Source organism: Nomascus leucogenys, chromosome 11 (assembly GCF_006542625.1).
Source record: "Nomascus leucogenys isolate Asia chromosome 11, Asia_NLE_v1, whole genome shotgun sequence".
NCBI classification, from domain to species: domain Eukaryota; kingdom Metazoa; phylum Chordata; class Mammalia; order Primates; family Hylobatidae; genus Nomascus; species Nomascus leucogenys.
Genome location: NC_044391.1, coordinates 38,146,371 through 38,268,944, shown reverse-complemented (window position 1 = coordinate 38,268,944; position 122,574 = coordinate 38,146,371). Strand labels below are relative to the sequence as shown.

Sequence of the window (122,574 nt, the reverse complement as noted above, 5' to 3'; positions counted from 1 at the left end):
ACTTTAAAACTTTTACTAATTTTTAGAAAAGTGTAACTACTTCAGGAAAATTGAAGAATTTCTCCAATTAACTAGTAGGAAAGGATTATATTTATTCTGAAATGATCAAATATCCAATTGTCAACTCAGTTCTTTACAGGAAGCCTCCAGAGAGTTAATACCATGTCTTCTATTTATTTAAATAACAGCAACACGAAGAAAAAATCCTGCGATAGAAATCCTAAAATCAGCTGGGAGTAATCATCAGAAGGTAGAAAATATTTTAGAGGCTGGGTGCAGTGGCTCATACCTGTAATCCCAGCACTTTGGGAGGCTGAGATGGGAGGACCACTTGAGGTCAGGAGTTCAAGACTAGCCTGGTCAACATAGTGAAACCCCATCACTACTAAAAATACAAAAATTAGCCAGGCATGCTGGTGAGCACATGTAATCCCAGCTACTCGGGAGGCTGAGGCAGGAGAATTGCTTGAACCAGGGAGGTGGAGGTTTCAGTGAGCCAAGATCGTTCCATTGCACTCCAGCCTGGGCAACAAGAGTGAAACTCCGTCTCAAAAAAAAAAAAGAAAATGTTTTAGATGGGCAAAAATTTTCCTAACTCACAGGATTTTATTGCATTTAGCAAAATTTGAATTGCTTTATGATATAAAACTACACTTTTATATGAGATAGATATGCAATGTCTATGATATAGACACCTGTAATTTCAACATTTGATGAGTCAGAGAAAAAAAAGATTTCCTTTGGGTCTTATTTGATCACTATTCTGTTAATTTTAAGCAGGCTTGTAGTAAATTGATCTATTTGGATATAAATAGGTTACATGATTATCAGTACTAGAGACCCATGTATCCTATTTATTTACAAAAGAATATTAAATATCCTATTTTAATTTTTATATTACAGCATATTTTGATTTTTTAGATAAAAGCCTAGAGTTTTTATTTTAATGAATGCTAAGAGATCAGAATGCACTGGCATTCTCTGATTTAATAGTTTAACATATGAAGACTAAGAAATATAGCTGATTCCATGGTTGCATAAATAGTTCAGGGGAACAAAATATTAGCAGTTATTTGCAGTGGACTATAAAAGAGATCAGTTGACAATTTAGTTTTTTTTAAGAATTAATAAATAACATTGAACATTCACTTATCTTTCCTCAATTAGCATAAAAATGTTACTAAATGATAAATTGTTCTTTGTAATAAAAATGTATATACCTTTATATTTTAATATGTGTGTTTCTATTTTGTTATACATATAATTTTATTATGCATATAATTATATGTATGCCAACATTTAATATGCACATATTTTACATATAAATATTTGATTATCAGTTTCAGTGATTGTAATCTTGTAACCAACTTAGTTTTCCTTCTCTACCCACTTTAACAAACTCTATAATCCTCACTGGGTGCAGTGGCATGTGCTACTGGGCAAGCTGGGGCAGGAGGATTACTTTAGCCCAAGGGTTTGAGGCTGCAATGAGCTATGATCAAGTCTATGAATAGCCACTGTACTCTGGCTTACGCAACATAGTGAGACCCCCAACGTGTTAAAAAAAAAAAAAACCCTTTCTATTGTAGTTGATATTTCTACCCCACATCTTCTCATAAAATTAATTGTTTTGATTCCATTCCTTCTTAGGTTACCCCTACTTTGGAAATGTAGGACTACGCTTAGTGAATGTGTGTGTGGGTGTGTATGTGTATATACATATAGGTGTGTGTGTGTATGTGTATAAATTTACTTCCATTTGTTTTTACCCTTATAACCTCCAAGAAATTATTCCTTCCCTAACACAGCCAACAGTTAAAAAAAATTACCAACATCATCTAACTGAAATAGTATGCACAATTCTATGTGCAAAGCATTTTAATGCAGGCTTTCAGAGTTTTCATTTGCATTTCAAAGAGATAACAGTCAAAAAAGTTATACATTCAAAAGGGATTAATTAGATAAAGTCCAGCGTTGCCATATAAAGTACAGGCCATCCAGTTAAATTTAAATAAGGGATAAACAACATTTTCAAAATATAGGCATGTCCTGTTTAATATTTGAGACATTCTAAAATGTATTTGTTGTTTATGTGATATTTTAAACTGGGTGACCTGTTATTTTTATTTGCTAATATTGCCAATACTAGTTTAGAATTACTGCACTAGATCCTTCACCTCTTCCTCGTCCTTCCCATTTGTTTTCCTAAAATAGCAACATTTCTATTCAGATCAAGCTCTCAATTTCTGAGATCAAAATAAAACCTAAATTATTTCCTAGCATTTAATCTTTCCCAATTATTCAATGATTAATTTTCACTCTGCCAGATACTAACTTTGATATTGTGGATCCAAAGATAGACTGAATAAAAGAAATTCACAGTCTAGTGGTAAGATATATCACTGGTGGGAAATAACTCCTTACTAAATAAGCTAATAAAATAATGTGAAATCAGCAGAGAAACAGCTCAACCTTCTAGTAGAACCGTCAGGCTTTATACAAGATGCAGTACCCATGAATCCTGAATGAAAGGAGAATGTATTTCACCATCATGGAAAACAACATGACAAAATAGAAGATCAGGTATATCATAGGGGATGAAGAAATTATTGTTCATTGGTATAATCTTAAAATATATAAGTATACAAAATTTTCTAGGTGGGATCTTTCAGACTTTTAGATTAGAGTTAGTAAGAGTAGGCCAAGCCTCAGGGAAGCGTACTTTTTAAACCCATTGATTTCATACACACATAAAGATTACTTGAGTTTACAAGTAGTACTTCTTACAATGCAATTATATACAATATGTATATTCATGAACCTCCTTACTGAGTAAAGAAAGCATTCTTTTCTTCTTATAAAATTTGTTTTTTGTGCAACATCTGTCTTTTTCACTAAATGGAAAGTTGTTGGGAGCAGAAAGTCCCTGTCCCCAGGCCCCTTCTCTTTCACACACCCATGCCCACACACAATCTCACAAAATAAGTTGTGTGAGTGTTAGGAGGGCAACAGAATTGTGGAGAGCACCCACAATAGGAGGCCATTAAACACTTGGCTCCCCTGGTGTTAGCAGTGATTCAGTTTCTGAACATCTTTTCTGGAATGAATTCATTGGAATGCAACTAGATTTTTGCTAAGTAGTGATTACTGCAACTTCTGGAAGTATATCATAGTTACTTTCCAGGATAGGATACTGTAACAGGTTGAATTGTGTCCCTTCCACACAAAAAAGTTATAGGTTGAAGTCCTATCCCCCAGTACCTCAGAATGGAGGTATTTCCTATTTGGAAATAAGGTCATTAAAAATGGGCATAAGTTTTAGTGTTCTATAGTACTGTAGGATGACTATAGTAAACAACAATATACAGTTTCAAATAGCTAGAAGATATTGAATGTTCCCAATACAAGGAATGATAAACACTTGAGATGATCGATATGTGAATTACCCTGATGTGATCATTATACATTATATGTGTCATAACATTATGTACTCCATAGACATGTATGATTATTATGTGTCAATTAAATTTTTTAAAGGAAAATGTTATTAGATGAGGTCATACTGGAGTAGAATGGGCCCCTAACCCAATATGACTGGGTTCCTTATATAAAGAAGAAATTTGGATATAGAGACATGCCTACCGAAGGAATGCCATGTGAGCAGGAAGCAGAGTGTGATCATGCAGCAGAAGCCGAGGAATGCTCAAGGTTGTCAGCAAACATACTGGATGATAGGCACGGAAAAGATTCTTCACAGCCCTACGAAGGAACCAACCCTGCCAACAACACCTTGATCTCAGATCTCTACCCTCCAGATCTGTGAGGCAATAAATTGATTGTTTAAGCCACTCAATGTGTGGTGCGTTTTATGACAGCTCTAGCAAACCAATACAGATGCTTTTTCCTCACCTCTCCAATTTACATGATTTCCATGATGGGTGGGAAAACACCAAAACTTCCTATTACACACTTCAAAACGAGCTATGCTAGAATGGAAGGATCATTTCTCACAATAAGTTTGTCAGGTTTTTGTTCTATCCTCCAAACAAAGTTCTGCCCTGTTAAGTATTATTTCAGTACCAAAGAGCTTTATGTCATTGTTTAAGTTAATCAAGTCTATGAAATACCCAAAGTCAATGCTGTAGTTTTAATTCAAAAGCAACAATCATTCTCAGAGAAGGAGCTCATTACCATCAGCCGCAGTGGCCCACGCCTGTAATCCCACCACTTTGGGAGGCTGAGGCGGGTGGATCACTTGAGGTCAGGAGTTTGAGACTAGCCTGGCCAAGATGGCAAAACCCCATCTCTACTAAAAATACAAAAAAAAAAATTAGCCAGGCATGGTGGCATGCACCTGTAGTCCCAGCTACTCGGGAGGCTGAGGCATGAGAATCATTTGAAAGAGAGAGGCGGAGCTTGCAGCGAGCTGAGATCACCATACTGCACTCCAGCCTGGGCAACAGAGCAAAACTCCATCTCAAAAAAAAAAAAAAAAAAAAAAAAAAAAGCTAATTACTATATTTGGTATTTTTGTTTTTATTAAAGCCAACATATATTGAACCTTTTCTATGTTCCAGTCACTGTGCTGAGGTCTTTGCATGGATTATCTGATTAATATCTTACTATCAATGTGAAATATTGTTATACTCATTTTACTAAGGAGTTAGCTGTGGACTGAAGATTTTCAATAACTTGGTAAAAAGGTTGCACAGCTAATGAGTAGAGCCAGGGCTCAAACCCAGCAAGTTTGGCTCCTGAGTTAATACTATTGTGCTTTATTTTACATACTGTGAAAAATAGAAGACAATCAAAATTGACACCATACAATTGTTACCGACGGGTCTATGTTCTTAGAGCTCCCAAGATAGGGTGGGGTGCTCCCAAGATGTCGGCAAGCCTTTTGTTCTTTGATCTGGGGTTCTTGGCCTCATGGATTCCAAGGAATAGAACCTTGGGCCATGCAGTGAGTGTTATAGTTCTATTAGAAGCCGTGGGTCACGGAAGAGAACCAGGGAACCCAGTGACCAGTGTTCAGCTCAATTAGGACGAACCCGGGCCCTTAGTTAGCCACGCAGGAACAATGGCGAACCTCTAGCCGGATCAGAAGTGGCAATGGGTACCTTGCTGGATCAGAAGCGCAGCGGACACCCTGCCGGATCTGGAGGGGTGAAAGTCAACGGTGGGTCTGCGACAGCAGCGTTCAACAGTGGTGGACTATGAGTGAAAGCTCAGCTCAAGCCGGAACAAACACTGACCAGAAGAGTGTGCAGTTGCAAGATTTAATAGAGTGAAAACAGAGCTCCCATACAACGGGAGGGGACCCAAAAGGGGTTGCCACTCCCTGCTCGAATGCCTAGGTTTATATCCGGATCACTGTCCCTCCCTCTGTGCTCTCAGGCGATAGATGATTTGATTATTTCTTTACCTCCTGCTTTTAGCCTAATTGGTATTTTAATGAGCTTTCTTTTTACTACCTGATTGGTCAGGTGTGAGCTGAGTTACAAGCCCCGTGATTAAAGGTGGGTGCGGTCACCTTCCCCAGCTAGGTTTAGGAATTCTTAGTCAGCCTAGGAAATCCAACTAGTCCTATCTCTCACAATGACTGAAAATCCTTAGAGTATATCCTTTGTTAAAGAAAGGCAGTTAACATCGATTTTAATTATGTTTTATAGCAAAATCACAGGCAATCCTTCTTTTCCCAGCCCCAAGTTTTCACTTTGCCCCCCAACAAACCAAAGGGCAAGGTTCTATCAGTTTTTGGTGGACCAGTGTAACTGTGATGTTCAAGCTGAGAGGCTTGGGGGCCAGGAGGGGAGGGACAAGGTAGTATTGTTTTAATATCATGTACACATGCACCCTCATTTAAAAATCCCTGGTCTAAATGCCCCAGTGTTCTTACTCTATAATATTATGCAATGTTACCCATAAAAAAATTTTTAAGAAGACAAGTGATCTTTGGCAGCATTCTTAACTTTCTTTCAAACCTCTTCCCTAGTCATTCATTGCCCTCTTAACATCACTCACTACTCAACTCCCTCCCCTCCACACTTTACTCTAGTTTACTCTAGGTGAACTCTTACTTTGGGATCTTTTGCTCTCCTCAGTCTCTTTTGCTTTTCCTCAAGCCTCCTGCCCACGCCACCCCTCCCCCTGCCCCACCCCAATATCTTTCAAAACCTTATCTGCCCTTTGTCTAGATTCCCCTTAGAAATCATTCATGATTAAAGTAGCAAATATCTTCTGTAAGGTATTTGCAATTAACAGTATTCCCACCTGTATTTCCATATTTAACAGTGGAAAGCTGAGGAAATCAAAGCTTTAAGAAGTTCCAGGCCCCAATAGTAAGTGATGAAAGAGAGTAAGTGAGGCTTTCAAGTACCTCTATGATCCAGTTTGGCTCTGTGTCCCACCCAAATCTCATGTGGAATTGTAATCCCCACTTGTTGAAGGAGGAGCCTGGTGGGAGGTTATTGGATTATGGGGGCTCAGATTTCCCCCATGCTGTTCTCCAGATAGTGAGCTCTCACCAGATCTGATGGTTTAAAAGTGTGTGCCACTTCCGCTTTCACTCACTCTGCCACCATGTGAAAAAAAGGTGCCTGCTTCCCCTTTGCCTTCTGGCATGATTGTCAGTTTCCTGAGGCCTCCCAGTCATGCTTCCTGAAAAGCCTGTGGAACTGTGAGTCAATTAAACTTCTTTTCTTCATAAATTACCCAGTCTCAGGTAGTTCTTTATAGCAATGTGAAAACGGACTAATACACTCTAAAATTACCTATTCTATCTACCAAAACCTGGATCTTGTACCATATTGAGGTCATACTCTTCTGATTTTATTACCTGTATGGAACACTTAAGAATCTTACTAATACTAATCACAGAACTCTGGTAGCAAAAAAAAAAAAAAAAAAAAAAATCGCAAGAATTTATTATAAAGACCCCAAAAGCAAATACAATAAAATTAAAAATGAGAATTAAAGATCTCTGCAAAACAAAAGAAATTATCAACAGAGTTGAAAACAACCTACAGAGTGGGAGAAAATATTTACGCACTATGTGTTCAACAAAGGACTGAGATACACGATCTACAAGGAACTTAAGCAAATCAACAAGAAGAAAACAAAGGGCGGTCGCCGCTGAAACCGCTTCCACCCCGCCATGCAGGGCACAGCGACACACAGGCCCCTGCAGGAGGCAGCTGCCCACATGGGGAGCTCTGCCCGCCTGAGCACGGCAGCCATGCCTCCTGCCACCACAGACCCTAGGTTCCTTCGGGGCTGGGATTTGCTTTAAGATGTGCCCCCAGCAGGAGGCTCTGCGGGGAGAGCCGCAGAAGCAGGTGAGGACGCTTGAGTGGAACCCGTGCCCTCCTCAGCCGCAGATCCCACTCTGGGCGCGAGGCTGAAGCCACTGGGATTTGACGTTGGAGGTGCGCGCCCGCAAGGGTCATCTGAGGACCTGTCCCGACCCTCACGGCCAGCACTGCTGCCACCTCCCCCGAACCCCCCACCCCCCGTTCCTCGTTCTCCATATCTAGGGCCTTATTCTCTCTCTGAGCAGACCCGGCAGCCTCCCTCCCATCTCCAGCTGCCTCCCGCCTCATCAGCACCCCGACTCCTCCCTCAGTGGGGGTGCCAGGCTGGAGTGGGGGGATCCCCGTTCCCCGACCCCTCAGCGTGCCCCTGGATCCCCCGCAGTGGCCTGGGTAAGTGCGGCCCTTCAGCAGGATCAGCTCCGAAGTCGTCAGGGCCAGCAATGCCTGCCTGTGCACTTAGCCCTGGAAGAAGAAAACACTAACAGAAAGGAGAAGTGCCACAGCTTTTAACCCGGATAAAGTCCTGCAAAAACGGCCTAGTACCAGGGAAAGTCCTTCCGCTAGCATCACACATGTGCAATTCTGTCATCATTTGTGTGCTCCAGTAGGACTCTGCGGATTGACAGCCAGACAGAACTCGGAAGAGGCCTGCACAGACAGGAGCAGCATCTTTTCCTATTCAATGATCTGTTAGTTGTGGCCAAACTCAAATACAACATAACTGTAAGATACAAAATAAAACTAGATTAACTGGTATGTGGACAGTAAGCTGTCTGGATCAAGTGGCAGAAGGCAACACCAATGCCATGAAATCCTTGGTTCTGGGCTGACCCACGGTGAACTTTGTGGTCACTTTCAGTTCTCCAGAAAAGAAGGACAAATAGCTCTCTCTCCTTCAGGGATACATCAACCTAAAGAAAGAGAAGGGATGGCCCAAAGGGCATTTCCCTCAAAATCTGCACCAAGGACATTGAGAATTATGCCTATTCTAAAACTATAACAGTAATGGATTCACATACAGCAAATGAAGTTATCAACATATCATTACCAATGCTAAGGATAGCTGGCCCTGAGAGAGGTTACAAGTTATGGGTCAATTCTGGTAAAGAAGAGGCTTCATGCCCACCCATTGGGCATGAGATCTGTATGGAATTAAAATGAGCCACCTTCAAAACACTGCACTGCTAACACCAGAACCAAAGGACTCTACCACCCTTTTCAACCAACAAGCACCCTTCCTCACGGACCAGCTCTTGGCCTGTGGAGGATATGGCCAGCCCAGACTCAGGGCCTACAGTGACCTGTAGTCCCAGCTACTCGGGAGGCTGAGGAACGAGAATCGCTTGAACCCGGGAGGCTGGGTTTGCTGTGAGCCGAGATTGCACCACTGCATTCCAGCCTGGGCTGCAGAGCAAGACTGTCTCAAATAAATAAATAAATGTGTATTTTTTTCTACATGCAGAAACTAGAAACTACTGCTAACTTTTAAAATTCTTTGGTTTTCAAGGCACTGATAATGTACGTGTATGAAGTCCATGCTGCCTGTTAAATAAAATGCCTTTTTGCAGAATTAACCATCACACCAGAAAGAAAAAAAACTACATTATGAAGTGGGCAAAGGACATGAACAGAACAAACACTTCTCAAAAGAAGACATACAAGCGGCCAGCAAAAATATGAAAAAATATTCAATATCATGAATCATTAGGGAGATGCAAGTCATAACCACAGTGAGATACCATCTCACACCAGTCAGAATGACTATTTTTAAAAAATCAAAAAATAACAGATGTGGCTGAAGCTTTGGAAAAAAGGGACTGTTTATACACTGTTGGTGGGAATGCAAATGAGTTCAGCCACTGTGGAAAGCAATTTGGAGATTTCTTAGAGAATTAAAAACAGAATTACCTTGTGACCCAGCAAATCCTATTACTGGGTATATACCCACAGGAAAATAAATCTACTACCAAAAAGATATCTGCACTCATATGTTCATCACAGCACTATTCACAATAGCAAAGACATGGAATCAATCCAGTTGCTCATTAACAGTGGACTGAGTAAAGAAAATGTGGTACATACACACCATAGAATACTACACAACCATAAAAAAGAACAAATCATGTCCTTTGTAGCAACATAGATGCAACTAGAGCGTCATCCTAAGCAAATTAATACAGAAACAGAAAACCAAATACTGCATGTTCTCACTTATAAGTGGGAGCTAAATATTGGGTACACATGGACTTAAAGATGGGAACAATAGATGCTGAGGACTCTGAAAGGTAAGAGAGGCAAGGATTGAAAAACCGTCTATGGAGTACTATGTTTGCTACTTGAATGATGGGATCATTAAAAGCCCAAACCTCTGCATCATGCAAGGTACCCATGTAGCAAACTTGCATATGTACCCCCTGAATCTAAAATAATAAAAAATTGCAGAGTAAAGCACTATACCTCAAACAAACAGGTTTTGCTTGATTTGCTTTCATACCTAGATTTGGCAAATAACATGTAGATATTTGTCTAAATAACCCAAGAGTCTTAGACAACCAACTTTCAAAATCTAAAATACAATAACTAGTGGATTTTTTGCCTTCATTTTGTATAAGGGTTTTCCCAAAGAATAATCTAAGAGGCAAGCCCTTCAGGGGAACACTTGATGTGTTACGGTGAATCTGAAACTTTTGTCCTCTAAAGAGCATTTTTTTTTTTTTTTTTTTTTTTAGAGACAAGGTCTCACTGTCACCCAGACTGTAGTGCAGTGACACAATCACAGTTTACTGCAGCCTCGACCTCTCAGGCTCAAGCCACCCTCCCACCTCAGCCTCCCTAGTAGCTGGGACCACAGGTGCATGGCACCGTGCCTAGACAATTTTTTATATTTTTGTAGAGACAGGGTCTCACTATGTTGCCCAGGCTGGTCTCAAACTCCTGGGCTCAAGTCATCCTCCCGCCTCTGCCTCCCAAAGTGCTAGGATTACAGGCATGAGCCACCACGCCCAGCCAGGAGGGCTTCTTTTAAAAGCGATAGTAGCTACTTCAGGGAACAAGCCTCCACTATAAATTCATTTTCCTGATTCTATAAGCTTCCTGTTGAGTGGCAAGAACAAATATTTCAGGGAGAATTCTAAGGTATAGTATCAGTCGAATGTCTGTCAGTTTAAAATGGGGACTTACGGTCATTTAAAAGATAAACTAGTGTGAGGATGGCTTGAGATCTGGGGAGCAGAAGTTGCAGTGAGCCGAGATCACACCACTGCACTCCAGCCTGGGTGACAGAGTGAGGGTCCATCTCAAAAAATAAATAAATCAATAAAAAATAAAAGATAAACTACTATGAGCAGAGTGTCTTTTTTTCTACCCTGCTCTCAGTACTTGCTAGGAATAAGGTAATGAAGATCCCTTTCTTGCTCAGTTAATGTGACAGCAGTCATGCCTATTGACATAATCGCAGAATGCCAAATGATCTATTCTTTCATTTAATTCCTTGCACTAGAACATCAGAGCGGAGAATCCACAAATGCATCCACATATCCAAAGCTGATGGTATTTTGGCCTCTTTCTGCCCCCATTACTGTGAAAAGATTTCTCCAAGGGAACCTGAAAGTAATCTTTGTGGGTTGCAGCAAACGTACACACCCTTTTGGAATTTTATCAGGCAATCTTAGCACAGGGCAGCTCAAACAAAGCAGGGCCCCACAGCGTCAGTGGCCTTCACTTAAGCACCAAAGGAACAGGATACCAGCCTGTAACCGTCTCCTTACAGGTGGGTGTTGGCTCATTTTAAGCAGATGGTGGATTTATGATTCTAATGTGCCGTATATTGCTCAATGGACAAATATTTGCACTGGACCAGAATAAATTAAAAAAATTCTTCAGCTTAGCTTCCAAAGAATATCAGAAGTTTTAGGACACCTCAGCATTTAAACATTATAGGAAGTGAGTGAATGAGCCACGACTCCTATCTTTCCTTTTTCTTCTGCTTCAAACCTGCCCTGAAAAATGAAAGAAAATGTTTGGAAGGCACAAGCATAGTGAGTTATATTCAGGAATTGCTATGTTTCTCCCATGAGATCACTCTTAAAAATTTACAGTTTAAGCATATTTTAGCTGTAACAAAAAGATTCAAGTTAAATTTCCAACTGGAACCAGAAAATGGAGCCTATCTACTTTTCTTTCTCTAGTAATTTCTGTTGTTTCTTTCCATAGGATGACGGTGGTCATTTTTTCCCCCAGGTGTGAATGTACTCATGAAGAAATCTGAGTAATGCTCAACAGGTTTAACAGAACATTAGTTTCACATTACACCTTTAGGGCAAGGGTATCTGCTCTGTCTCTTCTTTATGGGCTTTTCCTTTTTGTTTTTCATATACTTGTTGAAGAGCTGGATATTTTTATTTGATCTGGTTTCCCTGCAGAACTTGAAAGGGCTGCGCCACTGCCGAGCTATGGGACAGATGGATTTCAACAGGGTGATAACATTATGGGAAGCGCATTAACCTTCTCCAAAGCAGCAACAAAAGAAAAGCAAGATTCAACCACTGGAATGAAAAACTATTTCACAAATTCAGTGAATGTTTTAAGTCCTCTAAAATTTGGCATTTTGACTTTTGGAATTAATGAGTAGGAAAATTTATTTAAAATGAATATTCCCCCAAAAAGAGAAGTCATTTGAACCCTAAACTCTCTCATCCAACATGGGTAGAAAATTAGATTTAAGAAGAAAGATAATTTGATTCATCTGAGTTTCTCTACAAGGAAACATCAATCAGAGTGAAAGAAGAATACACACTTTCCAAGGAACTTCTTGCATTTCCCTCCAGGAGGAAGGTCCAGAGAAATAATTGGGTCTTTTAATCCTCCAAGAATGGTCTCCAATGGCTGGTACTAGGACCAAAAATCTCAGCAACCACGGGGAGATGGCAGTGTAGTAAGACATGGGGGAAGGTGGAATAAAAGAGAAACAAAAGAGATGGGTATCTGCAAGAGATGTGGGAAAAATATTAGAGACAAACAGACACACACGTGTATACACACACATTCATTCTTCCCCTCTCCCCTCTCTCTTCTACAAATTTGAGAGAATTAAAGGAGAAAAGGAAAGGCACTTAAGAGAAATGAGGCTATGAACTAATGTTCTTTGAGAACTGCAAGTAAATATGGGAATATTTTCAATTCTTTTTATTGGATAGAGCCGTATAGTGCCTGAGAGTTATTTGAATTAGAATTATTACTTTGGTAAAATATTCTGCTTACTTTATTTTTCTCTGAAATATATGGACATATAAGTGACATTCTGCTTAATTATGATTCATCATGAAATATTATCTCCAAAGCATAGATATTAGAACATATCTGTCTTAAATATAAAACATGATTAAATTATTCTTTGATTATAAACATATCTTTCACTCCCTACTCAAACTCTCATCAGGATTCCATAGTGTTAATACCTCTTTTGAAACAATTCCTCTTTTTGTTACTGTAACTCTCCATCCTCCATTTCCCATCTGCCTTTCTGGCCAATTTTCCCTAATCTCATCCCAAGCTCTTCTAGTCAACCTCCAAACTTTGAAGTGCATGAGCTCTATCCCAGGCTCTCCTTAACTCTTTATCTACAATCTCTTCAAAGATTACTTCATCTCATTTCACTTATTTAAAACCCAATTACATGTTGATGTCTTGCAAACCATATCTTCAGCCTTGATTTCTCCACTGAGTCACACACTCATATATAAAACTATATAATTGACATATCCTCATCAAAGAAAAACAGTTCTTTTACACTTTAACATATCACGAACTGAAATCCTTGTTTTCCACCCATGCCCAAACCAGCTACTCCCATTTCAGTAAATGGCATCATCTTAATTTTTTAAACCAAAACCTTCCTACAGTTTTGGGGAGGTCATCCATGATTATCTGTATTCCTCGTTTTCTAAAAACAACTCTTTAACAAGTCCTGTTGATGCTAGTGCCAACACATATTTTTTTCCATGTGTGTTTTTCTCTATTTGCAGTGTCACTAGCCTAGGTTTAATCACTTCTCCCTTGCATACATTACTACAATTTCATCTTACCCTTTCCTCCATGCTCTGGTTTTTCCCTTTGTGAGTCAATAGATACCTTTATATGTAAACTAGAATAAACCTTTTAAAAATGGCACAAGGGCAATGCCATTCCCTGGCATAAAACCATTACTTTTCAATGGACTGTGACTCTACAGGCCAAAACAAGGAAATCCAAATCAAATTGGCTTAAACAATGAAGGACATTTATTAACTTATATTTTAAAAATCCAGAGCTCAAAATTGTCATCAAAGTCCCGTTTTCTGCTTTCTTCTACCATTCACAATGTTGAATTTCTCCCAGTGACAGCTCATAAGATGTCTACAAAATGCAATCAGGACAACAGGTTGTTTTCATCTCCAAAAGGAAGGAGCAAGGGTCCTGTGGTTTTCCCTTATTGGCTCTCTTGAGTCACAGGTTCACCCTGGAAACAACATCTTGACCACAGAGTTGAAATATGCTGATAGGCCCAAGCCAACCAGGACCCCATCATGGAAATGGAGAGGAGTCAGCTTCCTCTTGAAGTACCTGATGAATGCATAAAGGAAGGTAAGACTCAAAAAGTAGGGAACATGACAGCCGGGTGCGGTGGCTCACACCTGTAATCCCAGCACTTTGGGAGGCCGAGGCGGGCGGATCACTTGAGGTCAGGAGTTCGAGACCAGCCTGGCCAAAATGGTGAAACCCCGTCTCAACTAAAAAACGACAAAAATGAGCCAGGTGCAGTGGCAGGAGCCTGTGGTCCCAGCTACACAGGAGGCTGAGGTACGAGAATCGCTTGAACACGGGCAGCAGAGGTTGCAGTGAGCCAAGACTGCGCCACTGCACTCCAGCCTGGGCGACAGAGAGAGACTGCCTCAAAAAAAAAAAAAAAAAAAAAAAAAAGTAGGGAACATCAAAAAGAGGAAAATGGAAGTTAAGGAGGCAACTAACAATATCAATGATTCCTAGCAGGTCAAGTGCTTATGATCCATTTCTGTTTCCCTGCTCTCCTCTCCATCAGTTGAGTATCAATCTCTGTCTTGCTCACTTGTGATGCCAGGGACACTGGCTGCTTACTTTGTTCTATCATGCTGAGAATCTCTTTCTTACCTCAGATTATTTGCACTTGCTGCTCCTGCCTGAAATACTTTTTCCCAGACAGCTCTTCAAACGACTGGTTCCTTTTGTTCTCTAATCTAAACTCAGAACACTGTCTCTTTGGCTTTAGTAAACCCTGGCAGTTGTAGACACCAACCATCTAACCATGTAGTCTTAGAAAGGACTACATCTCTTTGGGATTGCATCACATGCAATATAATTACTTAAAAAGTCATTCTACCTTTAATTACTACAATGTATACATTATGAACTGAAATAGATGCTTCATTTAATCTAAAAACAGTTACTTGCTATTGTTCCCTTTGAAACAAAAGGAAATTCTCAGAGGAGTATAGAAGGAACCAATCTCTTGAAACCTTTCTTCCTCAGCAGACCAGAAAGTCAGTTGTAAGGGCAACAGCCCGACTAAAAGAAAGAATGTAAACTAAAAGATGTGGAGCTATTGAGTCAGGGATTATGGCTACAATGGCCCCAGTAGATCAGCCATTTACCACCTAGTTGGTCACTACAATGCCTTCCTTTTATAAGCACTACCTAAAAGAATCCCAACTCTTATTATAATGTGATCATTCTTTTAATGAATATCAGGACCTTGGACTGGCCCACTCCAGCACATGAAAATCACTACACACATGAAAATCACTAAGTTAAACCTGTAGGAACATGACTGAACTCTGAAAATTGGACACGGTGGGTGAAAACAAGAATCAGCAATGTTTAGCACTTTCACCACTACCAATGATGAAAAAAACTGTAAGTTGATATGAAAGCTCGCAAGGTACTCTGATATTTTGGAAAATGCTAAATATAAGATAATCAATTTAGGAAAAAATATTACAATAAAAATGTCAGAATAAAATGAGGTACCAGAGAACTTTGATGCAGGAGCTGCCTTATTTACAAAAGAGTAGACTAATTGGCAACACCAGCAGTTTCCCAAGTAAATTGGGCTGGGTTTGGGCTGTATCCCTATGAAACCTAATTCTAGCAGTGACTTTTTTAAATATTGATCACCAAGTGTCTGTATGTGAAGACAATTACCCGAGGGAAATGGGCTTTCATACATATACTTTCAAGGTAACAACGGATGCTAACAGTGGCCTTATTTTAGAGCCTGCTAGATCTCTGACACTCTTTCACTATTCAGTTTAACATTGCAGCAACCACTTAGGAGCGTTCTTGAATTATTTGTCCTGTCCTTATCTATGTATGCCATCGTTGCAACAATAGTGTATGTCAGATTCCAGTACCTGATAGGTTAAAAATGTAAAATATATGCATTTTACCAAAATAAGACAGCATCTATTGTAAGAAGGATCATTATTTTATATATAACACTAAAAATGACTTAAAATATTGCCAATTTGATGACGAAACATGACCAATTGTAAAAGGCATTCTCATTTCAGAGTTGGCACAATGTTGAAAAAAAATGGCATCTGAGGATAGAAGAAATATAATTGTAAAAGACAGAATTTAAAGCTAATCTTGATTTCTAAGCTTAGATTTACTAATTCACAGTTTCCTGGATCCCAGAAACTGTGGATTAAGTTACTAAACTGTTAAGCTACTAAAAAAAAGAGATACAACTGTAACTCTAACACTTTGGGAGGCCACCAGGGATGGATCACTTGAACCAAGGTGTTGGAGACCAGGAAGGGCAACATGGCAAAACCCTGTGCCTACAAAACATTTTTTTAAAAAACGGCTGGGCATGGTGCCACATACCTGTAGTCCCCGCTACTTGGGATGCTGAGGTGGAAGGATCAGTTGAGCCCGGGGGGTGGAGGTTGCAATGAGCTGAGATCGCGCCACTGCACTCCAGCCTGGGTGACAGAGCGAGACTCCGTCTCAAAAAAAAAAAAAAAAAAAAAAAAAAAAAAAAAAAAGAAAGTGTTCCAGATGCTACAGCTAAGTAACCAACCATCTCTAAACACAGTTCTGTATCTTAAAAGAGTGATTTTTTAATGTTCACTGATTTTGTGGGTCAGTATTTCACACAGAGCACAGCTCCTGATGTCAGAGGCCTCAGCTGGGAAGATTCGAAGGCGAGGAGAGGAGGGTGTGACTCAACAGCTGAGGATTAGAATCATCTTAAGCAGTCTTCACTAACATGTCTGGCAGTTGATGCTGGCTGTCAGCAGGGACCTCAGCTGGTCTGTCAGCCAGAAAACATACCTGTGTATTCTCCATGTGGTCTCCCAATGTGGACTAGTTTTGGTTCTCACAGCATGGCAGCTGGGTTCCAAGAGCAGACATCCCAAGAGAGCCAGACAGAAGTCTTATTGCTTTTATGACCTCGTGTTGGAAGTCACATAGTGTCACATAGTACCACCAGATTTATGAGGAAACAAGAAACCCACATTTCAAATGGAAGGAGTGTCAAGGTCACATTGAAAGAGGAGCATGTGAAATGAAAGATATTGTTGCAAGCTATTGAGAAAACACAACCTGACGGAGAGTAAGAGAGATAGTGAGAGGCAAACTTTTAAGACAACCTGAAAGATGACTACCTCTAATGGCACAGCCATATGACAAAACAATTTGAGGATGCACTTAATTTTGAAGAGTCAAATAACCATTGCCTAAACACAACAATTCATTCAGAACTATTGAAAGCATACTAGGCTTCTATACTTTGAAAGAGAGTGGACTATCACAAATTTTTCAAAGCCACTTCTCAAATTAGGCAGTGCAAAGGTAACAAACAAAATAAAGGTTTTTTTCAGATATATAGATAATCAGGACTTATCATAAACTAGGTAAGTAGAAAAATTCAGTCGAGCTAGCACGTGCCTAGAAAATGAACAAAAACAACTTATTTGTAAGCATTCTGTTCATTTTCAGGACTAAATTGTAAAATTCTTATGATTTAAAAATAGTGGTCCTTTATTGTGCACTCGTGTGCAAAGAGCTTTAGTGGAATGTGCACTTTTTAAATATCTGATCTTTGTAACGTTATGAAATTCGTATATTTCCCTCCAATTTATAGATAAGAAAGCTAAAGCTCAGTCTAAATAATTTAACTAATTCTACCTGCATCCCAAATTCATGCACATTCTATTATCAAAGACTACTTTTGGTTTGTTTATAAAATTATCTTCCAGAGAACACTTAAGTTAAAAATAACCCGGACACTTCTGGCCAGGGTTTGAAATAGGGCCAGGTTAACTTTGAGTATTTTTGTGAAGATTATGAACCAGGAGAAAAATAAATAAATTAATTTGAAATGGGTGGATAGCAGATATCTTCAGATTTCTTAATGTGACAAAACACAAATTTTGAACAAAAAGAAATAAATATTGAGAGAGAGTTCCAGAAATCAATAAAGACAAAAAAGTAATAGATACACACATCTGAAGTAGTCTGCATCGATTGGCTGGAAAAATAAATATAGATGTTAAACCAATGTTTCTGAAGCTTAATATTGCCATTTGAAAAAAATAGACATTTACAGGAAAATGTTCCAGAATTTTTAACATAGCAGACTTTTTCGTTTTTCTTTATTCTTCTTTGACTTCTCCTTAGGTAGTGACCTGAGCCTCCCTCAGGGACATCTTTAGATTCGTATCTCTCTTTTCTTTTATTTTTGAGATGGGGTCTCACTCTATCTCCCAGGCTGGAATGCAGTGGCAGGATCACAGATCACTGCAACCGCCCCCTCCGGGCCTCAAAAGATCCTCCCACCTCTGCCTCTGGAGTAGCTGGGACTACAGGCCCGTGCCATCACATCCTGTTAATTTTTGTTTTTTGTTTTGTTGTTGTTTTTGTTTGGTAAAAACGAGGTTTCACCGTGTTGCCTCAGCTAGTCTCAAACTCTTATTATCAAGCAATCTGCCCACTTCAGCCTCATAAAGTGCTTGGGGTTACAGGCGTGAGCCACCAGGTCCAGCCTACATTTTTCATATTGTCTAGATTAACATGCCCTTTCTACTTTCTCTCAGATAATAGAGTATTTTATTGAGCTAGTAAGATTTTGTTATTTAGAAAGTTTTTTTCAGTACAGTCAAATAAAGGGATTTTTGTTGTAGTTTGATATGTAAGCCAGAAGGAATCCTGAGTATTTTAAACATGTGTCGCAGCACAAAACAAATTATAAAACTTTATAAAAGATAATCTGATACTGATACTTCCATCTAAGTAGTGCATAAAGCTCTCTTATGAAGTTGACTATTTACCTAACATCTTGCTGAAGTTAGGAAAACACTTTTCCTTCTTAAATTGAGAAGCATGACCAACTTTTAATGTACAGACACGCAAGCAGAAAATCCAAAAGCAAGTTAAGAATATTAAGCTACATTCTTTCCACAAATAAGCTAGTTTTGAATATTTAAAAGAAGAAAAAAGAAACACTCTTTTCTGAAGCCTTACCCCATAAGAGTTTACATAACACTGTCTTATAACAAAATGCCAAAATCACCCTGACTAGTTTTAGAAACAAATTATTAATTGAATACATTTGAGAGTAATTTTAAATGTGAGCAAGTGCACACATACAAAGTAGAGTGAGCCAAGAAATAAAACAGTGGTGGGTGGTGGGAGTTGTTCTTGTTTTTGGGTTTTTTTTTTTTTTTAACTGTGTCTTTCTATATTACCTAAAGTTAGTTACCTTTGGTTTAAATCCTTCCCTATTCCAAAAGCTTCTATATCTGAGACCCTGATTTTTTCTTAACCTTTAGATTCAAAATTTGGAATTAAGAGTGCTGACTTTACCATTTTACCATGGAGTAAATCATAATTTAAAGAAAACCAGCAGTTAAAATATTTCTGCAGCTAGCAACGATTACCAGATCTGTTTCTGCAGTTACCTCTAGGTCATCTGACCCAGGATGGATGGACTTAAACAGAATCACCAGAGGCCAAGCAAGTGCTCCTGGCTTATTTAAATACACTGGCTGCTTCAGACTAATCCCTGAAAAGGGAAGTAAAAATTTCAGACCCTAACACTGATAAACATTCACCCAGTAGTAAATGACGACTACTCAAAGGTCCATCCTTTATAATCAGTCTTCAACTTATCTTCAAAACTAGGGAAAACACTCTCTTTTGGAATAAACATCATTATTCATTTGCACCTAAGGTTCTAAATTCAAATCCATTGTTGAGTAGGAGGTCATCTGAACTAGTTTTCCAATCTCTGATCTGGAACTACAAGTAGGACCCCAGGGGAACGTAACTAGTTAGCAGAAGGCCACCCTCATCTGCTGCTGGGGACAGCTTTATAGAAGGCCAAGAATTTTTTAGATACTAAAGGATATAGAAAGTCCTTTGGGTTAGAAACACTCCCAGGTCTTCTAATTCATTCCCTACTTTTTCGTGTGTGTTGTTCTGTTTGATACTTTCAGAGCTCTCAAAATCTCACAGACACCAATCAACACCATCAGTCAACCACTGTGTAGACTGCTGAATTGGCTAACAGATCTGGAATTTTCCCCAGATTCTTAGTGAATAGCTCATTTGTACTTCAGGAAGTAAAATGAACTAGTTAAAAATAAGTATAGTTTACCTCCAAGTTTAGACAGTAACTGGATCTAGCTTATCCAATTTCTGCTAAAGTCTTCACTTTAGCGAATGGATAAAAATGGTCGGTTTTTAATATATAAGATAAACTGTATAGACAAAGTGATTGCAACCTAATGCTATTTGGTTTTATAACTACTCAAGTTTTTAATTAGTTGTCTTAAATAAGTAAATGTTCCTACTTGAAATCTTATTTACACCATTTTTTGGCATAGACTCACTTTTCCAAAGGCATTTGATTCTAAACATTAATCAAAGTTTAACGTCAACTAGCCGGATATATATTATCATAAAGTCCAAAATAATGATAATTGACAGTATGACATCAGAGCAACACAAAAGACACTGTTTCAAACTGGCACTTAACTATTTATGGAGTTGCAGCATTAAAAGTGTTCACCCCAAAGTTTACTTTTTTTTCCCTCTGCTGTACCTAAATACTCAGACTCATCAATGACAAAGGTTTAAATTAAAAGAACAAAAGGAACCAAAGAAAAATAATAATATAAATAATGGTATCCTCTCCTCAAGGGTCATGCAGTGACTGTGGCGCTTTCCGGACAGAACTAACACAGGAAGATAAATTAGGGGCAAATGTCACTGGATCTTAGTACAAAGTACCAACCATTCTAAAAGGGCGAATTTGAAGTATCTACCTAGGTGGCTGTAACCAATAGGTGTCAATTAACAACATACTCTGATTCCTGGCTTCAGTATAGCAGCATTTGCAGGAATGTTTCTGCTCTCTGTTGGGCCCATCTCGTCTCTGCAGTCAGTCTTCCTCTAATTTCTCTCAGCACTTGTTGGTAGGGTGTGTTGTGTCCAAGAACCCAGGTGTTAAAGAGGGGCTAGATTCAAATTCCAGTTCAGCCATTTTTAACCTATGTTAGATAAATCACCTAATTTGTTTCAAAACCTCCATTGCTTTATGTAAATAATTATATAATTGTATTATTAATAATAGCACCCACTTGACAGATTGTTTTAAGGAAGAGGGATAATGCAGCAAAACACCAAACTTAGCACCTAACAAGTGTTTGATAAATAGTAATTATTCATTCAATAAATATTTATCCGATATTACCATTACGAGCTGCAAAGAATCATGAGTTGAATAAATTGAGTTGAATTCCCTCCTAATCTTCATATATTTTGAACTCTTCACCGCAACAACCGAAGTATAAGAAGAGGAAATATTTTAACCACCACTAATAGGAATATTTTCTGACAGCCCATACATGTAGTCCAGCACACATTATCTGTATGTGAGGGCATCTTAGAATATTTGTATTGTCATATCATCATAATAGCTTGAAACTTGAGAATAACCACTCTCCTTTTCATCTGCAGGCCCAACCTCCATTCTCCCTGAAACTGCCTTTGCAAAAATTATAACTGAGAAAATTATGATACTAAAAGATATCTGACCTAACCAATTCCATCTTGCTTCTAATCTCCAAGCTGTCCTTATTCATTTCTGGGCATAGGCTGAACTAACTTTGAGAGGAACTTAGTTTATAGTTTGACTTTGAAACAAAGATGGTAACAGCCCTTTCCCGAAATAAACCCCCTTCCTGCCTGGGGACTAGACTGCCTTTGCAGGACTAACAAATTAGCTACAAGATAAGAAATTCTGGTTTAGGAGTCATGTGGCTGGAGGCTGAAAGATTCTAAAACTCCCAAATTTCTCCTCGGGATAACATCACTGTTGTAAAACCTAACATCAGTGCTTCAGATATTTTGCAGACCTTGCAGTGGGTGAATGAGCCGCAACACTCACACAGATAAACTGGCTCATCTGATCTGGTGATCCTCACCCAGGAACTGACTCAGTACAAGAGGACAGTTTCAACTCCCTGTGATTTCACCTCTGACCTGACCAATTAGCACTCCCCATTTTTATCCTTAAAAATTATCCTATCCACCAAATTATCCTTAAAAACCCCAAACCCTGAGTTTTGGGGGAGAATGGTTTGAGCAACAATAAAACTCTGGTCTCCCGTCCAGACAGCTCCGTGTGAATTAAACTCTCTATTGCAATTCCCCTGTCTTGATAAATTGGCTCTGTCTAGGCAGTGGGCTAGGTGAACCTGCTGGTGGTTACACCCACTCATCTTTATATTTTAATTTATGAATAAAAGCTCAGTCTTTAGAATCAGATACATGTTTGATTCCTGGTTTCAACATGTAGTCGTTAAGAAATCATGGACAAATTACGAATCTCTATGAACGTATTTACCTCATCTATACAATTGGAATTGTAATAACTGCTTTATAATATTATTGTAAGGATTAGAAATAACTGGTTGTACATTTCTGGCACATAGTTGGCATTCAATAGCTTGGAGTAATATTATTAAAGTTCTTTGTGTTATTTATCCCTAATTCTAAAACTTTAGTCTTAAACTGAGTTGTTTCAGTCTTTGCAAGGATAAAAATCTCAGAGAAAAACTTCTAGAGTTTTAGACAAGATGGAGTAGATATACTTATTTCTATTCTTCTCACCAAGGACAGCTAAAAACCATGGGTATTATAAATAAAACAAACCTAAGAAGACTCTTAGAGATAGAGAAGAAGGCAAACCAGAGACCTTGGGACTGGAGGAATAGCACAGTGGTGAGTTCCCTGGGTTTTTTTTTTCTCTTTTGCCTCAAATATTCTAAAATCGAGACACAAGAAGCTGGCAACCTGAAACTTCCAATGGGCACAGATAAAATAAGCTCCAATAAAGGCGTGCTCTTTCTAGCCAAAGAAACAAGAGAGGCACAGCCCAGAAAGACAAAAAACTTTTGGACAATAACCACTCTACTCCAACCAAACGTTGTTGGAAAAGTTATGGCTTTACTACCACTTTTGTCAGCAAAGGCCAAGTGGAAAGCCAGGACATCCACCACCACCTGGGGATAATGAGGCACCACCTCCCACGGGTGATGGTATCAAGAAGACCAACTGAGAAGCAAGGACTTTCACCACTCTCAGAGTTAATGTCCAGAATACATTCAAAAACAAAAAACATTCATCATACCAAGGAACCATGAAAATCTCAACTTGAATGAGAAAAGCCAATCAACAGATGTCAACACGGAGATGACACAGCTGTTGGAATTACCTGGCAAGGATGTTAAAGCAGCCATCATAAAGGTGCCTCAATGAGCAATTACAGACATGCTTAAAGCAAATTTAACAATTACAGAGTCTCAGCAAAGAAATAGAAGAGGAATGAATAAAAAGAAAAACCAAATGGAAATTTTGAAGTGGAAAACTACAACTGAAATTTAAAAAATAATAATAACTCAATAGCGAAATGAAGAAAACAGATGAAAGAATTGGCAAACTTGAAGTAGAAGAAAAAAATCACTAAATATAAACAATAGAGAATATGATGAAAAAATAAAATGAACACACCTCAGGGGTTTGTGGGATTATAACAAAAGTTTTAACATTCATGTCATTGGCATCTTTGAAGGAATGGAAAGAGATGTTGGGACTGAAAAAGTATTTGAAAAAAATAATTTGACTGACAGATACCCAGTTTGACAAAAGATAGAAATCCACAGAATCCAGATAGAGAAACATACGGAAATTTAAGATATGATGATAAAATTTCTGAAAACTAAAGACAAAGACTTAAAAAGCAGGGAGAAAAACAGTGTATGACATATAGGGAAAAATAATTGAAAAGACAGCAGATTTCTCATCAGAAACCCTGGAGGACAGGAGCAGGGACAACATTTTTCTAATGTTGAAAGAAAAAACTGTGAACCTAGTAGCATCCTGTATCTAGAGAATCAAGGAACCCTCCAGTTAATGAAACTTAAGAGAATTTGTTGTCAGCATCTACGCCCAAAAAGAATGGCTACAGAAAATTCTTGAAACAGAATGCAAATGCTAAAAAGGAATTTGGGAACATCAGGAAGAAAAAACAGCAGAGAGAGTAAGCATATAGGGAAGTACAATGTATTTGCCGCCTTCTTTTGAGTTTTCCAAATTATGTTTGATGGCTAAAGCAAAAATTATAGTATTGTATGATGTGGTGCTCAAGATATACACAGGAAATAGTTAAGACAACTCTATCTTAAAAAGGAGAAGGTAAAGAGACTTAAACGGAGGTAAATTTTCTGTTCTTCACTCAAACTGGTAAAATGTCAGTGCCAGTAAACTGTCAAGATTAAACAGATAGATAGATAGAATGTAGTATCTAGAGCAACCACTAGAAAATCTAAACAAAGAGATACACTCAAAAATGCTATAGATAAGTCAAAATGGAATTCTAAAAATTGTTCACATAACCTATAGGAAGCCAGGAAAAATGTCTCATTCTTTTAAGTTTGGGTGGAAATTGCTAACGGCTTAACCATGATTTTCCCAATGTAAGTTGTATCTCAGCTTCAACCTCTCTCTATTCTGAATATTGATTTTAACATGAGACAATACTCAATGCATCCCCCACTAATAGCCATTACAGTCTCACACTCAATATTAATCAGAAAGTACACTGAGGAAAATAATACTTATGGCTGATTGTCTGAAGAACAAGGGGCCTATTTTGCCAAAGAATTAATATAGCCCTGGGTCAAGCAAGATCACAAGAGATAAGGCACTTAGACTTCACTGAATTGTACCCCTCTCCTAGCTCCCCTGTACACACACAGGATAGCTTTTATTATATTAATATTTCATTTTGGTACATTGATGTAATTGCTTTTCAAAGAGATAGCCCTGCACCTAATGTTAATAATAATACTGATATCTTCCATTTATTGGGTACCTGTTACATACCAGACATCTTGTAAAAATTATTAATTCTTAAAACAAGTTCTGCAAGGCAGATACTATCTCATTTACAAGTGTCTGGGCCAGAAGGTGTGCTTACACCTGGCTCACCTGAATAAGTAGTCTGGCTCCACTTACTCAGACTGTGACTGTACAGAGAATTTTATAGAGAGAATTTATTACTTCAGTGTTCTCATTAGGAGGAAATGCCAGAAGAAATTGAGTTCAAGAGAGAGAAACATTGCTAGCAGGAATTAGATTCACAAGGCCAACAGACAACCCAAAGTCATTAAGCCATGAGAGTGGAATGAATCTATGAAACCTCAGTGAAGACAGAACAAGAGAAAAATCTTTTCAGCCACGATGAATTAGGAGGACAAGATGTCAAATTACACTGATGTTGAGTCAAGCTTCTCAAAGCAAGAGATAATCAGGTATGGGAATTCTACAAATTTCAGGATAGCAGGTAATTAAATGTTCCAAGATGTAAGAGGACAATTGAAAGTACAAGTCTTACAGTCAGATTCTGGTACAGAGGCTAGGTTTCTATTCATGTTCTGGAGACTTATTTGCATGTCAAAAGCAATCAGATCTGACCCTGGGAATTCTCCTACTGTCTTTCACTATAAAACACAGCATTTTATTATTTTTATGGGTACATAATAGGCACACATATTTATGGGGTATGTGCATAGTAGGTGCTTATATTTATGACGGAGTCTCGCTCTGTCGCCCAGGCTGGAGTGCAGTGGTGCAATCTCGGCTCACTGCAAGCTCCACCTCCCAGGTTCACGCCATTCTCCTGCCGCAGCCTCCCGAGTAGCTGGGACTACAGGTGCCTGCCACCACACCCAGCTAATTATTTTTTTGTATGTTTAGTAGAGACTGGGTTTCACTGTGTGAGCCAGGATGGTATCGATCTCCTGACCTCATGATCTGCCCGCCTCGGCCTCCAAAAGTGCTGGGATTACAGGCTTGAGCCACCGCGCCTGGCCAGGTTTTAATTTCTTAATGGTTCAATCTTGGTAGGTTATATGTGTCTAGGAATTTAACCGTTTCTTCTAGGTTTTCCAGTTTATGGGCATGTGGTTGCTCATAGTAGCCTCTAATGATCCTTTGAACTTCTGTGGTATCAATTGTAACGTCTCTATTTTCATCTCTGATTTATTTGGGCTTTCCCTGCTTTTCTTAGTTGGGCTAAAGGTTTGTTAATTTTATCTTTTCAAAAACCAACTTTTTGCTTCATTAATCTTTTGTATTTTTTTCATTTCGAATTCATTTATTTCTGCTCTGATCTTTATTATTTCTTCTAATTTTGAGTTTGGTTTGCTCTTGCTTTTCTAGTTCTTTAAGATGCATTGTTATGTTGCTTACTTGAAGTTTTTCTACCTATTTGAAATAGACACTTATTGCTATAAACTTTCCTGTTAGTACTGCTTTCACTGTATCCCATAGGTTCTGATGTGTTATGTTTCCATTTACATTTGTGTCAAGAAATTTTTTAATTTCCTTCTTAATATCTTCATTGACCCACTGGTCATTCAAGAGCATATTATTTAATTTCCATTTGTTTGTATAGTTTTCAAAATTCCTTCTGTTGTTGATTTACAGTTTTACTCCATTGTGGTCAGAGAAGATGCTTGATATGATATCAATAATTTGAATTTTTTAAGCCTTGTTTTGCTGTAGCCTAACATACAGTCTATCTTTGATAATAATACATGTGCTGAGAAGAAAATGTGTATTCTGTAGCCATTGGATGAAATGTTCTAGAAATATCAATTAGATACATGGTTCTATAGTAAAGATTAAGTCCGATATTTCTTTGTTGTTTTTGTCTGGATGATCTTTCCAGTGCTGAAAGTGGGGTGTTGAAGTCTGCAGCTATTATTATATTGAGGTTGATCTCTCTCTTTAACTCTAATAATATTTGCTTTATATATCTGGGTGCTCCAGTGTTGGGTGCATATATATTTACTATTGTTATATCCTCTTGCTAAATTCACTCCTTTATCATTACATAATGACCTTCTTTGTCTCTTTTTATAGTTTTTGTCTCAAAATCTATTTTGTCTAATATAAGTATAGCTACTCCTGCTCTTTTTGGTTTCCATTTGCATAGTTATCTTTTTCCATCCCTTTATTTTTGGTCTATATGTGTCTTTACAGGTGACGTTTGTTCTTTGTAGGCAACAGATTGTTGGGTCTTTTTTTTTCTTTATCCATTCAGCCACTCTATGTCTTTTGATTGGAGAGTTTAGTCCATTTACAATGTTATTATTGGTAAGTAAAGACTAACTCCTATTGTTTTGTTTTCTGGTTGTTTTGTTGTCTTCTTTTCCTTTTTCTCTTTTCTTGCATCTTGCTGTTAGTAAAGGTGATTTTCTCTGGTGGTATTTTTTAATTGCTTGTTTTTTATTTGTTTTGTATCTGTTGTAGTTTTTTTGATTTGAGGTTACCATAAGGCATGCAAATAATATCTTATAAATCATTATTTTAAACTGATGACAACTTAACACTAATTGCCTTTTAAAAAACTAACAAGCAAAAAGAAAACCAATAAAAACTCTACTATTTAACTTCATCCCTTTTCTTTTTTAACTTTTTGTTCTTTCTACTTATATCTTATTATACTATGTCTTCAAGAGTTATCATAGTTATTATTTTTGTAGGTTTATCTTGTAGTCTTTCTACTCAACATATGAATAGTTTACACTCATATGTTGTTTTTTGACAAAAATATTCTGTTTTCCTGTGTACTTACTAGCACCAGTGAGTTTTGTAACTTCAGATGATTTCTCATTGCTCATTAACATTCTTTTCTTTCAGACTGAAGAACTCCCTTTAGCATTTCTTGAAAGACAGACCTAGTGTTGATGAAATCCCTCAGCTTTTGTTTGTCTGAGGAAGCATCTCTCCTTTATATTTGAAAGACATTTTCAGTGGATACACTATTCTAGTATAATTTTTTTTTCCTTCAGCACTCTAAATATGTCATACCGTTCTCTCCTGGCCTATAAAGTTTGCACTGAGAAGTCTGCTGCCCGATTTATTGAAGCTCCTTTGTATGTTATTTGTTTCCTTGGTCTTGTTGGTTTTTCTGAGCATTGTAGAGTTAGGTATTTATCATAGTCTTCACAGTCTGGGCTTATTTGTATCCATCCTTCTTCGGAAGACTTTCTAGGTATTCAAAGGGACTTGGGTGTTGTGATCTAGTCTTTCTTCACTGCAGCCATATCTACTTTAGGGGAAACCCCAAGCCCAGTATCACTGTTGCTCTTGCAGACTCATAGAGGTACCACCTTGGTTGTCTTGAGTAAGATCCAGAAGAATTCCTTGGATTACCAGGCAGACTCTTGCTCTCATTCTTTACCTTCCCACGAGCAAACGGAGTCTCTCTCTGTGATGAGCTACCTGGAGCTGGAGGAGTATTGCAAGAGCACCCCTGTGTCCAACACCACTACAACTTTTCTGGGTCAGGCCTGAAGCCAGTACACCACTGGGCCCAGAGTGAACACTGCCTGGCTACCATCTATGTTCACCCAAGGCCCAAGGGATCTATTATCCGTAGGTTGCAAATCCAGCCAGGCTTGTGTCCTTCCTTTCAGGGCAGAAAGTTCATCTTGGCCCTGGGCAGGTCCAGAGATGCCATCCAGGTGCCAGGGCCTGCAGCAGAGAACCTTAGGGATCTATCTCATGCTCTATTCTACTGCAACTGAGCTGCCATCCAAGCCTCAAGGAAAAGTTCTTCTCACTCTTCCCTCCCCTTTCCTCAAGTGGAAGAATCTCTTCCTATGGTCCCCAGTGCCCCAGGCCCACTGTGATTACTGCCTGGCTACTGTCAACATTCACTCAAGGCCCAAGGGCTCTTCAGTCAGCTTATGGTGAATGCTGCCAGTCCTGAATCTGTCCCTTCAGGGCAGTGGGCTCTTCTCACCCAGGGCAGGTCCATAATTGCTGTCTAGGAGCTAAGGCCTGAAACTGGGGACTCCAGGAGCCCTCTTGTTGCTCTACCCCACTGTGGCTGGGCTGATACTCACGCTGTAAGACAAGGTTCCCTTTACACTTTCCTCTTCCCTCTTCTTTTCTCAAGCAGAAGGAGTTCGTCCCCATAGCCACCATAGCTGGGAATATACTGGGTCACACCTGAGGCCAGCATGGCTCTGAGTCTTACCCAAGGCCACAGCAAGTATTTCCCAGCTATCATTGCTGAATATTCAGGGCCCAAGGGCTCCTTAGTCAGCAGATGATGAATCCTCCCAGGACTGAGTCCTTCCTTTCAAAGCAGTGTGTTCCCTTCTGGCCCACGGTATATTTAGAAATGTCATCCAGGAGCTAGAGCCTGGAATGCGGGCCTCAGGACTATGGTGCCCCATCTACTGTGGCTGAACAGGTATCCAAGTTGCAAGACAAAGTCCCCTTTACTCTCCCCTCTCCTCTTCTAAAGCAGAGGGAAGGAGTCTGTCCTGGAGCTATGAGCTGCACTGCTGGGGTTGGGGGAGAGGTGGTGCAAGCACTCCCTTGGCCACCCTAGCTGGTATCTCACTAGGTCACGTGTACCCAAGTCCACTCTGCCACAAGAATTGTAGTCCTTATGGCCTAGGCTGCCTTTCAAGTTTATTCAAGACCCCAGAGCAATGTAGTCCACACTGGCAGGACTTGCTAGAACTCAGGTTCTAACTGCTGGGATGGATGATTTGCCTCTGGCTCAGGCTGATCTACATGCTCCTTCTGTGGGTGCCAAGTGAGTTCTGTCCTCTGTTGCTTTTCACTATGACAGAGTAGCACTGAGTTCCAATGCAAAGTCCCATAATCACTGCACTCTCCCCCTCCCCCCACAAGCACAGATTCTCTGTGCCACATGGCTGCTGTCAGGGAATGGGGAAGGGTGATGACAGTGATTCAAGGCTGTCTCCTATCCCTTTCAATGCTTCTTTCCTTGATATGATGTAAAAACCAAGCACTGTGATCACTAATCTTCTTTTTAGTTGTTATGAAGGTGCTTTTTTGTATGGATAGTTGTTCAGTTTGGCATTCCTGCGGGGAAGACAATCACTGGTGGCTTCTATTTAGCCATCTTGCTCCCAAACTTCCAGGCAGCCTTTTCTTGAAGAGTGAGATGATTTGGGATCTTGTCCAGTTTTGCACTAAAGCAGTAAGTGTTTGGTAGAGCCCTTAACTCCTCTTGGCCTATTTCCTTATTTGTAAAATAAGGGATCTGGATTAACTGATCTATAAAACCGTTCTCAAGTGTAAAAATCCTATAATTCTATTGAAAAAATTTTAGATACAAACCTCTACACCCACTTGCTTGAAGAACATTGTAATTATAATTCTTGTCAACTTGTGGGCTATTACTCAAGGTCCAGTAATTTTTGTGAAAGTTAACACAACTCCATAATAACCAATCTTTATAATTCTTTTCATACTGTATTTTTTAGTTATTTCAATTCTCTGAAATACAAATTCATACTAATCTTTTCTCATAGAATATTTATTTTTGTATTTTTCTATGACCATAAACTTTTCTTTCCACCGCAGCCAGATGTTACGTAAGATGTTTTCCAATGACCATTAATGGGAATCACCAAAGAGGATGTTGCTAGATCAACATGAACCAGCAACCATTATGAAAAATACAACTTTAAACACAAGTCCCCCCAGCCAAGCAAGATCACAAGAGATAAGGTGGTTTGATATATATGTGAAGCAGTGTCTTGTCATCAACCACCATATCTCTGAGTGTCTGAGTAGCTGGTGATGCTACACTTTTCAGCCTCATTTTTTCTTACACTAACTGGAATAATATCTGCCCTACTTTCTCAAGTAGTGGTTTTAAGAGTCAAATGATATAATGTACATAAAAGAAATTGTGCACACGGGAGCATTATTGACATTAAAGAGTGTAAGTACTGTATTTTTCTCTGAATAGACTGTACATTATCATGTCAACTAAGCTGTGGTCTGAGTCTGTAAAGTATCTATTTTAATGAGACTTTTTTTTACATTAATTCAAGATTTCTTGAAGTTTGTTCCATGAATGTTAATAGATGTTTCACAAATAATTACAACAGTGAAACTCCTTAAAAAATGTTTTATTAAATAGGCTGAATAAATGCTTGGTTAAGCAAAGTTAAATGACTTCTTTCCTGCAAAACTTCATAAAACCTTTAATATGCCAATGTGCAATTTTCCATGGGATCCTCACTGTATAATACAGTGATTTCCAGCTTATTTGACCAGAGAACCATTTTTCTAGAGAACATCTCTTAGAAATACTGCCAAGCAAGTATCACTTAGGAAACAGCACTAATAAATTGTTTTCTCTGGTATAACTTGCTGAATGAAGCAGAACCTATTCAGCACGTACCTCAGAGCTGGAATTTCAGACACACACCCAGAAGCAAGGTAAAGTAGCTAATACTGATTCCAGCTGGGTTAATCACTTTTCTAATAACATTAAAATAAATAGGGTTTCTGAGCAGCAGATATTTTACAGAAAATGCATCTGTTGATTCCCAGGTTTTAAAGTAAAACCATAGGTAAGTGAATGTAATTTGGTGAGCAGCAGATATCTTAGAGAAAATGCATCTGTTGATTCCCAGGTTTTGAAGTAAAACCATAGGTAACTGAATGTCATCTGATCTAAATTCACCTACCCACATCATTAGAGCTGTCCTCCCTTCTCATTTCCTGACTATATTGTAATAATCCCTTGTATTTACTATTTTTTTTTCTCCTCAAAACTTAAGGCCCTGAGCTTTCTGGTACATTTTTGAGGGACCTGATAAAGGACAGAATAGTCTAGTAAATAAGAACTTATTCCGGAGCTGGACTGCCTGGATCGAAGCTCTGTGTGTGGCCTTTGGCAAGTTACTTCACTTCCATTGGCCTCAGTTTCCTCTTATATAAAGCAAATATAATAATATAAGTATCCTCACTGTCTAAATTTAGGAACTAAATGGATTGGAATAAATATCTTGCTATTTAAACTCCTACTACTTGCTGTCTTAAAATGAGGAACCAAATTGATTTGGATAGTATGATATTGTCATTTTCCAATTTTGCTACTCAAACTCAATGATAAAATAGATTTGATAGCAATATTCGCTGTACTGACATCAAAGAATCGTTATGAGTACTAAATTAAGCACTTATGAGAGTATCTGGCAATAGTGTTTGCTATTTCTATTACTCTAGCTAATATAATATTCCATAAAAATAATAATACTAGACTTCTAGGCATTTTATTCTTATTTAACACAAGTTCTTGCTACTGTAATTTATAGTTTTATTAAAGGACTGATCCTCAAGTTTTATTTATGTATTCATTTGTTTTGTTTTGTTTCCTGTTTTAGGAAAGAAAAAAACATGGGGCTATGAACTAGGAGATCTCATTTCTAGCCCTGTTTCTACAAAGTACTAATTGTATTCATGTTAGGCGGGAAAACAATCTCTTGAAATTTCAGTTTACTCTTCAGAAAAATGGAACTAATACCTACCCTTCATGCTTGGTTAAGCAAAGTTAAATAGAGACTACCCTACTAGGGTACAGACTTCATTTTTTCTACCCTAGTAGGGTTGGCAGAGAAAATGAATATAAAAGTATGCTGCAAACAGTAACATGTAACATTCAGGAAAGAGACTGACTGTCACTCCACTTAGATCACTTCTTCTTACTACAATCCTAATCCTAAAACCCATACGAAACCCAGAGTCATGAACAAATCTATTGTTGCAGAGGAAAGCAGAATGTATTTCACACTGCTTAGCAGACTGGCGATTAGACAATGGGACATTTTAAAAATAACATTCACTGAAGCAATGAACATTTATTGAACACCTACTAGGTACCAGGAATTGTTCTTGGTGCAAGCCTGCTGGAATCATGGAGCATGTGACTCATTACCTACAGAACCAGATGTTAATGTAAATTTCCCCTCTCATCTGCCATCTTGCTGATCCTTATCAAGTCACATATTCTTTGATCAAGCTTCCTTTCTTTGTAAAAATGGGCCCCTGCTTCATGAGACTAAGACTATTTGTAAGATCATGTACTAAAGTGTTTGCATTTCCTCAACAGGAAAGTATAACTGAAAACCAGTCTTGCTTATCAGTAATATATCGGGGGACTGATTTCCAATAGCAATGCCTGCTTTGTTGTTCATTCATGTTCTTCCCTCGGAAATTTAATAAACTTTATCTAAAAGGTCATGAGTCCTTCCTGGATAGCAGCACCAAAGGTATTTGTATAGCATTTAATATTTAGCCAGCCCTTTACAATATCGTTGTTTATTTTCCTCCTAGCAACCCAATGTAGTTCATTACTATCATACACTTTTTTAAAATGGAGAGGCTGAGGCCCCAACGCATACACAATTTATCAAATTTAGCGGCCAATGTTATTCTCACTCTTTTAGTCAAGTGAGAAGTCATCAAGTTGAATAACACTTTTAGCTCCAAAAAAAATTTTATCCCCAAAGTATAACTAACTATGCAAAGAAAATTTAATTCTAGCAGAAAAAAAAAGGCTCAAATAGAATATCACCCCATGCCATGCAATAAAAAAAAATTACTGTATTATTTAACAGGAACTCTCCTTTCTCTCTCTAATGTCATTTTCCCCTTATCCCAAATATCTGCTAAATGACCCATAAAATATGCTGTCAACTTATCTCACACTAATATGAAACTGCAAAATAAAAAAAGAAAACAAGTGGAAAAGTCCGTAAGTGAATGGCAACTCCACAATCTCTACTGTTTAATTTCTCTAATTCAAAAGCAATTGATTTTTCTGAAGAAAGGTCATCAACCCTGGCTGTCTGAAGTCAGGGTCTCTGATCTCAGCTACCATTTCAAGTCTTTTCCTTCTGCAATACCCAACTTTGCTTAAGTAGACAAAACCACCTCCCAACTACATGGGTGATGAAAAACAACCATACTGAACCCCATCAGCTTCCCTCCTGCTGTCCTCCAAATTTTTAGCTGCTGCTAAAGAAAAGATATTCTACTTTCAGATTGTCAAGGAAAACCTTTCCTCCTAAGTTTTTCCACTGCTTCACCATGGATCATTGTGTCTCTTCAATTCTTGCAGTCCTTGGAAATCCCTTCCTTGTTATGTCTAACAAGCTCAGATGGCAACTACTCTAAAATAAACCTGTATCCACCCTGCTACTCCCTCAAAGTATCATCCTCTCTTGCCACCCATTTCTTGAGTTATTGGTATTAGTTTTCCACAAATTACTCTCCACCCAATCACATCTTAAAGCCCTAAAAACTGGCTTTTGCTCCCAATCACCTACTTTCACATCATATAAAAGGGCACACGTATTCCGTTAGCAAATACTTTTGGAACACATACTATGCTTAGCGCTGGAAGTGCAACAGTGACATAGAGCGTACAATATAGTGGGGGAAACAATGAAGACACAGGTGAACAGATTTAAAAACTATTTGCGGATATTGAAGTATCTGTGAAATATCTATGAAGGAAAGAAATGGGGAAAATGATAGATGATGGCAAGGGAAGCCTACTTTCTTGGATACAATGGCTATGGAAGCTTTTCTGAAATGGTGGCAAAAATAGCCAGTGGTAGCCTAGGCAACACGGCGAGATCCCATCTCTACTAAAAACACAAAAATATAGCCAGGCTTGGTGGCACGCACCTATATAGTCCCAGGTGTGTGCTTTCTATAGTCAGGAGGCTGAGGTAGGAGTATCACTTGAGCCCAGGGTGCGGAGGTTGCAGTGAGCCAAGGTCACACCACTGCACTCCATGCCACTGCCCTTGAGACTGGGTGACAGAACGAGACCCTGTACCAAAACAAAACAAAACAAAGCCAAAATGGCCAGTTGTTCTAAGAAGAAAGTAGAATGACCCTTTAGAACAGAGCAATGAGATCTACAAAGAGTTGAGGCAGGAAAGCACTTGGTGCCTTTGATCCAGTGAGGAATGATCCAGTCCAATTCAGCAGATGGGGCATAAAGTGAGGAACCAAGGACCCTGGAAAGAGACCTCCGAGAGCCAGGCAGCATTGAATGTTCAGACTCTGATGCTAATTTTCATAGAAAATTCAATCAGTCAAGCAGAAAACATTATCTAGAAGTGGCAGTTAATTTCAGACAAACAATTCCAGAGGAGAGATTCAACTTGGAGAGCCAGGGAGCCCTAACAAGAAAAACAGAGCATGGAAATACCCAAAAGCAAGCAACATTCAGCTATTTCAATGGACAGCATGAGGGAATTCTGAGAGCAGATAGCAGAGTTCCAGTTACTGAATGCTAGTTTTAGGAAGGTTCTGGAAGAATAAGGATGAGGTCCTATTTCAGAAGGACCACAGCAGGTGAAACTTGGGCAAAGGGATCTAAATGAAGACCTAAGCATAGGAAATAACACCGAAATTCATTTAACAAAATCCAGGTAACTTGTAGGGCCTCACTCCTGAGTCTGAGTTTTGAGTGGCAGACAGTAAATACTAGGGAAGTTCAGATTAAAAATAAACTGTTTGCTCAAAATATTAAATCAAAGGTCTCTTTCTTACCATTTCTCATGGCCTGTTTTTATTCTTCATCATCCACTGCCCTTTAGATATAATAAGTCCATCCCACATTTATTCTCTTTTACCCCATCACTAGAAATCTTTTAGGTTAAAAATATTGAAGTTTTTTTCCTCAACTGTAAAGATGAAGATGAAGAAGAAGAGGAGGAGGAGGAGGAGGAGGGAGTGGGGAGGAGGGAAAGAAAGAAGGAAAGAAGGGAAGGGAAGAGAAGGGAAGGGAGAAAGGAAAGGAAAGGAAAGGAAAGGAAAGGAAAGGAGAATGAAAGGAGAGAGAGGGAGGGAGAGAGGCAGGAATAGAAGGAGGTGGGGAGGGAAGGAGGGAAAGAAAGAAAGCAGAAAGAAAAAAATCTCGAAGTAAAATACATCTCTTCCATTTTTACACCAAACCAGTTGCCAATTCAGTCTCTTCTACCTCCTCTGTTCCTCATATTTATTCCCACTGGCACAACCCAATTTAGTCTAAAGTATCAACTAAAATTCCAAACAGTCTTCTATACCACTTTTTCTCCCTATTCAAAACAACATAAAATACTTCTAATTGAAAGCCCAGCCTGAATCATACGAGTCTCCTTGAGAAGCATTAGTATGTTGGCTAGCCATATGCAAAATATTGAAGCTGGACCCCTACCTTTCACCATATATAAAAATTATCTCAAAATGAAACAAAAATTTAAATGTAACACCTTAAAGTATAAAAATCTTAGAAGAGAACCTAGGAAATATTCTTTTTGACATTAACCTTGGCAAAGAATTTTTTTCTCTTAGCCAATGACTGACCAAAGAATTTTTGGCTACATACCAAAATGCAATGGCATCAAAAACAAAAATAGAAAAGTGGGACCTAATTACACTAAAGAGCTTCTGCACAGCAAAAGAATCTATCAACAGAGTAAAGAGACAACATACAGAATGAGAGAACTTTCACCAACTATGCATCCAACAAAGGTATAATATCCAGAATCTATAGGGAACTTAAGCAAATTGGAAAGCAAAAATATAATAATCTCATTAAAAAATAGGCAAAGGAAGTGAACAGACACTTCTCAAAAGAAGACACATAAGTGGCCAACAAACATGAAAAAATGCTCAGCATCACTAATCATCAGAGAAATGCAAATCAAAACCACAATGAGATACATCTCACACCAATCAGAATGGCTCTTACTAAAAAGTCAAAAAACAACATATGCTGGTGAGGCTGCAAAGAAATGGAAACACTTACATACTGCTAGTGGAAATGTAAATTAGTCCAACCACTGTGGAAAGCAATCTGGAGATTTCTCAAAAAACTTAAAACAGAGCTACCATTCCACACAGTAATCTCATTTCTGAGTATATACCCAAAGGAAAATAAATCCTTCTACCTAAAAGGAACATTCACTTGTATGTTCATTGCTGCACTATTCATAATAGCAAAGCCATGGAATTGACCCAAGTGCCCATCAATGGTAGAATGGATAAAGAAAATGTAGTACATATACACCATGGAATACTACACAGCCATAAAAAAAGAATAAAATCATGTCCTTTGCAGCAATATGGATGCAGTTGGAGGCCATCATCCTAAGCTAATTAACCCAGGAACAGAAAACTAAATACCACACATTCTCACTTAAATATCCTTTAAACATTGAGCACACACAGACATAAAGATGGGAATAATAGACACTGTGAACTACAAGAATGGGGAGGGAGGGAAGAGGGCATGGGCTGAAAACCTACCTATTGGTACTATGCATACTACCTGAGTGCCAGGAGCCATATCCCCAACCTCAGCATCACACAATATTCCCATATAAGAAACCTGCACATGTGCCCCCTGTTTATAAAATAAAAGTTGACATTTTTTAAAAATCGGCATCTAAATTTTTTAATTATGATTCTTATAAAAAGGAATGAAGTACTGAGTTATGCTACAACATGATGACACTATGCTAAGTAGAAGAACCTTAAAGATATTTTGCTAAGTCTACATGTGACTATTTATATGAAATGTCCAGTACAGGAAAATCTAGAGACAAAGTAGGCTACTTTGGCTTAAGTAGGCTTAAGTCTGGAGGAGGAGGGTAGGGAAATAGGAGAGAACAGCTAAAAGAAACATGGTTTCTTTTTGAGGTGATAAAAATATTCTAAAATAGACTGTGATGTTGCTTGCATGTACATGTGAGTATAATAAAAACACCTTATTCTTCACTTGGAATGGGTACATTATATGTGAATTATATCTCAACACATTTTTATCTAAAAATTTAAAAACTTTAAAAATTAAAAAAGGTATGTTAAAAACTTTAGGCAAATTAAATTTAATAGAGTTTGAGTGAAGAACAATTTAGGAACTGGGTAACACTCAGAACTAGAAGAGGTTCAGAGAGCTCTGCTCACCAATGGGAGCAGCAAGCTTCTATAGGCTGAATGTGAAAGGAAAGTTGAGAAATCACCTGATTGGCTACAGCTAGGTATCTGCCTTATTGGGGTACAGTGTGATGAGGCACTTACCTTATTTGGGCATGGTATGATGAGTTGGCCACCTGTGACTGGCTAAAACCTAGCTATTTGTTACAAAAAACATACTCCTAAATTAGGTTTCAGTTTGTTTACATACTAAGTTAGGTTGCAGTTTATTATGCAGAAACTCAAAGTATGAAGACAGCCTCAGGCTAATTTCTTCCTGCTAATTTTTTTTTTTTTTTTTGAAACGTAGTCTCACGCTGTTGCCCAGGCTGAAGTGCAGTGGCATGCTCACTGCAAGCTCCGCCTCCCGGGTTCACACCATTCTCCTGCCTCAGCCTCCCAAGTAGCTGGGACTACAGGTGCCCGCCACCACAGCCGGCTAATTTTTTGTATTTTTAGTAGAGACGGGGTTTCACCATGTTAGCCAGGATGGTCTCGATCTCCTGACCTCGTGATCCGCCCGCCTTGGCCTCCCAAGGTGCGGGATTACAGGCGTGAGCCACCGCTCCCAGCCCCTACTTACTTGATTTAAGAAGTAGTTCCCACTACTGACCAAATCAAGTGTAAAACCCCTAGTGCGGCAATCCACCTCTTTCCGTGCTTCAGCTGCAGCTGCCTTGTTTGAAATCTTGGTTCCTACTTCTCCCCTAAACATACTCTATGCAGCAACCAAATGGATGGGGTGCATTTTTCTCTCTCTTTATTCACTGAAGGCATGTTTGTTGAGTTCCTCTTGTGCGAAGCATCATGCAAGGTACTGGCCCTTTCGGGATGGGCAAAATAGGCAGGCTAGCAATGAAGAGTTTAGTCTGTAACAGGAGCTTTCAAATGTTTTGCTTCTATAAAACTTTGTTCAAAAGAAGTTTTCACTCAGAAGTCCACTGCGTAAAACAAAAAGTGAAGGTTGTTCTAAATGAGATTTGGGACTGCCTAGTTTTTCTCTTCCTCCACAGGATCCTTCAGAGAATCTGTAAAAAATACCTTAGGCACCCTTGATGTTCATATACTATGCTTTGAAACACACACACACACACACACACACATACACACACACAGACACTCTCTCTGTGTGTCTTACTTCTCATAGATCATATATTTCCCCAATTTTTTGCCAACTATTTTTCATATTTTGTCCTCCCTCAATCATATGTTCCTTTAGAAAAACTCTGAGTCAAGTTCTGTTTGGTAGCAGCTATGCCACTGCAAAAGACTTTTTTTTTTTTTTTTTTTTTTTTTACAAACTCAAGCATGAATTGGGTGTGCTGTGAGTCAGCTTATTCATAAGCAAATAGCTTAGTAAATTCTCGGATTACAGATGTGAAGTGTGAGTAGACAAACCTACAATAGCTTCTGAACAAATCAAACATGTTTAGCTTCCTTGTATGTCATGAATTACAGATTCTACGACCTTCAAAAGACCCTTTAAAAATTCTGTACAGATGCAAGTGAGATAAAAATTTCTAAGTTTTAATTTACAAATAACTGGAAAGCACAGAAGTTACTTGTAATTTGTATATACACATATTCATGCTTTTAATTATTTTTCTATTTACTAAAACACTTGCTATAAAGAAAAATATATAGAAAGACTGCTAAGTAACATTCATTAAAGTTTAATTTTAAAAGTTCACCTATCCAGAAACTCCTATAACACTGAACAATTTTAAAATTTAAGAACATTTTCCCCCAGGGTTTACAGGATCTCTCCATATATTTCTCTCTTGAAAGTCTCCAGATTGCTCTCAATGGAAGAAAAAGTTGTGTTATTTGTTTATGCGAGCATCAATTATTAATAAAGATAAAGCAACTAGCAAGAATTGCTGGCTAGAAAAGAAGAAGAAGTGGGTTTGCTGCTTGGGATACTATATAACATTTGCAGAGGCCTTATGGTGTTCCAAGCACTATTCTTAGTACATGACAGATGTTAACTTGCTTGTTCTTCTAAAACACCCTGTGCAGTAGCTACTATTTTCTTCCTCATTTGCCCATGAGAACACTGAGCTACAGAGAGATCAAGAAACTTACTAAGGTCCCTCAGACAGCAGGCAGGATCAAACCCCGGGCACAGCCCTACCGGCCCAGGCTCTTCCTGCTGCCTCACACCACCCAACAGTGCTGCAGGCTGGCCAGGTTAAAATAAGGTGCTGAGGATCACAGCGAAACACAAGACCAGCTTTTGCAGTTGCTGGCATCCTTATGTTTTAAAAATTACAAGTTCTCCCTCCCGAAAAATATCTTCTACGCTGGTCGTTAACCGTTTCTGAAGTGCTATCATCAGCAGAACTTTATGGTTGGTTGTGAAAGTCTCTTTCCTCCCCATCCCTGTCTTAACGCATCAAGTTTCCTGGGAGCAGGTATCGTGTCTCACTCCTCTTTGTATCTCCCTGAGGTACCTAGTACAATGCCACACACACAGTTAAGTACAAAAGTAACTTTCTGTGTGCAAGGAATCAAGTTAAACTATCTTTGAGTCTTAAAGGGTGTTCATCTTCAAGCATCTTAAAGAGGCAAAGTGAGTGACGACCTTAAATCAGTGTCAGCCAGGTCCTGGCTGTACAGGGACAAGTTTATCAGGTGACTTTGAAAGCATCACAGCTGAGCACAGGATGCTGAGGGAATGGTGCTGGGAGTCAGGACAAGCTGAGCCTGATGAAGTAGGCAAAACGGGCCTCAGAGAAACGCTTCATGGATTCTGCCTTTCCTGAGGCTGACCCTGGGAACTAAATGTGCCCTCTCTAACACCCACCTGTAATCCCTCATCACCCTTTAATCCAAAGAATCAGTTTACACAGACACTAGAGTTTCTTCCCAGTGTTCTCAGTTCCACAGAGATTGCACTTCAGGCTGTCAGCCGCACAATGAAATCAGTATCTCTCTGGCTGCATCTTCTACTCCGCCTGCCCCAGCTCATGTGATTCCAGCCAAATGGCCTCCTACACCTCCAGGGCAGGCTTTTGCCCTTGCTTTTTCCTCTGCCTGGCTGTCTCCCTTCCCTTAGCACTCCATTTAAAATTGTAGACACCTCTACCGATGCTCCATGTCCTCCTTATTTGCTTTATTTTTCTCCATCCTTGTTACTTCTATGTAACACACTATGTGTTTCACTAACTTATTTTGTTTATTGTCTGCCTCTCTGTGCAAGAATGTAAATTCCAGGAGGCCAAGAATGTTGCTGTTTTATTTGCTGCTGAATCTTCTGTGCCTAAAAAAGGGCCTGGAAATAGTGGCATGTCACAATTACCTTTTGGTTGAATGAAGTTTCCTTCACTGTTACTAATCAGTCATCACCACCAAAGATACTACCTGGTTATATGCACACAGACACATACATATACATACATATACATATACAACACATATATATACACACACACATATACATGCGCACAAATACGCAGACACAGACACACACACCCCTGGATAGTATATTAGATATATTAAAAACATGCTTAGTGTTAAACACTGAGTTTTCTTAGAATAAAGATGGCACATCCTGGGAAATCTGCCGACTTACCCTCTATCCCATGAGATTACTTTCTTAGATATTTACACTACAGCACACATATCCTGAATGTTATCATTTCTCATTCCAAGGACAAATACATAAAAGCAGGAAATAGAGGGCTTCTTCCACTTCTACAAGAAGAAGGAGGTGCTATTGCCATTTCACGCACCCTAAACCAGGCCTCTCTCTGGGCACCCATCTGCTGCTCACCACCTTTATAGTCACCACCTGACTTGGCCCGGGCTTGCCCCTGGCTGCCCACCTCACCTACTTCCCTTCTTCAATCTCCCTGTCACCAATCAATATGAGTAAAGCCTGGTGCTGGCTCCACCAAAACTTTAAATAAAGCCACTCCCGTGTTACCACAGCAATAATCGCTCCTTAGACAACACTCTCTAAGCTGTCCTCCTGGATCCTCTTGTCCAGGGAGCAGATACGCAGTAAAAAAAATAATAATAATAATTATGAGAGATCACATTAATACAAATCAATTCAGACCTGGATATTCCAGGAGACAGGGTTTCTTTTATCCCTACTCCCCTCCAACTGACAGTTCCAGGGAACATTCGGAAATGTCAAGTGGGTTCAGAAAAAGTGATTTGGGTTCAAGGAAGGGAGCTAAAGCTGTGAGCTCTGCTGAAACTAGGGACCCTGGGGAAAGAGGGCTAGAAAATACCACCTAATGACCAAGAAACTCAGAAGAGAAACTTATCTTTTTCAGAGACCTGGTAGAGAAAATCAAAATAAAACAAAACATGCTGTTGCGATAAAGCAAAATTCTAAGTCTGTCCTATGTGTGGGTTTGGAAATGAAGTTTATGCTATCCTCATTGTGCTGAAATCTTTTAAGGAAAGTAATTAACATAAAAATGGCTGTGGACCAGAGATACTATTCAGGCACCCACCAGATGCAAACTCAAAAAGGCTCTATAGAAACCTGTCTACAACCCAGCACACCAGATTCCAACAGAAAAATAATTCGCAAGGAAAAGGAGTTCACAAATAAAAAAAAATGGACCATTCCAAGAAAAGCATACCCTCAAGGGAGAGTCGACAAGCAAAATAGGTTTGTTTAGTACTTCCAATTTAAATATGTTTATACTTATTAAAGAAATGTTTAAAAGAAACAATAAAGGTAGAAGCCTATAAAAATAAACGGGTAGACTGAGAAAGAACCCAACAAAATGTCTATAAATGAAAAATAAAACCACCAAAACATGTAGAGAGTGTACCAGGTCAACACCTTGGGGTGGTGAAAGTGGAATATCATCCAGATACTGTCTGAGGGGACTTGAAGTGATTCCATTTGCATTTTATAAAGGGGAAACCTTCCCCAGATGTCAAAAAGACAGGATTCTGCCCCAGTTCTAGCAATGAGATGGCACAATACGTCTCTCTAGAGCCCCAGTGGCATTATGCTAACAAACTCAGTTCTCAGTTGTGTGTGTGTGTGTGTGTGTGTGTGTGTGTGTGTGTGTGTGTGATGGAGTCTCCCTCTGTCACCCAGGCTGGAGTGCAGTGGCATGATCTTGGCTTACTGCAACCTCTGCCTCCCAGGTTCAAGCCATTCTTCTGTCTCAGTCTCCCGAGTAGCTGGGACTACAGGCACCCACCACCACACCTGGCTAATTTTTGTATATTTAGTAGAGATGGGGGTTTCACCATATTGGCCAGGCTGGTCTCAAACTCCTGACCCTATGATCCGCCCTCCTCGGCCCCCCAACGATTTTTTTTTTTTTTTTTTTTGGTCATAACATAGCACTTTGCCTACTGAATACACAAGCATCCTTAAAAACGCTTTGAGGATAGCCAGTCTAGCTGCTGGGACAGATGCCGAGGGTGTGTAGAGGACCAAGGAGTCTTCCAGGTCTTGTGAGGTGGACGAAGCACTATCTTATTTATTCTCCTTTTGAAATAAGCACTGAGTCCAGATATGACTCGAACTACTTCTTTCTCCGACTTTAGGTAAGACAGACTACACAATGCATTTCTGCGGTCATATCTTTGATGCTGACCTGTGGTTGGAAATAAAATATAAAACTCTTTGTGTGTACGCAGCACCCTAGAATTCTGGCAATTAGCTATTAGCATAAACTGGCCCCCTGGGCACTATTTTTGCATTGGTAACTTCCTTCTTCTGAGCTTAATACATTTGTGTTGGGTTATTGCCTAACCTGAAATGTTCCTCCAGAGTGCCTTACCCAAGTGAAAATGGCCACAAAATCTGAACCTCAGAATAAATGTGTGCAAAACTGCCATGTAAAAGCTGTCATTTAAAAAAAATTGTGTGCTGGTCTCAATCTTTAGTTTCACTGAAACCTGTGGTGTTTTCAGGTGACAAGATGCCACAGGATGTACTATTGTTTCTGGTATAATGTCCTTTGGAGATTAGTTTTTAAAGTTTAATTTCTCTTGGATCACATATGCCAGAATAAATATTATATTACTTTATACATGGTCTCTGGTTTACTCTGGCTCAGAACATGTAGTTAGTCAACAAAGGAAGGCAGTTTTGCCAAAATTCAGTAGTGTATACTGTTCAAAATAGTTATAAAAGTAACACTCATAACCCATAAATATATAAATTTCATTTTTACCATAAGAGTCATTTTACAGAAAAATATCTTCCAAATTCGTATCTTAGTAATGTCAAAGCAATCATTTTAGGTCCTTTAATCAACTTTTCCACAGTCCAGTAATACTAAATTATCTAAATGACCCTAATAGACAAAATTATGCAGAAAAACCTTATGATAAAAAGTTGACAAATAGTGCTGAAAATGCAGTAACTATGGCAACCAATTCACTACAAATAATAAAGAAAATGCAGAATATAAGTGACCAATTACATTTTGAGAGTATCATGGTTAATAAACGAGTACCCTAATAAAACTTCAGAAATCATAGCTATAGATATTAACAATTTAAGACATATACGAAGGTGTGCTTTCAGAAATTTTTATCACAATTTTCACAGCTTTTCTGCTTTATTTCCTTCCTCTGTCTTCAGGAAGTCCTTAATCTCAGTTTTCTAAACTAATCGGAGCTGTAAATGATACACGTTGGACATGTCACATAAAAGTAATTTGAAAGCACCCTGAGAAAAAAGATTTTCATTTAAGAGCAGTATAAAATCAGCCTGAGCCAGGCCAGTAAAAATGAATCTAATGAGACCAATTTTTAAGTCACAAACAAAATGTCCATATATTCGTTTGAAATGTTTTTAAGTTACTTTCCTATCTATAGTTTGGTGCTTAAAAAACAAAAATTTGTCTTAGTGCTAATTCTGGTTTTTTAAACAAAGTGATCTTAATCATGTCATATGGAAATCTCCTTATAGAATATCTACATTTCATGCCTTGGATACATTCAGATATCCCTCAAACCATATTGGCAGCCTCAGAAAATTCGCCAAATTCATCAAATAATTTACCATTTATACTAATTAGTTGGTTGAATTGCTTGGACTAAGAGATCCTTTCATTCGGCAAGCCAACATAAACTGGGAATAATAGAAAACTAACTGTAACTAAGAGACACGTATAAAGTTACATCATAAGTATTCACTGAATTGAAACCCATTTTCCCCCATTATAAAAGTCTAAAAGCCCATAAATAATGAACAAGTGTGATCTTTCCCTAAAATCACAGATTAGAAAAAAAAAAATGGAATGCAGTGAATAGAGCAAAGCTTAGTCTTGAAATGATGACGAGGACTTAAAGAAATCAGGAAGAAAGTAAATGTGACAAGTTTCTTCTCTGTTTGCTTTCTAGGCTGACCTATTGCTGAGGACTATGAGAAAAAAAGTTATTACAGAATGAGTCATATTGAAAACACTTGCAAACAGAAGAATATTGAGAACATAGTACGTGTTATTCTGTCATTGGTACCTAACATTAAGGATAAAACATAAAAAGCAGGGTAAAGCATCCCAAAATAATTTGTGAAAGCAATAAGTGATTCTGCTTCTTTAAGTAACAATATGGCAGGTTTTTTTGAAAACCCAAGCTTACCCAAACTCTGACTTTGAAACCAATTCTTTCATTTGGAGAAACAATACAATAAAACCAATTGGTATAAAAGACAAGCACAAGCCCACTCACTAGAGGCAAATTTGGAATCATAGATCACAGAAAAAGTAGTTTGGCCTTCCTAGAAATATATTCAATTACATGAACACAAAATGTGAGGTCTTGGAAAGTTACTTATTACTATTTGAAAGATGAGAAAAATATAAGCATAATAGTATTTTCTTTTGAGCCTATTTAATAATAAAGTGTGTATTCTGTTGTGGATTTAAAATATTTGGGGGGTTTTGCCTGTTAGAAAAAAACTTCATAAACTGAAGTATTATATTACATGATGTAGTATACAATGTGTTATATTTACCAAGTTAATATTGATACGTAATACACTTATTATTTCCATAATATGTTGGTTTTTGTTTACTAATGTTCCTTATGAAACACCTGCCTTTTCAGTATACAGATGACTAGATGAGATAGAAAACTCTAGATCTAGTCATGACCACAAGATAATTGTTTACATTTGATAATAACTATATAATAGTTTTCAAAGGAGTAAGGTTTTAAAAAAAAAGAATCAGAAGAAATTTCATGGAACTTAGTCAAGGTAAAGCTGTCTTACAAGGTAGAATTAGGCCTTTTTTTTAAGTCACTTCCATGCTTAAGGAAGAATGACATCTTCTGACAGCATCTCTGTTTATTCAGTGCTCCACCCAAAGGAGTGTATTTGTCATCTAACAATATTGACTCTAGGGTCAGACTTGAACTGCTAAGGACACGTCGTCTTAATCTGTACAAAATCTGCCTTTCATATATGGTGAAAGTAGTTACTGAACCCCATTTGTTTTTTAATGCACTCTGTTTGTAGCCTATTCAACCTCATTAGCAGCATATCATTTCAATGGAAAATTCTAAGTATTGACTGAGATTACTCACTGCAAATTGTAAAAGAAATATCTTAATGTCTGCTTTATAAATACCCATCTTCTAAAAGATTAGAGTTCATGGGGAAATCACTTAATAACTTTGGGTGTTATTACATTTTAAATTACTTTTTATTCCTCTCTGTCTACAAAGCACAGCTCCACCATGATCTGAAAGGATTTCAGGCTGTGGGACTTTTTTCAGAGCAAACAAGGGATTTGAATGGCTGTGAGACTAGGATTCCTTCCAGCTTAGTACAGGGTATAAAATTTCTGCTCACTAGGAAGAAATATTAGATTATGCTTTAAAGCAAGTGTGGAAAGTTACATGCCAAATCTCATGCTGTGGGCTCCTTGAGAATGGATAAGCATAGAAACTTGAACACAAGAACAAAAGTTTCTAACCTGCAGGTTTTTACCTGCAGGGTAAGTAGAGAGACTTGAACACAAGAGCAAACGTTGGAGGGTTTATAAACCCTCAAAAAGATCTTAGGATTGGATTCAATATATAAGTGAACCCTCTGAAATAACTGTAAAATAATGCATATGCATATATACGTGTATCTTACCTGCAGATAAATTCAATAGATTTCATCATCCAGATCATGTAACTTATTGTCCAAATCATGGTACTTTTGAGAATGAAAGAAGATGTTCTCAATTATTATACCCAGCAACAGGCTTAAACTGAGGCTCTCCTGGGCAAACTGAGAAATATAATCACCTCATTCATAACCCCGAAAGGTAACACACTACTCCACCAGAGCACTTAGCTTTTCATTATTTCAACCCAAGAACCCTTCATGAATTTTCATTTAAAGCCACTGATTTTTATACAATCAGTGTATTCTCCTAGTGTCTAGTTACAAGTCTTGCTGCATTTGGCACCAGTTGTTGCCTTGAGATTTGTAGTTCCTACTGGACTTGGATCCAGGGCTATGACACTATCCTGCCTGTCCTCACACTTTTTACTTTTTGTGCTCTGCAAATATTTCTTTTCCTCACTCCTAAATGGACAATTATTACCAAAGTTGTATGCTGGGCCTTTTGCTCTATACTTTCCTGCAAGAAACACATCTAATTGTATGACATTAAGTTTAACGTATCAGTGACTGGTTCTCAGCCTTTGACACATATCATGGTCTCAAACTTTAGACCCAGGAACCTTCGTCCACCCAAGCAGTAAATCTGCTCCTCCATCACTAGTCTCAGGAAAGAATACAAAGAAGAGTAAAGCTGGTAAGCTTACTCAAACCTAACCCTCAATACTCTGTAGTATTAAGACTTTTATGTTATGTTTAAGTTTTGAAAATATTACAATAAACTTTATGTGTTTGTCATTTCAGTGTTTGTAAGATATAAAAGAAGCTTATATTTTAACAACGCAAATATGAGTCTTGTGCTTAGAATTTGGATTTTAATTTTAAAAGTACAAAATAATTATTTGTGAAGCAAGATTAAAATAACTAATAGAACTTGATTATTCAGTAATTTTTATTTATAATATTTATAAGCGTTGCTAAAATGCTTAGAAAGGTTTTGCTAATTATGTTTGCAAATCTGCTCTGTTGGGCATTTAGAAAGTTTAAGAGAATTAGATATATAAGTACAGTTTAAACTATTTTTAACAATTTCATTACTGAATATCAATTAAAACTCCAGAAACTATAAACCATTATTTCTGTGCACAAAAGCCCAATTCAGAAATTAAAATAAATTCAAATGGTAACCAAGTTTTCCTCTGTCAAAACACAAATTTTTATGTATCTATTTCTCTAAGCTAGAGTTTAGGGAGAATTTATTCAGCTACTTGGTCAGCAGTTAGATATGTTTTTGACAAGTCTTCTTTGAGGCAAACCCTTTGAGTACAAGAAGTCATTTGTACTTCCCTCTGCATAAGGCTCATAATAATTCAGTAATGTGGAATTATATGCATCTACAGGCTTATCTCATTATTTCCTGACATCAGAAGGCAGCCTGATGGACTGAAAGAAATACTGGATTAATTATCACCAGCTATGGAAAATTTTAGATCTTCTCTCTGTTCGTCAACTTTGTGGCTTTGGGCTAATTATGTCCACTCACCTGAGCCTTTTTACTTTTTTAAAAGAAAATAATGAAGTCTGGTGAGATTGTTATAATGACAAATTAATTTTTCCAATGAATATGTGTTAAAAGTTTAAGCATTGTGATAGGCTATAATCAAAGGGTAATCCAACAAAGATTCTGCTGTCATAGACTGAGACCTAAATGATCATAATACAGAGAAGTAATACATTCTGTATTAATAACTAATACTTTTGAGCGCTTACCATGTGCTAGGTACCATTCTAAGCACTTTGTATGTATTTTCTTATGTAATCTTCCACAGATCCTATATAGTAAAAAAGTGGGGATAGGAAGACCTACAAGTGAGATGACTAAAGCACAGAGAAGTTAAGTAAGTTGCCTGGATTAGTAAAGTATGTAATAGTCAGGAAACTTGATTCAAACTCGAACCTATCTGAATCTACAGCTTGCCCTCTTAACCCTCACATTCTTCCTCTTGAGGGTAAAGTCTAAATTCAGAATGGCATTAAAGGCCCAGGCAAATAGTCCCAAAACACCTCTCCAATCCTATTGTCTATGAGCTACCTAGATGGCTCTCACTTCAGCTAGGCTTGTCCTTAAATATCCCACAAATATATTTTGCAAATTCTATATCCCTGTCTGTATTTGGAAATCTTGCTTTCTGCCATCAAGTTGAGCACTCTAGTAGGTAGTAATCTCTACTCTCTGAAAAATAATCACACCTGATGTCTCTCACACTTACTTGTTTCTTGTTGCATGCCATTCTCATGTGAATGGCTAATTTTTAGTGTTGTTCCATCTCAATTCTTCAGTCAGATCGTAAGTAACCTTAGAGTAGAAAGAGTGCTGTAAACTGCTACATGTTTTCCCCATAGCATGGCCCATCAGTCCGAATTGCAATTATCTGTGTATGTGTCTATTTTCTACCTCAATAACTGACCATTATTTTTTCATTTTTATATTTTTAATGCCTGGCACAATATTTGCTACATAAACAGAGTTGATGAATACTTGGTGAAGAAAATAAGTGAGTGAGTAAATGAAACATGAGAGTCAGCTACTCATGCATACTAGATTAACAATAATTGCCAGTTATAAGTCTCCTGTTTTAACTCAAAAATAGGATATAATCCACTTTAAAATATGCTTGAATATGGATGCAGCTGGAGGTCATTATCCTAATCAAATTAATGCAGAAATGGAAAACCAAATACCACATGTTCTCACTTAGTAGTAGCTAAACATTAGGTACACATGGGCACAAAGATGGGAACTGTAGACACTGGGGACCCCAAAAGGGTAGAGAGAAAGAAGGGAGAAAGGGCTGAAAAACTACCTGTTGGGTGCTATGCTAACTACCTGGGTGATGGGATCAATCATACCCCAAACCTTAGCATCACGCAATATACCCATGTAACAAACCTGCACATGTACCCCCTAAATTTAAAAGTTGAATTTAAAAAAATAAAATATGCTTGAACAAATGCCTCTAAAATTATAATGACATAAACATTTAAAACACAAAGGTATAATATCCACTTAATTACAACCATTGTTAGGGTCCCTGGTACCAAGTTTAGTTTTACTTACTATAATGTTAGACCGGTATATTGAATTATCAAATCCTACTTCAGGAAGTCCTACTCAGGTATTATCCAAAATATCTACCTGATAACAACATATTTTTACAGTATCAGGCAAACCTGAAGGACTGATCACATGGCATCACTGTTAAAAGTGATGAAGTTTAATAGCAGAAAACAAAAACCCCTCCTTTGCTTGTCTCAAAGCATACTATATGTACCATCTACAGAACCCTAGTTACCTCACACCAAGACAGATATGCCAAAGATTCCACAGCCACAAAAGCATGTGTAGGATATGTTCTAATAACTACCTCCTCCTTGCCATCCCTCAGCCACTATGACAAACTGGGTTTTTCCTGACATGAGATTAGGCACATGAGTATAGAATAATTATATCATTATAATTAACTATAACAAATCAGAGACTTTTTTTTAAGTTCCGGAGTACGTGTGTAGGATGTGCAGGTTTCTTACATCAGTAAACGTGTGCCATGGTGGTTTGCTGCACAGATCAACCCAACACCTAGGTATTAAGCCAGCATGCATTAGCTATTTTTATCAAATGTTATGGGCTGAATTGTGTCCCCCCAAAAATTCATATGTTGAAGTCTTAATCCCCAGTACTTCGGAATAGGGTCTTTAAAGAGGTAATTAAGTTAAAGTAGGTCATTAGGCAGGACCCAAATACAGTATGACTGCTGTCCTTATAAGAAAAGGAAAAAATGACACAGACAGGTACAGAGCAAAAAACCATGTGGCAATACAGGGAAAAGTCATTTAATATTCAAAACGGTCCCATATGTTACTATTATCCCCACATTATAGATGGAGAAACTGAAGTTTTGGGGATGTTAAATGAGATCTCAAATCATCCTATGAGCACGCACCAGGATGCAGGATTCAGATGGGAATCTCGTGACTCCAAATCCCATCCACTTGTTACTTTCAGTGGATAAGGGACTGAAGGACTTTGGTCCCACCTCTGCCCTAAACTGGTTGTGAGACCTTCAAAAAGTTATGAATTTTTTGCAATCTTCATTTATTCATCTGTAAAATGAAAGACTAGAATTGAATATTCCAAGGGTCTATATAAGGGCCTGCTAGTTTTAAGAATTTTGCTCAAATCATCGTTTTCAAACTCCCGAAGAAATTATTTCTGTAAATTCATTTAGAATTGAAAGGATATTCAGTATTTGGAGAATCACGATTTTGCCCACAGAATTCAAGGATTTATTGGAAAAATATACATACTTGCAAATGTTTTTGAAATATTATGACCTTAACTCATTTTAAAAAGTCATTTATATAAGGCTTGCATCCCATTCGTTAACTTTCTGTTGTTAAAATTTTCTTCATTCTGAGCTTTTAAAGACTGCACATAACTTCATGAACAAAATACAGGATTAAAATTTTCTGACAGAAATTTAAATTCCAGTTTTAAAATCTTCAGGGAGTAATTAAATAATCTTGAGTGGAAAAAAAAACTTAGTTGCAGACCTTAGTTTTTAAGTCTGAGAAAATGGAGTAAATGGCTTCCTGCTTGAGTAGCAGGAAAGTATGCCTTTAAATAAGAGATTATCTGCGAAATACCTTTGAACTCTGTGGAGGGAAGTTGCCGCGTACATTCAATGGCAAGGCCAGTTATTACAAGCTCATGATATTAGGCTGTTTTTTGTTTTTTTGGTTTTTTTTGCCAATACTTCCTCAGTTTTGAAAAATTGTATGGGTTACTTGATTTGTATTTTTTTCATACCTGTAGAAGTTAGGGTGCATTTTTTTGACAGGAGTAGGGAAACTGTAGAAAATAATTTTTATCATAATGGAGTATGGCAGGTTATATGACTGTGAGGATCAGAATTGTGAATCATCTCTTGTGTGTTTTCAAGTAAATAAAGGCAATCTGCCCATGGGGCAGAAAAAAAAAAATCTACAAACTACAAACTCTGTCCAATCACGTAAAGACAAATCAGCCTTCAGGCAAATCAAATGTCTTCATTCAAAGTCTACCTGGATTTGGCACTCTGCCCATTGTTTCAAAACCTCTTAACGATACACTTCACAAATAGTTAAAAACATGCATACTGAAAAGCATACTTTTGCAATGTTATTTTTAAAAACAAGGAACTTTTTAACCCAGGGAAGATAATGACTTGGGGAAAGGAAGGTTTGTTTCTGAGTTAGCAACAAGTAAATGCAGCACTAGTGGGTGGGATTGAGGTGTGCCCTGGTGCATAAATAGAGACTCAGCTGTGCTGGCACACTCAGAAGCTTGGACTGCATCCTGGCCGCCGGCTCACACAAGGCAGGTGGGTGAGGAAATCCAGGTAAGGCTCCTGACAGCAGCTTTAGAAGGGTACTTGCTGGAGCGAATTCTGGCCTCTGATTGCTATATAAAGTTGTAGGCAATCAAGCAACAGAGAACTGCAAGTTTCCAAAGGCAATGAAGTAGGATTCGGAAGGGAAATCATGGAATTTCCACCAAAGGCTTACTGGGGCCTTTCTTTGGCTAGAGCTGGCACAGTGTGACGTTCCCGAGTTAGTTCAGAGAAATGCTTTCTCCTTTGGGAAACAAAATTTCCACGAGTTGGTGAATCCTAGGATTTTTCAAGCCTGGGACAGGGTCCAGGGATTTTCGTCTCAGTCACCATCTAAAGTTTTCTTTCCCACGGGCTAAAGCAAAGCCCCATAGGCTTCTCCACTACAACACCTCAGCTCGGATTGCCTGCTTGGAATATATTATTGCAAATCAGAAAACAGTTTTCTTTCTCTTTTTGGTGCAAAGACATTCTTGTTGCCTCTGCAATCTAAATTCATGGGATAGGCTGTTAGAGGAGACAGCTGGTTGCTTTCCTGAAGCATTTACAAACAGGGACACTAAAATGTCTTGCAAGTTCATTCTTTGCTAAAGGCAAGAAGACAGGGATACAGTGACGAGTAAAAAGTGCTGGTTTCACATAGTGTGTGTGTGTGTGTGTGTGTGTACCTATGTGTGTGTGTCTGTGTGTCTCTAAATTATCAATATTTTCCATGGTTGGAATTGTGTTTTGAGGTGGTTTATGCAGGAAATTTGCAGAGCAGAATCTATTCATATTACAAAAACTCAGTGGAGTGAATCTCAGAAAGTCACCCCAGAGCAGGATGTTTGTACAGCAGGAGTTATATTAGCCTTTCTTGAGTCATCCTGCCATAAAACACAAGCAATATATCAACAGTTCCAACCTGTGATCTTTGGAGATATTGCAAGGTCCTAATAGCTACTTGTAAAACAAGAACTGTAAATGGGCTAAGTAAATAAAAATGCTTTACCATCAATTTACTATTTTTTAGAATATACATAGATGCTGTTATAAATAAAAGACAAAATCAAATGTTTGTTGATAGATTCAAAGAAATTATTTGCCATATGTTTCTGAACCAACCAGTATTCCAAAAGTATAATTACTCTCATGTAAAAGTTCTTGATTTTTTTAACATTAAAAAGAAGTCTTTATACAAAGAGGGCTGAGAATTGTTGACTTACAGTGTACACTTAGGTTGTTTTTGCAAAACTCTAGAAGACAAAAGTTATTGACATTTCCACATCTTTATAGGTATAGAAAATGAACAAAGTATATCCCTGATTTTTGCTTACATCTTTTCTGAGTAAGACATTTTGTGCTTACATTCTATGAATTAGTTAATAATTGGTCAGTTAAATACAAAACGTCATTTCAATCTGGTAACTTAGCAACACTTTAAAAAAAATCAGCTAATGCTTAGCAAAGGTTTCCACTCAAGATATTAGATTATGAAAAACTTCCTGCTTAACAATAGTAATTCCTTGCAGAGTTTATTTGACTTCATTCAAAACCATTCACCATTACTAGAGTTAGGTGCTGTGGTTTCATATTTCCTTTTTAGCACTTTTAGTGTTTGGTTTTATCAGAATCCCAAATCTCCAGCCTTCCATGTTACGGCCCGGTGGACAACCTTAGTGACTTGCTAGAGCAACTCACTTTGCTCCCTCCCTCCCTCCTCACTCACAAAATTTATCTTGCCATTTACTTTCCTGTTCATAGGCTTTAGCTTTTCCTGGGAATCAACTGTGGAATACCAGAAAGAAAAAGTAATTTAACTAAGATATCAGCTAGGCGTGGTGGCTCACTCCTGTAATCCCAGCACTTTGGGAGGCCAAGGCAGGAGGATCACTTGAGGTCAGGAGTTTGAGACCAGCCTGGGCAGCATGACAAAACTCCATCTCTATTAAAAAATACAAAAACATAGCCAAGTATGCTGGCACGTGCCCGTAGCCCCAGCTCCTTGGGAGGCTGAGGAGGGAGGATCACTTGAACCCAGGAGGTGGAGGTTGCAGTAAGCCAAGATTGTGCCACTGTACTCCAGCCTGGACAACACAGTGAGACCTTTTCTCTAAAAAAAGTAAATGTAAATTTCCTTAGCTACTAGAGTATGTACATCTATTTTCTTAAAATATATCTCTATTTATTTCTATATAGATATATCTATATAGATAACTCTATATCTGTAGAGATCTGTATCTTTTTGTCTGTATCTATGTGGATCAACAGACAGCTATCCATACTATATACAAACAGTCCCAGCTTACAGAAGTTTGCTTAATTTTTTGACTTTACGATGGTGCAAAAGCAATACACATTCAGTAGAAACTGTATTTCAAGTATCCATATAACCATTCTGGTTTTTACTTCCAATACAGTATTCATAAAAATTACTTGAGATATTCAACACTTTACTATAAAACAGGCTTTGTGTTAGATGGCTTTTCCCAACTGTAGGCTAATGTGAGTGTTCTGAGCACATTTAAGGTAGGTTCAGCTGTGGTGTTCAGTAGGTTAGGTGTATTACAGTAGTTCCCCCATTATCTGTGGGGGTTATGGTCCATGACCCTCAGTGGATGCCTGAAACCGCAGATTAGTACCAAACACTACATATGCTATGTTTTTTCCTATGCGTACATATCTATGATAAACTTGAAATTATAAATTAAGCACAATAAGAGATTAACAAGAGCTAATAATAAAACAGAACAATTACAACAGTATCTTATAATAAAAGTTAGGTGAATTTGGTCTCTCTCTCAAAATATCTTATTGCACTGTGCTCACCTATTTTGGACGCAGTTGACCGTGGATAGCTGAAACCGCAGAGAGTAAAACCCTGGGAAAGGAGAGACTACTCTGGATGCATTTTGACTTACAATATTTTCAGTTTACAATGGGTTTATTGGAACATTACTCAATTGTAAGTCAAAGACCACCTGTATTCTTAGGAAAATCCCAAGGAACAGAGCTGTTTACACCAATCTCATATGTCCAGTCTCAGCAGAGCCTCAGTTTCTGGTATATTCCACTGTTGTGGGGCAACCTGCAGACCCTGAAGGCTGCTAGTTCAATTTTGTTTACTGATTTTGGTTGGTTTTCCATACTAGAGTTGCCATGGAGAAAATTTCAGTGTCAGCATTCTTACTCCTTGTGGCCCTCTCCTACACTCTGGCCAGAGATACCACAGTCAAACCTGGAGCTAAAAAGGACACAAAGGACTCTCGACCCAAACTGCCCCAGACCCTCTCCAGAGGTAGGAGTCAGCTTCTTGTTGGCTTCCAACTGCTACTTAATTGGAAAAGATTTCCTCTGTCTTGGTGCTTAAACCTGGTTCTAACCTGGTGCCAGGTTATTTTTGGTTGTGTTCCTTGTAGATTTATCATTGTTTATAATTATTTCTGCTTTCTCCAGGGGTTTTTCTTCATCTTTAGTATCGGGTCTATTAACCCAGTCTTTACCATTGCTTTTCAACAGCTTTGGGTCTGAATTTATACAAGCTTCAAATATACTGATTCATTTCATTCTAGGTTGGGGTGACCAACTCATCTGGACTCAGACATATGAAGAAGCTCTATATAAATCCAAGACAAGGTAAAGATTAGGATTACTCAGAGCTCCCTCAAAGCTCTCAAGAGCACCACCTAGTGACATCTAAATATATGTGAAATCTTACTTATTAAAACTTGTCTAATCTCTCTGTCTTTTAAAGCAACAAACCCTTGATGATTATTCATCACTTGGATGAGTGCCCACACAGTCAAGGTAATTTATTCTTCTAAATATGATTTCCTTTATAGGCTTTTAGCCTTAGGGCCAGGGTTCAGATCACTCATGTTTGTATCTTTAGAACCACAGTTGCATTAAAAAAAGAATATTTTATATAGTAAAAACATATTTAAAAGTGACTTCAAATATCTCCACATTTTGTGATAACCATTGGTACGTATTTTGAAAAACTAGTTTTAGGATTCATCTTCAACTTCTTGATTTCTCTTACAGTCCACATTCAATATACCAGCAAATACTGGCTTTACCTTCAAAATATATCCTTAAACCAGCACCAGCTTCATAGGCATGAAGCCTGTGCCATCTCACAGGGCCCCAAGCTTAGAAGGTTCCCACACTTGGTTTAAACTCAGCTATCATTGTCTTAAAAGTCTTTAGTAATTCTTCAACAAGGGGCTCTACCCTTTCATTTTGCACTGGGCCCAAATCCAACCACCTCCTATTGCCTCCATGCTACTTGCCCTGGTCCAACCCCAGATCAGATCTTGTCTAGACTACCACAACAGTCACCTTACTGGCCACCCTACAGCCAGTCCACACAGAAGTCAGAGTGAGGCTGGTAGACATAAATCAGATCCTATCACTCACGTGCTCAAGTGGCTTCTTATCACAGAATTAAATCCAAATTCCTGATCACAACCTATGAGGCTGACATGATCAGGCCAATCAATGGCTATCTCTCCCTTCCTACCACTCTCCTCTTGCTTTCTTCACTCTCTCCAGCCTGGCCTTCGTGCTGTTCCTCCCACATCTGAGCTCATTCCCACCTCACAGCTATTGCTTTTGCAGTTCCCCCTGCCCACAGTGGCATACCCCAAAATGGACCACTCCCTCACTTCAACGTTAGCTCCTCAGGAAGATCTGCCCTGACCACTCACAGTTTTTAAGCCCTTTGCTTTGCTTTATTTTTCTTCAAAGTACATCTCTCTACCTGAAATTATCATCTACTTATTTCTTTGTTTATGGTTTGTCTCCCACACAAGTATTTGAGCTCTATGAAAAAAAACATATGCTTCTTTTTTTTTTTTTCACTGCACTATCCCTAGTGCATAACAGTGCTTAACACATGGCAGCCATTCAATAAATATGAGCTGGAGAAAAAATGAATTGATGAATGAATGGATGAATGAGTGAATAGAAAGCAGAGGTAGTCAATGCCATAGATATTACTTCACTAATCATTTGCTAAAAGGCCAAAGTAGAATATTGTATTTAAAATGCAATTCAATAAACAAATAAAATGCAATTTAACTTAAAATAGAACAAAGCTTTTTAACCAATGCTAAGATGGATGCTTAATGATTTTTCTTTATATTATAGCTTTAAAGAAAGTGTTTGCTGAAAATAAAGAAATCCAGAAATTGGCAGAGCAGTTTGTCCTCCTCAATCTGGTTGTAAGTTTCCTTTTCATCATTACTAACATTTCTCTATGGCTCATTACTTGAAATGGATGATTCACTTTTCCTATACATCTTAGTTATACCGCATTAACTGAGATTGCTTCCAAATATCCCGTCTCATAGATTGGAGAGAAAAAAAGATATTTCATTTTATTAATAATCCATTTGGCATGTCTGTCTTTATTTAGTAATTAATCATCTTAGTTTGCCTGAAAAATTCTCTCTCGTAGTCAGAATTTTTTCTGTTGCTGGAAGGTTTTTGTTACTTGCTGTGCCCATCCCTCTATAGTCCTGGCTTCTCTACACCCATTCTTAATCCTGGTCATCTCTCGGGAAGAGACAGCTCTCTGGCTTTCCAACTCTAATCATGCTTCTTGTGCTTTAGCTTCATGCATTCCCACCTTACTTCACCATCACCACCCCTCATGGTGCTCAAGCTTTCTGTCTCAGCGAGTTCTTTTTACTGTATACAAATGTTTCATTTTCCTTCTAAAAGCAAGCCAACAAAAAATGACTCTACCTAAGCATATGTTCTTTTGAGCCCCCCTGCCCTTCCCCTTCACAGGTTGGCTTCCTTAAAGACCACTTCGCACCAGTAGTTCTTCCTTGCCTCTCTTCCATGGGCTCCTCTTCTTCTTCCTACTCCTTAATGTGAGTGACGTGATGAATCTCTACTTGACCCTTTTCTCTTTCCATATTTTGTATTCAGTGAACAACTTCATCTACAACCGCCTTTGATCAATTCCGACACACTAATAATTCCTACATCTTACCCAAACATGAAACAACTTCCAACTTGTCTATCCAACCATATTCCAGATATCTTATAATCAGCTTAAACTCAGTATGTTCCTCACTGCACATTAATCATCTTGGTTTGCGCTTTTCCAATAGCTCTTCTTTCTCTATTCCCTATTTTATTGAAAGTGGTACCGTGCTAGATTGGACTCTCCTACTCACCTACAGCATTCAATAAGCCCTGTGCTTCTAAATTCCAAGTATTCCTGCTATTAGTCACTTCTCTATAAACTCAGGACCACTATTTTAGTAAGCCTCTTTCACTTTCCCTAGCTTACTGTAACACTGCTAAATGGCCCCCGGTCTACAAGATAAACTCTGTCTAATCCCACATGGCTGTCAGAGTAGTTGCTTTACAGACCAAACTGGGGTCACAGTGCCTCTTCTAACATCCCTCCAGTGGTTCTTAACTATTTCTGAACAAAGGAAAACACTACGGCATGGTGTGCAAAGTCATTCCTAAGCTGGCCCCTGAAGCAGCTCTAGCACCTTCTCTCGCCACTGCCCTCGTGCATCCCAACTCAGTCCTTCCCCAGCACTTGGCCATAGGAAAAAATGCTCCGCCTGTCCTCTCCACACTCTTCCCCCTGCATGAAGTATCTTTTCCATGTAACTGACTCCTGTTCATTTTGAAAGATTCCTCCTTATCCACTTCAGAAAGTCCTAGTCGGGGTGGAATCTGCATTCTGGGCTAAATGTCTTGCTCAAGGCAATCACCAAACCCGCATATGCTACACCATAACATTTCACCCACTGAATCCTCAATATTCATTTTCCTACCTGTATCTCTCAATAGAGTGTGCCTTCATGAAAGATAAGCACTGTGCCTTGCTAAATACAGTTCTAAATAAAAATTGATAAATGGATAAATGAATACTCAAGAAAATCCCATATTTGTCTCTGTAATTTCTCCAGAAATGACAAGTGCTTTTTTCCTTAATAGCTTTTTTCCTTAAAAGGGAATTTATAGATTGTCTGGTCATACCTTGTACAGGAATTCTTTTTACGGCATCCCTGTGGAAGGGCATTTTAACCCACATTCAATTCCTTCAGTCCTAAGAACCAGCTCCAAGGCAGCTTGCTCTTCTAGCTCCATAGCAGCCACCCTGACTACATGTTTGAATCACCTGGAGGATTTTAAAGCTCAAGTTGCCCAGGCCACACCTCAAACCAATTAAATCAGAATCTCTGGGGGTGGGATGCAGGCATCCATAGTGCTTACAGCTCTCCAGGTGATTCCAATGTGCAGCCAGGTGAGCTGCTGGTTGGGTATTTAAAAGGCCCTTCTTAGGTTAACTTCTTACAAAGATTAGATCTTATTTCATCCAAGATGTCTTCCCCAAACACAGTAACTCCTTCCAAATTCTCCCTTAATCTTTTTGCTCTTCATCACATCCACTCAGCACTTTATCTCATGTTCTGCTCTATCTTATTTATTATTTCATGCTTGTAACCTGTCTCCTCATCTATATAATAAACTCTTTGTGGAAGAGAGGTGCCTTATGATATCTTAAGATGCCTGGCCAGAAATGGACAGATTCTTGTATTAACAAGTTTGAAAATGACTGAAAAGTAAAAGTAAACTAAAAGATGCTTTTCTTTTTATCTTAGTATGAAACAACTGACAAACACCTTTCTCCTGATGGCCAGTATGTCCCCAGGATTATGTTTGTTGGTAAGTGGAAGTGACAGAGAACTCGGAAACTCATACTAGTGCTGCCATCTTCCTTCTCTCCTCCCCACTGTCCCTTGCCACTTTGCCATGGCCAATGTCATCACTAAGCTCTAGCAAAGAGTATGACATTCCTTTAAGTTCCGCAACATATTTTCTTTAGAAAATGTGAGCTTTTACCTATTTCCACACAACACTTTCTTTTCTCACGTGCTAATTGTAACTTTTCATCTTCTGCTATACTTCTGAGAACAAAGCACCCTATTCACTATTTAAACATATTGATAAATTTCCTGAATACAAGAGGCCTGCAAATATTTATTTTTTAATCTAGCAAACTTTCACTTTGTTAGGTTTTTCTGACATTTTTAATCATTATTTTTAAGAAAGTTAGGAATAAGGCTGGGTGGCTCACGCCTGTAATCCTAGCACTTTGGGAGGCCAAGGCCAGCAGATCACTTGAGGTCAGGAGTTCCAAGCCAGCCTGGTCAACATGGTGAAACCCCATGTCTACTAAAAGTACAAAAAAATTGGCCAGGCATGGTTGCAGGAGCCTGTAATCCCAGCTACCTGGGAGGCTGAGGCACAAGAATTGCTTGAACCCAAGAGGCGGAGGTTGCAGTGAGTCAAGATGGCACCACTGCACTCCAGCCTGGGCAACAGAGCGAGACTCTGTCTCAAATAAAAAATAAAAATAAAAATAAAAATAAAGGAATATGAGGTGGGAAAAAGAAATGAAAGGAGCCACATGCTCCTTCCTGCCACTGGTATTTTTCATGTGCTTTTCCCACTTCCTTCTCTGTCCCCCAATTTCACATCATTAACTCCCCAATCATCATCATTCATTGACCCAGTCAAATCCCTACTATGTGCTGTTGTGGTACCATGTCTGTCTTTTTAGTCATTCTTTCCTCAGGTATAATTTTGCATTTTGGGGGTGGTGATGTAATAAATATTTCCCACATTGGACTATAAGCCCCTGTGGCAGGGACTGTACCTATTTCTGCTCACCATGATATTCCCAACAGGACCCTGCAGTAGGCTCTCCATCAATATGTGTCGAATTATTGAATGAATGTACTGAGTTTGGCTTTGTTCAAAGTCATACTGATTTAAGGACAATCCATAATGAAATCCATCACAAGAATTCATGCTAATCGTATGTTTCGCCTGTGTAATTCAGTAAAGTTTACATTGAATGTACAAAGCAGGGAAAAGAAAAACAAGAGATAGAAAAAAAGGAGGAAGGCTGAAGTAAAGCACTAATTTTATAGGTTTAGTTTTGTCAGAATTTAGAACATTTGAAATCTTAACATTGAAAGGGAATTTATAGATTGTCTGGTCATACCTGGTACAGGAATTCTTTTTACGGCATCCCTGTGGAAGGGCATTTTAACCCACATTCAATTCCTTCAGTCCTAAGAACCAGCTCCAAGGCAGCTTGCTCTTCTAGCTCCGTAGCAGCCACCCTGACTACGTTTGAATCACCTGGAGGATTTTAAAGCTCAAGTTGCCCAGGCCACACCTCAAACCAATTAAATCAGAATCTCTGGGGGTGGGACGCAGGCATCCATAGTGCTTACAGCTCTCCAGGTGATTCCAATGTGCAGCCAGGTGAGCTGCTAGTTGGGTATTTAAAAGGCTCTTCTTAGGTTAATTTCTTACAAAGATTAGACCGTGTCTTTGTATCCTCTGCACCAAACAGAAGTATAGTTAGTCTTAAATCTGGCGAATAAATGTACATCTGCTTCTTGTAATTTATGTGTCTGGCCTTAGTCCAACATTCTGAAATGACAGATTGCCCACTCCAGTACCAGCGACAGACTTTGCAAACATGCAGATGGTTCTCACATGTCCTCCTTGTCTCGTTTTCAGGGCACGTGTCCTAGGTTCTTTCGATTACGTCTCTCAAGGCAAGGTTTCCAGATCTCTCTGTATCCTCACGCTTCCCTTTTGGATGCACCTTAATTTTAAAATACCCCTTTTTCTCATTAATTAGATCACTTCAAGTTAAATATAAAACATGGCAAGACGGATTTAAATTTAGAGGGATATAAGTATACATAAGAGAAGACCAATCTCTACTTTTAAAAATGCAGTTAATTAACAATAAAGTAAAATATAGTGAAGGTACTATATGCTTATTTGAACTTTGCTGTTGTTAAGGACTTGCATTCCTCTATTAATTTAAAAAAAAAAACTCGTTTTGAAAACTAGCATTGGATGTGGGTTTCCAATGATCTAGAAACATGTAAACTACAACATAATCATTTCAAGAATTTAAAATAATTTTGCAGTAGAGAATGTTAATGTTTTCACCAAAAAACTAAACACCATGTCACCCCTAAATATATATTATTCTGTTTTCAGGTTGCTGTAGATAGGACAGAAGGGTTCATAACCTTTTCCACAAACAGCACTGCACAGCTGTTGATGTTTCCAGCCCTGCATTTGCTACTAACTGCCAGGGGCTGGGTAGTAGAGTGGATGGATCAGAGCTCCTGTGAGTGCAGACACACTCCATTCCTTCACGGGACATGAATACATGAACTTCAGCTCCCCGGGGCAATAAATACAGGTTATTTGAAAACCAACCATTCCATTCCCTTTTGTTTCATTTATCTTTGCAGACCCATCTCTGACAGTTAGAGCCGATATCACTGGAAGATATTCAAATCGTCTCTATGCTTACGAACCTGCAGATACAGCTCTGTGTAAGTGTTACCTTCAATTTGGATGTTGCCCAAGAGTTGAACACCTCTATTGCTGTAGTGATGGGACTAGAGGCTGCATGGTGAGGTGAGAGAGAGCTAGGCTTAGGGACACCTCAGATTCAGTTTGACCCTAACTAGCCTTGCATCCTCAGGCAAATCACACTCTCTTTCCATCTCAGGTTTGTTTGTTTTTAATCTCAATTGAAGATGAATTATTTAGATTAGGTATCTTTTTCTCTAGGAGGATTCTATGACCACATTACCTGATTTTCAGGTTTTCTGTTAGGTACACTAGCACACACTCCTTCTATCACAGAACTGAGTGTAATAATTATAATAATCTGCATGTCTTAATTTTTTAAATAACAAAAGTGAAAGAATGTGCAGTCCAGCTTAAAATTAAATTCAGGTTCAATTTAAAGATCAGTTTGAAAGATGATCCAAATGATTGCCAAGAAAATCACCTTCCCTATGGTTGCCATCAATGGAAGAGACAGAGAGAGAGAGAGAGAGAGAGAGAGACTGACTCAAGGCAGATGAGGTACCTCAATGCAAGGCTGTAGCTAGCTGTGACATCTGATTAGTCCTCTGGGAAGAAAAGTGGGTTTTATCCTAGGAACCAACTCTGATCAATTAGTAGTGGCTGCCTAGAACTGCACTGTCCAATATGTTAACCATTTGCCACATATTGCTACTTAAGTTAAAGTTAGAAATTCATTCCTTCAGTCACACTGGCCACATTCCAAGTGCTCAATGCCCAGACACTGAACATTTCCGTCATCACAGAAATTTCTATTGGCCAGTGCTGACTTAGAACATCATGTTGGGAAGAGAAGTGAGGCCGTGTCTAGGAAGCAGGAGAGATCATCATGGTCCATTAGCCATGTTTCCAGTGTGTGCTGGACCAGGGGAAGCACATTCCAAGTAGTGTCAGCCATTCTTGAGATAATACCATACATTTTAATAAGACTAAGCTCTTAAAAGGCAGGTGTCCTACACAAGTAATATCACAATCCCTTGTAGAACAGGCACTTAATAAAGATTTGTAGGAAGAGTGAATAAGCGGCTGTTCAATGCCTATCGAGTGGGCATCTTATTTTTAGTAGATCACATACCTCATTTTGATGAATTGCTGTTGAAGAAACAGTGGCCCAGAGTTTGGGTTCTGGAACAGTAGCTCCATTACCTGTTAGCTGTGTGACTTTGAGCAAGCTACTCAGCCTCTCTCTGCCTGTTTCATTATGTATATATAAAGTTCTAATCGTGTTTGTATGAGGATTAAAGAATTCATGTGCATAAAGCACTTCGTTTGCTATTATTTATATTTCCCCTACTTCTAAAACAACTTACAGTAGCTGCACACACCTACTAATAGACATTTCTTTTAAACATGATTTAAATTTACTTCTAAATGAGCCAAATTATCTTCTGCTGATAGAGCTTATAAAAGGATTCTTTTGGAAGTGAGGGTTGGAGATGAAGGATCTGGGAAGGAATGAATACACTAGAAAACTAGATTGTCACAAAAGCCATTTCATATAATTTTTAAAAATTACAATAAGATTACCAACTATTCACCTCATGATTAAAAAGCATCCTATCAGCCTGGGCACAGTGGCTCACGCCTGTAATCCCAGCACTTTGGGAGGTCAAGGTGTGTGGATCACTTGAGCTCAGGAGTTCGAGACCAGCCTGGCCAACATACCAAAACCCCATCTCTCCCAAAAATACAAAAATTAGCTGGGCATGATGGAGCACACCTCTAATCCCAGCTACTCAGGAGGCTAAGGCTGAAGAATCACTTGAACCCAGGAGGCAGAGGTTGCACTGAGCGGAGATTGCGCCACTGCATGCCAGCCTGAGTGGGAGTTAGACCTTGTCTCAAAAAAAAAAAAGCATCCCATTAAATAATGAATTAAGCATCCAAGTTTGGGGTTTATTATATCGATATAACGTATGATGGTGTCTTGACTCTCCTGCTTTTATCCCCCATTAGTGCTTGACAACATGAAGAAAGCTCTCAAGTTGCTGAAGACCGAATTGTAAAGAAAAAAAATCTCCAAGCCCTTCTGTCTATGTCAGGCCTTGAGACTTGAAACCAGAAGAAGTGTGAGAAGACTGGCTAGTGTGGAAGCATAGTGAACACACTGATTAGGTTATGGTTTAATGTTACAACAACTATTTTTTAAGAAAAACAAGTTTTAGAAATTTGGTTTTAAGTGTACATGTGTGAAAACAATATTGTATACTACCATAGTGAGCCATGATTTTCTAAAAAAAAATAAATCCTTTTGGGGGTGTTCTGTTTTCTCCAACTTGGTCTTTCACAGTGGTTCGTTTATGAAATAGGATTAAACACACACAAAATGCTCAAGGAAGGGACGAGACAAAACCAAAACTAGTTCAAATGATGAAGACCAGAGACCAAGTTATCATCTCACCACACCACAGGTTCTCACTAGATGACTATAAGTAGACATGAGCTTAATCAACAGAAGTATCAAGCCATGTGCTTTAGCATAAAAGAATATTTAGAAAAACATCCCAAGAAAATCACTTCACTACCTAGAGTCAACTCTGGCCAGGAACTCTAATGTACACAACTTCATTTAGTAATTAAAGTTTAGTCAGATTTTGCCCAACTTAATGCTCTCAGGGAAAGGCTCTGGCAGGTAGCTTTCTCCTTCAGAAGTCTAATTTAGAAAGGTCATTCCAAAGAACATCTGCACCCCTGAACACACCCTAAAGAAATCCTGGGAATTGGCCTTGTAATCGATTTGTCTGTCAAGGTCCTAAAGTACCACAGTGAAATAAATTCAGCCAACGTGACTAATTGGAAGAAGAGCAAAGGGTGGTGACGTTTTGATGAGGCAGATGGAGATCAGAGGTTACTAGGGTTTAGGAAACGTGAAAGGCTGTGGCATCAGGGTAGGGGAGCATTCTGCCTAACAGAAATTAGAATTGTGTGTTAATTTCTTCACTCTATACTTAATCTCACATTCACTAATATATGGAATTCCTCTATTGCCCAGCCCCTACTGATTTCTTTGGCCCCTGGACTATGGTGCTGTATATAATGCTTTGCAGTATCTGTTGCTTGTCTTGATTAACCTTTTTGGATAAAACCTTTTTTGAACAGATCTTTTGGCATTATTAATTTTTCCAGGGATATATTTTCAATCTTTTCTATCTCTCATAGTGACTACTATCATTAGTAGGTGTTGAGCATATACTGCTGATTTAATGACATACAAATCTTCAGCAAAAATATCACAGGTTAATCAGCTCCCTTCTCACAAGTAGATAACTTACATGTGCTGAAAAAGGTAAAACATTCCATTTAAAAAGCTCTCTGAGGGATAACAAGAGGAAAAAGAGGTTTCCCTTCCATAAACAAATATTTTAAATGACAACTTCTAAGTGATTCAAGTTTCTCCTATAGTATAGCAAAATATTTTTTCATTGGGCGGACGTGAATTAAGGTTAACTTCTTAAAATGTATTGAATGGCAAAATATCTTAACACGTACAAATACATTTTAAATATAAATAAATATTTAGGAAATCAAATGTTACAGCTGTAAGGAAAATAAGTCCCCTTTTAAAAGCACTGAAGAAACACAAAGCATGAGTCATTAATTGACTTTGTCCCATCAGTCTCTTCTACTACTAAGAATTTATCCTAAGGAAATCATTCAACAGAAACAGTTCTGTCAAGATGCCAATGGTAACATTATTTAAATGTACCAAAGAAAAGCAACCTCCCAAAAATATAATGGCTACATGGTATATTAAGACAAAATGCACTATGTTGTCATCTATAAAAATAATAAACATAATGGTAAAACAGAAAAGGCCTAAGTAAAAAAGAATTTAAGACCTTCTATGCTATAATTGCCACTACAGGAAATGTGTACATACAAGGTTAAAAACAGAATTGAGGTCAGTCGTGGTGGCTCATGCCTGTAATCCCAGCACTTTGGGAGGCATATTGCTTGAGCCCAGAAGTTCGAGACCAGCCTGGCCAACGTGGAGAAACCCTGACTCTACTTGAAATACAAAAAAATTAGCCGGGCACAGTGGCCCATGCCTGTAATCCCAGCTACTTGGGAGGCTGAGGCATGAGAAACCAAGGGACGTGGAGGTTGCAGTGAGCTGAGATCATACCACTGCACTCCACCCTGGGTGACAAAGAGAGGTTCTGTCTCCCAAAAAAAAAATAGAAGATACAAACACAGAAATGGTTGTTCTAAACTCACTGAAACATTAGCAATGCCTGTTCTTTCTACCAAATCCCTCTTCTGTCATCTCACAATCTATCATTTGCATTTAAATAAATTTCAAGTGAAAATATATCTTGACTATTTCTCTGACTACAGAGAAGTAGAAGAGTACTAGAAGACTGAAGAGTGCTATTTCAAACAGCCAAATAAAAATGTTCATAACATAGTAGGAATATAAAACGGTGTAGCCATTTTTGTTTTGTGGAAAACAATATGGTGGTCCCTTAAAAAATTAAATATAGAACTACCATCCAACCCAGTAATTCCACTCTTGGGTATACGCTTATGAACTAAAAGCAGGGAACAGATATTTATACACCCACGCTCATAGCATTATCCACAATAGCTAAAAGGTGGAAACAACTCAAGTGTCCATCAATGGATGAATGGACAAACAAAATGTGACATATACATACAAGGAAATATTATCAAATCTTGAAGAAAATTCATGGCTGGGTGCAGTGATTCATGCCTGTAATCCCAGCATTTTGGGAGGTGGAGGTGGAGAACTGCTTGAGCCCGGGAATTCAAGACCAGCCTGTCCAACATAGCAAGACCCCATCTCAATGAAAAAAAAAAAGAAGAAGAAAGTTCTGGCATATGTAACAACGTGGATGAACCTTGAGGGCATTATGCTCAGTAAATAAGCCAGTCACAAAAGGACAGCTACTATACAATTTCACCCATATGGGGTACCCAGAATCGTTTTCATATAGAAAGTGGAGTGGAGGTTGCCAGGGGAAGAGGGGAATGAGGAGTTATTGCTTAGTGGGTACAGAAGACTAAAAGTTATGGAAATGCATGGTGGCGATGGTTGCATAACAATATGAATGTACTTACTGCCACTGAACTACAAGCTTATGAATGGTTAAAATGATAGCTTTTATGCTATATGTATTTACCACAGTAACAAAAATTTCAGTTTTATCTGAGATCCAACAGCTTAGGGAGAAAAAAACAGGAATTAACTGTTAAAAAAATGTAGCTAACATAAATCATCTGTAAACGTCATTTACACAGACAGTCAACATGCCTAATTAAACCATTTTTACCGATTTCGGAGCAACAATCTTCAAATGATCTTCTATGCCTGTCTAACTGTGTTTTCTTTCTTTCTTGAATTCAGTAATTCTAAGTAGTCTTCTGAGAACCCTCTAACTAGCAATCACTGATAAGAATACCAGTCAGGAGAAAAATCATTAAAAGCTCTAAGGCAAGAATAGAACTTCCTTCAGTCCAAGGACCTTGACTTCAAAGTCCAAGTCAAGTCAGCTCAACCTATTAAAAGGCTACTTGTCAAGTTAGGACTCCATGACCTATGAAAAGCAAGATCCTGAAAGTAGGCAAAGTGGTTTCACCCTCCAAGTGATGTCAAAGTCCATTCTTTGACATATATTTTAACTCACAGGACTCAAATCCTCATTTGAAAATGAATTCCAAAAGCTGGTTTTCCTTCTTTTTTTTTTTTTTTTTTGAGACGGAGTCTTGTGCTCTCACCCAGGCTGGAGTGCAGTGGCGCGATCTCTGCTCACTGCAAGCTCTGCCTCCCGGGTTCACGCCATTCTCCTGCCTCAGCCTCTCCGAGTAGCTGGGACTACAGGCGCCCGCCACCATGCCCGGCTAATTTTTTGTATTTTTAGTAGAGACGGGGTTTCACCGTGGTCTCGATCTCCTGACCTCGTGATCCGCCCGCCTCGGCCTCCCAAAGTGCTGGGATTACAAGCGTGAGCCACCGCGCCCGGCCCAAAAGCTGGTTTTCCTAAGGAGAGTGACGAGAATTGGCCTGCCACATGGCAGAGTTTGATTTTCCCCTTTCTCATATTTTCAAGAGGTATTTCAATGACTACAATTGCTCAGTTATGACATTTAAGAAACATGTCCACATGAAAAGCCCCGTTCCCTTCTCTCTCTCCTCTTCTCGTGGAGTGGAGGTGTTGGGGAAAGGGTGGATTGCACTCTTAAATTTATTTAGAACACATTCACTAACACATATTCTGATTTCATTTGGCATAGAAAGCCTGGTCTAAAAATTATTTTAGTCCCAAACGTACCAAATACAGAACAAAACTTTACACCAATCCCCTCACTTATCCAGAACCCTGGAAAAGCTGGTTTTTAACTTTATTGTCATCTCTAATAAAACAATTCACATGTGAATGGTCATGTCTGTACAATCACAATGACTAAAACTGTTTTTCTCCTATGAAATACTATGGAAAAATTTGATTCTAACTTTTTTAGTACCAGCTAAAAATTGAAACAGTTTCACGTATTTAGCGTATTTGCAAAATAATGAATAAACTTTAACAGAGTTAAACAAATATTTAGAAAAATTGTAGGAGGAGGTTTCGGCTCAAGGAAACGAAGCACTAAAAGCCACATGTCTGGTTTCCTTTCCTTCTATGAAAGGTTCCATTCAGCAGCATGTAACTCAGGTCGAACATGCGAAACTGGTTTTCACACCAAACACATTGTTGCTTAGATAACAGAGTATCTGAGATGAATTTAAGCTACAACAAGCTCAGATTTTAGAAATTATAGCTGAACTCTTTTTTCCTTTGTATTAGTATTATATTCTCTATATAAAATTTAACCCTTAACATCAAGGCTGACTGGGCAAATGTGCCAAAAAACATTCCTATAAATGGAATGTGCAAATAGAGAAGAAGAGATTTTTTTAAGCAGTACAGTTTCTTTTTAAAGAAATGCTAGGTTTGGGAAGAAAGGACATCTAGGGTCTTTGTTTGCCCTACAGCCCTTTGTTGTAATTCAAGGACAGACCCTGATCTGAAACCCATCCTCCTCTGACACTACGTGTTTGTGGCAGCATTTCTGTGCATGTGGGCAGTGGCCCTCTCTAATCCTGGGATCAGGATGACCTTTGCAGGATCATAGCAGGGCCATCTGGGATTCAGGACTGACTTATTCAGAGGTTTTTTCCACTAAACATGCACCCAGACACAAAGATCACGGGAAGCATCACAGAAGGTGTTAGGTAATCTATCACCTTCAGATCTGCCTGAGAAAACAGAAAGCCCAGACTCATTTGATAGGGACAACCTTGGTGCTTGAAAATGTGTATTTCTTGAGTGGCTAACTGTCATTACCCACTCTTATAATCCCATAGTTTAGTAGTCCTAAATATTCATACTTCCCAGACCCTGACTTTCTTTTTCATTAACTTATTTTACTAAAATCTTAACATCTTAGATATCTTTACATTTTATTTAATATTTAGATATACATGTTTTTCTTAGCCATAATGATTTAAAATCCTAATTTAATGAACTCAATTTCATGAAGGCTTGGGCATGATTAAATGCATTTTGTCAGCACCAGGCTACTTTCAAAAATGTGTTTAGACTTCTCACCCTGCAGCTGTTCTCTTTGCACTTTGCTTTTTAAGTAACACACTTGAGGAAGGCTGACATCAGTCAATCTATATTTGAACAGAAGAAGAAACCTTCCTTTGTTAGAATTTCCAGGATGCATCATTCAACTTCAGCATGAAGCATACTGTGTTGACCCAAATAAGGGCACTGCAATTAGAGCACAAACCAAGGTAAGGGCTGATTCTCTATGGAATAGCCTTTCCACACATAATCATTTGTACCAAGGAAAGTATTACATTAGGAGATTCCAGAGCCTTATAAGAATTTCAAAATGTAACAAAACAAACATGGAAAATGCCAAATGCCTTAAAGGAAGACAGAATTTTAAAATCTCCTACCTCGATGGCAGTTTAATAGGTGCAGCAAACCCCCATGGCACATGTATACCTGTGTAACAACCCGTACATTCTGCATATCTATCCCAGAACTTAAAGTATAATAATAAAAAATAATAATAAAATCTCCCTTCATGTGTCACTTATAATCTTATCTTATCTTATAGTATAAGTGGGGACACTGTTAGGGCTACCCCAGCGCTCATATAACATTGTGAAAATGGCACGATTCTGTTTCCTTGGAAGATTAGCTAGTGTTGCAAAGTCATGGAAGTGACAAACCTACAAAATGCTCCAAAACTCTACAGATCAACCACTTAACCCTCTCTCGGTCTAAAAACCTAGTAAGACAATAAAATACCACATGCTACCTAGAATGTAAAACAAGAAATTAATAATTTTTCGTAATGGGAAATAACTTACATATTTTTCCCAAATAAATATTAATGGCTTCTCTTTTTAGAAAAACTTTTTCTCACCATGGAGATAATATTAGCCACTGAAACATTTCAAGAAAGGATTTGAGGATGACTACCAATAGACATTAATGCTGGAAATTTATTTCCGCAGCTTGATTATACACTAAAATAGCAATACCCAGTTCTAAGTCCAACAGAGAGAACCTAAAGCAGAAAGAAAAGAATTCCACCTCACTTCATTCATCCACCAATTGTTCCATTACTTTCTTTTAATTCAAACATGCATACACAAAGAAAGGTTTCTGTCCTTTAATTTTTTAACAGAATATATGGAGCCACACGATACGATTTCAATTTCAAATTATGGGAGATCACATTCAAATATGCTTAGGTTTGACAAGTTGCTGTTACAATACTGAGAAATTTCATGAAAACGGTATTTAACAATTTTTAAGATAATCAAATATCTTTTTGCTACGTGGGCCAACACATTAATAGTAACTTGTTCAAAAATGCAGTCTTTTAGACTTCAAATTATTATAAAACAATATCAAGATTATACAGATATACTTCCTGATTACTCAAAACTCGTTCCATTCTGATGGAGGCTGAAGGTACATGTTATTCTACATTAGAACATTTCATGAAACCACTTCTCCTTCACACTTACCTGTAAAAGTCAAAAACTCAACCACAATTTCCTAAGACATAACTATTTCTAGAACACATTGGTGTAATCATAAAAGACTACAAGTAAATTATCATTTTTATACTAACATATTTTACCACATCTTTCCTAAAAAGACAAAAAAAAATTGGGAATTTGGATTTCCCTTAACATAATAGAATCTTATACTTTCTGATTTTAATAAACTTCAACTCTTTTTCCAGTAGGAACTATCTACACAGCACAGTGCTACATATAATTATACCAGTGAGATGTACGTTTAGATTCACCATATGACCAACACAGTGGTGCCATACAAAGTTTTTCTGCAGGTAAAAATGCTAAGAAAGGCCACAGTGGACAGTGCCCGACACTGAATACGGTAAATTCCAGGTGCCACTGAGCTTCAGAGACCACAAGTTTCAAATATTTTTCAGCAACGGAAAAAGAAAAAAAATTTAGAGAAACATAGAGTAAAAATATATAATTCCACTATCAATAAGGTAATTTTCCAGATAGTGTTTCCTTCCTTAAACTGGCAAATCGAGCTTAACAGAAAATTACAGAAAGTGAACAAGATCACAATACGAAAGGAAATCTTCCTTGTTTTCTCATCAAAGGAACGCACTAGGATTCGCGCGGGGATCTTTCTGGTTCCTGTATCTGTAGGTCAGCCAAACACCCAGGATCTGGAACGGGGAAAAAAATAATAAAATAAAGAAAAAGAAAGTAACATTTATGTATATTTATTCAGTTTATCAATAAAATAACTTTGGAACCTCTGAATCGCTTTGCATCTTTTGTTCAACGGGGAGAGGTTTTTTTTCTTTTTGAAATGAAGTAAACCAAATGATGGGCGCTGAGAAAAAATTAAAACGCACACTGTGGTAAACTGAATGACTGGCCCTGAAGGATGTCCATGTCCTAACCCCTACGACCTGCAAATATGTTACCTTACACAGTAACAGGGACTTTGCGGGTGTGGTTAAGGGTCTCAAGATAAAGAGATTATTACCCAGGTGGGCTCAATGATATAATCACAGGGGGACACACATGACGGAGGCAGGAAGGACAGAGTCAGAAACATGGAGAGAAGACACTGTGATGGCAGAAGTAAAGAGAAATAGAAAGAGAAGCTGCAACTTTCCTGGCTTTGAAGATGTAAAGAGGGGGCTGGTGAGCCTGTCCTCCAGAAGGTACCTTTATTTTAAACTTTTGATCTCCAAAACTGTAAGACAATAAGTCTGTGTTGTTTTAAGCAACTATGTGTGTGGTAATTTGTTACAGCGGAAATATGGAAAACTAATACAAAGTCAAAGTAGTCTAAATAGCTAAAATAGCATATATTTTGATAATTCAGGAATAAACTAGGTTCAGTCAAATGTAAGCAATAGCAAAAATCTTAAAATGAAAAAATTTTCCAACACAGAAATTTAAAATGTTATAATTCCTACCCCTCTTGGTAGAAGAGATAAAGCTGTTACTGTGCCATTTCCTACACCAAGTTCACTAAATTGTTAGCCAGTACAGTTTTTTAAATTAAGAAATGTGTGCTCTGTTTCTATTTCAAAGTTGGTTTATTTTAAATAAATGAAAATTCTAACTTTTTAGACTAAAAAAGATACAAAATTTTAATAGAATGAGTTTAAACTATATCTCCCACTTTACACGTGTGCCAACTTTTAACCGAAATTTTGTTTATGTGACTTTGTAGCCACCATTAGCCCTTTTAAACATACTTCTAGAGAATTAGGTTAAGTGCCAGATTCTCTCCATTGACCACAATAAGAACCCACAAATTACTGTAAGATTCATAACTGGCAGTGTTTATAGCTACAACATGTATGGGCTGGTGGACTGAGGTCTGCAGGTTGAATCAAGGAAAGGTAAGCCTGATTTGAAGACGTGGAAAGTCATCTGTTTTGGAATCCATCTAATGGGGGAAAAGAAATGTATTTAACAATCATAACAAAGAGTTCTTTACGAAAAGTACCATTCTACAAACTACAAATTCATATAATCCTCCCAACAGCTTTCACAAAATAGATACTATCAATATTGTCATTTTACCAGTGAGGAAACTGAGGCAACGAGAGGTTAAATAGAATAATCACACAGGTCCTTAGTGGTAGAGCCCATGTTCAAACCTGGAGTCCATAAACTACCCCACTTTTGTGGTTTTATTCCGTAATCTGACATGTCACTGGCTGTTCTCAGCCACACTAGCTGTTACAACACGGAAATACTTACATATCCGTAGTAAAACAACTATTTCTTTGAGATCCCCCGCCCTGACCTCAACCTGCCCAAATATCATTTGCCAAAGCTCCCCACCTTGGAAATTTTTAGCACAGGGAGCTTCTGGTCAGAATTTTTGAGGATGTTAATATTTTGACTATCACCCCTGGATATATGCTGAGAGTGTAAATCACAGTCCTTATGGGAAGAAAGCAATCAAACAAACTAAATACTCATAAACTGGAGCCACATTTTACCAGAATTGTATTCCTCCAACTCGGCTGTAAGTGACAAAAGGGGAAAATCTCTCCCCTTCCTTGCCCCACTGTTCAGAGAGGGATGGAAAGGAAGGCCACATCCAAAATGCAAAAAGATCAAAACTGGATAATGATTGAACTTCAAGCTTACAAAAGTGTTCATGATTAAGAGCGCACTTTTCAAAGGTAACTTTGATTAGACATCATCATCAACTCTGCGGTCTCTAGAACCTATGCTCAGTGTGCAGTAGGTCACCAAAATATATTGCTCAGAACATGACAATGTATGTAGAAAAATAAAGTATATGTAGAATATGCAATAAGCTGGTACTCATTTTATTAAATATAGAACAGGCAGAAGGAAATATGCCAAAATACAAGTGATTGTTTCTGAGTAGGTAATTTTAGCAGCTACGTCTGTCTAATTTTTCATCTTCATAATTTTTTGTATTTTCTGAAGTTACTACAAAGAACATATACTAATCATCATAGCTTTTTTCAGATTCTAAATCAATGTTTCTCTCATGGTTTAGGTTTGTTTAAAGGTATAATAAATAGTCCAAATCAAATCTTTCTATTTCACCTATGAGAAGAAGTTGTCAGCTAAGTAACTGCATCCCTTCAAATTCTGAGAATCTGTGATTCTGTAAAATATTGAGCAAAATATAAACTTAAAAAGTGAGAGAGCCTACCACTATCACTATCCAAAAAACCAGGTTGCATAAGTTATAAAAATCTCTAGCCAGATTTCCAAAGGAGATAGTATGTAAGATATAAAGCAGGATTCCATGAAAGAACACTTTAGAAATCTAAGACTCATGAGTTCTATTTTTAAAGAACTCCCACTTAAAAAATAGCAAAACTGAAGGCAGTGTGATCTGATGACAAGAAAACTGGGCTGCTCAAAAGAACCAAATTCTCAAAATAAATTCCAGATATAAAAAAGAAGCCACATGGCAAAATTCTGATAACTGCTGACTCTAGCTGATGTGTGGAGAGAAATTACTCCAGTTTTTCTCTATCTGTATTTTTAAGTTTTCATAACAAAAATCTACGGTTTTTAAACAAAAAAAGAGAGAAATGCACAGAATTTTTGTCAAGCTGTATATCATTTTTCTAGAATTAATGTCACAACCAACTCACAAGTCAGATAGCTCTTTTCTGAGAAAAAGTGAAATGAAAAAATGGTCAGACTAAAAAGGGAAGTCAGAGGGAATTTTAAAAAAATGAATACTGGGCCGGGTGCAATGGCTCACACCTGTAACCCCAGCACTTTGTGAGGTTGAGGTCGGCAGATCACTTGAGGCCAGGGATTCCAGACCAGCCTGGCCAACATGGTGAAACCCTGTCTCTACTAAAAATACAAAAATTAGCTGGGTGTAGTGGCGCATGCCTGTAATCCCAGCTACTCGGGAGGCTGAGGTGGGAGAATCGCTTGAACCCAAGAGGTGGAGCTTGTAGTAAGCCGAGATTGCACCATTACACTCCAGCCTAAGCGACAGGGCAAGACTCTGTCTCAAAATAAATAAATAAAAATAAAAAATGAATATTAGGCTGGGCACGGTGGCTCATGCCTGTAATCCCAGCACTTTGGGAGGCCGAGGTGGGCAGATCACGAGGTCAGGAGATCGAGACCATCCTGGCTAACACGGTGAAACCCCATCTCCACTAAAAATATAAAAAATTAGCCGGGCGTGGTGGCGGGCGCCTGTAGTCCCAGCTACTCAGGAGGCTGAGACAGGAGAATAGTGTGAACCCAGGAGGTGGAGCTTGCAGTGAGCCAAGATCGTGCCACTGCACTCCAGCCTGGACGACAGAGCAGGACTCCATCTCAAAAAAAGAAAAAAAAAGAATACTAATCTTGGTCTTTTTTTTCCTATGCTGTTAATGACAGCCAAATGTACATATTTCATTCTCGATGAGGAAAAAAAGAAACTAAACTTGAATAAAATATATGATAAATACACATACATATTGTACTATATATTAATTGCATATTATACACAATACATTATACACATATAGACATTATGCATAGGTTTTAGAAGGCTAGGAACAGGGGAATGAAAAATGGTGTAGGAAGGCAATTTTTCAAAGTGTATCTTTTTATATATGTATGTCTGTGTATTATAGACATTAACGTACATATTTTGTCCTACCTTTTCCAAATTAAAATTATAATTCATCATACAACTGTAGAAATAGAAGAGACCCTAGAGATAATTCAATCTAATCTCACTCATTAGTTCATTAAATTTTACATAAGAGGAGACAGATCAAGCATTTCACCCGGTCCTAAAGTTGGTGCTATTAACAGACTTGTAAGATCTTCTGATTCTAAACCAAGGTTCCTCTTTTTACAGTGCTAGTTCTCAATGAAAATGCTCACTGATAACATTACAAGAATCAAGGCCCTTTGCCATACAAAACAGGAATCTCTGTGGCAAAGGAGGAAAAATATTGTTATTTGCACATACCTCTGTAAAACTGAAGAAGAGGCCAATGCCACCAACAAATCTCAACACCTCTCCAGCATATTCTCCTATGATTGGCGCACATGGGGGGCACGAGTGGTCACTTTTAACACAGCTCTGCACCAATTAAAGTAAAAAAAAACCTTTATTTCAAAATACATTTACGAAAAGCCCATAAAAACTGCATACACACAAAATTAGTGTCTAAGAGTATTATATCCAATCTGAGGCCTTGGTTTTTTAGTGTGCAAATCTCTAAGATGGCCCCCAAGACTCCCGCCTTCGCCCTCAACGGTGTACACACCCTATACAATCACTGCTCTTGAGTATGCGTGGAACTTGTGACTATGATAGGACAGTCACTTCCATGTTACGTTACATTAGATAAGACTCCATTATTCATTACAAAAGACTCCATCTTAACAGAATGGAGACATTCTCACGGTGACTTTGATGCTGCCACATTGTGAAAGAGTAACATAGGACCTGAGAGCAGCTTCTAGTTGCAGAGAGAGACCTCCAGCCAACAGGCAGCAAAAAAACAGGAGCGGTCCCACAGCCACAAAGACTGAATTCTTCCAACAACCACTGAGCGTGGGGAGAGGACCCTAAGCTTCAGATGAGGCTGCAGCCTCAGATGACACCTTGATTTCAGCCAGGTGAGCAGAGGACCCAGCCAAGCCTGACCCAGGGAAACTGTGAGATAATAAATGGCTATTTAAAGCCACTAAATTGTAAAGCCAGTGTGTTTCTATTGCTGTGTAATAACGTGTTATGCAGCAACAGAAACATAACACAGACCCCCTACAAGGAGAAAATCTCACAAAAGAAGTCTCACTGAGGAAATATTCAGCTTAGGGCTCAGAGAAGTGATAACAGGATTTTCCCCAAAATATGAACACATGAACTGACGTACTGTTATTTCTTTCACAACTTGTTCTAGGAAGAGAAGGATGGGAAGAAATTAGGGACAATAAACCATTAGCATCTGTGTCCAACAGGGCCTTGAAATTCTCAACACTCTGGAGTGGGTATTTGAGAACAGGCAAATGATATAACAGAGGACATGGAAATATAATGTAAATATATATATATAAAATAATTCTGAAATACAATTCAGCATCAGAAAGTCCATTTCTTCCATGTTAATCATTATTTATCTGTAATACATTTCCAAAAACATACATTATACAATGTACTTACAGCCAGACAGGTGTCATTTGGGTTAAAACTTCGGAACCCACAGCAGTTTAGATTTCTCTGGATGTCATTTCGAGCACTTGCCGTATTGTTCCAACCAACCTCCAGAAGCTGACCCTAGTGAATGAATTTAATATATAAAATGTGTCATCCCTGCAGAAAATGTATAAAGCTGGAGCCTGTAACTTTTAGTACTAAGTGTACCTAAAATAATTTTTATTTTAAAAATCCTTAAAACTTTTCAAAGGCTTATTCCTCAGTTTGCAGCAAAAATTAAGGCACTATTTCTATCCCAAGACTGACAAACTCCTAATTTTTACCTGCATTTAAAAGAATTTAAATGTAATTTAAAAGAAGCACTTGGTTCAAAGGCATAATTCTCAGAGCGTTAACAAGGCAGAAGTTCTGTTGCTCCATGACAGAAACCTGGATTTGCCTACATATTAGAGCTTGAAAAGAGTCATTGCTAGAATGGAACCGCAAACATTCTGGAGCAAATGTTTCATTGCATACTAGTGGGAAAAGACTGGGGGAACATCTTTTAGCCATAGCACTTTTTAACCCAGTGAAAGCAAAATCCGATTAAAAAGATACCGACAATGGCAACACCTGATGGTGTCCGGCTCCAACCTGCTGCGCTAATGAAAAGGGAACAAGAGAGTTTTGCTATCCAGAGTGAAGGTGGCATTCTGCGCAAGATGAAATTATTTTATATTTTAATCATTTATCTCCTTTGTTTCATACTCATGCTATGTGGTATAATAAAGTAGAAGAAAAAAGTCTTAGCTTACCTGTTGCTCCTGGTTCAGGGCTAAACAAGCACAAGATACAGAAAACTGAACAATAAATACAAGTAACAGAATAATCATATACTGAGAGTTAGAAGTTAAGGATATTTCTAAATATTCTTAAAATGGCATAAAACAGAGGTACAAACGTACCGACAACTTTAGAATGCACGAGAAGTAATTAACCCAGGATACAGAACAGATGGCACTTAAAGAAAGTTCAAAAAGGATACACATATTATTATTTTGGTAATACAAAGCTGCATCAAATTTTTATAGAAAAATACTAGTCATGATAATTACATAACTAAAAATAGATTAGAATTTCATTCAGAATAAAATAAAAATTCTTACATACACAAAACAGAAATAGCTATAGATAAATACATGTAAGCTTTTTTAATATTAAGTCTAAAAAAACCTGACATTCTCAACCAAACATTAACATGTAAAAAAGGGCCTAGAAGTCACCAAATCAATTTAACTCTGAATTTACAATACATAAATAGGACTACACGGAACTTGCAGAATATATTCTTCAGAATGTCACAAGGACAGGGTGAGAATATGAAAACATACAATAACATTACCCTAAGAAATGTTTCTAATAGTTCCTGAACAAATATGCATAAGGCTTGCTTGGAGTTGCTTTCTGGCAATAAATTTCCTAGTGATAATGTTAAATTAGTTGTAACCATCAAAGTAGTCATCAAGGGTAAAATCTTGATTTTTAAAAAGGATACAAAAAATAGCAACACCTGATGATGTTTTACGGCTCCAATCAGCCCCACTAAAGCAATCAGGAACAAGAAGATGCCCACCGCAATGACCACGCCCACCACTCGAAGACTGGAAATCAGCCCGAAGCCAATGCCCCACGCAGCAATTCCAATTAGCAGCAGACTAACCAACTGCAAAAACACCCAGGGGGCAGGGGTAGAGGACGAGGGAGAGGAGAGAGAATGGGGAAAATGCCAGTTAATTAAATATCAACAATATCCTTCAGGCGCCTACTTAGTCTCTTACAAATAAGCACTAAAACTTGATACAAGAATACACACAAGATCTCAATAGGCAGTATTGTTTTAACAAATTACATTAATCCCCAGGTGTGCTTTATTCTTGCAAAAGAAAAAAAAGACTAATATAATAATACCCAAAATTCTCACAAAGCCTCAGAAGTTATCTGTTTACTAAGAGCCTAAATGCATGCTACTTAAGATTTTGAAGAAATCACATAGGCAAAAAGTTCTTGATGCCAAGCTCAGTCCAACATATTGATCTCTTCAAATGGACATCACCTATGTTTCCTTCAAAGCCTAAATGCACTGTAATTTTCCCTGGGAAGCCCTCCTAGTCCCAACGAACTAAATAAATCCCTCCGTTTTCTGGCTGATCTCTGTTCCTGGAACGTGGTTCTCTCGTTCCCTTCATCACAAATTGTGTTTCCAAGCTTGTCTCTCCAGAAGACTGGCAGCAACTTGAGAGTAAGTACCCACATCTTTTCACCTGGCTATACAGCCCCAGAATCTGTCACAAGACCAGGTCCCTGGGGAATACTCAAAACCTGCTCATAGAATTGCTGCTGAAATTAATTGCTTTAAATGTCATCATCTATTTTATTAAAAATCATACATAGAGAGATCATTAAAACTCTTAGCAGAATAAAAAGAATGTAAGAGACTTTAGCTATTTAAAGTGAACTAGTATTATGAGCAAAAAGAAATTATTTGATATTCCAATTGTTTTATTCATATATTTATAAAACAACACTGGCTGAAGAACACATGCCTACTGGCTATGACCTGTAAAATTCAAAATGGTATTACTTCTTTAAAATCCCACTTAAAAATAGCATGCCACATAAAGATGATAATTCACTTATAGAAGATGAAGCTCACGTAGGTATTAGGGGAGGAATGGGGGACAGGTTGTTGAACAGGAAGGACACAGTATCTTCACTCCAATCGTGAGTCAACCATTTCCGGAGCAATCTGACACCATAATACCCAATTAGGAAGAATCAAAACATAAAAAATCTATTTTCTAGCACCATTTAAAAGCCTGATAAACTTTGCTTAGAAATATAAAAATAAATTACCACTTACTCAAATGGATCTTTTTCTGCTCAAATGTGTAAATTTTCATATGTAATGTAATAGTTTATCAGGCAAATTTTATATCTACTGGTATAGTAAACCTTCTTACATATGTAGATACACAAGCAAAACTGCTACATGAGTGTCTATTTATACTCTTATAGAAATTTTTTTGTTTTTTTTTTTTTTTGCCAAAGAGACAATACTTGAGAATAAAAGGAACCATCTATAGCATAATATAATCAAATTAGAGAGTTATATGGACTTGGTGGGCTCCACTGCAGTTGGTACACCCAGCAAGCTTTTCTTTTCAGAGGGACAAGGAGAGGCAAAAATTTTCACAAATTTTGCTACTCAGAAATTCGTATAGTCCTTCTCATTTTCCCAACTGCTCCTTATCAGCAGGCCCATTTGCCTCTGTTTCATTTTATCATACTCACTGACAGTCTTCTCACAACTTCAGTCTTGGACTGAGAAAAAGTCCTCTGCCCCTTCACAAGTGAGCTTATTTCTGACTCTGTGGTATTCAAATTTAACACATTTCCTTTCAGGAGCTGTAAAAGACAGAAGCCTGAAGGAGGTGCGAAGGAAGAAGGAGGGCTGGATGATGCGCGGCAGGAGGGCTATGCTTAGCATCCTTGCTGCATCATGGTACCAAACACTGAAGACGGTCCACATGTGTAAGACATCAGAGCAGCTTGCTGTATTTCTGTTTCCAGAGAAACAGAACCAATAGGAAATATATCTATATCTATATCTATCTATCTGTTGAGTGAAAATCCAACAGTGAAACAGAGACAGAGAGATTTTAAAGAATTGGCTTACATGATTGTCGTGACTGGCAAGTCAGAAATTTGTAGGGCTGGCCAGCAGGCTGGAAACTCAAGCAGAATTCCTTCTTCCTCAGAAAACCTTAATCTTTGTTCTTAAGGTCTTCAACTGATGGGATAAGTCCCACTCACATGATGGAAGGTAATATGATTTAAAGTCAACTGATTGTAAATGTTAGTCACATCTACAAAATACTTTTGCAGCAACATCTAGGCTAGTGCTTGACCAAACAACTGGGCACCATAGCCTAGCCAAGTTCACATATAAAATTAACCATCACATTTGCCAACATCCAAGTCCTGGGTGTGATGCATATATCCTAATTCAGTTAAATTCACAGGAAGAACTACATTGTATCTTTTAAGTCTTAGAGCCAAAAAAGATAAGAAGCATGAATAACCTGGTATTACTAATAAAATTCTTCTAACCCCATAGTTCTTTAAGATCTTTAAAAGATTCTTTAAATCCTTTTGGGAATTATACTACATCCTTACTATATTACTGAAATTCTTAAATATGAGAATATTAAAAGTTACACATGCTTACATATTAAATTAAAAGTTAATTATTCATCGACAAGTACTTGATGCTGAGTATGTGTTAAAAGCCAGAGACAAGACATCCCTATTAGAACAGGGCTTGGCAAACTTTCTCTGCAAAGGGCCAGATATTTATTATCAGGCTTTGCAGATCACATGGTCTCTGCCACAACTATTCAACTCTACCACTGTACACAAAAGCAGTGACAGACAATATGTAAACAAATGAGCAGGCAGGGCTGTGTTCCAGTAACTATTTATACATACCAAAATTTGAATTCATATAATTTTAAGGTATCACAAAATATCATTCCTTTTTTTTTTTTAGCATTCAAAAATGTGAAACCATTCTAAGCTAGCAGGCTGTACAAAAATAGTCAATGAGATGGATCTGGCTGTGGGCTGTAGTTTTCGGACCCTTGCTCTAGAAGTCAGTATAGGAGAGAATGAAAAATTACAATAGGACAAATAATCAAATAATTGCTACACCAGAGATTTTTTATAAGGCGAGTGAGAGTATAGAACAATAATCTCCCCCCGACACACAAAAAAATTCAGATAAATAGAATAGGCCAGCTGACCCCTCTGTGAATATAACCTTAAGTAGTAAAAGAATAAGTATTTATTATTTATTTATTTTTTATTTTATTTTTTGGAGACAGAGTTTTGCTCTTTCACCCGGGCTGGAGTGCAATGGCGCAATTTCGGCTCACTGCCACCTCCACCTCCTGTGTTCAAGTGATTCTCCCACCTCAGCCTTCCCAGGAGCTGGGATTACAAGCATACGCCACCACGTCCAGCTAATTTTTGTATTTTTAGTAGAGACGGGGTTTCACCATGTTGGCCAGGCTGGCCTCGAACTCCTGACCTCAGGTGATCCACCTGCCTCGGCCTCCCAAAGTGCTGGGATTACAGGCATGAGCCACCGCGCCCGGCCAAGGATAAATATTATCTCATATGATAAAAGATGCAACTAAATTAAGGATCTTTAAAGGAGATGCTTATCCTAGATTATGAGGTGGGCCCTAAATGTTGTATCCTAGATTATGAGGTGGGCCCCAAATGTCATAACAGGTATCCTTAAGAGAGAGGCACAGGGAAATTAGAGAGAGACACACACACAATGTAGAAAGTGACATAAAAAAAAAGAGGCAGAGACTAATGCAGCCACAAAGAATGCCAGCAGCCACCAGAAAACGGAAGACACAAGAACAGATTCTCCCCTAGGTCCCCGAGAGAGCCTGACTCTGTGGACACCTTGATTTTGGACTTCTGGTCTCCAGGACCGTGAGGGGATAAATTTCTGTTGTTTGGAGTCACCATGTTTGTGGTAATTTGCAACAGCAGTCCTAGAAAAGAAATACAGAACAATTCACCTATTTGGAGTCTGACAAATCAGGAACTTCTCACTGTTACAGAACCTGCCTGGAATTTTACCATCAGTGGAATCCTTACCACGTAGCTAGGGTGAAGTGTTCTGGTACCCTCATCAGCATCCTCCCAGCAAAGCAAATACATTATTTGCATCACTGTTTCGGCAAAATGAGGAAACTCTTCAATGCTCACTCGGTTGCCAACTAATAGGCTCATTAATAATGAGAATCTATTAATGTAAATGTAAAGAAAAGATCTCTACAACCAAAAAGAGGGGAGAAAACACTAGTTTAGTTCTCAGATTAGGCTTTATGCTATTATTGAGAATGTTATCTAGAATATTCACAAGTACCTCTGTTCTGGTTTTTTTTCTTTTCCTGCAGATAGGGGAAAAAAAGAGGCTGCTTCCTTCTACATAACCCTCTGTCAAGGGCATTCCTCACCAAGTTGATTCTGCTGTGTCTTCAATATAGTTTTCAGTCTACCCTAATTACCACTACCAGGCAGTCCTCTAAAACCATCAAAGAGGGTTTCTTACCGCTGCTTTTGCAAATTAACACAAGTGTAGTGGCTTAAAATAACACAAACGTATTGCCTTACAGTTCTGGAGGCTGTGTTGGTCAGGTTGTACTCCTGAAAGCTCCAGAGGGAGAATCTGTTTCCTTGCTTCGTCTAGTTTCTGGGGGTTTTCTGCATTCCTTGGCATATAACCCCTTCCTCTGTCTTCAAAGCCAGCAGCATACCATGTTCAAACCCCTCAAATATGCACATCCCTTTTTGACTCTGACCCTCTTTCCTCCCTCTTCCAAGGACCTGTGTGATTCCATAAAGCTCACCCAGATAATCCAGAATCTCCCCCCCATCTCAAGATTCTTCATTTAATCACAGCTTCAAAGTCCTTTTAGTTATGTAAAGTAATGTGTTTGCAGGTTTCAAGGATTAGGATATGAACGACTTTTTGGAGTGTGTGGTTATTTAGCCCACCACAGAGGGTTCTTGGAACATGGGCAACTGAGCTACCATAGAATCCTTTCAGCTACAAATATTTTAAACCACTGAAAAGATTGTAACATTTTATTTAAATATGTAACTGAGCACAGAAAAACTATGGGAAATTCCTACAAGCCAGAAATGAAAGGAGAACGGAAAGCTAGAACTGTAAGCACACAGCTGGTGCGGTGGGGTCCCATGAGCAGGTGGGGAAGGAGTTCCTGGATCAGAACAGTCTCTAACTGTTCTGCGGGAAGGATTTAGGTTTCGTAGCAGAGCTAGGAAGTGGAACTGAGACCCTTGCATAACTGGGATCTCCAAAAAGCTGTATTTTTAGTGTCAGGGGTTAGAGAAAAACCACAACAACCTATCCAGAAAGACAGCAAAGACTTTTCAGTCTCTTCAAAACGTTTGCAAGAAAGAGAAACACGAGCCTATCAAACAAGAGCCTATCATGCCCCTGCTTGCAGTCTAAGAGTACACTGCTTCAGGCATGCAGGAATCCTCAAGACAAACAATTCAAATGAAAGCTGATTACAAGAGGTGACGGCATTCAGGGGAGAAAAGCTCATAAACTCATATCCAAACTTTGCCCAGGAGGGACCCTTCCAAATCCCAGTCCTTACAGGATTCCCAAAGAAACAAATAAAAACACTGCTGCCAATCAAAAAATCACAAAATGCCTAAGAAAAAAATGTACCATGAGAGAGATATGACAAATATAACAAAAGAAGGATAAAAGCTCCCAAGAACTTGAGATGACAGAACTAACTGAAGGAAACTAAAACAAAATATTTTAAACTGACTAAAAAGATAAAAGGGGGCTGGGCGCGGTGGCGCACGCCTGTAATCCCAACACTTTGAGAGGCCGAAGCGGGCGGATCACTTGAGGTCAGTTGTTCAAGACCAGTCTGGCCAACATGGTGAAACGCTGTCTCTACCAAAATATTTTTAAAGAATAGCCGGGTGTGATGGTGGGCGCCTGTAATCCCAGCTACTTGGGAGGCTGAAGCAGGAGAATCACTTGAACCTGAGAGGCAGAGGTTGCAGTGAGCCGAGATCATGCCACTGCACTCCAGCCTGGGCAACACAGTGAGACTCCATTTCAAAAATAATAATAATAATAAAAGAAAAAAATAAAAAATATTAAAAAGAAAAATAAAAAGATAAAGGGGGAATAAAAACTATTTCAAAAACCCATATTTTTTAAAATGCAAACTTAAAAAAGAGTCACATAAAACAAACCCAATGGTAGGAGAAAGAAGAGAAACTTACAATAGAAAGAATACATAAAGCCTCATTAAAGGAGAGAAAAGTAACAGCCATTGGCAAAATTATTTAAGAGAAAGGTTAATAACAAATCCTTCCAAATTTTTAAACTGATAAATACCTATCAAAAAGCCGAAGCAATGCCAGGCGCAGTGGCTCACGCTTGTAATCCCAGCACTTTGGGAGGCCAAGGCAGGCGGATCATGAGGTCAGGAGATCGAGACCACGATGAAATCCCGTCTCTACTAAAAATACAAAAAAAAATTAGCCGGGCGTGGTGGCGGGCGCCTGTAGTCCCAGCTACTCGGGAGGCTGAGGCAGGAGAATGGCGTGAACCCGGGAGGCAGAGCTTGCAGTGAGCCGAGATTGCGCCACTGCACTCCAGCCTGGGCGACAGAGCAAGACTCCGTCTCAAAAAAAAAAAAAAAAAAAAAAAAAAAAGCCGAAGCAAAAATCACACTCAGTGACAAAAGATAGGAAAGATTACTCTAGCTAATGGAAAGATAAAAATAAATCATAAACATTTTCTCCAAAATTCAGGAATATGATAGGGTATGGGCTTTCACCACATCTATTCAGCATTGTGGTGGGGTTTTAGACAACTAAGTGTAAATACAAAAGAACAATGGGGCCGGGCGCGGTGGCTCAAGCCTGTAATCCCAGCACTTTGGGAGGCCGAGGCGGGAGGATCACGAGGTCAGGAGATCGAGACCATCCTGGCTAACACAGTGAAAACCCGTCTCTACTAAAAATACAAAAAATTAGCCGGGTGTGTTGGTGGGCGCCTGTAGTCCCAGCTACTCGGGAGGCTGAGGCAGGAGAATGGCGTGAACCCGGGAGGCGGAGCTTGCAGTGAGCCGAGATCGCGCCACTGCACTCCAGCCTGGGGCACAGAGCAAGACTCCATCTCAAAAAAAAAAAAAAAAAAAAAAAAAAAGAACAATGGGAGGACAGAAACACGGCTTTCATTATTCACAAATTATTAGGAGTATCTACAAAGGAAATCCAAAAAATCAAAAAAAATTAAAATTGGTAAGAACCAGCAAAGTTGCTAGAAACAGTATCAATACACAAAAATCAACAACATGCTGATGCATCAAAAAAATATTTTTCATGTACTTTTTAGGATATAATTTGTAATATACCCCCAAAATATGAGATGTATTAAGAAATCCAACAAAAGTAGTCCAAGATCTTCATGAAGAAAATTGTGAAATGTATTTGAAGAACATGAAAGAAGACCTAAAATAAACAAAGAGATAAAGAAGACTAAGGAGAAAAGCTTGTATCTGCTGCACTTTTTCTTAGCCCAGCTGTACTGTCACCAGGACCATGAAGAAGAAATGCTCCTGGTAGCAAATCAGTCCTGTCAGTGGTTCAATCTAACTGTCCTGAATGCCATCCTTGTTGTTGTTTTCACCCATGTCTGCAAAACTTGAGCCTGACTCTACATATTTTGGATATATTTCTTTTTTTTTTAAGTAAAATTAAATAGATAAAATTTAAAAACTAAATAAGTTAAAAACCACCTAACAAGTATCAGAACTCATTATAATGGCCAGGCACGGTGGCTCATGCTTGTAATCCTAGCACTTTGGGAAGCCAAGGCGGGATGATCACTTGAGGTCAGGAGTTCGAGACCAGCCTGGCCAACATAGTGAAACCCCGTCTCTACTAGAAATACAAAAATTAGCCAGAAATAGCTTGAACTCAGGAGGCAGAGTTTGCAGTGAGCCAAGATCATGCTACTGCACTCCACCCTGGGTGACAGAGCGAGACTCTGTCTCAAAAAAAATAAAATAAAATAAGAGATATGACAAATACCTCATTTTAATGGTTCAGTCATTAAAGCAGGTAACTGATACAGATCTAAATAAGCCAGCAGCATAGTCTTTGAGAGAGGCAAAATTCTAAGTCAGTAGAGAAAGAGTGGACTTTAATAAGTAGCCTTGTGACAACCACCTTCTCATTTTGAAAACTGATATTATTAATCCCTACCTCAAACCATAAACTCTACTTTAAGCACAACTTAAAAGTATAGAAAATATTTTAATGACTTTGTGGGTAAGGAAAAATTTATTTGAAACAAGTTTCAAAAAATGCGCATATAACACTGACATGGTATTTACTCTGTTTAAGAAAGTATTATAAGGGTTTTACATTTATTAACTAATTTAATCTTCACAAAAATCCTAAGAGGTAGGTACTATTGCTTCCATTTTCCAGATGGGAAAAGCTGTGAACAGAGTGAGATGTTAAGTAACTTGCCCAAGGTTAGACAGCAAGGAAGGGGTAGAGCTGGGATATGAACCCAGGCTACCTGGCTGCAGATCTGTGTTTTTACCTGCCATACCATCCTACTTGTTACAAATTTAAACTTCTGTACTGTACAGTGAAAAATACGAGACAAATGAGAAAAGCTTAGGACTAGGAGAATATATTTCCAGCACACATGTATATTTAAAAATGCCTACAGGCCAGGCGTGGTGGCTCACGCCTGTAATCCCAGCACTTTGGAAGGCCAAGGCGGGCGGATCACCTGAGGTCAGAAGGTCAAGACCAGCCTGGCTAACATGGTGAAACCCCATTTCTACTAAAAATACAAAAAATTAGCTGGGCGTGGTGGCACCCGCCTGTAATCCCAGCTACTCGGGAGGCTGAGGCAGGAGAATCACTTGAACCCAGGAGGAGGAGATTGCAGTGGGCCGAGATGGTGCCACTGCACTTCAGCTTGGGCAACAAGAGTGATATTCCATCTTGAAAATAAAAATAAAAATAAATAAAAAATAAAAATGCCCACAAATGAACTTAAGACAAAAAGCAAACTGAAAAGTGGTGAAAGGTAGTAAGAGGCAATTCACTGAAGAAGAATTTGAAAGGCCAATCAACACATGAAAAATGTTAAATCACATCAAAAATCAGGTTAACAAAAATTAAAACAAGGAAATACCATCTCACATGCACTAGACTAGCAAAAACTAAGCATGATGACACCAAGAATGTAAAGAACCTAGAACTTGTGTACAATATATATAGAAATATAATATATAGAAATATAAATTGTTGTAGCCACTTTATATAACAAATTAACAACACCTAGGAAAATTATATGTATCCCTCACTACCCCAGCGATTCTGTTTCTAGGTTAATCCCCAAGAGAACACCTATGTCCCCAACTAGATATATACCAGGATTCTACCACAACCTTGTTTGTTACAGTAAAAAATTAAAAACATTTTCAAACATCATGACTAGGGAATTCACAGACTCTGGTGTGATCACACAATAGAATACAAATGATTTTTATCTATTTCTATTAAATTGACAAATTTCAAAAAAATGTAAAGGAAATCAGACAAGTTGCATAAATGCAGATAAAACATACCATTTATATAAATTTTCAAACACAAAAAACAATACTATATGTTATTTGTAGATGATTAATGTATGTAATATACGACATTGTCATACACATTCATGGAAGTGACAGATCTTGATTTCAGAACAGTGACTACCTTTGAGAGGGGAAAATGGGAAAGGGACTGGAGAGTGGGCCTTTAGCTACAGAGTAACATTTAACTTCTTAAAAGAGAAATTAGCTAGGTTCAGTGGTGTGCCTATAGTCTCAACAGTAGCTGGGACTCGGGAGGCTGAGACAGACTGCTTGAGCCTAGGAGTCCTGGGCTGCAGTGCGTTGTGACTGCACCTGGGAATAGCCACTGCACTCCAGCCTGGGCAACAAAGAGAACCCTCATCTCAAAAGAGAGAGAGAAAAAAAACACTGGCATATGTGAAATGTATGAAGCCAGTGAGTTCACAGGGGTCCACCATATTATTTCCTGAGCATATGAAATTTCCTAATTAAAACTAGCCTTGAAAAATGTAACATCCCCTTCTTACTAAGTCACCAATTCTAAATTCTTCTGCTTTGCTTTCCTCTGTAAATTGGTCTAACTTTCCTCATTCAGCCTTAGCTCCCACTATCTCCCAAACCCACCTACTTAAATCTAGACATTCTCACTTGTTTCTCAAATATTTTACCTCAATTCCCATCCATGCATATTCAAGAGCAGTCCACATTCCCTCCTATAATTTGTCCCTATTTAGGAAAGAGGAAGCTTGGGAATGAAGGTGGTATACAACTGAAGGCAACAGGCAGTATCTCCACATGTTTGTAACAAAAGGCAATGCTCTAGGTCCATCACACTCAGATGGTTTCAAAAGTGAACCAAGACACTGCCCTATCCCATTTTCATGCCTAACTCCTAGATGCACATATGCAAACACATGCACACGCAAATACACATTCTCATTTGTAAGGGCCATTCCCAAAGGTGAAAGAAAACATAGATTCAACTGTCCAATCCAAAACAAATTTTGCACTTATTACAGCAACAGTGAAACTGTACATCAGAAACTTGTTTGTGCTAACCAATTTTCTAATAAACACCCCAAAATATGTTGGATTTTTTCATTTAAAAAGCTAAAAACAATGTGTTTTCTTGTGTATGACTGGTGTTTCTAACACATTATTTTAAAAATCCCCCAAATACCCAAGTTAACTTTTAAAATTATAACACCTGAAGATTTATAATATGCCTCTAATAAGATCTGATTATCAGTGTATCTTTAACTTTACTAAAAAGGAGACTTTTAAAGATAATAGTAAAACAATTTATTTCTCAGTAGTGATTAATTATGTGTTATGGTTGGTTTGTAATTGTGAAGAGAACAAGATTATATGAGGTCTTCCAAACCAGTGATCTAAAAATTGTTGATTCAAACAGTTAACTCTAACTGCATAATTAAAAAGCCTAGGTTTGTCACTAGAACTTGCTAGACAAAGGAACTCCAAAGAATCTTTTGTTCTATTATAATAACAGTTTTCTTATGAAATCAACTGTAATAGAAAGTAAATGTACACCTACGACAGTTTCCTTCCCTTTGGGAGACAGAACGCTGATAAAAAAGGAATTATGCATCTGTTAATTCATTGCTAGTAATGTTTTTATAAGCAGGAAGCACCAACCTTTCCTGTTTTCTCTTTAAGACAAAGAAAGGTAAATCATATAAAAAGAGTTTTAAAAAGAGAACTAAAGGAGCTGTAATGGAAAAGGTACACCAAAGTAAGACCATAAAACTGGTCATAAAAAGTGTCTAAAACTGGCATTTTTTCCCCCAAGTAAACGCCAAGAGAAAGTGGCAATGGCAAAACTGCAAGTGTACACATGAGTAGGGTCTAATGAAGGTGGAATAAACAGGAAGGTGCTACTGCAAGGAACATAGAAAGTCTCAGCCAGGCCAGGAGCAGTGGCTCATGCCTGTAATCCTAGCACTTTGGGATGCCAGGGGAGGAGGATTGCTTGAACCCAGGTAGTTCGAAACCAGCCTGGGCAACATGGGGAGACCTTGTCTCTACCAAAAAAATAAAAAAATTAGCCAGGTGCAGTGGCAACCAGCTGTGGTCCCAGCTACTTGAGAGACTGACTCAGGATAGCTTCGGCCCAGGAGGTCAAGGTTGCAGGGAGCTGTGTTCATGCCACTGCACTCCAGCCTGGGCAACAGAGCAAGACCCTGTCTCAAAAAGAAAGAAAGAAATTCTTAGCCAGGGCTCACAGCACAAACACAGAACACTAAAGCACAGGTGGGGCGTAGTGGTTCACATCTATAATCCTAGCACTTTAGGAGGCCGAGGCAGGATCAATTGAGCCCAGGAGTTTAGAGACTAGCCTGAGCAACATAGCAAGACCTTGTCTCAAAAACAAAAACAAAAACAAAAACAAAACAGAGACAGAGAGAGAACACCGTGGCACTAAAGTACCTGGTCAGGGATCCTAATCTGCTCCTTTCATTTTATAGGTGAGGAGTGATGTGACTTTTTTTTCTCCCTATAGAACTGCATCATAGTGCCTAGGAATATACTTAAGAAATTTTTAACACCGAGATGTAATATTAAAGACACTATTACAATGCATAAGAAATCGTAGTTCTTGCTTTATAGGCATATCAACAGATATTTGAATAGCATCTCTTTAATTTACTTCTTATGAGACTTGGTCACACAGTGATGTGTTAAGGACCAGTAATGCCCTCCACTCATATGACCTTCCCATTAGTTAACTACTAAATGTTAAGCTTATTCATTTTGTGCTTTTTTACTTTTATCTGATTCAGAAATTTTGTCACATACACGTACATTCACATACAAGCAGAAGAGCACACTGTGCGTTGCCTAGAGTAGGGGAACAAGAAATTCTACTTGGAATTAAGAAACAATATATTTGAGATCACTCTAGCAAACAGAATTGTTTTAACATTAAGCAAAGTGTGTTTATGTATCTTTCAGATTGATATATACAATAATGGTATTAAAGAACAAAGAGAGCCAGGCACGGTGGCTCACACCTTTAATCCCAGCACTTTGAGAGGCCGAGGCGGGCGGATCACGAGGTCAGGAGTTCGAGACCAGAATGGCCAGCATGGTGAAACCCCGTCTGTACTAAAAAATACAAAAAAAAAAAAAAATTAGCTGGGCATGGTGGTGAGTGCCTGTAATCCCAGCTACTCAGGAGGCCGAGGCAGGAGAATCGCTTGAACCCGGCAGGCAAAGTTTGCAGTGAGCCGAGATCGCACCACTGTACTCCAGCCTGGCAAGACAGCGAGACTCCATCTCAAATAAAAATAAAAATAAAAAACAAAGAAAGATATATGCATAATGTTCTTTCTAATCTAGCATAAGTGGGTGTTGAAATATTAAACCACTAAGCTAAGCCTTGCAGATGATGAAGAAATTGCTAGGATATGCTAGAATTAAGAACAGAAGAACTGGGGAAGTTGCTGCCCAGAGTAAGAATGACCTCTGTCTTAGACATGTGTTGTTTTTGCAACCTAACACATATATTTCCAGTACGACCCTTAATGACTGGCCCCTCTGACCATCATCAGCAGTAGACACACAAAATTCTGGCCTACCAATCATGGTTGCCCATCCTTCTATCAACAGTGATTGATCCAAGGGATGGGTCCATAAACCAACAGGGTCAGTAAGTGTGTCCTGCAAGATCGATAAAGGAATATTGAAAGGAAAAAACAATAGGTTCATCTGACCTAGCAAGGTATAAGGACAACATTGATTCTGCCAGTAGCCATCATGTACAGGGAAAGATCTAGCCCCCAAAAGAAACTAAGCAGAGGCAAGCTAAGCTGAAAAGCAGATGAAAGGGGAGAGTGACTTCTGAGCCCCTTGATCCAGCAAAACCTTATGACCCAACTACTGGATGTCCCACTTATATAAGCCAACATATTGTTTCAAGAACATCTATAACCCATGAAGTATCCTGATTAATACAAGCTTCACCTTGTGTTTATCATAATTTTTTAATACCTGCAAATTTGCACTGACCCTATTTACCTTCACCATTGTGACCACCTTCCCTACCAATACCAAATCTAAATTCTCGCCTTGTCAATAAACTTTTAAAAACATGAGCACTCCTTTTAGCTGAAAAGACGTCCCTAAAGCTTCTTACTCTGCCATCAAAAGAAGAGGGGAATCAATGAGCCAGAGGAATGTCCCATCATTTTTCTACAAACACCCTCCTTAGCATTACTAAATTTAACACCAATGTAAGTTTTACCGCTGAGCAGGTCCGTGGTTGCCTGCAGACTAGGAGGGGGGTTTAGGGATGGGAAAGAGGGATTTCAAAGAAGGATGAGGAGATTTTCAGGGGTCTTGAAATGTGGTCATGGGTTCACAGGTGTATACATATGCCCAAACTTATCAAATGCTATACTTTAAAGTATATTCACCTTACTGTGTCAATAATATTTCAATAGATCTGTTTCCCCCCAAAAGACAAGGCTTTACAAGGAAAGACATTTTAGACCATCTTCTGCCTGGCCTGGAACAATTCATGGTACCTAGAGTTTTATATGGAATTTGGTGGCATGCCAAGGATAGTTGGGCAGGAAAGCAGATGGAGACTGGGCCCATGACAATATGCTTGAATTGTGCACAAGCTCTGGGTTACCTGGGTCTTGACTTCTTTTTTCCGTGAAAATAATAAAACTTACCATTTTAAGCAGTGATAGCTGGGTTTCTATTACTTTGGGCTAAACTCTATTCCTAACATTGTGGTCTTTGTTTTAAAGCCCATCAGATCAGGTCATGTCTATGCTGGCTGTCCTTTGTTTCTGATCTCGAGATAAAGTCCATACTCCAAGGCTGACAAATCCCAAGATGGGAAGGGCCTGGATTATCGCCTGAGGTTATTCATTAGCCACCATTCCTCCTCCCAGCCATACTTAGAATTCTTCTGATGGGCCTTCTACACTTTAAGCGCCAGACAATCAAGGCTCATGTTATCTTACATTCCTAGCACCTGGCTAAGAGTGTGACGCATAAGAGGTGCTCAAAACATACTGTTGAATTAAAGAGCATATGATATTGCTCATTACCCTTTCAAGACAAGGAAACGCTAATTCTCCAATCTATACAATATCTGGAGGGGAAGAAAGTCAGCCTAATGATGTTCCTTATTATTCTCTGTCTACATAACCTTCAATCTTTCATCAAATATCCACCACATTTCAAGAACAAGATGAAAAGACATTTTAATATTGTGAAAACAACTACCTTTTTTATTATCAAAATTCTTCCAAGGTAAGGGAATTGCTTTGAGGATGAAAGAATTTAAAGGGGGAGGGACAGCATTAGGAGATATACCTAATGCTAAATGACAAGTTAATGGGTGCAGGAAATCAACATGGCACATGGATACATATGTAACAAACCTGCACATTGTGCACATGTACCCTAAAACCTAAAGTATAATAATAAAAAAAAAAAATTTTTTGAAGAAACTAAAAAAAAAAAAGAAAAAAAACATTTCAAAAAGACAGATTAGATGTTGTAAATTATTCAAAAATGTTATGTTAGCACTAAAGCAACACAGAAGTTATGATGGTAATGGAAGGCAAGCAAATTTAAAACAGTAGTAAGATACAGAAGGACTATACCAACAAAATGTAATACAGCATCCATAGACATGTAAAGAAAACAAAGGTAGCCAGGTTCAGTGGCTCTCATCTGTAATCTCAGTACTCTGGGAAGCCAATGTAAGAGGACTGCTTGAGGCAAGGAGTTCGAGACCAACCTGGGCAACATAGCAAGACCCCTGTCTCTACAAAAAAAAAACAAAAATTTTAATTAGCTGGGTAGGGTGGAGTATGCCTGTAGTTCTAGCTACTCAGAAGGAGAGAGGGTGAGAGGATCGCTTGGGCCCAGGGGTTCAAGGCTGCAGTAAGCTATCATCACACACTGCACTCCAGCCTTGGTGACAGAGGGAGACCCTGACCCTAAAAAAAAGAAAACAAAGCCCCAGACTATCTTCCTTAATATGCCTCAACATTCATGATGAGGAATTACATGTGAATGCTGAACTCTCTTCTGAACTTCTGCTTAATGTGGAAAACTGAAGAGCAATTCAGAAAAGATCAAGCATGTGTTTCTACGATGCCAAACATCTGGATGGAAATGTGAAAACTCTATAAATAATCTAGATTTTGCTAAATAGCCAGATACTGAGTGTTGAAGCCAAAACCTCAGTTTTTTTATTGCTTTATGATCATTCTTCAAATGACACAGAAGGCCTGAAGCGCTCTTGCAAATATTTTTCTTCAATATGGTTCTCTATGATGCCATTGCTTTTATACTTACTAAGCAAAAAATACAAAGTATATGGAAATTATATAAAGGTGATTGAAAGTAAGGGACCTCCACTTGTCATTTTCCAAGGGTAACTAGTTTGAGGTGACATCCACAGCTGCCAACAAAGTTCCAACACCACTCTACCACTTCCTTCTTTGGAGCATTTCTGGGAGACAAGAAATGAAGTATGGGCAGAAGAACCCTGCACTGATTCCTGCATTCAATTAACTAAATGCCAACCATATGCCAGGGCTGTGCCAGGCACACAGGAAAGCCAGAATGACTAGGACATGGCCTTTATTGTTCAGAGGATTATAAGGAAAATAAAAGGGTAACTGCTCTTTTCAATGACTTCTTCACTGACAAATTCGAGGACCAACTCTTGGTCCCCATCTCCTTGAAATGGTTTGCACTTGACTTCTGAGACACCAACCTCTCCACAATTTTCCTCCTACCTGACTGGCCATTCCTTTTCAGGCTCCCTTGCTGAATGTTCCTCATCTCCTGCATCTCTTAATGTATGAATGGCACTGTTTCAATCCATGGACCACTGCCCTTCTCTATCTACCTTCACTAACTTGTTGATTTCATCCAATCCCAACTCTTTAAATGGCTCCCTAAATTTAAATCTCCAGAAAGTCCTCTCCCCTGAATGACAGTGTGGTTACTTAAGTGCTACCTGACATTTCCACTTGGGTTTCTTCAGCATCACATCTAATACTGAATCCTCTAATTCATCCCAAAGCCTGCTCCACCTACCATCTTCTCCATCCTAGTTAATGGCAAATCTATCCTGCCAGTTCCTTGAGCCTGAGCCACAAATCATAAGTAATCTGTGACTTGTCTCTTTCAGTAAATCAGGTCACCCTACCTCCAAAACAGTCTCAGAATCTATTTCTTTTAATTCTGTTGCCACCATATTAATCCAAGCCTCCATCATCTCATGCGCAAATTATAGCAATAGCCTTGTAACTAGTCTCAGTGCTCCCACCTGCGCCATCTATAATCTATTCTTAACTCAAGAGCCATAGAGCCTTTTACATAAAAATCTGACTATATCAGCCTTCAAACCTAAACACACCACTGGCTCCCCATTTCACTTGGTATAAAAGCTCATGGCCCTATAGTGCTCTCCTGGGTCCACCCATAACTTCTCTGACCTCATTTCCTACACTGTACTGCTTGCTTGCTCTGCACCACTCATATTTGACTCATCTGTCCCTTGCATAAACCAGCAATACTCCTCCTGGCCAGGCACGGTTGCTCACATTTGTAATCTAAGCAATTTGGGAGGCCAAGGTGGGAGGATTGCTTGAGGCCAGGTATTCAAGGCTAGCCCAGACAACACAGACCCTGTCTCTACAAAATATTTTTTAAAATTAGCCAGGTGTGGTGGCACATGCCTGTAGTCCCAGCTACTAGGTAGGCTGATGTGGGAGGATCACTTGAGCCCAGGAGACGGCTCTCCGGCAGTGAGCTGAAATCACACCATTGCGTGACACAGCAATACCCTATCTCAAAAAAAAAAAAAAAAGAAAGAAAAGAAAAAAGAAGCAGAAATACTCTTCCATCAGGGTTTTTTCAAAGACCATTCCCTCTACCTGAAACACTTTTCCTAGATAATTGTTCTTCATCTCCTTTAGGCCTTTTGATACAGTTTGGATATTTGTCTCCTCCATATCTCATGTTGAAATGTAATCCCCAATGTTGGAGGTAGGGCCTGGTGGGAGGTGATTCGTAGGCGTGGATCCCCCATGAATAGTTTGGCACCATCCCCTCAGTGATAAGTGAGTTCTCCCTCTGAGTTCATGTGAGATCTGGTTCTTTAAAAGTGTTTGGCACCTCCCCCTCACTCTCCCCATGTGACACAGGGACTTCCTTTCCCCTTCTGAGGGCCCTATGATTGTAAGCTTCCTGGGGCACTCACCAGAAGTAGATGCCAGCACTATGCTTCCTGCAGAACCATGAGCCAATTAAACCTCTTTTCTTTATCCAGTTTCAGGTATTTCTTTACAGCAATGCAAGAACAGTCTAACACCTTTCTTACACTGTTTTCTTTCCATGCAGGCCAAGCGTGACCACCACATGTGAAGCTGTGTACCCATCCTCCCACATCCACTCCACTGCCCCACCTATTTTTCCTTTTACTCTGCTTTATTTTTCTCCGTAGCACTTGTTTACCTTCTAATATGATATATAATTTACTTACTTATTTATCATCTGTCCGCCCCCATAAATGTAAACTCCATGAAGGCAAGCCACTGGGGTTTTGTTCACTGCTATTGATGCTCAATTAATATTCATTATTAGAATAAAAAACAGAATGAAAATAACTTGGGCACATCTTAAACTTACATTAGACTCACAAATAACCCCAACCAGTTACAATTATAATACAATTTTACAGGAAGTAGATTCATTCAAGAGAAAGGGTAGAGGAAACCCACAGACATGTTTGAAAGGTTGGCCAAGAATGGAAAAAAAAAAAAGGGTATTACAAGAAATATTCGATTCTACAGTGGATAAATAAAAGCAATTCCTACTTAATATTACTACTTTTTAACCTAATGCTAACTTTCATGCTTTAAAATATTCAGCTGTGCTTCTGCACTTAACCTTGATCACTGCAGACTAAAAGAAACAAAATATTGTTTTACACGAGTTTTCTTTATGCAAGTTTTACCTGTGCAGAACAGCTGGAAAGAAGAAGCCAAGTCTATAAATTCAGCAAAATTCAACTTTTTCCACCTGAAGCTGTAACAACTTAATTTTATTTCTATTATACATCTAAAGCATTTATATACTATCTGATTCTATCCTTACACAGCTTCATGAGGGGACGACTGAAAAATATCACCACCAATTTATGTATGAAGAAACTGAAACTCAAAGTAAGCTGTTTGTTTAGTAACAGAGTTGGAAAAGTTTCAGTTTTCTTCATAAATCCAGTGATCTTACTTCCCATAATTTGTATGGACATATGTTTTTTATCAAACAGATTAAAAACAGAATTTTCTTCCCATAAATTGTATGGTCGTATTTTTTTATCTAACAGATACGGCACACTTTATCTACTATAAAACGCATCCCAGGCCAGGAGCGGTGGCTCATGCCTGTAATCTCAGCACTTTGGGAGGCCGAGGCGGGTGGACTGCCTGAGGTCAGGAGTTTGAGACCAGCCTGGCCAACATGGCGAAACCCCATCTCTACTAAAAATACAAAAAATAAGCTGGACGTGGTGGCGGGCACCTGTAATCCCAGCTACTCGGGAGGCTGAGGCAGGAGAATCGCTTGAACCCAAGAGGCGGAGGTTGCAGTGAGCCAAGATTGCGCCATTGCACTCCAGTCTGGGCAACAAGAGCGAAACTCCATCTCAAAAATACAAATAAAAACAATAAAATGCATCCCAATTTCAGAGGTGATAAAAATATAAATTAAGGTGTTTATGAAGTAATTCAGTATAATTTTTATGCTGCAAGAGAATTTTTCTCAAAACAACCAGAAGTATAATGAAAAAGAATCACGAAAAAGAGAAAGAAACAAACATGGAGAGATGTTATAAGAATGAACACACACAGGAGAAACAAAACTGCAACTTCTGAAATTTCCCTCCTGATTTTAAAACTGGCAAGGCAACTCTTAAAAAGTCCCAGTAAATATACGTTTGGTCATATTTTTCAGTTTGGTTCTATTTAACAAAGTCAGCTACCTTTTTTTGGTTGTTTGTTTTTAATAGAGCTTTCTTCTCTGGTTAAGAAGCACAAGGAGACACATTATAAAGCTTCAAAATATTACGTATTTTAATACAAATTTTATTTCGTATTTTCTAAAATTTCCCACAAATCACTAAGCATAATTTTCAGAAGTTTTTTTCACTATTTGTCAAAATCTTTTCAGCCTAAAATATTCCTATAAACTATTAAAAATAAGTCATTTTCCCAAATCGTTTTCATTTTTATGTATATCCTAAATGGTATCAAAAAGACCCACACACTATTTCTACATTTCCTTGATTCAATCACACCTCCTTTATTCCCCCAACTTCTCTAACCCACAAATATCTCCCACAGTCCTAAATTTTATGGTGCCTAAAGTCAGTATATTCCTTATACGCCATTTAATTTTCCCACTCCATGTCTCTCATCTAGATCCTGTCTTCACAACGCATTTGCCTTTATAGGTATTTATTATTTCCCGCAGTTCTCAAAAAAGTGCACAGAGTACACAAAAGTTTACTGACTGAATACAATTCCTGAAAACATATGTATAAAAGGTAGTAAATAAAAATGAGGCTTCATAAAAGCACATTGATTTTTAAGCCCTGTTTGGTTTGCTGTGGTATTTCCAAACTGAGGACAGAGCCTGGCACACAGTAGGCACTCAAATATTTGTTGAATGAAGAAACTTAAAGTTTCTTTAAATGCAGGAAGTTCTGAGGCAAGTCATTCTCTTAGAATACTGTGAAGGTGAATTCAGGAATGTAGCTTCCCCCTTTTCTTCTATATTTACAAATTGTTAACACATACTACACTAATTTAAGCTTGTCCAGTACTGGCGATCCTATTAACTAAAATAATCAAGCCATAAACAACAACAAAAATCAATTGTTAACATTTTGCCTAGTGATCAAATTTCCTTGTTTGGAAAGGGAGGCTGAGGCAGGAGAATCGCTTGAACCCAAGTTGTTTGGGACTTGCAACTTGTTTTTAGTGACATGCTTTCTGAGCTGATCATGAATGTGGCACGAATCTCAGGCTCATTAGCAAGCCACCAGAGCATGTGGACAGTTCAGCTGATAGAGTCCTAAGTTCCTCGGTAAAATGCTTCAACACAGCAATGATGATGTTTCAGGCAGCCATGGCTTTTGCACCTGCTGTTCCCATATGCAATCCTGGTTTAACCAACACTTTTAGAAATGACCTCAAATGTAATCCTGTAGCGTTCAGCGCATTTTAGAGGCAGTGACTAGGGTGGGATTAGAAGCTACAAAGAATGTTTCTATTCATGACTTATACAGAAATGTCTCCCAAGTCTTCATGCTCAATCCCATCCCCAACTGCCTCACATTTTTTTCATCTTAAAATGTTAAGAGATCAGGGGAGAAATAAAAGCTAAATAATGGCCATGGTACATTTTTAGCATCTATCTAAGACTTGATCCAACTTTTACCTGTCACTTGTCTCCACTTTAAACTGCTACATTTATTTAAGCCTATTTACAATGTAAAAGAAGCAAGTAGCCACTAATTCATTTTAAGAAATGTCCCTTTGTCTAAAAAGTCTATGATTTAAAAGGGCTAGCCATTTTTATTGTCCCGTGAATTTCCAATTCATTAAGTTTTACTGCATAGCTATTAAAATCAATAGAATACACACTTTGAAGGTCAATAATTTAGAACAGATATTAAATAGTCTTAATATGTCCCTTTAGAATCACCTTTCTTTCGCCTCACTTTCCTGATATACTCTAAATACAACTAAAAATGATGTCTAGAAAGCAAGGAACTTCATTTTAAAATAACTTGCCTTTTTAAAAAATATTATACATTAATTTATATAGTCCCTTCAGTGAAGTAAGTATGCAAAGTAGACATTCCACTCTGTGTAAGCAGACACTGTAAGACTGGCAAACAGATGACTAAATCATAGGCAGAAAAAAAAAAACTCAGGGCACAAAATAAGGAATTTAAAGTTCTAAGCAGGCCACTCACACTGATTAAAAAAAAAACCCTAGAGAACTGGTCAGCATTTACTTATAAACAGCCAGGGTGATAAGCATGCCTCAGGGTGATATAGATGAATTTTGATCCGAAACTTGACATGTATCTCCAAGGAACTGTATCACCAGGTGTTCTAAAAATTTTTTCCCCAAGTCTACTATTAATGACCATGTTGACTAGATTCTTACTAACTAGCCATAAAAGCGTACTCAATGCCTGTTTCTGTCTTGCCTTCAAAGCTTGCAATCATGTTCACATACAAAGGAACAGTAATGGTAAAATGACCCAACCTCCTTCTCCTTTGGTGACCACAAGGCAGCCTCTCTATTCCAAGGATGTAATCTAAGCTTGCACAGATGGCCTAGCACTCTGCTAATGCAGGGGTGCTGGGTTTGTTTTCAGGGTGGGTGCTGCAAAGCGCCAGGTATATTTATAGAAGGGAGCAAGACTACTATGGAGGGATGATGACAGAAGAGGAAGTTTCTTCCGCCCGGTAGAGGCACAGCCTGTGGAAAGATCTGGATTCCACAGCCTAGGTTCCACTCCTGACTCGTCAACTACCAGCTATGTAAACTTATTAAAACCTTTTTGGTCTGTTACCTTATGTATAAAATGCAGATAATGCCCCATTCCCTCAGAAGGTTGTCAGAATGATGAACGAACATTGTGTATGTAAAACCTGGGACGTGATAGGCATTCAATAAACGTCGATCTGTCCTGCCCATCCTCCTGTTCACCCAGAATTGCGCCTCAAAAAATCACAAAGAGAGCCTGCAGCGTTAAAACTAAGAGGCCCAAGGTGGTTGGCAGGGAAAGAAACGACTTGGGGCTGGGGGGGCCTCGCTTATTTCCTGCAGGACTTGGTTTAAAATGGAGTTAGGATATTGATCATGGGCAAGACACACAGAAAAAGCACCAAGTACGAGCAAAACTGATAACAACAAAAACAAAAAGACATCCCTTTACTGTGAGCACGAAACAAACTTCGGAAGCAGCGGACATCTGTGAACCTACTCAGTGGCCTCAATTAAAATCCCGAGGGTACGTAGAGCTAACCCAGTGGTACACCAGCCATATGCCGCCTCGTCAGTTTCAGGCCACGCCATTCCGCAAAACTGTCCGCAAGCCCGAACGGCTCTCGCGCCTCCACGCCTGGCCCAGATGCGTCTGGATGCCAGGAGCCAGCGGCAGAAGGGTACCGGGTGGGAAAGCGGGGAGATCTGGTTAAATGTTTGAAAAACAAGGCGGTGGGTGAAGGGGCGGGGTGGAGCAATGTGGCAGAGACGCGGCAATCGAGCCCGAGAGACCGCGGCTTCACAATGAACGAAAGGAAGAGACTGCGACAAGCCGGCGCCCGGTCCCCGGCGGGGACGGATGGTGAGGCCGGGGGCGCGCAGAGCGTGGGAAGCCGGGAAGGCGGCGCGGGATGCAACGAGTGAGTCGCTGACCAGGCAGGGAAGCCAAAGAGCGCCCAAGCAGGTGCAAAGCCCCCAAGCGGGCAGGAACGGACTGGGGATACTCACGGTGTAAAGCAGGTTGAGGGCGCACAGGCAGTTCTTGGAACACGCGAAGCCCCCGCAAACCATGTTGGAACCTGTGGTTGCCGGCAGCTGCACGTAAATTCGACTCCGGCGGAGGTTCCCGGACAGCTGCTTTGTCCTTGCCTTTGGGGCCTGGCCCAGGCGGGGCAGCAACGAGGACGTGGGTGGGGGGTCGGGGCCTGGGGCTGCAGTGCGCGGCGCGCGCGGCGGCGGCTCGGACCCGCTTTGGAACCTGCGGCCGCCGCAGCTCAGCCGGAGCAGGAGCCCGAGCCCCGCCCAGCCCCTTCGTCTCGCCCCGCGCGCTGATTGGCCGCTGGCCGGGAACAAAGGTAGAAATATGCAAATAAATGCGCTCCGCCGGCCGGGATCCGGGAGGGGCGGAGCGGTCCCGGGGCGAGGGGGAGGGGGCCCAGGCCGTGTGGGAGGTAGCCCCAGGCCAGAGCTGGTGTCGGCGGCCTTGGTGTAGTTTCCCCAGAAGCAGGTGAGGAGGGAGGGCGGGGCTCGTAGGAGATCCACGCTGGCAAGGAGAAATATGACAGCACCTCTGGATTCTTGGCCCTGGCAGATGACGTGGCACCATTTTGAATGAGATTTCAAAACTAAGCACCTGGCCTTGTTTGAGGGAAGGAAGGCAGGAAGGAAGTAATGAATGAAAACATGTGAAAGATTTAAAAGAGAACGAAGTAGAGGGAAATGAAAGGGAGAAAATAGGTGAAACAATAAAAATAAAATAAAAATAAAATCCCTGCTTCTCTCAGAAAATAAGTAAGATATGTGCCCTATAATTGTGACCTGGACAGGTCAGACTTATCCTACAAAGATTTGTAAAATACTAATAAACTTTATGAATACATGCATGCAAAGGAAAATCAAGAGAGAGAGAAGGTGGGGATGGTTAATGGGTACAAAAAAATAGAAAGAATGAATAAGACCTACTACTTGATAGCACAATAAAGTGACAATCGTTAATAAGAACTTAACTGTATATTTTAAAATAACTTAAAGAATGTAATTGGATTGTTTGTAACTCAAAGCATAAATGTTTGAGAGGATGGATACTCTATTCTCTGTGATGTGCTTATTTCACATTGCATGCCTGTATCAAAACATCTCATGTACCCCGTAAATACATACATCTACTATGTGTCAACAAAAGTTTTAAAAAAATTTTTAAAAAGAAAATCAAGAGAGATTATTTTTGTGTTCTGGTCGTGAATTTCAATAAACTTATTTTTTCACAAAAATAACTGTGAAAATCTTAAAATAACTCAGACTTCACCTCAATTAATTCATTATCAGTGTACTGCTTCTCTACTATAGAAATGCATCTTGTATCCTTAATTCCTCACCTATAAATTGAGATTTTAGAAGTATGTCAAGCACTTTTTTTTTTTTTTTTTTTTTTTGAGACAGAGTCTCGCTCTGTCGCCCAGGCTGGAGTGCAGTGGCGCAATCTCGGCTCACTGCAAGCTCCGCCTCCCGGGTTCACGCCATTCTCCTGCCTCAGCCTCTCCTGCAAGCTCCGCCTCCCGGGTTCACGCCATTCTCCTGCCTCAGCCTCTCCTAGGAGCTGGGACTACAGGCGCCCGCCACCACGCCCGGCTAATTTTTTGTATTTTTAGTAGAGACGGGGTTTCACCGTGGTCTCGATCTCCTGACCTCGTGATCCGCCCGCCTCGGCCTCCCAAAGTGCTGGGATTACAAGTGTGAGCCACCACGCCGGGCCTGTCAAGCACTTTTTGCATAGTGGCTGGCACAGGGGAAGGCCTCAATAAATGTCAGCTAGTATTCATAGATCTAACATTTTGTAAAGGCCTACTGTGTTCCAGGCACTAAGCTAAGGCAATAAAGGTTTATTTCATGGTAGCTTCTACCAATGAAAAAGGTTTTATAAAGAGATTTGCAAGTTTACAATATCTAACCTAAAGGTTCATACGGAGTAAATTATGTCATTGCAAATGCTAAATTGTATTACATTAAATTAAACATTGCAGCTGATTAAAATAATTTGTCTTCTTAGAATTCTCTGCTCCCTCTTCCAGCCTCTCCTTCCCTCCCCTGACCCCATCATACCAACAAGACCTCATTAATTTGTTAGGTTTTGTATTCCACATTAGCCTTTTATATACGGCTAGAAATATTCCAAAAACTAACCTGGAAAATGATCCTCAAACACAAACAATGCTTTGATGATGCTCAACTTTCCTTTTTAATAGCCAGAGGTTTACAAAAGATGAGGCATTGGCAGGGAATTCTATTCATTCTCTTCCCATTCCTGGGTGTCACCAACATTAGTACCACTTCAACTATTACTCAACCAACTATTGCAACTCTCTCTTTGGCTTCTGAATAATACTCTTCACTCTCTCCCTATAGGCTGAATCACTTTCTTTTCCCAGAGAAGTACCACCTATCAGTCAGGGTCCCAGCAAAAAGGAGATGACTCGTTCAAATAGCATAATTGAGAAGAATTTCATAAAGGGACTATTTTCAAAAGTGTGGACAAAGTTAAAGGAAACCAGCCGGGTGCGGTGGCTCACACCTGTAAGCCCAGCACTTTGAGAGGCCAAGGGTAGTGGATCACCTGAGGTAAGGAGTTCGAGACCAGACTGACCAACATGGTGAAACCCCTTCTCTACTAAAAATACAAAAATTAGCCAGGCGTGGTAGCGGGCACCTGTAATCCCAGCTACTTGGGAGGCTGAGGCAGGAGAATCACTTGAACCCGGGAGGTGGAGGTTGCAGTGAGCCAAGATCGCGCCACTGCTCTCCAGCCTGGGTGACAGAGTGAAATTCTGTCTCAAAAAAGGAAACCAACAAAGCATGATGAGGCAGCTCAGAGATAGTAAGAGCAGGAAGTTCTAATTACCCCAAGACTAAGGGGGTGATTTAAGGGAACAGTTACAGAAGCCAGGCAAGAGCTATAGTTACAGGAGAGTTGTCTGATAGGAGATACGGCTTTCAATAGAGGAAACAAAACAACGTCTGAAAGTAGGAAAACAAATGGATATGTTGCGATTTCTCCTGATTTGGATATAGATATTTTCAAAAGACCATTTGCTCCCACCCTAATAAGAACAAGCAGCCTGGACAACAAGTGAGACCCCATCTCTACTAAAAATTGAAAATATTAGCTGGGTGTGGTAGTGCATACCTGTAGTCCCAGCTATCCCAGCTACTCAGGAGCCTGAGGGGGAAGGATTGCTGAGCCCAGGAGATCAAGGCTGCAGTGAACTATGATGGCGCCACAGCACTCCAGCCTGGATACAGACCAAGACCCTGTCTCAAAGTAAGTAAAAACAAGGTAGATAAGCTACAAAATCATACTTACAACAAAAAACTATCGAAAAACTGAGGGGCTAAAGGCATCTAAAAGAATTAAAATCCAAGAGGTGATGAGATAATATTAGAGGGGGCAAAAAAACTCATAGTCACTTTCATCTTTTATAGACTGGCTGTAGAAGGCAGACACTACCTTTGAGAGGGATAAGGAGAAACTAAATGACTATTTAACCATCTTCTAATGCCCCTACCCGGACTATGTGACAGTTTATAATCCAGAGCCTCAGCTACAGAATGACTGCAACTATTTGCCAGCTCTAACCCATGGGCCTTCTTTTAAAACAAGAAATATAAGCTACAAAGGCGGTGGTCAGGCAAGAGTGCTGCATTTGTTCGTTTTCATGCTGCTGATAAAGGTGTACCTGAAACTGGGAAGAAAAAGACGTTTAATTGGACTTATATTTCCACATGGCTGGAGAGGCCTCAGAATCATGGTGGGAGGCGAAAGGCACTTCTTACATAGTGGTGGCAAGAGAAAAACGAGGAAGAAGTGAAAGCAGAAACCTTTGATAAACTCATCAGATCTCATGAGACTTATTCACTATCACGAGAATAGCATGGGAAAGACCGGCCCCCTTGGGTATGTCCCAAAACATCTGGCAATTCTGGAAGATACAATTCAAGCTGAGATTTGGGTGAGGACACAGCCAAACCATGTCAAGTGCTAACAGATATTCTTCATCTCCAACTATTTCAAGGTGCATTATCCTTCCCCAAATGCAAGATAGTGGCTAAAAGCTGGAGTAAAGTGAGGAAAAATGAGAAAAACTCCAACAAAGCAATCTGGTTCTTTAACTCCAGGACTAACATAGCAGCAGAAAAGAAAACTCTATGGTACACTGAAAGAGCCCTCCAATGGCTGGAACAGAACCACAGGATAGCAAGAGATCTCACAAGATACAGAAAGCCAAGGGTGTGAGTGGAGAGCAAAGACAGCAAACAAAAAGGTAGCAGGCTGTAAAGCACAAAGATCTCCCAAGCCTCAGATTGCTGGTGGCTAGTCTGCAAAGCACGAAGAAAGCTCTATGCAGACCTCCTTTCTGTAAAAGGAAAGTCTTGATCATGCCTTCAAGAATGTTTGAAGCCAATAATGAACTGAATCCATTAAACCTATAACAAACCCTAATTCAGCTTAACTATAGTTTAGACAGACTTAGGCACCCACACCAGCAGCCTGACAGAATAAGTGATGTGCCATTTTCTGGGGGTAAATATTATTTACTTCAGGCTCTATTTTTCTTCAAGGTTGCAAGGCCACATTTTGGAAGAGCATATGTGATGAGACATACTGTGGTGTCTTTAGAAAATAAAATCTGCCATAGGCAATGTCCATCTTTCATATTATGCCTCCATATTGTTCTTTTGATGAAAAACTGCCTTTTTTAAGTGAAAAAAAGAATGGGACACCGGACTACAGTTCTTCTCACAGAGTTATATTGGAGACTAAGCTATGAGATTACGTATATTTCTGAGTGGAAGGAGAGCTTTTATTTTATTTTGTTTTATTTTGAGATGGAGTTTCACTCTTGTTGCCCAGGCTGGAGTACAATGGCACTATCTTGGCTCACTGCAAACTCCACCTCCCAGGTTCAAGTGATTCTCCTGCCTCAGCCTCCCAAGTAGCTGGGATTACAGGTGCGTGCCACCAAACCCTGCTAATTTTTTGTATTTTTAGTAGAGACGGGGTTTCACCATGTTAGCCAGGCTGGTCTGGAACTCCTGACCTCAGGTGATCCACCCACCTCAGCCTCCCAAAGTGCTGGGATTATAGGCGTGAGACGCTGGGCCTAGGCAAGGTTTTATTTTTAAACAATAAAGTTGTCTTTATCCACAAAATCAATAGAATGGATAATTGAAATGTATTTCTTAAAAACTGGGTCTTCTAAACTGTTTTAAGATCTTAAGATGTAGAGTACCCCTCCAACGATTAGAAGAGATACAAGATGGAAATAAAGGTTTTATTACTTACTGGGTACCTGGCATGCCTGGAGGCCACATACAGAGATATCCAGGAGTCTGCGCAGGGGGAGAGAGAGGGGTCTGTGGGCAAGTGCCCTTATTGGTTCCGGGGGTTTCCCATGGGGAGTTTTAATTAGTGAGTTTGTAACAAGCAGGCACGACTTCCAGGAGGTCACACAGTGACTGACAGGTGGTCATTGTGGCATGTCTGCACAGTCCATGCAGGGTGTGAGGCTCAGTGGGCCAGTCAGGCAGGCTGCGTTGATTAATAGCCATCCCACTGGGAGGTGGTCACCAGGAGGAAGTTGTATAAGGCAGATGTCTGGATTGGCCACATTGAGGAACTGGGAAGGTGTAGAACTGGAAACTGAGCCCTGCTTCTGATATGAGTCCAACTTCAGAATGTATGCCATGGCAGCGTAAAATTATAAGAATATACTACAGCCGGGCACGGTGGCTCACGCCTGTAATCCCAGTAGTTTGGGAGGCCGAGGTGCGTGGATCATGAGGTCAAGAGATCAAGAACATCCTGGCCAACATGGTGAAACCCCGTCTCTACTAAAAATACAAAAAATTAGCAGGGAGTAGTGGTGGGCGCCTGTAGTCCCAGCTACTCAGGAGGCTGAGGCAGGAGAATCACTTGAATCTGGGAAGTGGAGGTTGCAGTGAGCCAAGATTGCACCACTGCACTCCAGCCTGGCAACAGAGTGAGACTCTGTCTAAAAAAACAAATAAACAAGCAAACAAAAAATATATATATGTATATATACTACATAAGCAAACTGTTTTTAACAGTTTTCAATTAGGAATAACAAAGACAAACATCAATTTTACACATACTTTCTTAGTCTCTGAATAAATCTTTAATGTGAGATGACCTTCTAACAATTTTGGAGATCGGTACGCTTCCTTCCTCCTCTTTCTCCTCCTCTTCTTCCTCTTTTCCCACTCTTCCTCCTTTCTCCCTTCTCCTCCCCTTCCTCCCCTCCTCCTCCTCTTCCTCCTCCTTCTCCTACTTCCTGCTTATTTAATATGTTTTTGAGGCTGGGCACAGTGATTCACACCTGTAATCCCAGCACTTTGGGAGGCCGAAGTGTGTGGATCACCTGAGGTCAGGAGTTCCAGACCAGCCTGGCCAACATGGTGAAACCCCATCTCTACTAAGAATACAAAAAATTAGCAGGGTGTGGTGGTGGGCACCTGTAATCCCAGCTACTCGGGAGGCTGAGGCAGGAGAATCACTTGAATCCGGGAGGTGGAGGTTGCAGTGAGCCAAGATAGTGCCACTGTGCTCCAGCCTGGGCGACAAGAGCAAAACTCTTCCCCCAAAAAAAAAAAAGTATGTGTGTGTGTGTATATATATATATATATACACACACATACTTTTTAAAAATATATATACATATATATACATGTTTTTGAGTCACGGCAATAACGGAATTCTTGTGCATTAGTCTAGATCTTCTGAGAAGCAGATGCCAAAACTGGGTTAGATGTGCAAGCAATTAATTAGGAGAAATGTCCGTGAGGGGTAATAGGGAGGGAGCTCTTGGAGGCTGGGAGAGTTAAAAGACCACAATGCAGGTTTGACTTCCGTGAAGGAGAGAGAGAAGAAGGGAAGAGAAGAAAGGAAGGGGAGAGAGAGGAAGGAAGGGAGGGTCTATGACTGCAGTGCAGTTTTAAGGAGATTTGGCAAGGCCAACAGGGAGTCCAAGCCAGATGTCAGAGAAATCCACATGCTCTCCTGGAATGACCCTGTCTTAGTGTTCCTGCCACGCTGTTACAGGCTGGAAATATCAGCACAAATGCTGTGATGGATTTCAGAGCATAACATGGGACAGGCTTCATTTATGCTCTCTACAATAGATCTGAGAAGTACATTTTCTTGAAAAATAATTCTGATTACATTTTTTCCCTGTATTCTACAAAGATTTCTCTAGTCACGTTCCAAACCATCTTCCAGTTTTGCAGCCTTCATCATTTTATCAGGGAAGAAAATTCTCTCACTTCACTGGGTAATCAATTTCAGATTTTAACAATTCTGTTTTTTTCTTTTCTCTTTTTTTTTTTTTCTTTTTTTTTTTGAGACAGGGTCTCACCCTGTCGCCCAGGCTGGAATGCAGTGGTGCAATCTTGGCTCACTGAAACTTCCGCCTCCCAGGTTCAAGCGATCCTCCTGCCTAATTGGGATTACAGACACGTGCCACCAAGCTCAGCTAATTTTTGTATTTTTAGTACAGACGGGATTTCACCACTTTGGCCAGGCTGGTCTTGAACTCCTGACCTCAGGTGATCAGCCCACCTCAGCCTCCCAAAGTGCTGGGATTACAGGCATGAGCCACCGCACCTGGCCAGATTTTAACAATTCTTATTGTAAAACTGTTTTCATGGTTAAGGTTTAGCCTGACATTAACTCGAATTTGTGAAATTCTTATTATTCAAACTTAAGGTCAACATTTATTTTTAAATAATTCAACATGGCAGTCAGGTGCAGTGCCACATGCCTGTAGTCCCGATTAATCAGAGGGCTGAGAAGGGAGGATCACTTGAGCCCAGAAGTTCGAGTCCAGCCTGGGCAACATAGGGAGACCCTTTCTCTAAAAAACAAACAAACACAAACAAAAAAAATCCCAAATATTATTCAATCCTTTTCAGACAAGACCATAGGAGGAAAAAAATAATAATAATTGAACACTAGGTTCTGATCATCCTCAATAAATCCTAAGCAAAATTACTCCTAAACTGTTATACAGCACTGTTACTGACCCTACCAAAATACTTTCTTGACTTCTCCAAAATATAAACGTGAAATTAGATAAACTTATAATTGCTTATCTAATTGTTTATCATAGATAAGTTATAGCCACATAAAATATCAGTGGCATAGTTAATTTTAAATTGCTTCAACTATAGTCCACATTGCTATAAACTTCAGTGTAATATTTCCTTAGCCAATCAAATATTATTATTAAATAAATTGACAATTTTAAAAATATCTGTCAATGATTTTAAGTGGATTGATTCGGTTAAATTTTTTCTAATGACAAATAGATTTTTTATTACACTTTTTTCCATTTTTCCTCTGATTCTTCTGCTTTCTAAGCAAACAAAGAACTGAAAACTTTCCTTTGTAATGATTTGCAGTCTTTCGGATTGAATGAAGCATAGGCAGGGAGCTTCTTGGCTGACAAAGAGACAAAGAAGCTGATCAACAACAGAAGTCTCTCTCCTTCTAAGTCTACCTGTTGCTCTATTTTCTCTGTGTTATCCTACTCTTTTTAATGTATTGCCAAACATTAGCAATTAAATGCAACACATTCATTGCACCTACAATAATATTAAGTCTCCCTTTTGCTATGCAGGATGTATCACTGTTCACACCAGAGAACTTCAAACCAGAATTCAATTTCAGAAAATGTTTTTCTTCCAACCACAAATTAAACATGAAGTTTTTTTCTGGCTTTTACCAGCCAGATGTTGGATGTAAATTCTTTTTTTCTTTTTCCTTCATATGATGCCAGCAAGAATAAAACATACATATCTATTTGACCATCTGGTTAGATTATATTAGCACTAACATCCCAATTCTAAATTTCTAGAAGTGAGTATTTTTAGTGGTATATTTAGCTACTATGATATTACATATAATTCCAGAGCCTAAAGAGCAAATCCAGCTCGACAACCAGACAAATCCAGCCTGGCCACTGACAACCTGCCTTCAGTGAGGGGGACAATCAGCTTTAATGACTGAATAATCCACCTACTCTTTGCCTCTTTATTCTCTGCATCCTCCCTTTCCGCTGGTCTTTTACTCACTTTTGGATTCTGAGGCCTGAATCTGTTTCCATTTTGAATATTGTAGGCCAATGTGTTGTATTTATTTGTCCAAAGGCCACTTCAATAGATGCATGTTGTTTGTCTCTGAAAGCTAATAATGCTGATAGTGACAGGAGGCAGGCAAATGCGTAGGTAGATAGGGGAGGGTCCCCGGTGAAACCCAGCCTTCAAGCCAAGACAGTTTAAAGGCCAGCTACAAGTGCAGGGTAAATCCACAGACCAGATTGAGAACCTGTCTTCCTATTTGGCATGCTTTCCTCTGGTTGATCTCCATCCTTCACCTATTTTACATATACCTACCCTTTCTGAATTGGTTTTCTCCCCTGCTGTGGCCACCTTTGAGTAGTGCCTTTGCTTTAGGCTTTCTCTACATACTCACTCACAAACCAATCAGTACACACTCCCCTATTCTGAGGCCATAGAAGTCCTGGCATCAGGCACACTGGGAGAGAAACCACCCAACTGTGGGGGTAGGGGACCACCTCCCCCACCACTTCCCCTCTCCACTGAGAGCTGTTCCGTTGCTCAATAAAATTCTTCTCTGCCCATCCTCACCCTTCAATTGTCAGTGTAACCTCATTCTTCTTGGACGCATGGCAAGTGCTCGGGAGCTATAGCACAGGTGGGCCAAGTGGGTGGGGTGCCTCCAGTGGCAGGCCTGGGCCTGAGCAAGGCCCAGGTGAGGGGAGAGGGGCATCAAAAGTTGTGGAGTTCCCTGATTGGCAAAGTGGCCGAGAAAAATCCTGCATCAATACTGCCTCAATTAATACACATAAATCAGAGAGCAATAGGTAAGAATGAACAGGGGAAAGTGCAATTAAAGTGGCCAGCTGAGTTTATTTAAATAAGCTGTCATTGTGTTTAAGAAAATGGAAGTAACCCTGGCATTTATAAGGGTGATTAAATGTTCTTAAATTTTATAAAAACATCTTTCTGTCTCTTATCTATGAAGAATTTATGAGTCCTAAAAGTCAGATTGATCAGTCTAATGCAGCTCCTGGTGTACTGGTAATCCTCCAAACTGGAAACAACTCAAATATTCATTAATAATAGAAATGGATAACTAAATCATGGTGCATTCACATAACAGTAACCTATCCAATACTAGAAACGAACAAACAAAAAATACAGCTATGGCAACAATATGAATGTGTCTTACAAAGATAGAGTTGAGTAAAAGAAACCAGAAATACAAAAACATATATTGTACGATTCTCTTTATAGAACAAAAACATATAAACTTACAGTGTTTAGGGATGAATGTTAAAGAGTGAAATTATGAATAAAAGTGAGGGCTCGATAATCATAAAAGTCAGGGGAGTCATGCATTTTGGGGGTCCAGGAGTGGGAAAATAGTGACTAGAAAGGACCACAGGGTCTGAACCCCTGCATGTTGATGACATACCCAGATGATTACTTTATGATTAAGCTATGAAAGAGACCAGCGAAGGTAAGATAAATACTTATAGCCTAATGTGCCAGTAATCTGAGTTTTAGATTATATAAACAATGTTATCATAGAAAAAAATAGTAAAACCATCTGTGTATTTTTTCAAACTTAATTTCTTACACACATTTTTCTTTAGAACCATAGCTGTTTATCAGAGAATGCAGATGGTGAAGTGACCTTTCTCATTTCACTTCAGAGGACTTTGCATATTGGCTGTTACTGCCAAAATGTGCCAATTGCGTGTTCGTGATATTTCTGACAAAGTCTACTAGATACAACCTATGGCAAAGACACAGAGTTTTTGGAAATAAAAGTGTGTCAGAGTTAAGTCGTATCCTGTTTACACAAGTGCAAATACACTGGAACACATTGTTTAGTACTTTCCCAAAATAAGGTGAATGGTTGAAATGTTTAAAGCCCTGTACCCCAGTCAGAAAATACTTTTATTCTCTCTCTTTTGATAAAGGATTTCACAGTGTATTAAATTCTACACTGTTGGAAATTATTTCCTGCTAGAAGTTTGAGGGCTGTTTGCTATTAAATTTTATCTTCCAGTGGTGTAGAAAGGTCCAAAGCCATTTTGATTCTTTGTATGTGGTGATTCGTATTTGGTTTTATTTTATTTTTTCTTTCCCTTTGGAAGTTTGTAGAATCTTGACTTCGATTGCAGAGCTCTGAAAATTTGCTCAAGCTCTTTCAGAAAAAGAATACAAAGTACAAAATACAAAATTTGGTACAAAAGTGAATATTTACATTTAAAAAACAGCAAATTATAAATTTTCAAAACAAATGATATGATGATATATACCACAAGCCTCCTTCACAAAATCCTGAAAAATATTATATAGTTTGTGCTAATTAACTGCCTTATAATATGCAAATAGCTCTATAATACATTTTTTCCTACCTTTTTTTTTTTTTTTTTCTTTCTGAGACAGGGTCTCACTCTGTCTCCCAGGCTGGAGTGACAAGATCATGGTCACAGCTCACTGCAACCTCAACCTCCTGGACTCGAGTGACCCTCCCAGCTCAGCCTCTTGAGTAGTGGAACTACAGGTACATTCCACAATGCCAGGTAATTTTTTTATTTTTTTGAAGAAATTTTGCCCAGGCTGCTCACCACGTTGCCCAGGTTGGTCTCAAACTCCTGGGCTTAAGCGATCCACCTTCCTCAGCCTCCCGAAGTGCTGGGATTACATGCATGAGCCACCACACCCAGCATTTCCTACTTTTTTGGCTGCTTACTTTTTCATATCTTCTTCATATGTCAATAGTTTTGTAATATTTTCCAGAGAGAATAGAAAAATAATTAAGTCTTTCCTCTAGCATGGTTAATTAAAGCTATTTATTATCAATAATTTATGTTAACTATTTTCTTCTTTACAACTTATAGTCACGATTCATTATTAGTGATACTATATAAATTTGGGGAAATTCCTTGTCTCAATTATTTATTATTATATAATACATTACCCCCAAATTTAGCAGCTTAAAATGCTAACCATATTATTATACCTCGCGATTTTGTAGGTAAGGAATTTGAGCAGGGTTTGGGGGGCCAATTCTGCCCCTGTGATGTCAACAGGGTCACTCTGTGGTATTCAGGTGACACTCAGTCTGGTCTGGAGGGTCCAGCCTCACATGCTGGGGTTCAACTGGGATGTTCTCCCTCCCCATACAGCCTCAGGACCTCTCCATGTGGTTTCTCCAGCAAGGTTGTTGGACTTCTTACACAGTGGCTCACTGTGCTGAGACAAAGTGGAAGCTGCCAGTACTCTTACAGACAGACCTCAGCACGGGCATTGGGTCACTTCTGCGGTACTCTTTTGGGCAAAGCAATCACAGGCCAGCACAGGTCCAAGGACAGAGGAAATGGACTCAACCTCTTGGTAGGAGTTGTAGCAAAGATTTTGTGGTCAGTGATTCTGTTGCAGTTGTCTACTGCTACCTAGCAAACTACCCTCAAAACACAGAATCTTAAAACTACAATTTATTAACATCTTTCACAAGTTTGTGGATTGCCTAGACTCAGCTCAGTGTCTCTCACTTGAGGTTCCTCATTCTGCTCAGTTAGTTGGAGGCTGGGGTGAGAGTCCTCTGAAAGCTCTAGTGGGCTGGACATAGAAGATGGCCTCCTCATCACTTCTCTGGAGCCTCAGCTGGGATGGCTGAAATAGCTGGGGTATACTGGCCTTCTCTGCATAATTGGCTGAAGCTTCCTCATAGCATGACAATCTCAGGGTAGTTGAACTTCTTACATGATGTCTTGCTTCCCCTACATATTTCAAGAGATCCAGGCAGAAGCTCCAAGACTTTCTTAGGGCTTAGTCTCAGAAGTCACCCAATCCTTCTACCACAGTTTTTGTGTCAAAATAAAGGAATACAGCCAGCCAAGATTCAAGAGGAGATGACTAGGCCGGGCGCGGTGGCTCACGCTTGTAATCCCAGCACTTTGGGAGGCCGAGGCGGGCGGATCATGAGGTCAGGAAATCGAGACCACGGTGAAACCCCGTCTCTACTAAAAATACAAAAAGATCAGCTGGGCGTGGTGGCGGGCGCCTGTAGTCCCAGCTACTCGGAGAGGCTGAGGCAGGAGAATGGCGTGAACCCGGGAGGCGGAGCTTGCAGTGAGCCGAGATTGCGCCACTGCACTCCAGCCTGGGCGACAGAGCGAGACTCCTTCTCACAAAAAAAAAAAAAAAAAAAAAAAAAAGAGGAGATGACTACACAACAACATTAATACCAGGAAGCATTGGGGGCCATCTTTGAGACTAGTTACCACACCCTAACAAATTTCTTTACGATCTCTGGCACTGCACCATTGTGTTTGATTGCATGAACTGACACGGTGGAAGTACCTTCATACATGGGACCAGCAACAACTTAACTATATATGGAAGTGACTGCAGGCTATATAACTACATTGTACTAAGTCCAATCTAAATATATCCCTAACTCAACTTACCCCTAACTAAATCTCAATATGTTGATGGCCTCTATAAAGCCACCTGGCAGAGGTGAAGTTGTAGTAGAGTCAACAGCCTTAACGGTTTGAAATTTAAATATCTTAAGTTTGCAAATTTTACAAAAACATAGGACTATGTGAACACATTCCCAGAATCCCTCCCAAGGCCTTGGAAGAGATCTATTTATAATCTTTTAATTCTTTCCTGTTCTGAACCCTCAGTTCCTGCCTATTTCAGGATCACTTTCTTCTGACATGCTACTATAGCGTCTATAAGTAGTCTTCCTATCTCAGACTTCAGTTGCTTCCATCTATTCTCTACCCTTCAACAAAAGAAATCATTCTAAAAAATAAATTTGACCTGATTGTCACTCTAGCTTAAAATCCTTAACAGCTCTTTGCCATTTTAAAGATTCCTTAACAGTTTACAAAGTTTTTCCAAGCCTGGACCTTATCTGTCTTTCAACCTAATTCTTCTTACTGACCTTCAAGCACTCTTTGATGCAGTCACAGTAAACTATTTTTAATTCTCTGATATTCTTTTCACTCTTGGTCGTTCTAACTCCTAGGTCTGGGTTAGGCTCTGTATTAGTCAGATATGGTAGACTATACTGTAATGGAAAGTTTATTCTTCCCACGTGCAAAATTGAGTCAGAGCAGCGGTCCTTCGTGCAATGACCCAGCAATCCGACCAGCTTCTATCTTATCACACCAGAGGGAGAGAGCCTGGAGAACACACACATGCTCGTAAAAACTCCACTCAAAAGTGATTCATGCAACTTGGCTCACAGTCCTTTGGCCAGAATGAATCAAATGGATGGAATAATTGGTGAGCACCACTAATTATACTAGGAAAGAATTAAAATTAACTGAACATTATCTTTAAACTATCGCTACTATATCATGGTGTAAATTACTGGGAAAAATCAAGTTAGTAAAAAATCTTCTCCCAAATGAGAAATCACAATGGTAATAAAGAAAGAAAACAAACCCTTTTATTACTCAATAAACATTAAACCAGAATGTGATGTACATCATAGGCAATCTTCTAAGAGATTGCAAAAACAAAAAGGAATCTCACCCTCTTATATCATCAACCAGATATAATCCACTACATACATGCTTTCAAGATAAGCAATAACTACTTCTGTTTTGAGACAGGGTCTCACTCTGTCACCCAGGCTCGAGTGCCATGGCGTGATCTTGGCTCATAGCAACCTTGACCTCCAGGGCTCAAGGGAGCCTCCCACCTCAGCCTCCAGGATAGCTGGGACTATAGGTCTGTGCCACTATGTCCGGCTAATTGTGTTTAGCTTTTGTAGAGATGAGGTCTCGCTATGTTGCCCAGGCTGGTCTCAAACTCCTGCAGTCAAGCAACCCTCCCGCCTCGGCCTCCCAAAGTCCTGGGATTATAGTGATGAACCACCATGCCTGGCCAATTAGTTTTCAAATAAGAGGACTGCCAACACCATTTGTCACACCATAGTTTATCCTACCTTTACCTAGCTATTGGGGTGACCGTCTGTGTTTTTTCTCTAGTCTCATACAACAATCAACATAGAATACATCTGTGAACAAATGGGGCAGGGGGTTCCCCACTACACCAAGCAGCAGACACCAGCAGGGTGTCCTCTTAATTCAATTCTGATGATATCTATCTGGAGATAGCCTCACATACCATAGGTTGAGGGCTCAGTCCCCAAGATTATCCCCTCCTTACCACTAGTTGCAAGTCCAGGCTTCCAGGACTTCTGATTGACCAGCTTCAAATTGGGGTTCCCATGACCCCCTCTTTGGGTTCGATTAATTTGCTAGAGTGGCTCACAGAACTCAGGGAAACTTACTTGCATTTACCAGTTTATTACAAAAGATATTTTAAAGGATATAAGTGAACAGCCAGATGAAGAGACTCATGGGGTGAAGTCTGGAAGTGTCCTGAGTACAGGAGCTTCTGTCCCCATAGAATTGGGGTGCTGCATCTTCCTGCACATGCTTGAGTTCTTGTTCACCCTCTTGTAAGCCTCCACATGTTCAGCTGCGGGAAGCTTTCCAAACCATGTCCTTTTGGGTGTCCATGGAAGCTTCATTACATAGGCATGATTGATTAAACCATTTGCCATTGGTGATCAACTTAACCTTCAGCCCCTCTCTCCTCCCCAGAGTTTAGGCGGTGGGTGTTGCTGAAAATCCCAGTCCTCTAGTTCTGCCTTAATATTTCCAGTGACCAACCCCCATCCTGAAGCTACCTAGGGACCATCAGTCAACCCACTAGCACACAAAAAGACAGCACTTCAGAGTATCTAAGAATTTAAAGAGTTGTATGCCAGGAAACAAGGAAGAAAACCAAATATATATTTCACCATATCACACTATCTATATTAGTTAATTGACTTTATCCAGAGTGTCATCCAAAAGGCTATCAGGATGGCTAAATAGTAGAAAGGAGAGCTTTTTAGGCAATACTGGTTTGCAAACTTGGAAGAGACATTCTCTGGCATGTGCCAAAGGTGCTCTCTCTTGGAAAAGGGGAAGGACAGGTTGGATTTTATGCCTCACAGGGCCTGTATCACACAATAGAGTCATACATATTCAACAGGTTGGGGGGAAAAGCTACACACATTTAGGAGAGATGCTGAGTGCATGCACAGTGAGTAAATATGTATGTCACATACATTCCATGTTCACTTTGTGGTGAAGTTTTACCATTAAAATGAATTGAAATTTGGCTCTTTATCTCAAAAGATGAACTACAGAACACAAAGGCAGTTTGTATGTGTGAAGTCTCCATAAACCGGCTGAAATGGCTTAAAGTCTGCAATAGCTTATCAGAAAAGATGTCTATCTTTTGTCCAATCAGAGTGTAGTGGTTTGGGCTGTAAATCACAGGAGAGGTCTAATAGTTCCATTGTTAGGAAGTTTAGAGCCGTAAGGATTCAGAAATCTGCCTTGCCAGCCAAGCCTCAACTCCCGTAGGTGATTTTGTTTCCTCAACTGTAGGGTTCCTCTTAGTTGATAAAGGGGAATTTGTTTTGGTGTCTCAGATCACAAGATGTTTGAACCCCTCTTTAAAAAAAAAAAAAATCACAGAGGGGCAGGCCAGGCATGGTGGCTCATGCCTGTAATCCCAGTGCTTTGGGAGGCCAAGGCAGGCAGATCACTTTAGGTCAGGAGTTCAAGACCAGCTTGGCCAACATGGTGAAACTCTGTCTCTCCTAAAAGTACAAAACTTAGCCAGGCGTGGTGGCACATACCTGTAATCCCATCTACTCAAGAGGCTGAGGCAAGAGAATCACTTGAACCTGGGACGTGGAGGTTGCAGTGAGCCGAGATCACAGCCGGGGCATCAGAGTGAGATTCCGTCTCAAAAAAAAAGATCACAGAGGAAAAACAAACTTCTCCTATCCTTATAAGAAGAGGTAGTTGTGCAACTTGAAGCAAGGTTCCCACCTAAATAATCTCCACTGAAACCAGCATGTAGGGTGCTATCTCCCTGATGTTTACATTTCAAAGAGATGGTCCCCAGTCCCTTGAAAAAGGCATTCCTGGGTCATAAAGCTGGAAACCTCAATCTAGTCATCAAAAGGATTTATATACATTTCAAAAGAAGAAGAGAGTATCTACAATTACAAGTTTTTTTAAAGTAAATGCTCAAAATAAGAGGAGAGAAAAAAATTCTTCCCTTTTCAACAAGGAGAAATAAGCCTCTTATTTTTCATTTGCATTTGTACTTTCGTTATGTACATATTTTGACTCTAGGTACACAAGACAATTAAATAGGTGAAATTTCATCCAACAAATATTTCTAAGATTGCTTACTATTGTCAACTGAAGAATGATGAGGTTCATACACAAATTTGGAAAGGAGAGCTTTATTTTTCATAAAGAGCTGCAGCCTGCAAGTTGGCCATTCTGACAAGCTGGGAAGCATAACCTCCAACCAGAAGTCAAAAACAAATACTTCGAGGGAGGGACAAGGGGAACAGGAATTTATGCTGAGCAGGGTGGCCAGATATACATATTCAATAAGCCATAAGAGGAGTCCTGAATAGTTATGAAAGGAGAAACATGCACGTGAGCGATTGAGCTTCATGCCCCTTCATGGGTCCAATGTACAAAAAATGGTGGCATTAGCATGATCTGAGGGTAGAGTTTTCTGCCCTCTGACATGAAAAGGTAAAGCAGAGGACTTGAAAATCCTTATTGTGTATTCTTTATAGACTGGCCAAAGGAACTCAATTGTTCGTGCTCTCTTATCAGGCAAAAAATGAGCAACAGTATCAGGTGGTTGGTTGATACCTATGGTGGAATCTTTTGAAAGGGCTGGTTTCTGTTTAGCCGTTATGGAAGAAAATCTAATCATAGGTTGCAAGGGAAGGGGTATAAGATGTGCATCTTACCCCTATCCCATCATCACCAAGAACTCAAGTTTTCAAGGTAGTTCTGGGGTCCTTTTGGCCAAGAAATGGTCTGTTCAGTCAGTTGGGGGCCTTAGAATTTTATTTTTAGTTTATGTTATGTACTAGCCATGCACTTGGCAAATGAAAAATCCTTCATGCTTATTCTAAACTGAAAAGCTCTGAAAATTATACAAATTTTTATATCTAGTGCTGAGATTGTTTTGGTAGCAAAATTTGACCTAAAATGACATGAAACTAAGTATAATCTTTATTTAGTTCACTTGATGTAAATAATCTTAATACATTTTGCCGAGAACTATCAGTGTTCTTGAATCCTGGGCAAGACCCCAAATCCTGCTTAATTAGCTTCAGTTGTCATTTTGCTTTGATTTTTGAAGGAAAAATGCATTAAAACATGGAGCGGGAGGTAGAATATTAGATTCAATATAGATAAGTGGTATTTTTTTTTTTTTTTTTTTTTGAGACAGAGTCTCGCTCTGTCGCCCAGGCTGGAGTGCAGTGGCGCAATCTCGGCTCACTGCAAGCTCCGCCTCCCGGGTTCACACCATTCTCCTGCCTCAGCCTCTCCGAGTAGCTGGGACTACAGGCGCCCGCCACCACGCCTGGCTAATTTTTTGTATTTTTAGTAGAGACGGGGTTTCACCGTGGTCTCGATCTCCTGACCTCGTGATCCGCCCGCCTCGGCCTCCCAAAGTGCTGGGATTACAAGCGTGAGCCACCGCGCCCAGCCTGATAAGTGGTATTTAAAAAAATTTAATTTGGGGCCGGGCACAATGGTTCACGCCTGTAATCCCAACACTTTGGGAGGCCAAGGAGGGTGAATCACCTGAGGTCAGGAGCTTGAGACCAGCCTGGCCAACATGATGAAACCCTATCTCTATTAAAAATACAACAAGTAGCTGGGCGCGGTGGCAGACACCTGTAATCCCAGCTACTCGGGAGGCTGATGCAGGAGAATTGCTTGAACCTGGGAGGTGGAGTCTGCAATGAGCTGAGATCATGTCACAGTACTCCAGGCTGGGTGACAGAGTGAGACTCCATCTCAAAAATAGAATAAAATAAAATAAAATAAAAAAATTTAATTTCACATTATACCCAGTTAATGAAGTCGGAAGAGTAGAAAGAAAAAGAGAAAGAAAAAGCAGACAGACTGAAGGAAAGGGGAAATGCAAGCACCATGTATACAAATGAGGGCAAGAATCTTATTTGTTTTATTTTTAGTTAAATATCCAGAATTTAGCACAGAGCCTAATACAAAGTAGAAGCTCAATAAATATTTGTTTATTTGTTTAATGGGAGGGGCAGGAGGAAGTACAGCAAGATAGGCACAGAAAATAGAAACAGTCACAGGATAATCACCAAAGGAAAAGAAACAAATATCATATTCCTAAAACTGGAGATGGGGGGAAAGAGAGAAAGAGAGAGACAGAACACAAAGCTACAAGCAGAGAGAATGAAAAAGACAGGAAGGAGACTAAGAGTGTCTGAGCTATTAGCCTGGTGACAGCTCTATAGAGATGAGAGGAACTCTAAGAGACCTATTGTCTTTGATCCTTGAAATTCTAACTCACTGATTAAAGACTTTCCTCAAATTATTTATACTTAAATTTTTAGAGGCGGCTTCTGAAAGGCCTGGCCACAGCAGTTCACCAAAAGTGAAATTATTCTTTTGATTGAACTGACAGGAAAAGATGACGTGATGGGGTTGTATTTGCATGGTGAGTTCTTCCTGCTCACTGCACAGACAAAATCAATTCACTGAGAATGGGGCATTTCAGCAGAGAGTTTAATAGACACAAGGCCAGCCAACGCAGAAGAATTGGAGTCATCACTCAAATCAGTCTGCCCAAAGGCTTAGACTTTTAGGGTTT

The 122,574-nt window shown here is 39.1% G+C and overlaps 2 protein-coding genes across 4 annotated transcripts; one reads left to right on the top strand and one right to left on the bottom strand.

Moving 5' to 3' along the window:
• The first annotated feature begins 52,051 nt into the window (after positions 1–52,051).
• Positions 52,052–65,748, top strand: AGR2 (anterior gradient 2, protein disulphide isomerase family member). Of its 3 annotated transcripts, none has more exons than XM_003252605.3 (8): positions 52,052–52,205; positions 55,346–55,491; positions 55,766–55,829; positions 55,948–56,000; positions 57,345–57,418; positions 59,834–59,897; positions 62,525–62,608; positions 64,605–65,748. In XM_003252605.3, the coding sequence occupies exons 2-8, from the start codon at positions 55,353–55,355 to the stop codon at positions 64,652–64,654; spliced, it is 528 nt and encodes a 175-aa protein (XP_003252653.1). In that variant the 5' UTR covers positions 52,052–52,205; positions 55,346–55,352; the 3' UTR covers positions 64,655–65,748. The 3 variants fall into 3 exon arrangements, with proteins under 3 accessions (XP_003252653.1, XP_003252652.1, XP_030678043.1); XM_003252604.3 differs by having other exon boundaries at positions 52,084–52,223; XM_030822183.1 differs by lacking the exon at positions 52,052–52,205 and having other exon boundaries at positions 55,233–55,491.
• Positions 65,749–71,278: 5,530 nt separating this feature from the next.
• Positions 71,279–103,035, bottom strand: TSPAN13 (tetraspanin 13). The gene is made up of 6 exons (XM_003252609.4): positions 102,715–103,035; positions 79,404–79,571; positions 78,664–78,744; positions 77,876–77,989; positions 76,676–76,789; positions 71,279–72,392 (listed from the first exon to the last, which is right to left on the bottom strand). The coding sequence occupies exons 1-6, from the start codon at positions 102,775–102,777 to the stop codon at positions 72,318–72,320; spliced, it is 615 nt and encodes a 204-aa protein (XP_003252657.1). The 5' UTR covers positions 102,778–103,035; the 3' UTR covers positions 71,279–72,317.
• Between the last annotated feature and the right edge of the window lie 19,539 nt (positions 103,036–122,574).

Excerpts from the sequence above, each read along its gene's own strand:
- AGR2 (XM_003252605.3), top strand. The coding sequence starts at position 55,353 with ATGGAGAAAATTTCAGTGTCAGCATTCTTACTCCTTGTGGCCCTCTCC. Across the intron at positions 56,001-57,344 it reads TGAGTGCCCACACAGTCAAG|CTTTAAAGAAAGTGTTTGCT; the intron begins GTAATTTATTCT and ends TTTATATTATAG. Across the intron at positions 57,419-59,833 it reads TTGTCCTCCTCAATCTGGTT|TATGAAACAACTGACAAACA; the intron begins GTAAGTTTCCTT and ends TTTTTATCTTAG.
- TSPAN13 (XM_003252609.4), bottom strand. The coding sequence starts at position 102,777 with ATGGTTTGCGGGGGCTTCGCGTGTTCCAAGAACTGCCTGTGCGCCCTC. Across the intron at positions 78,745-79,403 it reads ATCAGGTGTTGCTATTTTTT|TATATGATTATTCTGTTACT; the intron begins GTATCCTTTTTA and ends TCTAACTCTCAG. Across the intron at positions 72,393-76,675 it reads TCTTCTTCAGTTTTACAGAG|ATCCTGGGTGTTTGGCTGAC; the intron begins GTATGTGCAAAT and ends TCCCCGTTCCAG.